We start from the raw sequence: 121,896 nt of genomic DNA on the forward strand, positions 1-121,896 counted from the left end.
TTTCTGCCTCTCCCTTTGCAGCATGCAAGGGCTCTCTGGTTACTGCTGTGTTTGAAGACTTGGTTGAAGAAACTGACTTTCTTTCAGCCATCTTCACAAGAGTCTCTCTTGAAGCAATTTAAAATTATTTTCCCTTCAGTAAGGCTTTGGCTGACAGCAGCTGCTCCACTGTCAGTGATGACAAGTAGAGAGGAGTGTGGAGCCCAACATGAAGGAGAAGCAGAAGGAACAGTAATGGAGATCAGAAGCATTGCAGTGGATTGTTAGTTTTGGCATCAGCCAAACTGGAAACAGGGACATGTGGGAAGCAGGGTCGGGGAAAGTGAATAGCAAAGAAGCTGATGAACATCTAGGACAAGACTTTGTACAGTTGCTCAGCACTAGCACCACTGGTGCTGTTGTGAGGATATTTCAAGCTGTTATTAGTCCCTGATCCTCGCAAGCCTTGTTGCAGCAGTGGAAATGGGGTAGGAGCAGGGTTTCTGCAAGACATGAGTCAGAGCCTCTGACTGCTGCCTCCAGAAGTTGGTGGTGGCTGGTGGTGGGATCTCTCATGCCTGTGACTGAGGTCAGAGCCTGACTGAGCTCCTTTACAGGCCATAACTAAGACCATCTACGTTGCATTGCACCTCTTGACCTCAGATATGACAAGGACGTATAGGCTGATGGGGCATGAAAGTATGGTCTCAGTCATGCCTACAGTCCACTTGGAAAAAACAGTGCTCTGCCTTCTTGGCAGGCAACAAATGAGGACTCTTCTGAACACACGTGGGGTCCATACATACCACACAAGCAGACCCTGTGAACTACAGAGAGATACTGCCCGTGTTCACATGGATGGGAACTGTTAACTGGGGACGGGCAGCAGCACTTAGGAAGACAGAATAGCTTTGTGCTAGAGACTCCTTCCCCATCACCATATACATCCTTCTTGTTTGTCCCAGCCAGAGACCATCTGTGGCCTTGCTAATGCTCAGTGGAAAGCAGAAGAGATAGAAGAGGCATGGGTGCTCCCTGGATGGCAGTGCAGGCATTGGGGGCTGTAGGAATTCACTTGTGCTCGTTTCCAAGCCTAACACTGGCTCTTGGACTCAGTGCAAAGAGCCTCAGACATCAGGTACATTACCAAGTAGGCTTTAATGGTCCTCAGCAGGCAACATTGGCCCTGCCAGGCTTCCCGCAGCACAGTTGGGAAGATCAAAGCTGTCATGCGCAAGTGCCAACCTGACTGATGGTGACACAGGGGAACAAATACGATTAAGCAGGAGGGGTAAGGCTCTGCCCAGGTCTTCCCTGACAGCGGTGGGAGTTCGGAGAGCAGCTGGTGTTGATCTGATGTCCTGTTCTGTGTTAGGAAGGATGAGAAGCAGGTAGGGGGGGAACTGGTCCCCAGCCCATTTTCACACAGTGCTATGTGGGAGTAACTCAGCTCCTGGCACTGCAGTTTTCAGCCCTTCCCTCTGCTCTGAGTGCATGGGGATGGTCTCTCCTCCTCCTCCCAGACCCCCACTCCGTAATTTGGAGAGGCACCAAGGTGCACGCTGAGCTCTGGTCTTTTCAACCCCCTCATCGGTAGCCCGAGAGGGAGGTGGGGAATTTCCCTGCAGTGATCCCACTTTTGATGCTGACTTTGTAACAGAGACTTATCATGAATTAATTATGCATTATTAGCATCCATTATTCATTCCTATTATGTGTACATACATGTGTGGCGCTGAATAATAAGGGAATTATGCCAGACAATTAAATGGCCCTCCACTGAGAAACAGCCTTCAGAGGAGGGAGTGTATCACAAACAGAGGGGGTTCGGTGAGGACTGGCATCAAACTGGATGGGGGAAGGAGGCAAACAGACCATGCAGGAGGAAAGCCAGGGCAGAAGGCAAGAAACTAGAAGAGACATATGAATTACAGCTGGTTGAACAGACTATTTTTCATGCGAGTGGCTGAACCTAAAGCAATCAGAGGAAATTTGGGTCAACCATTTCGGCAAAACAAACTAAGACCCTAAAGATCATTGAAGTCAAGCCTAAGTGGTTCCTTCAACAGGAAGAGAACATTTCCTTTATTGTCTAGTCTGGTTTTTAATGTTAAGCTAAACGATATTTGCATCAGTTTTGAAATTTTAAAAAAGGTCATTTTGAAACATTTCAGTTTGATGTCAAACCAAAAATGTTTCAACATGTCCTGTGTGCTTTTGGCTGAAACTGTTTGTGGAATTTGACACAAATTTGCACATAGGTTGGGTTTACCTCAAAAAGGAAATTTTTCAGCAATTTGGCATATTTGTGTTGATTTTTCATGTCATGGTCAGGAGTGGAGAGGAAGAAATCACCCGGTGCTCAGAGGAGAAAAGCAGATCAACCAGCACGGCTCAGAGATGCAGTTTGTGTGTGAAACACTAGAGTTGCAGCAAAGCCGGAGAGGGGAAACTCAGGTTTTCAGAATCTATCTCAATTGATGAAGATAATTACAAGTGCCACATTCCCAATTTCTTCTTCTGGGAATTCTCTTCTTTAATAAACTCATTCTAACAAATTGATCACAGCCTCTCTGGTACTCAGCACATATCAAAGCCATTTTTAAGATTGAAGAGAACACTTTGGGTGAAAAATAGGAACCAGTGCCAGACTTTGTAGAGATCTACCTCAGCTGTAACACAACTGAATTAACTTGCTCCCTTCACATGCCCACTACTCAATATGTCATGTGTATTGGGTTTGAGTGGTGGACTTTTGGTAGCAGGGGAGGGGCTGCAGGGGTGGCTCCTGTGAAAAGCTGCTGGAAGCTTCCTTGGCTCCAAGTTGGACCCACCGCTGGCCAAGGCCGAGCCCATCAGCGATGCTGATAGTGCCTTTGGGAGAACAGATTTAAGAAGGGGAACCTGCAGCAGGGGAGGGGATGGGAATGTGAGAGAAACCCCTATGCAGGTACCGAGGTCAGTGAAGAAGGAGGGGAGGAGGAGCGGGGGAGGAGGGGATGCCCCCGCAGCCCGCGGGGAGGCGGCAGGCTGTCCCCCCCCAGCCCGTGGAGGGGAGCTGGGGAGCAGATGCCCACCTGCAGCCTGTGGAGGACCCCATGCTGGAGCAGGGGGATGCCCGAAGGAGGCTGTAACCCTGTGGGAAGCCCACACTGGGGCAGGCTGTGCCTGAAGGACTGCAGCCCACGGAAAGGACCCATGCCAGAGCAGTTCGTGAAGGACTGCAGCCCATGGGAAGGACCCATGCCAGAGAAGTTCATGGAGGATTATGTTCCATGGCAGGGAGCCCACGGTGGAGCAGGGGAAGAGTGAGGAGTCCTCCCCCTGAGGAGGAAGGAGCAGCAGAGACAACGTGTGATGAACTGACCCCAACGCCCATTCCCTGTCCCCCTGCGCTGCTGGGGGGGAGGAGGTGGAGAAAATTGGGAGTGGAGTTGAGCTTGGGAAGGAGGGAGGGATGGGGGAAGGTGTTCTAAGATTTGGTTTTACTTCTCGTTATCCTTGTTTTGATTTGATCTGTAGTAAATTAAATTGCTTTTGTTTATTCCCTAAGTTGAGTCTGGTTTTTTGCCCATGACCATAAGTGGTAAGTGATCCCTCCCTGTCCTTGTCTCAACTCACGAGCTTTTCTTTATATTTTCTTCTCCCCATCCCACCAGCGTGGGAGGAGTGAGCAAGCAGTTTCGTGGTGCTTTGTTGCTGGCTGGGCTTAAACCACAACATCATGGATGTCTACTTCTGAGCTTTGGACAGTGATGAAACCTGAGTCCAAAAACCTCAGGAGAGACAAGGACCAGTGGGACTTACCCATGGTGTTCTCTGTACGCTGCAACCGAGCTGGGTAGCCCCTGGCAAGCTCAGATGAGTAACACACTGCAGTCACCCACCCAATGCAGCTTGAAGACCTCTTGTCTCTGTGCTGGTTTTCGGCTGACTTGAATAGGCTGATCCCAGCAGGACAAGTACATTCATGTAAACCTTCTGGAGGCGTTTGGGTAGATGACTGCTTGGTTGAGTCTAGATTACTCCTCTTGGTCTTTCCCAGTTCTTTTTTTCTATATATTCAGTGATGTGTGCGTACCAGCATAACTGCAGTGAAATAACTAGACAAACACTAACTTTTTCACAGGAACATCCAACATGCTGAAGACCTTGTTTTCTAAACCAATATAATTAAACCAGCTCCAAAAAGAAAATCAACAACTGCCTAGGTGAGCTTTAAACCTAGGCTTTTAAGTGCATTTCATTAGACGTATGCAAATGCTGTGAGGATGTCCTAATTTCCTATTGCAATTTAGTCTGCGCCCATGAGGAAAACATTACATTTAACTCCCCTGCCTCCAAAATAAACAGAAACTGAGAGCACCCAGACTGGCATTGTTACTTGAATCAGCTACCCGTTCAGATAACTGGTGCAGGCAAAACCTGAGCTATGTGGAGATGGTTTGCTCTCCACACAGAGAGCAATGACCCGTTCAGCTATTTCATCTGGCCCATGTTCTTGCAACAATCCAAGTTGTCAGCTGTTTACAGGAAGCAGAAATACAGGGGTAGGCCTTATCCTGGACTCTTTTCCTGATGTCCAGTTTAAATAGTGCTCAGTCTAATGTGGGCTTCCCCTTCTGCTCTGTAAGTAAAGCTGGGGGTTGAGAAAATGGTTTGCTTTCCTCAAGGAGGCTGGGAAGGAGCAGCTGAGGTTTGCATTAAGAGCAACACATCTCAAGGGAGAGAGAGAGGTCCAAGGCTTAGAACGGCACATTTGTTTGCTGCAACTAAAGCTGGGTTTTGTCATAATCAAGTCCTGTGGGGAGTTACAAGTCACTTTTCCCCAAGATTCAGGAGCTTTTTTGCAGCTGCTGAAATTCCCAGAGTGATGAGGGCTCAGATTTCCCCACCCTCCCCTTTCTGTTCCTTGTGCTCTCCCAGACCTGCATCTCTTATATACCCTTTCTACCCAGGGTGCACAGAAAAGTTGCATCAGTTTTACGTAATATGGAGTTGCAGCCAAGACAGACACCTGCACAAACCCTCTTCTTGGCACCCCTTGTGCAAGCTTTCGGTGCCAAAAGCACCTCCTCCTGCTCCTCAGTGACAGCATTGCTAGTCTCAGGGCTTCATAGCCAGCCCCAAGAAAGGGAACGGCTGCTCTGTATCTCTCCTTTGCACTCCTACCTCCCTTGGTCAGCAAGACTCAGGTACTGACTGGCTCCATGTCCTTTCAGACTCAGGAGAATTGTGCCAGGAGCATTCCCCAGTGTCCTCTGCTGGGTGGCTAAAGCAGCGCTGCCAGCCTTGCAAGTGGCTGTGCAAGCTCCCATTATGGCCTGACACCACGTTAATAGCTAGAGAGGGATGCAGAGAGCAAGGCACAAAGCCAGCTGCCGGCACCACGTGCCTTTGGCTGGCAGGAGCTCAGCACCGCGGGCAGGTGCAGGTGGACCAGGAGCACGGGGAGCAGTGCGCATGGAGCAGCCAATGGTGGCTTATCAGCAAGATACTTCTTGGGGCATCCCACTGAGAGATCAGGCCTTTGTGGGAACAGCAGCAGCATCTTGCAGGCCTGGGACTGCAGAAATGAGCTGCTGGCAGAGTGCTCATGCCCAAAGGGACTTTGCAAAGAGCTGGGTGGGTGGCTGACAGCCTGGGAAAGGAGCCATTCAAAAGCAGAGGAAAATAATTTTTCGAGTTCAGGTGTGGTTTTGATGTTTCATATGCATTTTTTCAGCCTAAATGAGGATGAATATTTCAAATGGAAAAAATAAGTTCTAAAACGCACCAAATAAGCACATTTGAACAGCTGAAACATTGTCCTGGTAATTTTTGTGTTTCATTTACTTATTGATCTTTTAAATGCCATGTAATTTGAGCTATGAGTGGATATAAATTTATGGAAAAATGATTGATCTTTTTGTTTAAAGCATGTTTATATATGGGGGTTTTTTAAATTTTTTTTGAAAATGTATAACTTATTGAGACCTTCCCTGTCCCACATCTACTTTGGGCTTTACAGAATTGTTTTTTGATTACTAGAAAAGAAAACAATTCACCAAGACACTCACAACCCCTCTCTGGCTTCCTACAAGGACCATGTAAGGCAAGGCCATGACTACATTCATGTATAGCCAAGGGACCCTATCTCTAGACTCCCAGAAAAAATGAAGAAGTCAGAGGCCTGTGACCAGAAGCTCATCCTCAGTTAGCTCAAAAGCGCTTGGTGAAATAAAGCTAAATTTCAGTCATAATAAAATGTGAAGGGGGCAAACATCATTTGCTCTGTGGGTTTTACCCAGTGCCAGGGATCAAAGGTAAAAAAGAAAGCCACGAATGGGTTAAAAGCAAAGATCTCAAATCCAGGCAAGCCTAGGTTTGGCTTATAATAGCAGAGGAGAAAGATGGTGGAAGACCAGACAGCACATTTGCTACAGGGAACCATTCTATTTTTGCCTTATTGCCCACCTGAAGCTCCACGAGGAGCATTAGGGCAGCACCAAGAAACCATGCAATAAATCCAAAACATGCTCAGTGTTGCACAAATGTGAAGGAGAGAGACTGCCTTGCTCTGAAAGGCTTGCAGCTGCCACTCTGCAGCGGCCACTGCTGTGCCGTTGTACCCTCTTGGGGACACCGCATCCCCCTCATCCAACCCCAACATGGTGGCAGTCATCTCCCACTCCTGGTGGGGACAGCAGGACAGGCACTATGAGCTGTGCCACAGCAGTATTTGGTGAGAAAAGGCCTTTTCTGCTTTGCAGGGCAGTGCCCAGCCTTAGCACTAGGTGCCTCTAGCAAGCTGGGGGACCGAGAGCTTTGTGCTACGTATTTATAGAGATGCTGTATGGTGCCTTTCCTCACTATCGCCCTCATGCAGCCTTTCAGCCCTCTTCTCGTACTCCCTCCTCTGTGTCCTTGCCACCGCCCTGCTGCCAGTCCCCCCTGCCCACCAGCACCCCTTCCCTCCCCAGCCCTGTGGGACAGGGCTCGGCTGATGGGGGAGGACCACGTTTCAAAGAAACTCCATGAGAGATGGGCGGCTTACACCTCTGGTGAGGGCGAGCACGCAGGACACCCAGCTGTGCCATTTCCCCTCTAACCTTGCTGTACTTTTCATTTTTGGCTGGGGAGGGGGGCCAGTGGGAATTTCATTTTGCTGCTTTAAACACACACAGGCTCATCTGCAATGAGAACATCGCTGTGGTCATTAAAAGCAAACAGAGCATGCTGACTCCCAGTATCAACACCGCTGCAGAGGGACAAGGTGAGAGCCAGCAGCCCTCCAGGGAGTCCATGGCTTTTCTGAGGTGGGGACAACTGGCCTATTTGGAATGAGGTGAAGACACTCTCTAGACCAGCCTCCAGATAAGGAGCCCAGCCATCCCCTGGAGAACAGGGGAAAGACCAAACCATCTATCCCCAAGACATAAATAATCAGTGCAAGATCCTCAGCTGGAGTAAAAGCACATTATTCCCTTGGCTTCCCATCACCACTGCTGTTTCATCAGTTTTTCACAAGACAAAGCCACACCGACCTGGTCTAGTGATGGTGGCAGCCCTATGTTGAGGTTGTCCTGGATGCCCCCCACCACCAGTGTCTAAAGAATGCAAACCTGGGGGCCACCTGAAGGGGACCCCTCACCAGACCCTAGTAAGACTGGCCAGGCATCCTCTGCATTGCCAACAGCAGAGAGACAGAGGGCTCTCCCAAGCTGGGCAAACTCTGGAGCTGGTGGGCTCTTCTGCACCCCCAGCTTGACTCACAACCTCGTGGCAGAGGATATGTAATGTCTGAGATACAGCAAGGTTGAATTGCGGTGTGGTAAGGCCCCAGCTTAGCAATGTGCTAGCAAAAAAGCACCGGCACTGTGCAATAGCAAGCAAGAAAGGTCAAATCTATTACATAAACTTCTATTTTGGCTGAAAATGTATTCGCTTTTAGCATTAAAAAAAAGAGTTTCTCCTGGGGTTAGTATTTTTGTGGCATTTATGGGAAAGGCAGACTACTGCTGTCTTGCTTTTCAGGAATATTTTTGGATTGGTTAAGAGTCCTGGGGTGTCCAAAGCTAAAAAATTATTTGGCTTTTGGTTGTTACTGCTGCCAAAAATAAATGAAAACCAAATACCCAAACAGAATCTCATTAGGGGTTGCTCAAAGGTCAATTTAAAGAGTCCCTATAAAATGGATTATTAAATTTGTGTTAGGGAAACCTGGCCTGGAGCTTGGCACAGGTCTGGAGAGGCGTAACTGCCCCTCCCCTCTGCAGGCATGCTCCCTTGCCCTGGTGCCCACCAGAGCTGAGCGTCATCCATCACCAGGCTAGAGCAGCAGTGATAGCAAATAACAAAATAACTAAGTAAAAAATCTTGGTGCCCCACAGGACCTGTAGCTGCTACTGCCCCAGGGTTCACGTCAGCTCTGGCATTTGGGAATGAGATGAGCACAGGGAGAGGGAGCTGGGGTAGGGAGGGAAGAGATGCAATGGTGCAGATGAGCCGCAGAAGCCATGGTGGGACATCACAAGTTCCCCCGAACAATCTGGTATATGCAAAGAAACTCATTATGATGAATTCCAAGTCCTGAATTTACATCTTTGAAACTATCATCGTAAGGGAAAAGGTTAGACTATTTTTTGTTTGTTTGTTCATTTTCTTAAGTGGCAGCTGAGATTAGAGCTGACACCAGAAGGATAAGCACTGAATCCTGGGCTAAATATTTCATTTCCACAGATGCTGACATCAAGTTGGTTACAAAGAAACTCTTTTGTATTGGTTTTTTTTGGGGGGTTCTGTTGTTTGCAGGCTTTCGCTTAATTTTTTTTTTCTTTTTTACACAGCCTTCTACTAAATTTTGGGGTGGACAAGGGAAAAGATAACTGAGCTCAAAAAAATCAACTTGGAACTGGAAGGAGGCAAGATAAAAAAAGGCTCAAGAAGTAAAACCACATTACCTCTGCCTTTCTTACAATTTTCATGTGCTCAACTGATTGCCTCATGCAAAGATTAAGGAGGGCTTTGCCCTAATTCATGGCAAAGAAGAGACTTTTCTCAATTATCATCAGAGATGGGGTTCAAATTTAGGCAGAAGGAACTGCAGCCAGGGTCATGGTAGGCTTTTCAACTTGCTGTTCCCCGTGCCGTGACAGGCATCACTGATGTCAGGAAGCCCACCTGGGACACGCTTGGCTTTAACAATCCCGAAGACATGTTCCTCTGTGGCACTGTGCCTCAGACACGCAGGTAACATACTGCTTCTGGTACAATCAGCAAAGGGCAGCTAAAGAAAGAAACGATGCTGAAGAGCCACAGCTTCCTCTTGTTATATTTCAGAGAATCACTATAAAACTTCACATGGGAAATTATGTTTATGCTACAATGCAGTGAGCAAAAGCATCCCATTTCCCTCCTCTGCCATTCAAGCTAAATTCAGCTCTCCCTGACACTGGTATCTTCAGAATACATCCACTGAACTTATTCTGGATTTCCACAGTGGCATCTGGGAGTGGAACACGGAACCTTATTTATTTATTAAGGCTATTTGGGTTTGAGATTTGCTGTTGCAGGAGGAAACTTCCTCAACATATTTTATGCTCAGTTGTGGAGGGTTAAACACTACATCCAGAGGCTACAGAGCCAATTAACAGAGACAGGGTTGCAGCCGTCTGCACATTGCAATCCTCCCATGCTGCTGCTGAGAGCGCCAGCTTCCAGGAGATCCGACCAGGGTCTTTCCTGGCTGAGGAGCCTTTGACGTCGATGCTGATGCTGAGGCAAGGGAGACACGGATGGATTAAAATAGCACAGCTATTATCAGCTTCACTCAAAATTCTGGTTCAATTTAAATTCATTTGTCAGGAGAACAAGAAAACTGACTTTTTCTTTGAGTGGCTGTTCTCCCTCCTGGCTCCAGAAGCATCTCAGTGCCAGGAACAGCAGTGTCCAAGGCTCAGGACAGAGGTACCGTTTGGCTCCCAGGGGTCTCCCAAATTCCTTCCGAACACAACCAAGTGGTGGTGGCTCAAGTTGCATGTCCCACTGGACAGCAGTGAGACACAAGAAGCCAACTCCGTCCTACTGCCCCAATTACTTTCAAGGTCAGGAACCAGCCCACACAAAGAGAAGTCCCACGTGTCTGCTGTGGTCAGAAGATATTCTCTAAGACAGGAACTGGAGTTCCAGTTTCACCTTCATTTTGGGGGCAAGTGGCTCTCTCATCCACTCTGTTGCACTTAGGAAAACAGCCATTAACAGCACTTTCCACTTTTCAAAAAGTGTAATGTCTGACACAATTCTCTCTGCATTTGTGCAGGATGTTCTCAGATTGGTCTTTAGGAGCTGGTACATTAGGTTTCCTTTACAAGCACATTTAGGTACTTGGTGCTCCAGAGCTTGGGGACATCCAGTAGAACATCCCAGTTGTGCATTGGTCTAGCCCAGGAGAGTGACCCCAGTGTCTCTTGCTCATCCCAGCTCTGCCCTCCTGCTTTCCCACATTATATTAGTGCAAGGAGACTATTTCCCTCCCTTCCCTTGCTGCTCAAAAACCCAGGACTAGCATCAGGGACCCTCATACAAACAAGCCTCTGAGGAAGTGGTTGAATTTTTCTTGCTCCTTCTGAAGGGAAGGCATCTCTACAGAGCCCAGTGTGATCCTAGCACTGGGCTGGTTGCCTGCTCTCCCTGTGGTTTCTGGAAAGTCCCTTCACCACCCAAGGCTGCTCTCAAGCAGGTGACTTGGTAATGCTGCTGGCATGTCCTTCTGTGCTTCCACTTAAGAGTTTGAAGAGGGAAAAAAAATATCTGGGACTTCTAGGCAAGAAGGGTTTGCTTCTCTCTGCCTTTGAGTTTCCCCTCAGGAGGACAAGTTGAAAGCCCTCATGCCCTTTAGTTTAGAGCTTGCCTCAGCAACACCTGGTTTTGTAGCAGTTTGAGTTGGAACTTTAAAAAAAAAAATATTCCTTCCATGCCAGTCCAGCATATTTCTGTTAAATATCTCCCTCCTGCTTTGGAGGCTATAGGAAAGTGAGAGCTGTCTGTATAGTCATCTCTCCCCCACACCACATTGCACATGGTTCTTGCTCCATTCCTCCCCACTTGCTCTGCCTGGCTGTTTGGCAGCATCACCCCAAACACACCTGCACCCCCAAAGGGAGCCAGTCTCAGGCACAGCCAGCTGCGACACCCACCCAAGTGAAAATACGGATGCTGCTTGCAGTTGCTGCATGCCTGTTTGACTATGGGCCTGCCAGCAGGGGCCTGGCAGGTCCTGCGAGGGAAGCAGTGACAGAATTGCAGGGCAGCTGTTCCCAGAAGGATCTGGGGTCCACCGGCCAACTCTGCAGCTCAGGTCACACCTTCAGTGCAGGAGAAGCGCAGGAGGTGGCTTGTGGACTTTTCAATGAGGGCAACCTGCTCCCAGGACTTGGATCTCAAACTTTGGCTCTTGATTCCAGCCGAATTCCCAGCTCTTTGGCAAGCTTACGTAGGAACAGGAGAAAACCTCCCTGGCCTCACACAGCCTGCCTCCAAGTCTGAATTCTGACAGGATCTGCTGAGCAGCAGCAGCAAGGAAGAAGCTGGGACTCGATTCGTTCTTGCACTGCTCCCTGAGTGCTCAGGTACCACGAGGGATGGAGAACGCTTCCAGATCTGAAACCAATTACCAGTCCTCAGTGTGCATGTGCCACAGCCAGTTTCTGCGGTGGGGTTTTGGCCATCCTCCCCGCCAACGGGAAGAGACTTGATGCTGGTCCTTCCCTTGCTACTGGAGTGGCATGGCCCCTTCCTTGGGTACCTCAGACCCCAGGGTGCCAGCTGCTAAACAACAAAAAAATACAGAAAGGCTGATGCCAGCACCCACCATCTTGCTGCCTGAACATGAAAGTACTTGTTCCCCACCAACCCCAAGCAAGGAAAACAATGGGAATATGATGACGTGACTCAGAGGCAACCGCTCTTCCTTTTGGTATGAGGTACATTAACGCCCTGTGCTCAGCAGTGGCTGCCTCCAGCTCACAGCACGTGGGCAGGACAGGGACGTGCTGACAGGCAGAAACCCAGCCAAGGAGGAGTAATGGGTAGCAACACGGCTGGACCTGGTTCTGAACGGGGTCCTCGTGTGGCTTGGCAAGGCCACACACACCCCCCCCCCCCCTCAGCCCACCCAGGGGAGCTTCATACACACAGCCATCCCCTGCCGCAGGTGACACTCTGTTCAGGATTCGGGGTGGTGATCTCCTGTATCCCATATGTGAGGCAAGCTCTGCCTGTGGGGAAACAGAGAAGCATGGGCAATGGAGGAGGAAAAACCATCATACACAACAGTCAGTGGGTTCACAGTACCTCTACTCTAACAGATACAGGCCTCCTCAATTGCCCACCTCTCCCCTCTCCCTCCACAGCTCTGCTTCCCTCCCCCCCCTCACCCTCTGGATCAGAAGTTCTTTTCCTTTCTCCTCCCTCCCTTCCTGGTGGTAATTCTTGCTGAATTCATGAAAAAAAGATGAACACGTTTCACACACAGCTGCCCATCTCCGGAGACCACTGGAGCGAGAGCAGGAGCTGCATCACTGGGTACTCTGCGGCAGAGCCCCCGGGACCCGTCCTCCCCTTCCCCAGGGATGGGGCTGCTCTGCTGACGTGCTTGGCTGGGCGTGAGAAGGCTCGTTAGGGACAGAGGACTCCCGCAGGCCCTGGCCATGGCGCAGGCAGCGCAGCCCCAGTGTACCCCTTGCTCGCTCTCCTCTGCATGTCTCTGAGGAGGGATTCACCTCCTCTCAACCTTTGCAGAGCCAGCCCTGGTCTCCAGCCGGAGACGGACACATCCTGGTCATCAACCCCAGTCCCACAGCACACAGGCAGCCTGTCCAGGGAAGGGGAATTTAAGATGGGGAGCCTGGGTTTTTATTTAAGTGCTGCAGCTACTTCCCAGTAAGGAGATACTGAGCATGTGAAATGCCTGCCCTCCTCGAGAGCATGTCATGAAGTCTGTAAAGGATCGCTATACCCTCTTCGGAAGAGGGGCTCTCCAGGACCGTTTGCCCTCCCGAGCGGCCGGTGGAGCAGCCTGTGACTCACTGCATCCCTAGCTCTCACTTTGCCGGTCCTCACAGCGCTCTGCAAATCCCTTGCCTCTGACATGATGGTTATCCAGGCTCTTGCTAGCTTTGTTCCCTGCTGTGCTGGAGTCACCTTGTTGGATTTCAGGTGTGTTCTGGGCCTCAGCTCTCCATCAAAAAGGAGGGGGTAACGGTATCACCATGTCAAGGGGCTACCATGGGCACAAGCAGAAGGCTACCAAGGAACGTTCAGCTGCTAAAAGATTAATTCAGCAGTTGGCAGTGATTTTGCCCAGCTCCCCATCAGTGCTGACCACAGATCTCTGAGAAGCAGAGCTGACAACACAAATTTTGGGTGGGAATAGCTGCATTTGCCCATAATTGCACTCGACACTATTCTTCTTGTGATGCCAGTGCTTCAACACCCCTGAATCCTGACCCCACCACAGAGCTGGCCCTGGCTGGGTGCTTAAGTGTGGCCCAAAGTAGAGCTGGCACAGCATCAGGAGCAGAAGTGCACTGGCTGGACTTGAGGACCGGCCCCATCACTAACTGCAGTGACACTACATTCAAGACTTCCCCAGACACCACTTGTGCATGAAGAAGTCTCCACTCTGTGCTCTCTTGGATGTTGGAGACCTTAGGTTGTTGTTCCCTTTCACTGTTCACCCAGGTAACCCAAGCAGGATATCCCCTTTCCAGGCACAAGAAGCATCATGCTGAGCTGGGGCAGATACATGAGTGTGCTAATTGCTGCCAACATCTACCTCATGAAAGTAAGCTGTGGCCTGCTAGTTGCTTGTGTGAGAGTATATGAAAAGATGGGTGTGATAGCTCTTCAGCTGCCCTCTCCAAGAACCAGGGACCTCGCCCTTGAAAAGCACCCATTGGTGAAGAAAAGGCCCCTGGCTGCTCTAAGGAAGAGTGCTTTGCCCCAGCTGACACGCTATCTGCAAAAACATGCAAACTCTTGACAAACCCATCTCATTCAATTAAATCCCAGAGCTGTTGGACCAGAGCTTAAAAAGTAACCAGAGGAGAGGAAAGAAGGATTATTGCATCCCTTTGGAAAGATTTGTTCCCTATGCAGGGAGAGCCCTGTGCTTCCCTCCCTCCCCAGCTTCAGAAGAATTACCCACAGTTTTGATTTGGTATTTCCCACCTCTCTCCCTTATTTCAAATCCTTGAACTTGCCACACCTTCTGCACTGGAAACAAAGCCTTAAGATGAATTAGAGGAGAAAGGGAAAAGAAAGCACACTGATTCCCCAATTAGCACAGAGCACTTAAGCAGTCAGATCTTCTAATTGTAATCACTCCAAACACAAAAAGCTGAAGTGACAAACCCCACAGCTAATTCCGGCTGATTAAGTCACTCCCCATCCTAACTCTTGTGTATGTTTCTGGTTTAATTCCTTGGCCTCTGGACACAGTCCACTGATAAAGGCAATGCTTTATTTTTACTCTCCTCCACCCAAATCAGTTTGCTTCACTGAATTTTATTCCAGAGTCATGTCTGCACACCCAAGCTCTTTCCCCTGGTCTGGACCATGCCCTTGGGTCTTGTGGTGCCAGGAACATCCGCAGCACCTAAGGCTGGTGGTGTGAGGAGCAGGTGGAAGAAAGGCAAGAGCCAACACAAAGTTCACAACATCCCAGAATAACTCAGGTGGGAAGGGAGCTCTGCGGGTCTCTGGTCTAACTCCCAACCAAAGCTGGACCACCTCTGAAGTTAACTTAGGTCCTCAGGTCTGTCCTGTCAAATAATGAGTATCTCCAAGTACAGAGATCCCACAGCCTACCTGGGACTGTGTTTTGATGACTAACTGCATTCCCTATGGAATTTTTTTCCTTTTATCTAATAGAATTTCCTCTGTTGCAATTCTGCCTCTTATCCTATTACTGTGAAAATTAATTAGGACCAAATTAAATCAGAAAGTGAGTACACAGACCCAAGAAGAGCTCTCAATCCTCTGTGAAAAGCAGGGTGCACAGCACAGCCTCAGCTTTGAGCACAGCAGATTCAAACCGAGCTGTAGATTCAGACTTCCTGGGGATTCAGCCCCAGATCAAGATGTGCACAGCTACATACACCAATAGATATGACTCTCAAGAAGCAGCCTCTCCACAGTCTTCCCCAAAAGGGGCTCCTCTTCCTAGTATTCAGCATAGATACAGCGTTGGATCTTCTGAGGTGGTCAGTCTACTCTTCCCACCCCTACACAGCATAGTGCCACCAGTTACCCCTTTAACCACAGGGACTCTCTATTTGAGCCTGATGTGCTCTCCTTCCAGCAACAGACACCTAGAGTAAAATCAGGATGGAGACAAAACCAATGATATTTGTCATCAGTTGAATAAACACCACCAAAGCAACACTGCGTGTGGAAGGACATGCAGCAGGGGATTCCATATATACCAAAACAGTGCAGAAGGGGATGCGTGAAAAGGAACCCAAGACTAGAGATGCACACGCTGGGTCAGACTCTTTGCATTATTGTCCCTGCAGCAGGTTCTAAAGATGCCAGGGGACATCACATAACAGAGCAGGATCAAGGCATGGACCTTCAATTGTGAGACTGGCAATTCTTTTTGAAGGTCTTGACTGAGAAAGTTGGGACAGACATTGAGAAGAAAAAGAACTAGAAAAACTGTGTCAGACTAGTGCAGAGCCCTGTAACACATTTATTGAAGATGACAGAGAGAAGCAGATAGGAGGTGTAAATCTAAATGTGACATTACATAGGAAGCTCCCCCTGAAGTGGAATCTGAAGCGCAGAATGACTGGGACCCCACTGCTTCATGACAAGATGTTGTTCTGGGGCAACCATGGCCCTACTCAGGAGGAGCTGGTTGTTGAAGGACCCAGAGTACTGAAGGTTTGCATGACCTCTCTGGTTCCCATTATTCCTGTTGCTTCAGCACAGGAGCCAGCATGAAATGTCAAGTTGGTCTTTTGAGCTCAGAAGCAACGAGGTGCTGCAACTGTTGTACAGAGCTCACAGAAGGGTTTTCTCTGCTTATTGTTGCTTTGTAAATTAGTTCTTTTAATCAAAGTGTTCTTTACCTAAGAGCAATTCTTGGAAGAAGAAGCGTAAGTAGATGTGAGGGCTCAGCTTTCCTCTAGCACACATCCCTCTCAGGTCCTGCAGCTGGGTGCAGAGGATCTGGTGCAGCACAGCTCACACCAACGAGCAAGGGAGAAGCAGGTTCCTGGTCATCACCACTCCATAGGACAAGGGAGGCACAGTGTCACCGTGGCTCCTGCCACTTCTGATTCTGCAGGTGCTCAACTGCAGTCAGGATTAGGTCTTGAATAGTTGAACATATACTTCAAACACATCCCCTTTATGTAGAAGGGATGGCTCAGACTCCTTACGTTTAGTACATTGTGTTCAAGAATATCAAAGCCCAAAACTGTGGGAAATGCTGAACTTTTATTTCCTCCTGTAAGCAGGGCTGTGCTCACACAAACACACTATTTTTTGTTAGTCAAAGTAAAGAAGCAATTCTCACAGAAGGGTGGGAGATGAAGGGTGTATGGCTTTACACTGAATCAGACATTTCGTACCAAAGGCTTAATTCTTTTTTTTAGTCCCATAGAAAGAAAAAAAATAAAGAAACTAAATAGTCTTACAGAAGTGGGACAGGAGGGAAAATCCTGATCCCAACATAAGCTCAGCAGTTATAGTCAGGATGTGGGCAGACTCAGCTCCCTCCTCTGCCCAAAGGGGTTTGAAGCAGCAGGTCCCACATCTCTGGGGTGGGGACGGCATACCAGACTGCTTCATCGCTCCCATTTTGATGGCTTTCCAGTTTACACGAGTAACAAAATGTTCACTGTTGCAGGAGGTAGAGGCCATGGACTGCATCCCCAGAACATGTTCTCCCACAGCAGGTAGAGAGTGGGTTTGACCTTGCACCTAGGGAAGGATCAGGAAATCATAGGAAGCAGGCAGGGTCAATACCCCCTGTGCTATTCCATTGCCTGCCTTTAAGGCCTTTTTGGCTGTGTGTTCAGGGAAATTCCTCACCTCTGCAAATATCATGAAATTGCCCCATGCACCATACAGAAAAGGTCCTAACCAAGGAGCTTGCTGACCAAGGAGAAAAGAAAACAACCTGCACACTTCCCCTCTCCTCCCCACTAAGTGTAGTGAGGGACTTAGCAGGATAAATCCCAAGATGCTCAGGGAAAGGCCATATTTACTGCCCAGACTTCTCACTCCACAGACCAGCAAGTCATGCAGACTTCCACTGTGCACACTGCAAAGTAACCACATCCAGGAGACAACTCCTCAAGCCTTTCTGCCAAGGTCCCCAAAAAGAGCTATTTGGCCTATGAAGAACCGAGGAGCAACCCAGACACTTGGCAATATTGATCCATCACCTCCCAGTTAGGTAGGAGGACAGGACTGCCTTGCGAGCATGGCTGGGGCCAGGAAATCAGGCATCTTTTGGTGATCAAATGGAGCCCGCTCTGTTTGCTCCAGTCTCTCTCAACCACCTTCCTTCCCTCCTGCTACATACTTACAGAAATAAATCATTTAATTAATCAGCCTTAAAGGAGAAATACAAACCCCATGTAGGTAATGGATTTTAACACTAGCTGCGCTTCTAGGGACAGAAACCCAAATCAATTACTGGAGCTTACCATTCATTCATCTACATTAGCAAATGCATTTGCCTGCCGTTCCAGGCCCTGACCACCCAGGTGCAGTGCTTGCAGGAGTTATGCATGGCATTTAACAATGTCCACTGCCTTCACATTTTCCACTACTTCATGAGCAAGAAGACAACAGATCTCGACAGTTTCAATATCAAGAAACACCCTGCGAAAACCTCAACTCAAGTACTGGACACCATGGAGGACATTTAGCATGCCTCAGTAAGTCCCTTGCACACTTCAAGATTTCTTCAGAGAATTTCTGCCACCCCACCCTTTCTCCTGGAGCTCAGGGCCTTTTGCATACCAGCCTCAGAGGGCAGGGCTTTCATCGGATGTGTTTTGGCTGTCTCAGATTTTACCTTTTTAAAGTGAGAAGTTGTCCCAGTAGTCCTGCTACCAAATGCCACTAGATCTTCTGCAAAGATGGGAAGCAGCAAGAGCAGAGCTACTCCATGACTTGTCACAAGGGCAGTCACAGTCCCACAGTACCCAGGCAAAGCTGGGCTGGTAATGAGATCAATTGTCAGCCCAATAACTGTGAAATAAACATGAGATGAAGAGACAAATCCAATGCCAATCCCACCCACAAGCCAGGATAGAGCTGAGCACACACCCACCAGCACAACTCACCAGGACTAGATCCCAGGTGAGGCTGTTCAGGCTAATTAAAGCCTATTAGTGCAGGCAGGGCCCTGACACAAGATAGCAACCAGCATGACTCAGATGTGCATCTCTTGTAGGTACCTGGTTTGCTTCAGTGGGTTTGCCTGCTGGCCCCCAGCACACAGACTGCTGCTGGACGGAGGCCCCACACCTTCTGCAGCTCACTGGGGTAGCACAGCAGCTTCAAATACCTGCCAAGTAAAGAAAGAAAAGCCACCCTTCTTCCTTTCTCTCTTTGGCTTTAATGTTGCCTATGTCAAGGTCTGGTAGGAATGAAGGTGTGTTGGTAAAAGTAGTGGAGAAAAGGCAGAGCACAGTAATGAGCTGCATGGCTTAGTCCCTACAGCTGAAATGGGCAGATGTAGGGCTGGGTTCACAAGAAGCTTCCACACCCCAGAGACACAAAAGAGAGCAGAGACAGATCTCCATGGGCAAACTTGGGGGTGTGTGTGAGTCCACCATGGTATTGAAAAATTCACAGCACATTAAACAAAACAAAGGTATTCAACCTGCCACAGGACTCTGGCCCCTGTGTCCTGGTTAGCTGTCACTGGTACCAAGTTCTTCCAGCCCCAGCCTTACTCCTTATTTCTTTCTTTTCAAAGTATAACCGATAACTATGCAGGTCCTTCTTTGTTTCACTCATACTCTTAGGAGCTTTTCTCCTCTCTCATTTTTATTTCTGCTCTGTGTTTTGCCTTTGTACAATGCATCCTGTCTCCTCCATTTGCCTTCTGGCTGCAACACTTAACCAGCTGAGGTTCCTCACCTCCCTGCTAAGATTTTCCCCTCCTCCTGCAAAGTTTACAGAAGTGCTGAGGCTGCAAGCGTTGTCCCTCCCAGGAAGATGCACGGAGCAGGTAGGGTTGCTGTCCTGGGACTGTGGGGTACTCTCAGGTTAATTTGTGAAATTAACTTCAGACTCAGCAGCTGCTGTGGCTGCTGGTACTTCAAGGGAGAAGGAAAATGCTGATAGTAACAGCTGCCTCTATGATTTATGAGCCATATAGGAACACCTAGCAAGCTCCAGAGAGCTGCATATGGAAGGGGATTTTCCTGTGTATGACCTTCCTTAAGAGAAGGTACTAGGCACATGTTTGAGGGGAAATTGCAAAAGACTCCCTCAGTGGTGAGCAGTTTCATCTTCCTTTTGCCTGCCTACACATCAACCCCCTCTCTGCCATAAGGAATGATGACAAAGCGGTGGTCTGAAGACACTTTCAGGGAAAGAATCTTCTTCTGTAAAACACTGTCCACTCACCTCTAAGGTCTGTGAAGAAGGTGCTTTTCACTATCCCGATACCTCAATGTGACTTTGTCTAGGAACTTTGCATAGCGACAAGTAGGTCAATATGTGTGCAAATATGTAGGGTGGTGAGAAGAGGGGTTAAACGTCCTTTTCTGTTTTATCCTTCTTGACGCCCTTCTGTGGACAACCTTTTCATACAATTAGGGTGACCCAGGTTGCACAACAGCTTCTGCCAGTGCAGCACTCCCATTGTCATAATAGGTTGTAGGAGTTTCTCCCTAAGTTGCACAGCAGATACTTTATCCTGCCTCCAAGGACAGTGCAATGCTTCCCCCAACTCCAGCTGGACATCTCTACCAGTAAATAACATCAGCCGATTGGGACGATAGTCCTATCTTCTCTTTCTGAACCATTACTGGAGGGGGAACAAGCTCTTCTCTGCAGCAGGAAGCCTGTAAATTCCCCATCAAAACCACAAATACTCTCTGATTCTGCCATGATCCAGTGGATAGGGTACTGCACCAGGAGATCTGGAGACCTGAACTCTGCGTTTCTGTTTTTCTTGTTTATACCATTCTTGGGGGCTTTCTCTTGCTCTGCTTACATACCTCCTGGGGCATTCATGTATTCCTGTAGTGTGAATCATCATCACTGTTTCATAACATGAAGGCAGGTGGAAACTTTATCCAACAAAAATGTAAAAATGAGCAGTCATGTACTTCTATGCCACCCTTGCTTCCACTGCATAAATTACATTTTTTTTCTTTGTCCAGCAAAGCTAATCAGAAGCACTGTTGTGAGAGAGTCCCGGATGAGAAAGTTAAATTCTTCTGTGGGGGTGCAGGGGTGCATGTACACATACATGTATGTTGCAGGGGAAGGGAGATAAGGAGATTTTGGACCGGGTACAGAAATACCATTAGACACAAATATTGAATAATTATTAGTTATTTGCCTTTTCACTTCTCCAAAATCTTGATTTTTACTTGAAACCTATTACTTGATTAATAAACATTTAATGGCAGATTCCTTTAATTTATCTTCTGATAATAGACTCCAGCAGTCACATTTATGAGAGCTTGTCTCCATGACAGAAACTTGTTTTTTGTTTTTAAATGCAAACACAGCCCTGGATGTATTCCCATGAATCAAAGAACATGTTGTTGTTTTTTTTAAGAAGGACTTAGAACTAGGCTCATGATTAATTCACCAAATTAAATTAAACCAGTTGGCAACTCTGATTTAAAGTTGGCTCATTTTCACCCATCTGACTTCAAAATGGCAGAATGGATTTTGCTCAAACTTTAGAAAAAAAAAAAAAGACCTTGCCTTTGGGAAAAGGAACAGAGACTAGAAATAGAAATATGAAATAGTAATAGTATTTGTGTATCCTCCTTGGTCATCCAATGTTAAGCAGAAGAACTGGCTTGCCAGTGGCTCTGCCTGAAGGTGCATGGCAGGGGAGGGATGTCTTTGTCAGACGACGATGACGTCCAGGTGCAGAACTGAGCAGTGATTCCTGCTCCAGCAGGAGTGCAACTGGTGGTGCTCAGCAGAGTGCTGACTTTCCAGTCCTCTCCTAAAAAGAAGCGCCACCTGTACCTGCAGCACCTGCCTTTAAACTCAGTATTTTAAAAACTGGGCAGCAGCTCCTGTTGTGATCTTCACAGCTCCTTGAGGAGGGTGCGTCTCCACATAGCAACTGAAAGATGAATCCAGTTGAAAATGTACTCATCATTCACCAATAAACCCACAGAGTGAAAGAATATACAGTGTGAGGATGTGGGTGGGTGAGGATGGATCTACCCTGTGGGATCGGGTATGCGGTAGATGGGCCATCTCAAAACAGTACTGCTGTGAGCTCTGTATTATGCCACCAAAATGCTGGCTTTATCTACATGGGAAGAGCTCTTTCCCGAGGGCTTGTAACAGCAGAGATTTTAGACATGGAGCATGAAGAACACAGCCTCGTATCTGCCCTATCTATCTACTTCTGCTGATACTACTTTGTATTTCAACAACTCATACATTCTAATTGGTCTTGCATGTTCACCTGACAACATCTCCTAAGGCAGTGGTGTGAGTGCTAAAGGTGAGCTCTTCTGTTGTCACATGAGTGCAAGTACGGGGGAAAGGGTTGGGTTGATCTTTTTCCCGTGTAGTGGATACAGGCTGAAGTCAGACCCTTCCATGACACAGTGTAATGAGCTTTAGGGAGCTCTTCTAAATCCTGATCTAGGACCTGACCTGTAAATACACAACTGGCTACAGAGGTGAATTTTCAGTCCTAAAACTGAGGTCATCATAAAAAGCACTGTCCATAACAGCTTATGCAAGTCCCTTTTTTAACCAGGAACTCTTCTGGAGACTATTTTTCCAGCTACAGACCTTGCTATCATAATTTGTGCCTTCATTATTGCAAGGCCAGACTCCTGCATTGTGCCTAGTATGATGTCAAAACTTAAGTGAACCCATTAACCAAAGCTGGTGCAGACCCTGACATGGTGCTTGTCAGTAACATATGTTGCTGGCTTGTTTGACCCCAAGCATGCTTGCTTCCTGGTGGTTTATAGGAAGCAGGTTTTACAGTTTGGGTTTTTTGGCCAAGTAGCCAAATGTCTCAAACCTGCCTGTTTTGGAGGTAATAGGTCCTCAGTTTCATGGAGAAGGAGCCTTTATCGCTTCAGCAGACGTGTCTTGGGATGCTGAGTTACTTTTGCTTGTGTTTGCAGCAGCCTGCCCAAACAGACCCTGCAGTCATGGAAAAGCCCTGTTTTCCTACATAGCACTTTTGGTGTAAGAAACGGAGTGACAGAGCTGGCTGTTGGAAAGGAATGTGGGCTATCTCCAGGCTCTTCGTGACTGAACAGCTCTGTTTGGGGGAAAAAGTCCATGAACAGGATTCAAGGTTGAATCCTCTGGCTGATACTGCATTTCCCATGGGCTGGTGAGAACACATGGAACAGTTAATATTTAAACTGTTGACACAGTGCCCGATTTAGACAGCTGCTTCAGCATCACCCTCATTTGGAGAAGTGTATTGTCTGGGGGAAAGCTGCATGATCTAAACAGCAAGCACAAAGTGTCTAGGCTCCCTCAAACCACGTGTTTGAGTTGCAGCTGAGTCGGCTCGGCCCCTTCTACTCTCCACGCAGAGAATGACTGACAAGGGCTTTTCAGCACAGGGTCTATTAAATGAGACTTCAGAAGACAACTGGCTGGAAAATGTTTGTTGTTATTTCTTTTTTTCCTGCAAAAATCTGCATTTTTTCAAAAACTGTAAAAAAAAAAGTGAAATCATGGTGGTTCAAATGAAATGCTTTTCAGCTGCCTTGAAATAAAATACTTTATTTCATTTAAGTTTTAGTATCCGTTTTGCTCTCAATTTTTCTTTCTTCTGCCTCTGCCTGCCTGAAATTAGTTAATGAAAATTGTGTTGATACAGGTCAAAACATATTTTATTCTTGGACACAGAATGCTCCTAAGATTTATCAACAAAAAATGAAACCTTTTTAACACTGAAGACTTCACATGCATTAAAGATATTAGTTTGAAATTTTCAAAACAACTTCTTTTTTTAGAATCTCTGTTCTTTCTCAAATTTAAGAGGCTACATGTTCACTTTAATGCATGATAGTTGACAGAGCAATGCACTAGACTCTGCCTTGTTGCTACCTTCCAAATTTTTGGAGGTTGATCTGCAGTGGTATTTCCTGCAAATAGAGTTAGGAGGAAGTGTATTGATATTCTTGCATGCTGTTATACAAACTGATCTTGAGGTTTTCTTCTTTCCAACAGCAAGAGAATTTCCAGAATAAACCAATCTAAACACGCTATTAATGTTTTTACAAACTTTGCATATCAGTTTGAATATTACTATTATGCAACTTATATGCCCAAGTCATTGAAAAGTCAGAGTAACTTGGATGCTTCAGTCACTTAAGGGCTTTTGAAAATGTGGAGCTCTATCATTATGTGAATATTCAATAAGTTTACTAGCACCATTAATAATAACAATATCCCTGCTGTTATTAACAAAAAAACCTTTCAGTACCCCATAACAGAGGTGGGCAGGTATTGAATTTAACAGGGTGTTTGTTGCTGACAACAGTGTAGACCTACCCTATCTGGGCTTCCAGGATGTTTGGGTATATACTGGTGCTGCTTACTAAGGATAAGGATTAATATAGCAGAAGTGCTGAAATTCTAATCTAGACAAAATATTCTTCATAAAAGGACAGAGGGTATTTACACTGGGCAGGTGTGAACCCTAAAGATTGTCTATGGATGTGAAGCAGTTATTAGCACCTTGTCCCAAACTACGACTAGAAGAAATCATTAAAGCTTCTTTCCTGTTGCAGTATGAGATCTTGCCATGAAAACTCGGGGACAATAGATTAAACAGAAGAGAACAGGAAGGTAAAGTGAGATTAACAGGGCTAAAACCTCACTTTAAATTAAATGACATGGCAAGATGAGGAGTTTTTCCAGCAGCTAAACATAAACACAGTTATCTCTTTAATAAAATGAAGGCAGGAGGAAAAAAAGCATCACAGAAACTCTTCAGAGTGGCAGATTAGCAGGAACTGTAACTCACCATCGCAGCTTGAAAAGATTTCTGTTGTGCTGCTCTCCTCTGCTCTAGACTCCCATTATTTAAGCATAAACACGGCAGACACTATCCACTTGCCATTTCTCTTTTAAAGGTAACAAATAATCGGCTCTTACTGTTTCTATTGGGGGTCAAAGCCTCCTTAGCTTTCATCTATGATTTTGGTGAGGCTGAGACGCTCAAGAGTTTGGACATCCAAGACTGAGGACTGGATGTCTAGCTCATGTGTTAGGTTTCAAAAAGCTTCAGCTTTAAGCAAATATGACATCAGTGGGAAGGAAGTCTAGGAGGAGCAATGCTCCCAGGACCTGCTCACCACTGTGGCTGTGCCAGGAAAGGGCAGCCTCTCAGCTCAGCAGGGCTTTGGGGCTTTTAAAGTCAAGAACTGTCCTAATGGCTGGTGAGGAGAGCTAAAGGTCGAATTGTCGTATCTGAGGAAAGCAAGGTAATGGTTTCATATTATATATAGACTTCAGTGAAAAAAAAATCCAAAGGCAAAAAAGAAACCTTCCTCCCCATCACGTGCCAAATATCATACAGTGGGTTTGCTGAATGGGTGGTGGCTTTAGTTGGTGTTGGAGAGGGGAACAAGGACTGGATTTCACATGTTGAGTGCTGAATGCAGTTCCTAGCATGATTTTTTTTCCCGACTTTTCATCCTAGCACCCACACTGATCCCACTGGCAGTAGGTCCCAACTGAGAAGAGATACAGATACCTGAATGCCCAGCAGGAGCATATCAGGCAGTGTAAATTTTCCTGTTTCCTGCCCGAGTGTGGGGGAGACAGCATCTCTCTGCTTTAGGGATGCAAGAATGGTCCTGTCAGTGGCAAGCAGACTTCCAGCATCCCACCAGGGTCCCTGCACTAATCACTTTCCTTGTATTTTTAATTGTTAGATGTATGCTTACAGCACAAAAAGTCACAGAGGCGTGGAGCAGACCAAGCTGTGAAGAACGCAGCCTGGATGGAGCATGGACACCCAGCGCAGATGCTGTGAGGGACTTTAGGGTAGTAACATCACTTTGCACCACAGGGGCGTGGAGATACAAAGCCAGCCCCCTCCTTTTACCTGCAGTCATAGCTGACCATGCTTCCCACCTCCCTAAGAACATCCCCCCATGTTCCTGCAGCCCCTCACTGAGCGATGCTGACACGCTGCAGCACCCCGGCTGCTTAACGCACTCGCCCACTCTGCAATGGCTGTCCAGACAGCCTTACTTGCACCTCCACAAAACTTCTAGATGACCTCAAAAGGCCAAGCCTTTTAAACTTTTAAAAAGAAATTTGGGAGCTTAAGACTCAGCCTATTAACATGAAATACCTCAATGCCTTACTTTAAGTGCATCCGTCATTTCTGGAAATGGTCCTGTCTAATCCACTTTTGCTTAGCATGGCAAAATCTAGAAGTGCTTGAGTACTTTATTTGCTTGTGGAAATAGGACTCAAGAGCCTTTGAAAATGTAATCTCTGATCTTTGTTCCTCAAGGTTACGATAAGTTACTCACCTTATGGTGGAACAGTAAGACTGGGGATTTATTCTAATTTTCCCCTCTGCTCTAGGCAGTGTCATAGAGCTTGTGTGTATCCCAGCTCTTGGTTCAACCCAGCAGAATGCTTAGACATGCAGAAAACTTTGCCTGAGTCTTAGCAAAGTCCTTCGGACACACATTTCAAATGGCATCACTACTGTTATGTTTAAAGTTAAGGACAAGTTTGAGTCCTCTGGATAGTAAAGTTGATTTGCTTTTCAGAGGCCAGTAATACAGATTTGGCCTAAAGACAGTGCCTTGAAAATGGAAACATGTAAGAACATTCAAACCAGCAGAGAAAAAGTTGACTGTTTCTCCTTAAAGGCTGTATTTTATAAGTGTTACTTTTGTTCTGGGTAGGAAAAAAAAAAAGCAAACCCAAAAGCCCAAGAAAGATTCCTAACCAATTAATAATTAACAGCGTTCAAGTACATTTATGTCCACATACAGCATTTGTTAAAAAAGAAATATTTTTGTGTTTCAACACCTTTTTTCAAAAAAAAAAAAAAAAAAAAAAAAGAAAAGAAGAAATTCATGTACACATTACATTATTTTGGCACTGGTATGGACCATTTTTAAAAACATTTGTTGTTAGTATTTATAATGGTTTGTACAAAATTGTAAACTATTTTCAAGTTTGTTTGTTTTTACTTTTGTTCATCATCACCTTTCAAAAACTGTCACTGCAGGAACAAAAATACCCCAAACAAAACCGCAAAATAAAATCAAAGCAACTCTCCTTGCCCCCTCCCACCCTTCCCCATGCCCTCCTGCCCACTCTCCCTAAAAGAAGATGAAGGAGACAGTTTTTGAAAGCACCCGGCAGTAATTGGTGAGCACACCCTTCCTGGGAGCCCTCCTGCAGCGTGGGGCATGGGCTCCGGTGCCTCTCTGACTCACACAGGGTGGCTCTGAGAGCGGAAAGTGCCACCCACCAATCACACCTTCTCACCTCTCGAGTAGACAAAGATGGCTCTTTAAGTCATTTTATTTTATTTCTTTGTTGTTTTTCCCTTTTTTTTTTCTTTTTCCCCTTTTTATACAAAATTTTCTACATCTAAATCACTTTGCTAGAAACATTATTTTTCTTTCCTTTTTTTTTTACATTAGTTAAAGCAGAATCTGCTTTTGTGAAAAAAAGACAAGGATCAAGGTCTTATTTCATGCAGAAAATGCAAATTAAAGATCGTAAAAATGGGTGTTTTGTTCTGGTTTTTTTGTTATTATTGTTTTTTGTTTCTTTTTTTTGTAACACTGTACAGGATGCAACGCAGCCACTCAAGAGTATGTTAAGATGGTTCACAGCAGTCCCTTTGATAGTATACATTGACATTGACATTGATCTCCCTGTCCTGTTGTCGTTGTTGTTCAGTTAGTTGTTTGTCTGAATTTCAGGCCACTTAAGATGTCCCCAGTTAGAGAAGATGTTGCCGCTTCTTCATCTTTGAGAGGAAGATGGATGGGTGCAGTTTGAGAGGATGATACATTGGCATAAGTGTTCTAGATTTTCCTGGGAAGGATGCCCCAGCCTTAGAGGTCTAATCTTGTTTGCTTTCATACCTCTTGGCGTAACATCCCTGTAGTGAGCACATTGTGAGAGGGCATTTGTCCTTCAGAAACCGGTTTCTCTTCTGAAAGGGGATGTGATTTCACACAAGGACAATATTATGACATGTCAGGCAATGGAAAGAAAAAATACCGCAGACTGGACAACGGTCCTGCCATCAGGGTCACACGTACTTGCCAACGGGATGGGATGTTTCTGGGTAACTGTTGAGGCTTTCCTTTATTCTCAGTTTTCCAATTTTCTTCTCCAGCACCTAGCTATTCATCTCTCCAGATCTTAGAAACTCTTCTCTGTGACAACTGCTGAGCCTTTCTAGGGGGTTGCTCACTAAGAATCTTCCCTTTTGGCCTGCCAAGCACATTGCCCCTGACCCAGTGAAGCTGTCAGATCCAGGCATGATTTTAAGCAGATGTGCAGTCATCAGGTCTGCTCCTGTGCTCAGACTTGAGCAAGGGCTGGGGCTTTGCTGGGCTGGGGTACTCTGTAGGTTTAATCCCACCACATTTCTCTGCTTTGCCCATCCCCTTCTTGCTTCAGTGCAATTGGAATGGGAGAGAGAAAGGTTGGGGCAACCTCACCTCCCTTGCTAACCTCTTTTCTTCATCAAAACCTAGCCTTGGCAGGGGCTGAAACTCAAGGATTTCTGCCCAGTCTCTGCCTGTGAGAGGCTCTGGGACACATGTCCTTTCTCCCTCCAAATTCATGGGGCGTGAGGCTGGCAAGATCTCTAACAACAGCCTGGAAGCTGCACTAGCAAAAGATATATTCCTGTTCAAAACACCCCTGATGGGTCCCCAGATGTCCCTGAGGAAGGTAGCACAGCGGTCCCCAGAACTTCAGGTCCTGTGGGTCACCGTCTCTGGAGAAGCAAGGTTAAGCATCACCAGCTATGCCAGTGCCAGCTCTCTCAGAAGGCACGCCTCCTCTTTGGCCTCCCACCTGACATGTCATGATATTGCACAACAGCCACTGTTGCAGTGAGGAGTTACCTGCTCGCCTCCTGCACTCACCACTGAGACCCTCTGGTCTCGCTGGGAAAGGCCATTGCCCTGGCAGGGCTTGGTGCTGCAGCAGCACAGGCTCCATGGCCCTGGGCACAGCCGGGGGACGGTGATGAGAAAGAAGAGGCGAACCAAATGCACCATCCCCTACAGGTAAAAACAAAGAGGACCTGATCAAGGACTGAGTGGGGTCAAGCGAGTCTGTCCCAGTATGGGGCAGAGCATCTGTCAGCGAAGAGGCAGTGCCAGTTCCTTTCTCTGCAGAGAAGAGTTGAGATCAGCCACAGAGAAATGCCTCTGCTAACCTGAGACAAGGTGTTCCTGATGTTGAAAAATAGGCCATTGCCCCTTGTCTGAGTCCACAAGAGGCACTGGCATCACAACAAAGGCAATCACATTTTCTTTCCTTGCTGGCCTGGCTTCTCCCAGCCTGGTGGTCCCCAAGCCCTCCCCACTGGGCTCAGCAGCACCAGGGCTATCTGTGCAGCTGGGCAGCGCGAGCCACATGACGGCATACCCAGCGAAGCATACTGTGGTCAAAGACATGTCCAGAGGGGTGGGAAAGTCAGGGAAAAGATCTTTGATGCTCCTGCCTGGGCACTCTGTCCACTAGATGCCCAGCAAGTTCCCCAAATAAGACCTGGACCCAGTATCTAACTGAGTATGGCAATTAACCCTGGAGCTGCCCCATGTCATTCAGCCGGCATAGCACTGAGAGCTGGGAGGCATTAGCCTTTACAGAAGGCAAACCAATACTGATCTACTGTTTAAAATACATACTGGAAGAGATATTATCACCCTCTTCAAAAAAATAATGTTACTCACCATTGTGCTATCTCATCCTTTCTGCGGGTAATGTCTGCCAGTAAAAAATGCCAAGCTCAGCCTGTGCAAATGATAATATGTGCATCCCTGTATCATAAGTGGGTCTACCACCTCTCATCTCCCCACTTTGCCATACACGTATTCAATACTACTCTGTAAGTGCTTTGTGCCTGTGGCACTGGCAAGTTCTGGCTGTCTTAGATGGGAGCAGGCCGCCCACAGAATGGAGCTGAGAACAGAAGGTTTGGGATGGTTTGGGTCCATTGTCTCTAGGGAGGGTGATGACAGCATAAGCTTCTGGGAGCAAGAGACCACATTTTGTTCCAGGGTTTTCTAGTCTAGAGCGCAATGGGATGCAGGAGCTCATGCTCACAAAACTCCTCCTTGTTTTGTCTCTGCAAAACACCCGTCCTTGCTTTCCCACCATCTGCTCATCAGCAGAAATGGCTAAGTCAGGGCCTGTGTGGCTGCACCATACCGATGCACTCTAGGTGGAGTGGCAGCTGCAGTGGAGAGAAGCCTTAATGCTGAAGAATGGCCTTTCCTAAGAGGATTGAGACTTCCCTCTGGTCAGCCTTCCACATAAAGTTTTTTTCTTTTAGCCTCACTGTAGTAACACAACATTCATTAGCCCAGCTGCAGAAAGAAGCCACACTTCTGCCCCATGAAGGCAAAACTGTCCTCTGATTTTCCACAGCACTAAACATAAGATAGGCAACATAAGACAGGCAATTTCTCATATTTCTTTTTACCCTTGACGCTCCTCCCAGTCCAGACAAAGATGGATTGTAACATAGAGGGTTACCCATATGTCTCAGACCCACTACCATCGTCATCCTTGGCATTCTCCATTAATCATTTCTGCTAACTGCAAGTTGCATGGAAACCAGGTGTCCCTCAGTCCAAATTCAATCAGTGCCCTACACTTGAGCCCACTCATTTGTACTTCTGACGAAGAAATTTGTCTCTGCAAGGCCAATAGCCGCTAAAAAAGATAACTAAGCTTAACACAAGGTCCCTGCTTTGCACTCTCTTCCAAACCCATCCTTCACAAACAGCCAGGAACCCACAGGCAAGGTTCTATTGAATTGCAAAGCATCTTAAGATAAATCTTTTCACATGGAAGGCTTGCTTTGTATCTCTTCTGAGCACCTGGGCATTTCCTAGCAGTTGTCACCCTAGGCTAAATCACAGGGTGGGAAGCAGCAGCAGCAACAAAAGCTTCTCAAAGAAAGTTCAGGCTCATACTGCCTTTACTCCAGCTGCATTACTTCATTTATGCAAGTGATAACCTGATATCATCTTCACCACCTTCACTACATCCCAAAATACAATAAGGCATAGTGCAGGTTGGCTCTCCAGGAAGAGACCATGTGCACAAGAGATGATTAGCATCTAATACACAGCCTCCTCCCACCGGCCTCAGGGATGGTGGGATCAAACACTGACAAGTTACTTACATACCATCACTTCCACCCCTACTGCCCACCTCTTCTTTATGGCCCTTGGGAGTGGATCAGGGAGCCAGCCCTGAGGTCACCACCCCAGCAGGCTGCGCCTCCGAGCAGGCACAGGCACAGGCACAGGCACAGGCACAGGCACAGGCTTGCCCTCCAACCCCTGTGGGAAAAGTCTGGGGAAATGCGTTTATAATATCAGCCTGGAGGACAGTGCTTCTTTATTACACTTGTCACCTTTCAGCTGTTCTTTACTTCTGAATGTACAGAACCATTTTTATTTGGTTTACATCAAGACATTAGAAATCAAACATCTTTTTTTTCTTTCAAAAAAAAAAAGAACAAAACCAAACAAAAACCAAATGAAAAATAAAACCCAAGCCCCAATACTATATACATGTTCTCCTCCCCAGTCTCTGCTCCCCTCCCTCCCTCCCACCCTTCCTCCCTCCCTCCCTCCCAGCATCTGTGTTAGGTCCTGCTTCCAACACATAGGTTTCACATCTCTCACCCGGCCCATGCCCCCGACCCAATTTCCATGTCTCCTGTAAAGACATCCCACCCTGCTTGGTAAGCCCAATCTCCTCTCCAAGAAAGCATTTGGTAACCCACATGGCATTTCTTGCCCAGTTGGCTCTGATCTCTGACACCAGGGTAGAGCTCAGCCGTTGCCCCAACTTGGCAAGGCGGTCGCTCCCCTGTGCATCCCAGCCCAGCTCCTGCAACATTGTCCAGATGCAAATGATTGTCCCTGCTTAAAGGGACTGAGCTCATACTGACGGCAGTGCACCGTGAGTCGCCCTCTATTTTCCCCGTTCCTGACCTCACCACCTCCCAGAGACTGGGGTCTCTGCCCGCCGGGGACTGCTGCCATGGCTGGGTTCCCTTGAGTGCTGCCCGCAGCTGCACCCAGCCTGTCTGACTCAGTGGAGGTCCCTGGTTTTCAGCGCTCTAGTCCTTTCAAACCTGTTGTATTGCACATATATTTTCACTACCTCTCTCCTATTTGCTTTGCTTCTGAAGTTACAGTTCTCTTCCACCAACAACCTCTTCCTCATCCCATCCTCCCCATTAGGATTTCAGTAACCACCTTCCCTAAAGCCACTGTCCTTTGGTCTGCAGCTCCAGAGGTTTCTCTTCTGCCTGGTAACAGCTCAGAGATATAAAACCCCTTCCTCGCCCCAACCCCCCAAAAGAAAACAAAACCAACTCCCTCCCCCACCCCTTATCTCCTCCTGCCAGAGCCTCTGGAGCAGATCTGGTCAAACAGACTGGCCCGATCAGTTCCCTGCATGGCTCTGTTTCTGGGAAGTGGATGTGCTGTCCATTGGACAGAGGAAGTGCCAAGCCTTGGCAGGTTCCCTACTTATTTGCAAGACATAAGCTGCTGGCGGGGTGTCAGATGTGCATGCAAGAAAGCTGGATGCCAGTTAAGACCTACAGTCCTGTTTGTTTCATGCACTGTGAACTTATCCTATATACACTATGGGCTGGTTTATGCTTGAAGACATGAATATAAAGGTATACATTTTCCTTTTACCGTAGTAACCAAAGCTTTACTTTCACCCATGGAATAGCAGGGGATTGCTACCAGGGCTCTTATTTTCCTGTTTTGCTCTTTGTCTCATTCTCTTTTCAGTTCTTAATACTCAAGGTGAAGGGGGGGGTAGGAGGGGGACAGGTAGGATTACAGTCCCAAGGTCCTAGTTCCTAAAGGTCCCTGAGTGACAGCACTATACAGTATCAGAAAATGAAGCGATAGAATTGTGTTGGCCATGTATATCCTGAGAGAGATTTCATTTCTATGTCTCCTCTTCCTTTTCCTCCTCCACGTGCCTGCCTTAGGCTGTTATGCATGGCAAAGGTGCTAAACACTGTCCCCCAGCCCAGCCCCCTCAGGCAGCCTGGGAGGTCCCTCACACTCGGGTTACAGTCTCTGCTAAAAAACCACAACGCAGCAAGCAGCAATCCTGCCCCAAAATGCAAACAAACCAAGTCCCAATCAGAATTGCCTCCTGCACCACTGCAGCAAAAGTCAGAAGAAGCTCCACTTCGGAACAGCACTCACAATTTCATCCCTCTTTCCCCACTTCTCGCCCCTCACAAAGAAAAGGTGGACAGCAGCAGGCACGCAAGCTGCAGCGTGGAAATCCCCACCACCTTTCCAGTAACACAAGCTTTGTACCCACTGCATGAGAGGTTCATGCCTTTCCTTTTCTCATGCTTGTGATGGCTTGAAACCTCTGAGCCTTGAGTATGATTAAAATGCCATTTTTTCTCCACTATCCCCTTTCTGGGTCACTGGACCTCAAAATGAGACATCGGTTTGTTGCCTTTCTTAGGGGTGGACACAGGCAGCTATGGAGGGGGAAAATGGAGGTGCCACCCGAGTTCTGGAGGAGGGCATTTCTAAAGGCCTTCAGCATTCTTCCCTCACCTCTGTATGGGAACACATTTTCTATTACTCATTTGACTCACAGGACGCTCAGTTGTTCTCCAGCATTCTGCCCCATCACCAGAAATTGTAAGGCAGTTCCTGAACTGTGAAAAGTCCTGACTGCACACTCTTTGGCAAGGATTGTTGTGTAGGACCAAATAGTCCAGATGTCTGAATATACTAAGACTGACTCTATGAAGTAAAACTGACCTGGTAATACCAGGTCAGAAACATTCAAAGAGAGAAACTAGGATGACTCCTGATAAGAAAGAGAACCCAGCCAACAGAGAACTGAGGCAATAGCAAAGGAGTCTGACTCCCAGTCCCAGCTCAGCTGAGCAGTGCTTTTTCCCTGGAAAGCTTTTGGATTGTTGCTATGAAATTCTGGGCTCAGTCTCTGATTGAAGCCTCAAATATTAAACGCAGTCCCTATGTGCTTGATCTCCAGCTGCTGGAGGCCCTGGGCTGTACCTGCAGGGTGCTGGATGGGGTCAGTCAGGACCCCACTTCTTGTGGGGCTCAGCGCCCAAGCAGCAAAGAGCATCATCTGTGTGCTGCTGCCCCTGCCAGTCTTTGGGACCAGCTGAGAGAGCTCTCAGGTGCCTAACTCCTACTACATATTTGTCAGGCTTTTATTACAACTAGCAAATTACTGGAGTTCCTGAGTCATCTCCCTCAGCTTCATAATTTCTTACCACATGGCCATTTATTCTCCCTCCAATCTTAATAGGCTTCTTATAACTGCCTCTTTTTTCCCCTTCTATCATTCTGGCCACCCTTTACATTGCAATCACATATATAAAGGGTGAGTGTTTAGATATTTTATTTAATCATCAATCAGCTGGTTAGACTCCCCTTAAAAACTGAACCTGCTGATAGGCAGCCTCCATCTGGGAACTGCAGTCATCTGACATGCATTTATCCACCTACATTATACTGCTGATGTTATAAAACACAACTTTATGACTTCCATTAAAACATTTAAAAGCCATTTCCAAATAGAAAGCCACTAGAAAGTGTAACTTTCTCCATTGGCCAAGCTTTAACTTTCTGTGTATCAGGGAGACAAAACTACCTGATCCAGCCCTAGCCCTATTTATCCAGCTCCATTCACTCTTCAGACTCTTATTACTATACACACCCATTTAGACCATAAACTGCAATAATATTGGGAAAACCCATTTTCAACAGCATGGCTTTTGAATGTGGAAACCAGCAAGAGACTGTTCTGCAGGGCAGCTGGGAATCTAAGTCTGATTTAACAATTGTGCTAAAACCTTGGTGAGTCCAGGTAGGCCTGGACCAAATGTGTGCCTGCATGAACATGAGAGAGGGAGGCAGAGATTGGGGGCAGTTGAGAAGGATGGATGTTCTACCTTTATGCTTAGGATTCTGTTAGTAGAAAATGCATAAGACACATTACTGATAAAAAAATAACAACACATACTACTCTGATGAGCCCTGATCCTGCTTTATCCAAGTCAAGGCAAAACTTTCCATTACTTCAGTGCTACTATATCAGGCGTATAGTAATTTACATTTTCATAGCACTGTACAGACCTAAATTAGTAAATGAAAAGATGTGCATCAGATGCATCTCTCATCTGAAAAACAGAAGTTTCCCTGGTCTCAGAGGGTCACTTTGCTCTCCCAAGCAAAGGGAATCAAGGCAAAAGGAAGAGAATGCCAGCAGGAAAATAAAGGGATGGTTGGATTCAAGGCAGTGTGTGTGTGTCTGTGTGTCTGGCATGTAAAAAACCTCCATCAGATAAGAACAAGGTTCTCATCCTTACTCCAGGAATGGCAGAATGACCCTAGGGTTAAAGTTTTGCACTTGTGAATTTATTATTTTCATGGCTTTTATTAATATTATAAGGGAGATTATCAATCATCAGTGATTACCAAAGTGGCCAATAATTCAGTGATTTTTCTGAAAGTCACTGGCTTCTTTGGAAAAAGTTGACCTTGCTTTCCAAGGCCAAGTTACCCTCTGTACCTGTATAATGAGTGCCTGTGGATGGAAGCTGCTACAGACTTAGGGGCTTCCACAAGCACCGACAAGCTCAGCATTTTCACTGCAACTCTCACCCTGCCCAGTCTTTGAAGACCATTGTCTTCCATGCTCCACGGAACTCTACTGCATCCTTAGTTTCATATTGTGCAAGAAGAGATGCAGGGTGCTCTTCTCTACACTCTGCATGTATTAACAGACATAAAGCAAGGCCTGGTAGAAGCAGTACAGATCAGAGGGTAGCAGCAGCCCACCATTTGCTTCTGAACTTCTTAGGAAAGGGGATAGTAATCATTTCCAGATTTTTTCATCCTGAAGCACAACAAACTTAATGACATCCTCCCTTTTCTGCACCTTGCCATAGGCTATGGTCACTCAGTGGGCTGGAGTGTGAAGTCCCTTGCCTGGCACAAGGAACACACAGGTAACGGCAGGGAAGGATTGAGTTTTGAGAGTCCTGCAACTGCTTTTCTCCCCAAACTCAGTAAGAAAGATGCAGGGTGGAAATGATTAGGAACAACCCCTCTTTTCAGGACTGAATCAGCTTAGTCTACTAGAGATCAGATGCCAGTGTTGAACAGAAGCTCTGTCCCATTGCTGATCCCCAAAGCCCTCTCTTTGCTCAGCAAGTATATGTTTGCACTATCTACCTCCCCAGCTCTCTCTAATACAAGCTGGGATTCCAACTCCAACCTTGCGAAGTTGCAATGAGCAAACAAAACCCTGCTATTTCCCCAAAACACTGCCAGTTAAATGTCATCTGTGTTCTCTTTCTACAAAAGACATTACAAAACCCCCCTCCCCAGCTCCCCTCCCCAGAAAACATGCTTGCACACACACATCCATATCTACATACATGCTCACATACACACACACAGCTGCGCCGCGCACACACACACGCAGACACACACATTCATACAGGAAAAACAGCTTGCAAACTCCTGAAGGTGGAAAAAGGCAACTTGCAAATGTGCCTTTGTTTTTGATAAGCTCCCTCCTCCCCCCCTCCCATAACCCCACATTGCCCCTTCCCTCCCAAATAATTGCCTTGTCCTCCCCCCTTCCCAGCTCTTCCAAAATAAATATTCTTTTTATTTGTTGGTTTAAAAGATTCTTTTAGGCTTGTAAGCAAGAGAGAGGGAGAGAGAAAAAGAAAAGAGATATCTCATAGCATGAGAATGAAACCCCACCATCTCATGAATCCATGAAAGAATAAACATGAAGGTGTTAAGAGCAGTGACAGAAGAAAGATTAAAAAAATATAATAATACTGAGAAGAGAAAGGTGAAATTCAGTAGTGAAATGGAAGTGAGAATAGCGCATTAGTGAGCACAGCCAAAGATAACCTATCACCCCCACCAGTTTTTGAGTCAATTTCCTTAAATCTCCCTCCCCCCCTTTTTTTAAACTTTTCTTGTTTTTTGGGTTTTTTTTTGTGTGTGGTTTTTTTTTCTTTTTTTCTGTCATTTTTTCTTTTTTTTTCTTTCTTTTTTTTGTTTTTGGTGTTTTTTGTTTTTTTTTTTTACAATGGTTTAAGTCCTTCAACAGGAAACCAAAATCAAGACAAACACATCCCTCCCTGAAACCGAACCCCCTCCCATATACCCTTCTCTCCCTTACCCCCCCCACACTCCATGGTTCTACATGTGCTGAAAAGAGAAGAGTAAGCTTAGAATAAATCTAATGAATCAAAGGAATAAATGACGATGATAGTAAAGAGTAAAACCCAAACCCAAAAGACCACAACACTCCTGTGTTGTCATTGTCTGAGTGTCTGTCCCTATTTCTCTCGGAGGCTGCAGGCATCAATTTACATAGTACAACCAGTAAACAAGGTTGAAGAATCCAAAGGTGATTGGAAAAATGATTCGTGACCACTTGTCAATGGTGCTGACGTCTGTCAGGTCTGGGATTTTGAGCTTCAGCTTAGATGACCGCCGGCGGAGACGGCAGTTGGCACGGTTGCGGGCTGCAGCATGGTGGGTCAGTGGGACGTGGCGGTCCAGGGTTGGGTGGTGACCAAATCCATCCCGAGAGGCGAGCTGCTTGCGGAACTGAATTCCTGAGCCTTCAAAGGACATGACAGAGTTTCGAGAGTCTCCAACGCTGCTCATCATGTCTGTGGCCAGCAGCTCGTTGTTCATCTCCAGAGTGCTGAGGAGGATGTTACCATAAGGGTCAACCTAGAACAGGGAAGACAGAGACAAAGGTAGCAGGGATGTCCTGTGCACAATGCACAGAGGGCCACACCACCAGGGGTGATTTTGAACTGTTTTCTGTGTAACAATACCACTGATTGTGTCCTTTGTGAGCTCTGAACCAGGAGTTCTGCATTTGAAAATGTTGTCCATTGATGCTGGAGTTGAAGGACTAGCAACATGTGCTTGCAGCAAACTTTTGAGCGTGTTAGTGTGATTCTGCCAACACAGTAGGACCAAAAGCCACAGGGGTACTTTTGGCTACACCTGCCCTGTGCAAGAGGATGGTCCTTATAAGACTGGCTTGAGGATGATGACAAAATGGTCAGGGAGAAAAGACTCCCAGTAATCACTAGCCAGGGGAACAGGAGTTCATCTATCGTGATGAGGAGAGAGGCTGCTCCATAGCTCACCCAGGACTGAATGAACAGTGGAGAGTCTGAATTCTCCTGCCACAATGAAAGAAGGGGACAAACCTGGTCTCTCACCCTCTTCTCCTCATAACGGTGGCGTTCATTGTTGGCCTTGCTGATCCGTTCACTCTGTTTCTTTTGCTGCCGGGGGCCTCGCCCGAAGAATATGTAGTTGACAAAAGCATACTCCAGGAGTGCCAGGAACACGAAGACAAAGCAGCCCATGAGGTAAACATCAATAGCCTTGACGTAAGGGATCTTTGGGAGAGTCTCCCGCAGATGGGTGTTGATGGTAGTCATTGTAAGTACCGTGGTGACCCCTGTAAGGAGAGGGTATGTGCTCTGTTACCAAGGTGGGATGGTTTCCTGAAATGCCACTCTCAGCTTCCCCATCCCTCCTCCCAGCTGGACAACCTCAGGAGGAATGGGAGCAGTGCAACTGGGAAGATAATTGTCATTATTCTAAGCCCAGCTGCCCAGTATAAATTGCTGCAGAAAATAAACCAGCTGCCAACAGTGGGAGAAAATGTCAAAGCTGAGTATCATCAGGACGATGGGGATCAACATCCTCTGGGCCTTGGTTCTTTAAGTCCTCCCTGATCCTCCTTCTTTCTTTCAGTATGGTAGGAAACATTCAGTTTTGCTCTCAGTCTCTCAACCTCTTCTCCCTTTTTTCCACTTCATGAACTCATCAGGCTTCCCTGCGCATTACTGAATGCCTCAGTATCCTTGACATGAATCTATAATCTGCTGTGTCTTTCCAATGCCATGAATAGAAGAAAAGTGAAGAGACTCCCTCTTCATGTGCTCTCTTTTTTTGCCTGCCTCATAGGCTTCTGTCTACATCCCTGACCCCATCAATTCCCACCTTCCTCTCACCAGTTTTACTACTCACCACTTCAGTTATCATCTGTACACACTCCTCCCATGGCCCTCACGCTCTCCATTTTAGGCCTACTCATATTTCCTGCATCTTAAAGAAACACTTCTTGGTCTCATTGAATACTTTTTCCCCAACTACTCAGTCTCCAAGAGCCTGGTGTGCCATGATTACTCTGACAGCTTCAGTCCTCTTCTTAGGTTTCTTCTCAGCCTCTTCCCTTCTCTGGACTGTCTCTTTGACAGTCTTCTGCCGGCTTCAAAAAGATGGCAATGAGCATTCATGCTTCTTTTGGGGGCAGTAACTTTTCTTCTTCAACCTAGTCTTCTTTTCCCGCTTCACTAACTCAGCTGTCCTGCTTTTCTTGCTATTTTGCCGATCGCCTTTTCTTCTAGTGTCCCTCCTCCTCATCTCCCTGTTGGCAGCTCTCTTAGTCTCCATGACCTTAATTTGCTCTTCTGGTTTCAGCCCTACCTCTACAGTGATGGCTCTCAAACCTCTCTGTGCATCCTGGACTTCTGCTTGTCCTGTTTCCCCTTCACCCTCATCATGCCTTTAGTGTCATTCCTGATAAAAGATTTAAAGAACTAATAGTCTTCAGTGCACAGAAGAGTAAACAGAAGGGAGATATATTTATATACATACAATATATTATATTGTCTATATTTAGATAGTAGTCTAAATATGCAGAAGTCTGGGGCAAAGAAAAGGGGAATGGAATGTTTTCCATGTCTCCATTAAGAGCTGGACAAATTGCAATGGAGACTTAGGACAGGGGCAAAGAAGAGCTTTTTGACTGTCCAAGCAGGTAAATCTGGAGATGAAGTGTCCAGAGGAGGCTGTGGAATCTCCTTCTTTGGAGTTTTTTAAGGACAAGTTTGATAGAGAGCTGTCAGGAATAGTTTAGGGAGAGCTGTTCCAGTTCTGATCTACAATGTTTTTCTTCTGTCTTCTCCTTTGAATCCAGATGTCAGCAGAAATTCAACAGCTGTGCATCTCATGTCCACCCTTCCGCTTGCACTTTCACTGTGCCAGCAATGTCTGCCATGGTCTCTTTTTCTTCTGTCACTGATTATACTCTTGTCAATGCAACTTACCTTTTTAATTTACCATGTTCTTCTTGTTCCCTCCCTGTCTCTCTGCTCCAGCCTCTCCAAGCAAGCACAGCTAAATCATCTGTTTTATATCTTTGTACAAACCATCCCTCCTCTAAGTGTTCTCAAACTCTGTCTTCTCCTAGAGCTAATTTAAGCCCCCAACCTTTTCTGTAAGACCCAGCCTCTACCTGTGTTCCATTGCCTCTCTGAGCCTTTTCCCAGTCACAGATTAAATCCTTCTCCCTCCTTGGCTCTCCTATTTTCCCTGAACTTTCTATCATGTTGCACAGCCCCATTCTCATATGCCAGCCATCCCCCCTTTCTCCTGTTCCTTCTTCAAAATCCTCATCTGCAATCCACCCCCACTTCCCTTCTGTTGCTTAAAAGACCTCATTTTTTTCCTCTTATAGGAAAACATTCCTATTTAGGGGAGCATGTGCTTAAGGAGAACTTGGACTTTAACTACTGTCCCACATTTGCCTTGGTTATGAAGGTCTTCAGCTACAAAAATGTCTGTATGGGGCCTAAACTATCACAAAAATGTGTAATGCCACTTCCTTTATTTTTTTCATCTTTTAGCCATTCACTCACCATTTTTACTACTCTTTGGTCACCCACCCTCAGCATTTATCATCCAGCTAACCAGTCCTGGCACACCTGTTGACCAAGAGGTGCCGAGGTTTCTCTGAAGAAAACAAGTACAAACCAGAGTGAAGGAACTGGTGGGCTCATGGCATGTCAGAGTCTCACATGTTTGAGAAGCTGTGACCATTTATGCTCTTGTTACAGAGTTTAAACTTGCACCTACAGAAATTTATGGTAGAACTTCTACTGATTCAAATAATACAGACTCAAGCTTGGGAAGTACTGATACTTCTGAACAAAAAAAGTAACTCTTCTGGCTGAAAAGGTGAAGATTGTTCTCAAAAAAAAGTGTCCTTCATTTGGGACTACAAGTCTGACAAACCTATGTGGCTTGTTTAGCTGCTACCTCACAAGAAGGAGGTATTTTCTTTCTTACAGCTGTCCTAGCTGATCTCCCTCAAAAAAACACCTTCTTCAACATATAATGAAAAGGTACATACCCAGTGCCACTCGTGCAGCAGAAGCATCATAATTGATCCAGAAGGAGACCCAGGACAGGATGGTGATGAGAATAGATGGCATGTAAGTCTGCAGGATGAAGTAACCAATGTTCCTCTTAATCCGGAAACTCAAGGATAAGCGCAGATATGAACCTGTCAATGAGATATTAAAGGGATATGTTGTTTGAGAGGAGGGCAAGGCTGTATTTATGATAAGAGCTTAGGTTAGAAATTGAAATTTTATTTGTAAAATGTTCTCAAGAGGCAGGGATAATGAGAAATCTCTCTTTTTTCTTCATTTCATTTTGCAGACTCATCAGTTTTTGGAAGAGGGCTCTTCAGCATCTGCTCAGTTGGCTCAGAAAATTAAGAAGAAAGGAAATTCTACATAAGTTACGTGATGATATCAGACATCATGGGAGAATGTCTGTTCAGTGCTGAAAATGCTATTATGGTACATGCCAATTTGATACAGGCTTACACAGGAGACTTTAACCCTATATCTGGATGCAATAAGATGATTTTCCAATGTTTCATGTGCTAGCTTTTCTTCCAAACAGCGATGAAGATCTGAATCGTATTTTTCCCATGCTGTTCTAAAAATGGGTTATGGTCAGACTGGGCAAATTCATATGCAAATAGAGTACTGTTAGTTAATCTGTAGGTCTTTTTTTTTTCCAAGTTCTTGCAACTTCCTCCTAATGTTTTAGCAAACCTAATGGGGATAGTAATGACAATAAGTACTTTTACAGTCCTTCCACTGGAGCAGGGTCATTTTGACAGGGACAAAGCAGGGCCTCTCTCATTGCTGTGAAACAAAGTCCAAGTCATTCCTCCTTCCCACCTCCGTCCCTTAGGCAATACAGCAGCCTGAAACATGGGTGTAATCATGGGTTGGCAGCTAAAGTAACAAGAGAACAACAGCCTTTAATGATCCAGGAGGTAGACTGGGAAAAAGGAGGTTATGTTCTCTTACCATTATGTGCCGTTTCTGTAGCTTGAACACAGTATTTCACCAGTCTTTTTTTGAAGGTCTTACCTATTTAGACTGCAAACTTCTTTTGGAGGAACACTGCCTCTTGTTGTGGGTCTCTAGATTACCATTGCAATGGGACTCTGCTCCCGGCGTGCCCCCGAGCACTATTGTAGCAACATCACCATCTGCCACCACAGCTGATAGACTTAGGCTGTGGCATTTCAGAAATTGTCCTATTTAACAGGTGTGTGGCATGCTGTTTTCACAGTGAACTCCATGCCAGATCAAAGTGAAGACAGCAACCCAAATCCAAACCCCTCCAACTTTCCAACTGGCAGTACCTGAATTGTTCAAGGTATTCTCTCCAGATCTTTTTATTGCCATGTACAGACGGGTTTGCATCATTTCATAGACCACTTGCTTTTCAACTGATATATTCTTCTACTCACTATTGCACCTACATTAGCTTCGAGAACCAGTTGCAAACCGCATAAAAATAAGGTAAAGGCTGAAAACCTTCTAAAAAGGTTCTGTTTTGAGCTCAGTTGGTATTTTGACTAAGAACTGGAAACAACTGCAGCAAAAAAAAATGATCCCATAAGTCTCTGAAGAGAAGCAGCCAAAAACAAAAAGCAAACTTGGTGGGCAAGGATGCCTCTTTTCCAATGAAACAGGACCCTAAGTTGAAGCCTAGATCCTAAATTAGTGCCTCAGCATCTGAATCAGAGGAACAACCACATTGATGTTGATCAGCAGAAGGTTTGCACATTCCATCACAACCCTTCATCACAGACTCACCGGTGGTGAAGACCACTTCCCTGCTGACCAGCCTCTGCTCAATAATGGTGAACTGAGGCAATTCTAGCACCTCCATCCCTGTGACAGCAGAATCATTTCCTTGCCAGAAGAAGACAATGTCATCAACCGTGTAACCATCTGCAGAGATGAAGAAGCAGAGAGAGAGAACTGAGCTGACAAGCTGGAGCAGATGACACCCCCATTTTCTCTAAGATGATCTGGAAAAGGATCCAAAGGAAAGCCCACACCATCAGATAGCTAGCATAGCCCCTCCCTGCTGACGTACTTTTCTTCTTCAGCTGAGCTCGGCAGTACAGTCCCCAGGAAAAGAGGAAAAAATTGGTCAGAACTCCCACTTCTGGCTAGAATTCAGGAGAAGAAAGTGAGAAGTGGCCCAGCGAGCTTTGACTAGTGCTACATAATCTCCATGGCTGACATGAAAAGGACTTGTGCATCAGAATCCTCTGTCAAATGCACCAAACACGGCATTTTGTTTTTTTAAAAACTGCCTCCTTCTACCAGAAGGGGGAGACCACACAATAGATTCAGGTGGGGACTACGTAAACAGAGCATCTAAGTATTAAAAATTCCCAGAGAGAAAAAGATTTACAGCAGCAGTTGAAACGAAATTTGAACATCAGAGCATCTCCATCTTGTAAGCACTCTCAATCAAAATTTGAAGCTGAAAAGGGGACAGAGTATCCGAGATTGGGGGCTGCTTTTACCAAGTGCTGGCTGAAAAGAGCAGTAATGGGAAAAGACAGGAAGGGGAGTCAGGCTGGTAATAAATACTAATCCCTTAAGTTTCAGGGTAATGGATTTGTTAACTCAACCAAGTGTACAGCTTCTTACTTCAACCCCAAACTATACATGCCAGACAGGGCTGCACAGGCTGGAAGTGCTGAGGAGCCCGAAGCTACAGTCCCAGGAGGAAGACTCCCCAGATGCTCTGGACTCATGGGGAACGAGGCCCAGGGGATGAACTCACGCAGCTCCCCTCCCATCAGCGTGATGTTCACAGCCCTGCCTGTTGCTCTGGTGGGCAAGGATTCATCTCCACCTAAAAATTAATGCTACTTGCAGCAAGCTGGGTTTCGAAGCATTGTGGCTGTTGCTGCACAAAGGGTGGCCTCTTATTCGAAGCAAAGTGCAGAGCTGCACAGGAACACCTCTGTGTGCAAAGGAGCAGTAAGATATGTACAGGCTTTGGTGTGGCATGGTGCAAGGCTTCCTTTAGAGCGTGAACTTCACCTATGCCCGCAGACGGCTTTTATTCACAACCTGCACTGCAGCACAACAGCCTTATCCACAAGCCCTCCCAGCAGAGAGGCAGTTGGCTAGCAATACCCATCAAGGCTAACATCCACTAGGGAGAGCTGCCACCAAAACCAGCACCAGACTATAAGTGGGATCAGGGGAATGAAGAACTGTTGAATGTACCATGGAGGATAAATTCTTCTACCTAACCTTAAGGGCCAAGGGTTACCCCAGATCAGAGCTGAACCTTTGAGGATGGTGTCATCCTGCAGCTCCCAAGCAGACAAAGAGCTGAGCAACCCAGTCTGATCTCATAGCTGACCCTGCTTGGAGCTGCCGGCTGGACTAGAGACATCCTGAGGTCTCTTCCCAAACTGAATTATTTGATGACTGTGTAGTGTCCAAGCCCATAGCCTGTGCTCTCTGTCATTACTGCACTTATTCATGGGTGCTAAAAAATAATAACAATCTTCCAAATGCCATGCCAGATCTGCTTTTGATGTAAATCAGCTAAACTAGGGCTCCACCTCCTCCCCTCATGGCATGCTTCTGCTCCCATGGCAGTAAGTGGGTAAAGCACCCACACCCACGAGGCCACAACTGTGGGGGAATGTCCACCCACATTCAGGACCCTTAGGTTATCATCTCATCTGCTGCAGACACTGGGGTGTCACAGGATGTTGCACTGCCCCAGCTTTCTGCACAGGAACTGGTATTTGCATCTGGCTGCAGCATCTCTCCCAGAGCACTGAGACCAAACGTGGAAAGCAGCAAGAAACAGCCAAGTCCCCCACTCCTCCTGGTGGTTGATTTCAGCGGCTCAAACACTCTCGCAGCTAAAAAAGCGTGTGTGATTTTACATTTGAATTCTTCTGGCTCAGACTTTCAGACTCTGGTGGTTGTTCTGAATTTTTCTAGGAGGTTACTAAGCCCTTTCCACCCAGCACTCCCCCTCTGCAGAGGTGCACCCAGCCTGTAAACAAGTCACCTCTCCACCTGCTTTGCAGTAAACAAACCAGATTGAGCTATTGAGGTTTCTCACTGCAAAACATCTGCTCTAGTCCTTGAACTACTTTTTAGCATCCTTTCTCAACCTCTTCTGATTTCTCAACTTCCTTTCTAAATTTTGGAAACCAAATACAGACAGAGTCCCCTTCCCTGTTTCACCAGCGACATATTCAGAGGCCGGTCGGCTCCCTGCTCTGACTCACGGCTCCCCTAGTTTGTATAACCAAGGCTCACTCCAGCCGTTTTTGTCAGAGCCCTGCTATGAAACCTCCAGCAGTGGTGCTCCGGGCTGCCATCCCTTCATCATTTCCCCCGGTCGATACCCGCGCGGGTACGAGTTCCTCAGTCTGGCAGCCTGGCCCGTGCTCCCGCACCCAGGCACAGACCTCCGCATTTAGCTGTATTCAAATGCATTCTGGATGTATTCAAATTGGGAGGTATTCAAATGTGCAGCAAGCAAGCCACGCAGACTGCTATCTTCATCATCCACAAATTTAACAGCAGTGACTTCAAATTTACTTCCTGATCAGCAATGAAAATGTCAAATTACAGTAACTAATTTTAGGAGATCTTACAGTTAACTAGCTCTATTCCATTTATTCTATGACCTGCTGGTAGTGGGTATGAATTTTTGTTGGTTTTTTTTAATTTTTTTTTATTATGGCATTATGCAATATGAAATCAAACATGTTTTTCAGGAAGCCATTTTTTAAAGTGATTCTAAAGGGAAAGGTTGTTCAGTCTAAAAATAAATGCTTCACTTTGATTTCTAGCTTTAAAAAGAAAACCAAATTTCCATTTTACTTTTTAAAAGTAAAAGAACTTTCACAAAGATAAGTCATTTCAACCTGAAATATCATAAAGTATTGATACGACGTCTTAAAATGTCAGATTAACAGCCTGTTTGCAGTCTGCCTCATCAGGTTTCTGTTGAATCCTGTCACACACCTAGGCAGGGGTATACGCGATGAAGGCTATTTTGGGGATGGAGGGATGGGATCAACAGGCAGTGCCAGCACTGGCTTATCTCTTGCAGGTAAGTGTCCCAAGCTGCTGTGGGGAAGGAGACCCCAGCTGCTTGCTGCTGCTTTACAAACCCAGCGCCCCTGCACCACAAAAGGGCTATTTTGGTGGTTTGTTTTGGTTTTGGTTTTTTATATACTTTGTTTTTTAAGGCAGCCATAAAAGGACTGTTATTCCAGAGTTGGGTGGACTTGGAAGCAACCAAAATGGAGCCCTCCAGATTTCGAATGGGCAAGTGTGTAAAAGACAAAAGCTCTGAGGAAGGAAACGATTGAATCTCTTCATCTCTGCGTGGATCTTAGAAATATTGTAAGGAAACGTAGCTTTGACTAACAAATTGGCTTGACATGTCCCATTAAGGACAAAATAGCAACATGGGGAACTGTGGGTAATTCTCTGCCTTCTGTTTTCTTGGTTGTACCGTAAACTATTCTCAAAATGCTAAGGAGTGCCAGAAATGACATGTCATTAGTGCCTCCAGCAGGACCTAATTTACATCCCATTACCCGCCACACCAAGCGCTGTGATGGCTGCGCACCCCGAGCAACCCGAGCAGCAAGGGGGCTCCCAGGCGCAGGCAGGGCTGGTAAGGCTGCACGGCGCCTTCCGACTATGGATGCAGTGGGACCTCTTTTATGAAAAAAGCAATTCTCTGATAATCACCACTGAAGCTGCATCATCATTACTGTAAGATCTGCTGCTCTGGACCGCTCCTGCGAGGATAGCGTGGTGCATTTTTATGAGGGAGAGCCGGACCTCCTCTGCCAGCGCGGTCGGGAGAGGTTTTCCATAGGAGTCAAGGGAAGATCCTTGAGGTGGGGAGGGACTGTGGGATGGCTCGGGTCCCACCTCCTGTGCAGAGCGGGGCCAGCCATGAGCGAGGGCAGGCTCCCAGGACTTTCTTAGGGCTAAGGGAGGCTTCTACCACTCTCAGAGGGTGAGAGTGATTTTAATGCCCAGCCTGCTGCTAGAGCTCCATTTTCCTGGGTATTTCACCCATGAGGTCCCCTCAGGATGGAGTTTGGATGAGGGAGCCTGGTCCTGCCCCAGGGGACATCCTCCAGGAGGGGTCACCCATAACACCCCGGGGAGGCATCCCATGAGTGGGAAGCTGTGGCTGGGGTGGGTGGCATCAGGTGGCACCGCATGGCGGAGGGCGGGCGCGAGGCATACGCACAGCTCTCGATCTCCAGCGTGCAGTTCTGCTGGTCCAGGGGGTACCTCCGCAGGTCCATCATGCAAGCGGCCGTGGTGGTGATCCTGAAAGGGGAAGGGAGAAAAAAAAAATCAGTTAAGCGTTTTTCCTTACAGAAAAAAAAAAAAAAAAAAAGGAGAAATGAAAGGCAGACATGAAAGTCAGGCAGCATTTGGGGCCGCTGTTTCCCTGGAAACCAGGGAGATCCGTGGTGGGAGGTGTGCAGGGCGGGGGGCTGGATGCCGCTTACCCTCAACTGTATGGCATAAACCCTTCGTGACTCACGTCAGCAAGGCAGTATCTCTATTAATGGGGTGGGGAGGGATTTGTGTTCCTCCTCTGCCTCTCCCTTAAGAGAGACAAAGAAACCAGGAATAGGCAGAGCTATGGGCAGGGGGAAGAGGAGAGGCATGTCAGTTTGTAAGAGAAAGACAGCTGACATGTGTCCATAAAACAGAAGACGTATTGATTAAATTGCGCAGCAATGACTATGGAGAAGAATAGCTGACAACGTTATTCCCCCCCGCTTTCCTCCTGAGTTGCCCCAATGACGCTACTTGCAGCCCCCACCGACTCATGCCCTCTCCATCGTACCCACTTTGGCACTGCCGAATCCAAAAGCCCAGACCCCACCAACGAGGCCCTTCTGCTCCTGTGAGCTTATGGCTCTGGTAACAGAGTCACTCTCGTGCAACCAATTGCATGATCAAGATTCATGAAAGACACATGGGTGTGAGTGTGCATCCCCCTGAAAAATTAATATGAGGAGAGTGAGGGTCAGTGTTTCTTTGGGGGTGTCAGAGCATGGGGTGGGGGCAGAGAGGCATGGTGCCCATAGTGGGGTTCACTTGAGGGTGTGAGAAGGGTTTGTGTGTGTTACATCTTGTACGTGACAGAACATCGCTTACTGGGATGGGGAATTTTACGGTGAGGTAGATGAGGGAAGAGGGCATGAAGCAGGGACAGAGCAAATCAACAGCGAACTCACCAGCCTGGCAATGCTGCCCTGGAGTTAACAGGCTGCCCCTATTTCCAAAATACATTGCTCCCCTCACCCTTTAGTGCAGTTTTCTTCCTGTGCAATGTATGTGTGCAGAGTGCTGAAGAGGGGGAAAAGATTGGTGCATTCCCCCCCTCTTTTTTCCAGTTAACCATCTGGAAGGCATTAATCAAGCTACACATTTTTTACTATGTAGGCATAACCAGTGAACTGTTAACGAGAAAGCTTTATCTTCTGAGCCCCGTGGCCTGGGAGAGAGAAAAGAGAGGAAAAAAAGAAAACCAAGAAAGCAGAGAGGATGAGATGGCGAACCAGCAAAAAAGAACGGGAAAAAAAAAAAGAAAAAACATCAATGATAGAAAAAGAGACCAGAAAGGGGGAGAGAATGGGTGAACTGGACAGAAAATTGGAAACGGGGAGGAGAAGGTGGGGGGGCAAGCACCCACAGGAGAGGGCTGTCCCAGCGGGGGTATCGGGGTGGGGGCTGTAGCAGGGCAGGCAAGCGGCCCCGCAGAGCTGCTGGCTCTTTAAGAAATCTCGTGTGCTAAATTTATCTCTCTGCTGTCTGTGAAGACTGTTTGTAGGAGATGAAGCCTTGAGGAGAGCCTTTGCCACTGCCTGCTGTGCTATAAATAGATCCGAAGCGACGGAGGGAATTTATATATATCCTCACTGGGTCTAGATACAACATTGCAACTGCCCTCTCTCCGAGCAGGGGGCCCAAGTGAGCTCTTAACCCTTTTATCTGTAATGTGGTTGGGGTGGAGGAGAAAGCTCAGAGGGGGAGAAGGATAACAGGACAGGAGCCACTTAAAAATTATCACCATGGCTTTGGGATTGCATGTCCTGCTTTTACAGCCTCCCAGTTTGGCACCTCCAGGAGGGCTGCTGGAAACCCAATGCCTCACCCACCCTAGTCCTCCTGGACCAGGGTAGCTGGGCACGGCAGACCACAGTGGAGGAGCAGATCCGAAGCCCTCCTGGGGGGAGCTGCACCTTGCCAGGAAAGCCCAAAGTGGCAGGTGCAGAGTCCATCCTGGCCAGGCACTGAGACCAAAGAGTCATGCACGGGTATGACTCATCCCCCTATGCTGCACACGGCATATACTGTATATATTATACTGCACCCGTGGGAAATAGCAGTTACAAATGCGTTTTCCTGTTTTCCCTAAAGTGTGAGATGTAAAAATGTATTAAATGAAAATTTTCCACCCCATTTGTGGGACCCTGTGGGCTAAAACCTTTCCACAGTGTCCATCCCAAAATTGCAGCCTGGCTGGCTAACTTGGCCACACAAAGGACATCCAGAGGAAGCCTTTTCTGGTTCGAGAGGGACCTTCTCGCCTCTCGACAGGATTTGCTTATCACCTGCAGTGCTGGTTGGAAATGCAGAGCACGACACAGTGAGCTATGGCTACCACACTCCATGCGCCAAATCCTGCTCACACTAACAGCCAGCATAAATCCAGAGCCACTCCAATGATTTTTGCAAGATCACACCAATTTATATCAGCAGAGATTTACATCAGGGCAGAATTTAGCTGTGTTGATTCAAAAAGAAGAGAACCTCAGGATAGGTAGGACAGAAAGGAGAAAAACAAGATTAAGAGGGCATCTGTCCTCAAAAGCCAGGTAATTTCTCCTTCCTTCTGATTAAAGGGCAGGTGTATCCACACTGTATAGTTCAGCATCCTCCAGAGATACCCCAGTTGGCTGCAGGTCCCAAACTCCTGGTGATCTGCCCATGTAATGCTGCTCGGGCAGGTGAGAATTGGTGAAGGTGTGAAGGTTTTATTCTGTTTTCAGAGCAGAAGTAGCACAGCTGCACATGGCTGTCCTGGGCTGTAGCCACCTGCTTGTCCGGAGCATTTCAGCTGCAGTGCTGTACCCACGGTGGGGTGTGCCTGGCAAGCCCTGGGACACCAGCACCACAGGACCACCTGGATGTGGGCCTCCTGCAGCATGACAAGATGTGAGGGGCAGCTGGCCTGGGGCACCAGGTTCATCTCAGGTCCTGAGTCTGGGCTTTCTACACCCTGATACAGCAAGTGGTATCCCAGAAAGGAAGGGGGTGTTTAATTCTTTAGACTTCGGATCTCAAAAAGCATCCTGGACACCAACTTCCCTTTGCTATACCCTGCCCGAAGTTCATGGGTGACCCACAGCATCACAACCCTGTCATTGCTTTACACATCACCTGCCACTGTTGGTGAAATATCCACCTGTGGCCTCTGTGACTGACTCAACATTCACTTGCTCCTAGAGAGGCCAACGAGCAATTTCTCAAGCTCCTTTGGTGGCTGTGTACTGTGGGCAGGTGGCACTCATAAAGGGGTGAGAGGTTCCACTCAACTATTGCAGCCAAAGGGGGAATGGGAGCAAAACACAGGCACCCCAGTGACCTTGTGGAGTCACAGCACATGCCATCTCTGGTCCGGAAGGCCACAGGACCAAGCTCTGCCTCATGTTTTGACGGGTATAAATGTATTACCTTGATACGCTCTGAGCTGTTGTGTGAAGAGATGTGTTTGCCTGGTACATAGAAGACAGCGTGGGGAGGACTGGATGGTGGGGGGATTGACACTAAGGAGCTCCTGGGTGTCTCAGCAGGGTTAACAGGCAATAAAGGTGGAAGGAAGGTAGGAGGTGGAAAAATGAGGAAAGGATCAAAGACTGATGACGTCAGAAGCACTGATGGGGGAGGCAGGAGTGGAGATGAGGGACAGGAGAGCAGATAGTGCAGGACAGGACGCCACTGGGGTAAGGGAACAGAGGAGAGGGACCAGGGGAAGCAAGGGGTAAAACAGCCTGGGGAAGGAAAGCTGGAGAAAAACAAGAGGTTAAAAGACAGAAAGCAGAGGAGGAGTGGATACTTACACTGTGAGAAAGGAGATGAGGATACAGAGAACAAACTGTCGCCTTGTAAACAGCTCTAGACAGAGCGTGCTGCCTCCAGGAGATGCGACCAAAGTGAAAGGGAGCAGGGAGCGCGGGGGCTGGAGGGAACGCCAGGAAAGGATGCCACCTTCCCCGTGGCGTTAGCAAGAGGTGCTGGCAACCGGCCAGGCTGCGTCTTCTCCCTCCCCCTCCTCCTCTCCTGCTTCTCTGCCCACCTCCCTCCCCTTTTAAATTCAAAAATTTGTGTGGTGTGAAATTTCATCTGCTTTGACGGCGATTCACAGAGACACTGCCCATCGGAGGGGAGAGGCTCGCCTGCGCTTTGCACAATGCGCTCAATGAAGCAGTCCCGTTCCCTCCAGCCACCGAGCCCAGCCACCACCACCACCCTCCGTCTCCAGCTCCCCTTTCCTCCCCCAATCTCTGCCCACCCTGTGGGCCTCTGGGCCAGCCCCCTCACATGTCGCAACCTTTACACCTCCTTCCCCACAAAAACGACATTCATGCCCTTGCCCTAATCATTTCTCCCGAGATCTGTAGGCAGTTGTGCTATCAAGCCGCCAAGTCCTCACTGCCCTGCTACTTCGCTGCATAGCTGGCAGGTGGATGCAGTTCATCTGCGGGGAGACAGGGCTGTGGAGAAAACACCTTACATTCCCCCCAAAAAAGGAAAAAAGGGACAAGCATTCATGAGATGTCAAGCAGCTCTGACAGGCTGTGGGGTGATGGAGAACCCCCTTCTCTGCTGGCACCCAGCGGATCCAAGCAAAAACCAAAGTAGCATGGATACCTTGCTCTGGAGAGCATCCTTCATCCCCAGCAGAGGTAGAGACCATCTCTAGAAAAGCTGCCACAAAGATATAAGTTACACAAGGCTGAGTGCTAGGTGTCTATTTGTTAACAATGAGGAAAGCTCTGTCCACCTGAAGCTTGTATTGACAAAGCAGATGCTGGCACAGAAAGGGTAATGCAACCTCACCCTGCTGTCCCTGCACCACTGCCTACTCTGCAGGCTGAACCCCACAGCAGCAGAAGACTGTCCCACCACAGCTTGCAGCTCAAAAGGGAACTCTCAGGTTTCTGCAAACCGTCAGTCTCTGCAAATATTTCAGTTCTCTGACATGAACACCACCAGCCGTTTCATTCCCTCTCTGATCCTCCTTATCGCTGTTTACTTATTAATGGCTTCTTCTGTCTTATTTAGAATGATTATATAAGTTCACAGACATACAGCAGCACAGAGCTCCAACTTGCCATTAAAACCTGCCGTGGTTCAATGTCTTCTTTCCACCCTTTCCTTATCCTGTCGCTAGCTGCTTCCAAGGTAGCTGCCCTTTCGGCTCCTGCCCCAGTCAGATCTCCCTCTACCAAATTTCAGCTCTGAAGGCCCTCAGCCACCCATTCATCCTCTAGATCATCTCCAGTGTGTTGGGAGAACCAAGTTCACCAGCTACAACTGTAAGGGGCAAAAAAATGACTTCCCCAAAACACCATCTGGTTTCAAAAGGAGCAGGTCCAGACTCTTTAAGGAGGACTGGGTGGGTGAGAGGGGAAGACTATTACCTTTGAGGGGTTCCTAAAGCAAGTGGGGTCCCTTTCCCCTTAAGCTCATCCTTACAAAATAAACTACTGCACTGTCTGCATCATAACTGTGTCTTTATCAGGAAACTAAACATGCTTGGCACTGGTTTCTGGGGTCAATGTCAATTGTCTACACTTAAATCCTTACCCTCCAGAAAAAGGGTCTGGCTGCATGCAGAATGCCTATTGAGAATGGTCATAAGCCTCTGCTGTACTCTAACTGGGAAATGCCTAAGAGACTGTGGACACAGACCAAACACAGGAAACAAATTGACTATGTGGGCCACTGATGTCCAGTGCCCAGGAATGTTCCTCGATACCTTTCGTTTCAAAAGGATATTGCCTAAAACTCAGTATGGATGAGAATAGGAGGACTGTAGCACAAAGACCCCCACCATTGCCTTCCTAATTCAAGGGGAGACAGAGCCAGCAGTTTAGGCACTTACCCTATTTTGCAGTTACGGATTAAGTATCATTCATTATGCAGGGACTAACACAAACACTCTCACAGCAAAAGATAAACATTTTTTTATGTTGCTAGTTGCAACTTTTTGGATTTCAGATCTCCCGAGAAGCTGAAGACACTCCTGTCCCCCCGGGATACAGACTCCCAAAGCTCACAACAGTTTGCAGCAATAAGAACGGATGGAAGCAGCTCAGGTTTCGTAGGACTTGTGCAGGCTCGCCCCATGGGGAAGTTCGACTCGTAAGGGAATTCTGGCAACTAAGAGGAGAGAGAGAGGCAAAATTGCTGTTTTGCTGAACATGGGAAAAAAACCAAAATTAAATTTTTACTCTATGCATTCTCAAAGTCAGTCATAAAAACAGGCTGGCAAATGTCACTTTCTGCCTAGCAGTAAGCACAAACTTTGTAGGGCCTGAAGGGATTTATAAACCCATAGTGAATTTTGCCATTCTTTTAATACAGTCTGATCTTTGCAAACTCCTGGAGGTCACGTTAGAACCAAGAGCAAGGCAAGGATATGGAATATTTTCCCCTAGTGTCTCTTTGCCTAAAACTGACTCCATAAGCCTTGGCACAATCCTGCTAAGGTCACTCTGTTTCCAAAAGTATCTGTGCTTGCATAGGCATCCTTTGATAAATAAGTGTGCACTGCACTCAAATGGGGGAGAAAAAAAAAGCTCTTCTAAACTAGTACTCAGGATACGAGCCATCTAAATCAACTGTTTTTCCAGCCTGGGAGAGTACAAAGCAGAGTTGCTTTGGCTGCAAGGTTTTGCTTTTCTGCCCTTTACACTATTCCAAATGCACTGTGTGTCTGGCAAGTTGTCAGCTGGACTGGGGGACAAGAGAGACCCAAGTGGAACATGTTTTAGAAGAGATTCGTTTGTTACAGTTGCTTCAGACAACAGTGACCTGCACTTAATGGAGCAGGAGGTCTCTTCCTTCAACAGCATCAGGTTGGAATGAAGTTGAATTAACAGTAACCCATGAATTAAACCTGTGGGGTTTGGCAAAGAATAGACAGGGTCCAGGGATGGGCTCAGACTGGTGGCTGGGATAGGATAAGCAGGAAGACCAAGAGGTGCTGTCAGGGTGAGCCTGGGGTTCAGGGCACACAAGCTGTTTCAGTGATCTGTGAGGAGACAGTAGCAATCAGCTGCTTGTGGATGCACCTTGACCTCTGTTTTTGCTAATAAACAAGCTGGACTTATAGGACATGTAGCACAGGCAGCAATTCCAGCCGGGCCCTGATGATGCTTGCCTCTGTTCTTGCGACATTAAGGATGGAGAAGCAGCTCTGGCTTGCTGCTTTATCCTGTTTTAGTGAGCTCCAATTTCTTCCACAGCTTCTAAGATTATTCTGAAACTCCATATTATAAAACTTCCCTCCAGTGTTTCCAGCTAAGTCCCTCATCCCGACCCTAAGGAGGCAAAAATGCAGGAGATCTGTCCTTAACCTCAACTGGGGAGATGAGCTCCTAATTAAATTCTCTTTTCCCCTCCCCCACAAGCAAACTCTTTTCCCACCCCCACATCTTTGCGCTAAGGAGCTGGCCCAAAGCAGAGCTCTGTGGTGGGAGCAGTACAAGACTGCAGGACTAGCTCCAAGGGGCCAGCTGGATGGACATAAGCCCAAGTCTTTGCACCCAAGCTGCCAAAGGAGAGATTTCTGTTGCCTTTGCCTAATCTGCAGAGGGTACAGGCAGGGCTGCTAGAGACAGGGTAGAGCCTGAATCATGTCCCACATTTCTAGAGAAACCTCTTTCAGGGAGGGAAGGGGAAGTAAAAATCACAGATTTCTTCCTTTCCGGTCTGTGAGATGGGAGAAGAAAATTGTTCAGTGGTCTCAGTGTAGAAAAAACTCCTCAGTCTTAACCCATCAGGCCACCTTCTCTGCAGAAAATCAAGTAACAGCCATGGAGGGAACAAGGACATGGCTGCAAACAGCAGGCTTCAAGTGAGACAGGACCAGGAGAAACCTTTCTACCAGTTGGAGAACCTAATAACCGCAGGCTGGGACCTGGAGAATGCGACACAGGCAGGGCTGGGTCCTGATCTAGAGGCAGGTTGGAGAAGAGAGCTATGAAGAAGTTCCCAGGATGAGCTCCAGCAGAGCCCCAGCCGGGGGGAGCAGGCAGGGCAGCCCTGGAGGCACCACACACCAGGGTGACATGGGGGGTTCTGACAAAGTACCTGGTATTGGATGAGTGAGTGGGTGGGATGCTTGACATACGTCTATTAACCTGCATTGCTTCCCTATGTAAGGTGAACTAGAAGTGGTGCTCTAGCCGTTGCCTTGCCCAGGAGCAAGGTCTGGTCCACAAGTGGGTCAGCAGTAGCTTGCTGCAATGCGAGGGCCGACATCCCTCAGGAGCTACTACCTTGCAGGGAGCAGCTGACTGGTGGGAACTTACCCCGTGAAAAGCAGAAGTTAAGTGCTGCCAAAGCAGATACGCCCAGCTTCTCTCAGTTTAAAACTGCACATTTTGAGTTGTTTGCAGTATGACAATTCTCTCCCCCTTGCTTTAAGCAATGAACAAGTGTTTACACTGATGAGGATAGCAGGGGCCTTCCTCCCCAGAAGGGCACTCACTGGGCTCAGAGCCCCACTATGCCTTGGCACCTTTGCGTGCATCCAAACTGCCTCATCTCTGAAACACACCTTATTGCAGGGACCATCATGGACAGGAATAAAAACCCCAAAACACACATGCACATGCTCCCTACCACCACTACCACCTTCGCAGGAGGAGATCCCTCATTCTCTCTGCACAGGATTTAGTCTCCGTTGATGACAGTGACTAAATTCCTCTGCAGTTTTTCAGTTGCTCAGTTTACATTGCCTGGGCTCCTCGCCAGCCAGGCATTGCATCTCGCTTGCTGTCCACCCGGCTTCGCACCTGCTTTCCAGCATCCCAGAGCCCACCCGCTCCCCCGGCAAGCTCAAGGATGCAGTCTGGGGTCCTCTAAGCACCTGTTTTGCTTGAATCTGGTTTTGTCCTTAATTAGAATGAAATCAAATAGCTTCAAGATTTCCCTGAAGGATGTTTTAAAGCTGGTTTCAAATACGATTTCAAATCACCATATGAGAATTTCAGCATTGTTACAGTTTCTATTTTTAGGTCTCTGAAGACAGATCGCAAAATGCTGATGACATCAGCATTTGACAAGTGTCAACCTGTTTCACTACCAAATGGATGCTACATGGTCTAGAAAATGAAATAAAAATCTCAGACCGTAATATAAAGCCTGTACATGTGATAATGTAAAGCTTATTGAATATTGTGGCAAGGGTGGACTAGACAGTCTCTGGAGGTCCAGAGAAAGCCTTTGATGATTCTCTATGTTACTCAGACATCAGTAGTGGTAGTAAAGCAGCTTGAAATAGTGAGGGAAATATTGACATAAGTGAAAAATTCTCTACAAGAAATTAGGAATGAAACATCAACATACTCTGAAATGCTGCTTCTTAAATGAAAAATTTCTCCGTAATTTTTTGTTTAAAATTTGATGAAACCAATGCAACTTCTGACAAAAAGCCATTAGGAGGAAAAATATATTGAATTCAGCCAGTGCTATCCAGCTCTTCCTCACTATTTTATATGCCCCCCTCCACTACCCAATGGCTGATTGCTTTGTCTTTGTGGGTAGATCCTTTAAGCCTCCTTTCATTTTGCAGACTTCCCACATCGTTTTAGCACTTTCCTGCTGTGTGCCACAGGTGACCAGCTCTCCTATGCTTCACAGGCATTTTTAATGCCTGTAAGGTGTTTGGGGGCCAGGCGAGTTCAGGCACCATCATACCAGGTTACACCTCCTAAAAACCCTTTCAGCTCTGCCGATTTGCATCCTCCCATCCCACTTTGTGTTTGCAGAGATAAGAATGCCCTCTGGACTGGATCTGGGCTCCAGGCCCCTATTTGGCCTTCTGGGATTTATGCCATCTGCTGACTTGTAGGGGAAGGGGGTAGGGAACACCAAGCCTGACTCCAGCCCCGCAGCAGCCCAGCATCGCTGTCCCAGCACAGCCCGCTGCTGTTTATGCATTCCTTTTGTTGGAGACCTGGCAACCAGCTTTTAATCCGATCCCAGTGGGAATCAATTTTGGAGTAAGCTTTTATATCGAACGCTTTCCTAAGATGTAGCTGTGTTACATCTGCTGCACTCACTTCATCCATTAATTTGCTAATTCCACCAAAAAACAAGCATATGCTTTTCTGACACACAACTTTCACAATGGAGCGGAGTAGAGGAATAAAGGGCTTTATTTACTCATGCAAACAAGTTATCTGAAGCCTGATCTTGTTCTCACTGAAGTCAGAGACAAAATACCCATTGACTTCCACGTGAGCTAACTTGGACCTTGTGGTCTGATCCAGCGCTTGAGCCTGATCCTGCTGATTGCTTGAACACTTGCTGTAGGCAGGGGCCTGCCAGGGTGTCATACTCCCCAGTCTCTGACATCAGAGACTGCTGGAAAGAAAAATTACTGTTGTGCTACAAATAGCATGATTGAGTCACTTTGCTACAGGATCAGCTCAAAGGAGGGGGAAGTGACTGGCGAGAAGGTAGCAGAAGGAGCAGAGCTGTGGTATCTCACTTAGGGAAAAGCAAACAGGCAAACAAAGGAAAAGAAACAGAAATTGCTTCCTTTGGCCTTCTTCCATCAGGGCAACTTGTTTTATGAATCCTTCCGAAAAGTGCAGGAAAAGACAGGAACAGGCTTCAAAATACAGGTTGGACCTGCACTTTTCTTCCTGTTTGCAGGACAAGCATGACTGCATTTTTACAAAGATAAAGGGAACACAGGTGAATATTCAATGACTATTTTCTTACTTGCTTACACCTGCTGTGCACATGGCTATGTATTTTTTAATGGGATCACAGTTATTTGCACCTGCAAAACTGGACCTAGTACTTATGTTGTCGGCAAAATTGCAGGTGCAGGAGTCAGTACAGAAAGCAGCCCTAAGCAAATCGTTGTCCATACCACTATGAATAAAGCTAGAGAGACTTCAAGCATTCAGGGCACCTGGGTTGTCCCCCAAAACCCCAGTGCTTTCAAGACAGCAAAAGCCAGCCACCCTGACCTGGGGTACAGTTCGGGAACAGGAGCTGCAGTTGCTCAGTATTTCATTTTTGCAATTGCTATTTTCTCCAGGGGCAAGAGAGCAGCTTCCAGGAAAACCAGCCAAAAGTTAAAACAACACAGGCAGCTCTTACTATGGCCCTGGAAATAACAGGGGCAAACAGCTGTCATTTTCTTTCTTTTGGCCTCGATGCAATTTTCCTCATCTCACCCATTTACACAGGTCATGTGAGGGAGCTGAGCTCCATTCCCCATGCTGCTGGGCCCCGTGGGAGGGGAAGGGAAGGAAAGTAATAGTGCAGGAGGTGCTTGCACACCGTCCCAGCCCAAGCCAGCTCAAGTGCACACCCTCCAAGGACTTCCACTGCCTGTCACCTGTGGGGCAGGGTTCACGCTGCTCATTATTTGAGCTGACTAAATGGCAGCTGATAAAAATATACTAGCATTTCTTCTTCTTTTGCTGTGCAGGTGTGTGCAAAGATTTCCCACCAGCCAGGGGGAGGCAGCTCTACGCTCAGGTGAGCTGGTTCAGCAGCAAAAAGCAGCCTAACCTTAACAGTACTCTTTCCCTCCTCCTTCCCAACAGGGTGAATTTATGCTCCTACCTACTCCAAGTCAAAGTATCTTTTTGCCTAGTCTTCACTCTTGTTTTAACACAATGAGGAAATTTGGGGTAGTCAGCTCTGCCACAGGGGAAGCACAGGGCACAGCCACCTTGCTGCCCTGGCAGGATGATGCCCTGTGCAGCCTCCTTCTTTGCTGTGCCTACACCCAGCCCTACCCTCACCAAAGCAGCCCTGCTACTTAAAAAGAAGGAAAAAATCATAACAATTCAGACTTTGCCACAAAACACGAAGCAGCAGAGGAGCTGATACTGTAAATGGGAAGGGTGGGTGTACCCTCTTTGAAGGAGAAAGGTCTTTCCTCCCTCTTTCCTGCACTGGAACGTAAGCCCAGAGCTACTAATGCAATCATTTGTGAATGTGGAGGCAGGTCTAAAAAGCCAGCTGTGAATTTTGGTAGTCAAAAAGGAAAAAAACCCCAACAAACTAGGAGAGAAGCTCAAAGCAGACAAATACAGCGTTGGGAAAATAATTGCCTAGATTTCAGCTACAGCATCCAAAACCTGCACTCTTACCTATAGCTGTAAACTCCCCTTTTAGCCCTCTACCCCCTCCATTTTACTTTCTTACCTACCCTGGCATCTCCACATATCCAGATTATACAGTAAGGCCAATCTTTGCCACCTCCACCACACACCAGCACAGCACTTTCAAAGGCTGTGGACTTGCCTACGTTAATTTACTCCAGACACCACAAAAAGCCTCCTCACTGAGGACCATTCCCCTACTTGATATCAACTTTCAAGCCTCAATCTTCAGAATTGCTCTGGTAAAGAGACTTTTTTTTTTTAACTGTACAAAAACATGTCTCCTATCTCATACTCAGAAATGACTAAAGTGATTTGACTCAAATACTACAGAAATTCAGCCTTAGATATGAGAGTAACAAAGTCTCATCTCCATAGGCCAAACCTGCGGAAAATTATAAGCAACTGAAAATGAGTGTTTCAAATGGAAGTGTTATGCAACATGAATGACAGTGACCTGAAACACTCAGAGCAGACTATTCCTATCTCCAACATTTGTCTATAACAGCACAGGAAACTTTGGAGGCCTGAAGGAAACAACCATTTCTAGCTTGGAGAAAGAGCAGATACTTAAAACTGTGCAACACTTGAGTATCTTCTGGGCTTTTGGGTTCTTGCCTTACCAGAATATCTTTGGAAATTGGGGATGTTTAGACGAGATGTCATTCTTGACCGCAGCCAACAAAGATTCCCCTTAGACTTACCTCAGGCCATACAGGACAGTCCCATCAGGATGGAGCCGAATCATGCGATTCTTCACTGTCACCCCATGCAGAAAGGACTTCTTGTCATTCAGGAAATAGGTGTCAGGCAGCCACAACTGGTCAGCCACCCGGTTGTCCAGGGTCAGGTTGAGAGGAAGGTCATTATATGCCAGGCGTTTGTCCCGCCAGCTCTGCTGGAAGTACATGGTGATGGTGTAGTCCTGGGAGAGAAACATGGAAGTGTCAGCCTGGCTCCAGGATAGGAACATAACTCAGTCCCTTCACTACTGCCGCTGCCAAGACCTTTGGTGGATCTGCAAATTCCTTGGCACCCAAATGTTCGTGTCCACACCTCTACCAGCTGGGGGGACTGTGCTTTGTTCTGGGAAAATGGAAATAAGCCTGAGCTTTGTAGGGGACAAAATGGCATTACATGACTCCACTCAAACAAAACTGCATCCCACCCATGTTGACTCAGGCTGCTTGGAGTTTGGCTGCAAAACTAGTAGTAGTGAGAACTACGATAGCACTAAAGGATGTCAACCAACAGTGGGCTACACCATGCCAAAGACTTCAAAGGTTGATCTCCCAATTAAGTTACATAAAGATGTCTGGACACAATGCAGTCACACTCAGCCACTGCTTGTTACCACACAGTTGGTAAAAGCCAATTTTATTTTGAGCACAAACTCAGAAGATCCCCAAGAGCACATGGAGAATCTCACCTCCAGGCCAAGGTTTCAAAGTCAACCCAGGTCAGCCATGTCAAGCTATTAACACTTGCCTTGTTATATGAGCTAAGTTGGGAGTTCATTGCAATTCTCAGGAAGGGACATATGTGGAGGAAATCTGTCACCGGTGGAGCATGATCCACTGGTAAAGGGGCAGTTCCCTAACCATCCCCAGCTAGCACAATGCCATATGTATCTCCTGCTCCTCTTCTGTTCGATAGTAAAAAGTTGGCACTTAAAACTTGCTAAGACAAGAACCTTATAGAGGGCAGGGAGAGCAATTTGATGACCCATAGCTGTAGCTCTGCAGAAACCATAGTGGTTGCTGTACAGTAACAGCACATCCAGGGGAGATCCAGAGGTCCCAGACCAGCTTGTTCAGAGACAAAGTATTGTGGCACCTTTCTAGAAGAACAATTATTTCTTCTCAGGTAAACGAGTAGTACAGGAAGGGGTCTTGTACACACCAATGACAGAAAACATTCTCACAACAGGTCTTAAACAGGGTATGAGCCAAGGTTTTGGGGGGTAAAACAGCTAGCCTTAAAATAACAGGACGCTGATTAGGAAGTGGGCACAAGTCTTGCTGACGGTGGCCTTACAGAAGTCAGTGTTTTTTCGCAAGTCCTTAAATAAAAAGCATTTTTGCAAATGCATGCAAATGATCTAGAATGGGTGGGGCCAGAGATGCATTGTATCGTCCAAAGCAGGTACCCACAGTGCCACAGAAATCCTCTTGACCACACAGATTTGCATGATGTACATTTCTGCTCTGCAAATTCCACCTCTGTGCAAAGGGCTGATGAGGACCTTGCTCATGTGCTAACATCTGGGCTGAGCACAGAGGCAGGCAACCTGCCTGCCTGTCTTCTCCCACTGACTTCACTCAAAGCCAGGTTTGATTAACACCTCTAAAAACAAGCTCAAATAATTCCACATTATGGGTATGCCACTTTTGGGTATCTAACTGTGATTCAGAAATCCAGACCCACATGCATATCCTAAAGGTCACAGAGTAAATCTGTGGTATAGACTGGATATAAAAGCTATATCTGTCACTTTCTGTGTTATATTGAAAAGAACAAAAACACAGTGACAGTTTTCTGGCCAAGAAACTGTTTTGCTTTGCTTTTTCAAGGACTGCTAAACTCCTGCCTCAGAAACTTCACAGTCCATCTCACAGGGGCACAAATATTTTCATTTCAGTCAAGACTTTGCAAAGGAAAATGTTCTCCCCAGTACCCCTCCCAGGGAGTTTGGACCTGCATTGCAGTGAGAGCACAGAGGAGCAGAGTGTCTGAGTTCCTGGAGCCTCTTACCCCCCTTGGTAACCATCTCTTCCCCTGCCTGTGGGAAACTTGGCTACAGAGGCATCATTTCCTTTCTCCCCCCTTTAAGAACTCCACCCGCACACCTTAGCAAGCTGCTTCACTGACCTGCATTTTCCTAATCCTTGACAGAGCCCTGCAACACCTCACCCCTAACCAGGCCACCCTGCTCTCACTGCAGGCTCCTGCTAGCCTTCAAGCAGCAGCAGACAAGAGGTGGCACTGATCTCCAGAAGACAAAAAGGGCAAGCTGCTTACAAAGTGATCAGTCATTAGCACCTAAGAGATACACCTTCTAAACGCATCTTCTGTATTTCCAGGATTGATGGGAGCAAACTCAGAAGTGTGCAGAAGTAAAAGCCTACACCCTAGCATTCAGGCTGATGATGTTCTACAGGTGCAGAGACCTTTCTGGGGAAGAACAGCCAGCCCAGCCCTGGGCTGAGCTCTGTTCTCTGATCTTCCTGGGCTTCTTGGCACTAAAGATTTCTTTGGGCAGCATCATGGAAGTCTAGAGCACTTGATAATCATGGTTCATCTAGTGCCTGAAGTTTTCCTTAGCACCTCTCTCTGCTGATTCCTGTGGTCCACTTGTCATTCTCCTGCTCTCCCTACCCCATCACACTGTTGAACAGTAAGCAGGATTTCTGGGCAGAATGAAAAGACAAGTGTCCACCCGACAGAGGTCAGTCATCCCTGGGAGGACAGATGCTGCTGACATACTGATGAGCACAGCACTGAGCTATGGGGAAGATGGACGGTCTGCCTCCAGGCCCCTGGGAGAGGGCAGGGCACAGACCGAGGGACTGGAGGAAGCACTGATATGACCCACTACAGTTAGTAAGAGGGACCAGTACTCAGGAGAGAAAGCAGTGAGCTTGACTTCCCTTTTATACCCCATAGCCTGGGCAGGCAATTATGAAGTACCCACGTGACAGCCTAGCATCATCACCTGGCCAGGCTCCAGAGCTGATGAGATCTTAATCATAGCCTTCCTTTCAGAGGCATATAAAATAATGACCAAGGGTGACATTGTTCTGCAGAAGCAGAATGGGGAGATGGAGCCAATACATGTAGTGGTTCATAAGTTCAGGAATCAGAAGTAATGAGCCTGATTTTCCTCCAAGTCTTGAATGACAATCCCTTTGTTGTAGGGTTTTATCTGTCATTGGGCTAATACGAGACCTTCCCAAATCTCCCAATAACCAGTGACGTTCACAAGCCTGCTGATGCCACAGATATACCACAAGCTGGGTTTCTCAGCATCACCAGCAGTTAGAAAGTTGGCCCATTTACCAGGCTCAGTGAAGAACTTCAAAACCAAAGACACCTGGAGCCCATGCACCCCTCCAGCTCTTCCTTCCAGCTCACCACAGAAGCACTTTAGTGGGACAACGCAGCTGAATTTCCCTGCTGCCTGTGCTAGGGATGAGCGAGGGGGCTTTCTCTGTGCATGCGTACCCAGAAAGCAGCTTTCTCTACTGCTGCTGCTGCTGGAGGAGCAAGCGGGAGATGCAGGCAAATATGACTTTCCACTTGCCTCTAAACTAGCAGCCTAGACCCTCTCCAGACTGCACCAGTGCAGCTCCAGTAGCAAGAAAAATGCTTCCAAATTTCCTGTTATGTATTCCACTGAGTCTTTCTGGAGGACCATAAAATGCTCAGGCAGGGCCAGAGTCTGGCCAAGACCAGTCACTGCTGCGGCAAGGATGGGAAAGCTTTGCAGAGAGCTCCCAGCTCACCCTGCCAGGTACACCTATTGCACTGGGGAGAAAAGGCAGCATGGCTGGAGGGAGCATACATATGTCAGGCCACCCTGTGCAACCTCCTGCTTTGTCTGGTGGCTACTGGAGGACCAGAGGCAAGCGTGGAGGAAGGGAGATACCACTCCTCATCAGAAGCTCCATGCAGGTTGCACTGCAAAGACCTTTGGAAATTGTTCAGTGTGAACTTAGAATTCAGGTTTTAAAAAGCAAAGGCTGGGACAATGGAAAGAGGGCTTCTGAAGGGTGGACATGACCAGAAGTTATGTGCTTCCACCTGGTCCTCTGTTTTCCACCCACAGGAAAACAAGCTTTCCAAAGATACCTGCAAACTTTCTCTAACTAGGGTTTGCTACTGCAGCTTAGCTGGCTATGTCAGCCTGTACCTACCCTGACCAGCATCCCGCTGCAGGAAGCTGAAATGCTGTAGTCAACAGTGCTGGCAAGGGGAAAGCCTGTTTTCAGACCCAGATGAGCCCTGCCCAGTCTCACTGACCTACAAATCACGCGTCCCTTATGCCGAAAGAGCTTGTGTTTCGAAACAAGCTGTTCCTCTCTCCTCCATCTCTGCTAGCCCAACACTGGCCAGATCCCTTGGTTTGTCCCAGAAGTCTGGTACCCAGTAGCTCACAAGCAGCACAACTGCAGTGCTGCTTCCAGCCCTTTTATTTACCGCAGTACTCCTGTGCTGCCCTCCCTGCCTTGCAAGGCGGACCTCGTGGCCCAGCTGCGTGCGGGACCGCACTCAGCACTACAGCTCCCCCTTGGCCCCTCGCAAAGCCGAGATGGCACCTGAGCCTCCTGGAAAGCTGCTCGGCATGACCATCCCCTTGGGACCCCTCTCCACATGCCTTTATTCCGTCTGCTCTGCTGAGCAGCTCCTTGCGAGCTGTCAGTCCCAGCCCCCTTTACCTCCCCCACTCCCAGGTTTTGCAAAGGCTTTGCTCTCTTGCTCCCTCCTCCTTCTTGCTGCGTGTGACGCACACAAAACAGAGGTGAGAGCAACACATGGAGCCGGCAGACACTCATGTTGCAGAGGTGCCTCCCTGCAAGGAGGGAGGGCAGCTCACTTGGAGGCCCACAAAAGCCCCAGAGAAGGAAGAGGAGCTTACCTGGGGGCCTCACGTGCTGAAATGACAGTGCATCCTACCAGCTGCTGAGGACAGGCCTGCTAGCATCCATCTCCAGACAAGAGAAGGAGACTGATAATTACAGCCTTTCCTGAAACTCAGCAGAGACCCCAAACCAAAGATGATGTAAGAGAACTGAACAGTGAAAGGCTGAAATGTTGACATGAGAGGGGCTTAGATGGAAGGAAGGTATCCCCTGCAGAACCCCAGAGGCAACAAATTAAGTCAAGCATGCACAGGGATTCCCCAGTTTCTCAGAGGACAGGGTAGATTAGTGTAAGGGAACAGAGCTGAGGCACAGCAAGAAGAGAAATTAGCTGGCACCAATAGTATGAATTAAAAAATGAATTTCCACTGGCTCATATTCCAAATGCCTTTATTAGCACCTAACATACGAGCCCCTCCACCTCCATCTCTACAGAGCCTCTTTGGGAGTTAAATGCTCACCTGTCCTTAGAAAGCAAACCTGGACTCACCCTGGACCCTTCTCCACTTGTGCTGGCTCTGTGCAGTCTGGGAGCAGAAATGAGCTCACTGTCACAGGAGTCCAAAGCTGCCTCTTGGAGCAGAAGTGTCGCAGGAGGAGGATGCCAGATCTGAGCCTAATGGGAACAAACCCACTTGTGCAGAGGAAGGCAAAGTTTAAGGAGGCCAAGTCAGTGAGAGGACATGTGGGTCCAGGAAAGGGGACTAATACAGGAGAGTGGGTCACTCCTGGTGCTGGGAGCACAGGTTGGTTGCCACTGAAGCAATGACAAAAAGGAGGGCAGGAGGAAGCTGGAGCACTTAGGGGTAGAAGATACTATCTGAAGTCACCACAACCCAGGTGAGGACACGGGCATGTGGCCAGTTGCTTGTGGGCCAGCCAAGTGCCTTGAGCAGCATGCAGGGATGTGCCCAGGCCACCAAGGGACACAACACTTTGGGGAGTCAGTTCAGGGTGGGAACCTGAACTTCCTTGTCTACAGATCAAAGAACAGCAAGGAGTAGAGCAGGACCAGTTAAGGCACCTCAGTAGCAAGGGCAGCACTCTGCAGAGAGCAGCTTCAGTCTTTAACTGGAAAGCCACCTAAGGCACTCCTCCTTTGCATGCAGTGACACACTGTTAAGAGTCCCTAGGTTCAGGGATGCCCCTTTGGAGGATAGCACCGTGTATCCCTTTCTGCTCACTGCAGTGAGAGAAGGGGTGTAAAATTAAGGACCCCTTCTTCCTCAGAAAGAGCTGCCCTTCCGCACAGTCTCATGTCAGCATGCAGAACACAAACATGGTATATGTCCCAAGTGGTATTCTTACAAGTGTGCTTGTGCTGATTTTGGAGACACTGTGACAGACCAAAAGTCTTTCTACATTAATATCCTGTCTTCAGTAACAGTAAAGAGAATAGCAGGGAGGAATATAAGCAAAACAGGGTCTCTGTTGTGATACTTATTTCTCCAGCTATTTGAGGCTTAAGGATCTCCTGAGCCAGAGCTTCTACCTTCTTAATTGAAGATACTCAGTTTCTCTTCTGAGAGTTTGTCTTCTCTCTCAGAATGTTCAGCGTTTGGCATCTGCAGTCTTGTGGTAGTGAGTTCCACAGTTTTGTTCTTCCCTGTATTTACATCACTTTAAAAGTACAAATTAGTCTTACTCTTTTCTGATTCCCTTTAGTGCTTGCATTAAGTCAGTAAATAATCATAACCCCATGCTGCTCAAGCTTACAGGGTCCCACCCCATTTTAGATACTTAAGGGTTACTGAGCAGAACACAAATAACTACATACACTCTCAAAAGTGGTAGAAAATCTTTGATAGAGGCAGGAAGCAGCAAGGCAAGGAAGAACTGTTGCACGTGTTAAACACAGAACAGAGCTGTATGATGACAGTATCTGACGTTCTGCAATGGGTTGTTGCACAAGAATAGACTGAAGGCAAGGTAATCGAAATAAGTTTCCACAGAGCCTGTGGAATTTGCTGTTACAAAAGCGTGAAGTCAGGAGTTTAACAGTATTTTGGAAGTTCTAGGCATTAATGTGGAAATTACAGTCCAAGTCATAAAAGGAAGGGACTAACAGAAAAGAATAACCCAAGGACGCAGAGCCTCCTGCTGCAAGGCAGAAGCTCCATCTTCCAACAGAAAGTCACCAGAAGCATCCCTCCCAGGCAGGTTGCTTCATTAACCCTCAGCATGTCTCCTGGGAAATGAAGATCATTGGCAGGTTGGGTCAGATCATTTGCCTTTGTGCTGTGACCTATAGAGTCCCCAGTACTAAACCTGTCCAGAGGCAGAAGTGTGCATGCTCATTGGGAGCTACTCTAGGCTCAGAAGCCAGGATTAGAAATGGAAGGAATAACGTACGTGAAAGGGTCGAATCTTTGCTCAGAATACTGTATTTCTGGCAACATGGATGTCTCCTGTGCCTGGTCCATTTTGGGGGATGACATATGACTTGGATACTTTTTGGAGGGGCTTTGAAAGTGAAGGTGACTATTCCAGGCTGCTAGTGGAGGTTGTGTTTCACCAAGCACTTGTAAGGTACTGGAAGCAATAACTTTTTTGCAGGGGAGAGTTTACACTGCTCTTCTGCTGCTGCATGACTTTAGGCACAAGGGATCAAGGAGATTTCGCAACTTGCCTCTAGCACTAGCTGTGCCACTTAACCTTTTTCCCTCATTTCCTCTCCACCCTGACTTTGATAAAGCACCTCCTTTTGGAGAAGTGACCAAATAAAAGTCCTTCCCCATATAAGCAAATGACATATGGTCTCCTTGTCCAAGATCACAAAAGAACATTAGGAAAGCCAAGATGCTCCAGAAAGAGGGAGAAAAATGGAACATCTGACTTAGTAAAAACCAAGCTGCCACTGCCAGAGACTAATGAACAGTTTGCTGGCTTCAACTTCTTTGATGATTAAACACCATCTCCTGTTCCCGTCATTCTTGGGAAAGAAATTAAAGGACAAAGTAGTCCTCAAGTATGTTTCATTTTAAGGAGGGGGTAGGGGAAATAAGAGGAATTATTTTTAAGGGGAGGAGACAGGATGTGCCTGCATTCAGTTGCAAAGAATTGGAGCAGTGTAAAATGTACAGGAGAATACATGAAGGACAAAGCAAGACAACCATAGTTCTTCCTTAGCAAGCTTGTTTAAGAAAACTACTTTGCCCTCATAAGGGATAGTCCATTTCCATGCAGATAAATCAATGGGTCCCAGACTTTAATGAGCACCAGTTAATCTGACATAAGTAAATACCTGATAGCAGTCTCTCCAGCCCTAAGACAGCACAAAGTCTGTTCACACTCTTGCCTTTGCTTAGGGCAGGAGGCAGCAGCTCTTGTACTTACTGTACTTCTCATGGGGAGAGTATTCTGCCAAAATGCTGCTTTTAAGTTCTCTTTTGGTGCAAGCCAGTGCCCAGTTTACAAGTCTGAAGTTCTGCATGACAACTGTTATACATAAAGTGACAACTATTTTAGATACTGCCCTTTTCCCTACATTTCAGCTTAGCAGGTGAGAAAGCCACAGTCACTTTCCACCTCCACTGTTTCTGAATAACCAGATGTCAGCACTGACTTGGGGATCAAGAAGAGCACCTTCCATCTGCAATCTTTCTGCCAGTAACGCAAGGGGACAGGAATGGTTGGATTCTAGTATATGCTCTATGCCCTTTTGTGCTGCAGGTCTTTGTGCTCTTGAACTCATTTTTCTTTAGGACCTGAGAAGTACTTTGCATGGAGATGTTCCTCTCACTAATCTGATCTACTTTTGCAGTAATTTGCATGTGTTTAATTGCTGAATGCATGTCCAGAAACTGGGACAGGTATCAGCTATCCTCAACAGCTAGGGGTGTGCAAGTAAAGTGTCACTTTGCTGCCCTATTTCTCTCCTGCCATGCCCTAGCCCTGCAGCACCTGCATTGGTGCTGGTCTTGCAGATGTAAGATAGAGGACCTACCTAGTTGGGTCCTAAGCCAAAAGGGCATTGATCTGCCCTTTCAAGGCTTTCAGACTTCTGAGCCTGTATATCAATGCCCTATCTGAGCAGGGGGCAGCACGGCATGTCATCTGCTTAACAGCCCCAGTCAGGCTGGAAGCAGAGGTCAAGAGGAGAAAGCCAGAACGGATGGGCACAGGGATGAGTATCACCTGCTTTATGAGCATATGCAAACCAGCAACCTTGTTCAGTGTTATAGGCAGCAATCCCAAAATCACCACCTGCAGCATGACATCTTCCTCAGGCAAGCTCTTAGAAAACAATGCCAGGCAGTTTCTATTCTTAAGGCATAAAATCTGTGAGCTACTGCATACCGTTTCTGCTGGCCTGGTCTCCTCACTCAGTTCCCTATCACCTAGTAGCTGGACAAAACCCAGAGCCCATTCTACGCCCAAAACCAGGATTGTTTGACCTTCCCATTTCTGCATCACCAGCTAGCTTTCAGTCCAAGCCTCATCATAACTTGAGAAATTGTCTTTCCCAGAGAAGAACCACTTACTAAGAAATGGTCAAGCTCATTTTTGGTTCCTATACCTTCCCAAGCCAAACCAGCACAGAAGGGCATGCTTTGTCCAGAGAAGCAAGGCCATATATTAAGTTCAGAAAAAGGTAATGCATGAATTTGACCAATTTTCAGGCAGAAAGTCAAAGGGGTGGAACTTACACTATCTTCTCATCCTAGATGGGCCGGGAACTGGTAAGGCCTCATTGTAGTACTAGGAGAGCTAAAAACAGGTAAGATGCTCGCTTAAACAAGCAGGGAGCTCAGGCAGCAAGGCCACAGCTGAGTAATTTCTTCCAGGAAAATGGCAAGTTAGAGGGGTGACTGGCTTGAGATAGTGCAGGGAGGGCAGCAAGATGACACCCCACCCCCCACCCCCCCCATGAGAAGTACAATGTATGTTTTCCCAGATGAAGTCTGTTCTGGGAATGACATGGGTCATTCCACCAGACAGTGCAGGTAACATGGGTTCTTCCCCCTTCTGGAGATCCTTAAAAATTTATTGCTTACATCTATCATCTGATAGTGTATCAGTTGTCTCCAAATGGCTTCATCAAGCCTTCCCAAATCCCTTCTCTCTCTTACCATATTTACTTAAGGCAAAATCTTAACTTAGCTCTTTTGTTGATTCTCTTAGCCTCTGTCTAGGTATGCACAAGGTCACCCATTACCACAGTGTGAGACACACAAGCATTAATGCGCTATCTCTATGGAGTCTCAGAGAAGTGTTACGATCACGCATTGCATAGGTGGGAAATGGAGTCCGAGGGCATGCTTATATTACAACAAGCTTTCTGGTTTGAAGTACTGGGTAATTTAAAACAGATTTTGCTGCCATAGGTAGGGCTCTGCTGACCCATGACAGGAAAACATGATGCCTTCAGAAAGGCTATCTTTACCTTCTACTGTTTGCCTGCACTAATTTAGTATGCTACACAGCTGCCTTCTGCACACTTACAAGCCATGGGGCAGTGCTGGTGCCTGTATCCCACCTCTTCTTCTCCCCTCTCCCATCTAGCTTCTACCAACTCATCTTTTCATACTTTCCCAGCACTACCCTTACTACCTTACGGCATGTGTTGCCAGTGTCCTCCTGCATATACATATAGGCATATCTAATATATAGCCATTAAAGCTCAAAAATGTTTTTAATAATCACTTTATATTTAATTAAACATGCAGCAACCAGCCTATTAGAGTAAATTAAATTTGAGTGAGACATTTGAACAGTGACTAGTGAAGATATCAGTTTCTAAAGCCCTCAGAAAGATGGGGGAAGAAAACTGTATTATGTCAAGGGAAAGGTGATGCTGGAAGACGAGTGATGCTCTCTAAACCTTTTCAAAGGGGCTTCATAGCTTCTGCATGTATCCTCAGAGAATTTTCACCTTGTAGTGACTTTCTTACCTCCTGCTTGCTGAGAGATGATCACTTCAAGTGGTTAAAACTCCATAGGCTTTCTAGCAGGAGCAACCTAGTAATGGAAAAATATAATTTCTCCAAAACACTCCCAGAACTCTTCACTCCTTTAAATGAAACATCCTTTTCACCTTGCCAGGAGTTTTATTGGACACCAATCCAATCAGACTCTACCCCAAGCAGGAGAGGTTCTGCAGCCCTCCACATAGACACTGACTACAAGAGATCATGGGGAGAAAAGGCTGGGGGAATGCAGAATTAAAGCAGCTAGGGGACTTAGTAGCCCATTGGAATTAGTGTACTCTAGAAAACACCTCTGAGTATCAATTTCAGCTCACTCAATGCTAATTCTGTAGGAGACTTTGGACACTGTTACCTATGCCTAATTTTCTGTTATCTGTAAAAATAAGACACTGATGCTAACTTGCCTCCCTGCTGCAGTCTGGGATCCCCACATGTCTAGGCAAGTGCTAAGTGTGTAATGAACAGAAATTACTTTTTCTCCCTGGGGGAAAAAAATTAAATAGAGCTTGTAATTCCCTGTGGCAGTCAAGACCACCAATGCTGTTTGGGGCTGCATAGATAGGGAATCATGTTATGAATGAAGCAATATTACTACTTTATATGGCAGAATAAAATGCTCTATATACAGCTCTAAGCGCTGAAACCATGAGACTCTCTGCAACAATATCAAGGCACACAGTGCTTTAAAGACACTGTTTTAACTTAGAGAAGGAAGGTTTGATATTCCAGATTCTGAAAACTGCCACAAAGATGCCATTTCCCAGAAGGCAGCCAGAGGCAAACAAATCCTTTAAATGATGCAAGACAACTAACATGTCCTGGGCAGAGCAATCGCCTCAACTAGGCTGGCACAGATTGGCTTGACCAAAAGGTTAGAATGGTGTTTACTTCCTGAAGAAAGTGAAGTTTGATCATGTAGGAAGGATGTCTGGGAGTATGCGGATAAGATGGTGAGATGCAGAAGAGCACAATTTATTTCTGGCGATAAGTTTCAGTTAAGTCAAAGGTGGTGCCCTAAGGGTAGAGAATGGCAGCCCTATGGTTTGGAAAAAAAAAAAAAAAAGGCCTACTTTCCAACGAGCCCAAGTAAACTGGTTGCAAACTATTGTACTTGAAAACCCTGAGACTCCTGCACACAGGGACCCAGTTCTGTGTCTGGGGTGACTGCTTCTACATACGAATATTCTGCATAGCTGTATTTGTGGCCCCTAAGTTGAAAAACTCAGTAAGATTGAGTTATCATTAGAGCAAAGGGCTAGCAGTCAACTGTCTCAATTGTGGTGTGAGCAGAGTACTGTATAGTCATGCTGGGACAACCAAAAAGTACAGGAGTATCCACTGATCTGTTCTAGGAAACAATTTCTACTGTCAACAGTACTGACCAGACAGTGTATCATCATGGATTTAGTGTACCTCTACCTCTATCCATGGGTTAGTCTGCCCTTGGTTATGCCAGGGTAAAGCCAAGGGAACCAGTCCAGGCTGACACCAGCAGCAGTGCACACAATATGGCCCATACTATCATTCTTCTGCTTTAGCAATCCAAGTCTTGGCTGCGGGATCATAAACCTGATGGATGGGTGCAGTGTAGTTAACTGACAATAGCATTCAAAATGCAGCTGTATGAAACACTCCTGATTCTGCTGAACAAGTCAAGCTTATTACAGGGTGCATGAAGAAAAAGGAGATTTCAGCAGGCTGTGGAGGTCCACAAGCAAGCAGACTTTGACTTCACGGCCAACTGGATGGCAGAGAACAAGCTGCAGTCTCTGTCCATGCTGAGTGAGTGCTCTCTGCAGTACCAGGACCAACAGTCCTGGAGCCAAGGAGCTCTATTTGCAGAGCTGGCTGAAAGTTATTGGCAGGGAGCCCATGTGAGCTCGGTAAATAAAGTATCCAGATAATAAAAATACCCAAAGGCACTGTTTAATTTTTCTGAGAGTTCTGATACAGCCAGTAATATTGAGAGGGAACAGAAATCTTGCAGACAGGAGCACAGGGCAAAACCAGCCTTCCAGAAGAGTGGAACACAAGGCACCTGGTAGGTCTGATGGCTCATGGCCTGTACAGCTAAATATCTGACACTCACTTATGGGGGGAACAGCTGAAAAGGAAGAGGGTTTGTGTTCAGGGACTGGGACTCAGGAAATCTAGGCTCAGCCAGGAGCTTGGGTATTGCAAAACCTCAAGTCCTCTTGAACATTAGCTGCAAACTCTTGATGGATAGGAGGGTCAATACTTTGTGTATCCATGACCTAGGAATGCAAAGGGGATGGACAGGGAGATACAAGCCACAGGCTGCCTTCCCCTGCAGTCACGCTGAAGTTAAAGGAGATACTGTGGTAGCAGGTTGCTGCAGTGGAAAAGGGAGATGAGGTCCAACCTGTAAGAAGTGAGTATGTTTTGGGACTGCTTCCCTCTTCACTAGAGCCTCAGATGGGAGCTCAGTGCACCCTGCAAAGAGGGGGCAAAGGATGTATAAGAGGGCATACTCCAGCCTGGTGACCCACTGCACCCTGGCACAGATAGTAGGAGGCCAGCTGTGCACACCTTGCAAGCAGTGACAGAGAAGGGGCCAGTGGATCGTGTCTTTTACTCCCTCCTCTGCCATTTTTCTGGCTGGAGCTGGCCTGAGACTCCACTTGTGTCAGGGCAGCAGGGACCACCACATTTCATCCCATGTGCATGCACACCCTCCATCCCCCAAATGATCGCTTTCATCTGACTAGAGGACCTTTCTGGATCTCCAAACAGCTCAGCAGATCCTCTTCCTTTCACCATCCCTTTTCCTTGAATGTTCATTTTTCTCTGTAGCCTAGCAACTCAGCACAGACTCAGAATATTAACAACTCCTGTCCCCACACACGATCTTCTCCAGAGGCCTGAAAAATGTGATAGCAGAAAGGCTGAGAGGGGTAGGAGCAAGCACGAGAGATGTAGGGAGGATGCAGGGAACCTCTACCAGGATTCAGAAACAGCAAAGCTATTCAGCTGTCGTATCTGCCACCTTCACTTAACATGTACATAGCATATAGAGCTATATATAGCCCCATTTATTTACATATTGAAATAGAAACATGACACGCATGCACTTGTATTTGGATCTACGCTCTACATCAAGGCACCGGCACTCTTGCGCACATACACTCTATTGCTAGATGCTTTAAATGTATATATGACAGGATGTCAGAAGGTTAGATTCTCAAGATCTAATTTGGTTTTCAATCAAACTAGATGAAGCTTTCACTTGTGGGAAGATACTTTAGCATTCTGCAGTAATCCTCTCCAATGCTGCAGCACTGCTATTGAAACAGGTGGCAGTTTGGAACATTGCTCTCAAATACAGACAGCTTTTTAATATATATATAAGAATATATATAAAGGCTGTGGGAGTTCTGCCTGTGTAAAAACCTGAATAAAAACTTAAGCAGGAAAAAAAGAAAAAAAAAAAGACATTTTTATCCTGGGCAAAGTTTTCTGCAGTAGCAATTCTAACTACTACAGGAATGCTGGGGTACAAGCTGAAGTGGTTCATACCACCACCATACAACACTGACATGTTCAGATCTAAAGATAACTTGGCTGATACAGGAACAGATGGAGCACTGCAATACATAGCACTGTTCAGCTGAAAGCATGCTGCAAACTATATAGCCATGGACTCTCATCCTCTCCAACATGACTTCTCTCCTGCCGTGGGGTGGAGTCACCTACAAAATGCAGAGTGAACTTAGCCTCTTCAGTGAGAGTACAGAAATGTTCTCATTTGGGAAATCGCCTAGTGAGCAAAACACGTGAACTCTGTTTCTCAGTACTGGAGCAGGGTTGACTCAGCCCTCCTGAGGCTTGAACTTGTGATACTGGAGGACTTGCAGAGCTTTTCCTTAGGGATAACAGCATCATGGAAAGATGCACAGGGGGGAATAATTTGCAACAAACATTGCCACCACATTTTATTTGTGCTGCAAAACCCAAGGTCTAGGCTAGGAATCAGCCAGTCTACCCAACAGCTTTCCCGTAACCAAGAATTTCCAGTTATGCAAAGAGCTTTCTGCAAACTATCCCATTAAGATATCATGTAAATGCTACGAGATCCCTAGGAATAAACAAGCATGGTAGAATAGAAAGCCTCAGGGACAGAGAGTCATTCCCTAGTCCAGAAGTTCACAGTCTTTCTTCAGCTAGAGCGCTTGTTTCAGCAAGGTTTCCACAGTTCACCATCTGCTGATCTATGTACATGGCAAAATCATGCAATTCAGCCAGCAAAAGTATTTCATTCAAGGGCATCATTAAGGTTCAAAACATCAGAGCCCTTCAGCACAAGCACAGGATACCATTTTATAGGGGAAGCAATAAAGCTGTCCACTCTCACATGAGGACACCTCCAGGCAGTACAGTGGCAGGCACCTGGCAGGACTGCTGCTTTACCAGGTTGCTCTCTGCTACCCATGCACTGAGTCCTTAAGACCTCTGTCACAGAAGGAATTCCTTGTGCTTTGTGCAGATCCAGGCTTTCAGATGGCCACAGCATTTGAAGAGACTGTATGGTGATCTTTGGGTTGTTACTTAGCAACTTGACTCTAAGATGTAGTGAATTTACTGGGCTGTCTCTGCAGTCAAGCAACACCAGGACCAAGGGCAAAGCGAGAATTTTGTCATAGGAATTGGATAACCTGTGAAATATTATGGAAGACAGATAAGATTTTTCCCTTCTACAAGTTGCCATAAATGCAGTAAATATTGACATATGAGTCACACTGACCTATTTTCTAGTTTTTAAGCTGGGACAATCTCTTTGCAACCAATTTCAGAAAAAATGAATGGGGAGTACTTCAGGCCCCTTCACAAGTTTGCTTTATTCTTAACTATTTTGCGCAAGAACCCTATCCTCTTGTGGAAGGACCATCCCTGTCTTTTGGGCAGAAAGGGGACCACTGCTTGTTTAAACTTGAGCATCCACTCCCCACTACCACCACAGTGCAGAGCACGCCTGAGGCCAGATGCTTTACTTCTCCTCGTGCACTACCTTAGTCCAAGAGATCTTTCAGCACAATCAGTGAGTTTTCTGTTAAAGAAAAGCATAATGTGCCGTGAGCAGATATCCACATCTGATTCTTGACTTCTTAGGCTGTATCAGTGCTGGTGAAAGCCACCCTGAGCCTCAGCAGTCACAGGATGTCACCACTGCAAGGATAGACAAAGTATGCTCAAATCTAGCAATGGCAGGTAAGATAGGTCCCCGACATCTGCTTTGTTGCAAAGATGTTTCTAGATCACTAGATTTCTACTCTTACCATCTATCTAGATGAGCCACAGAGCAGGCAGTTGTACCTCCTGCCTGCAAAAGAGAGCAGCTGTGTCTAGGGTGGTTTGGGGGTTACTCTCCACCCTGCTACAACCATCTTTTATTTCTCCAAACATCCCTCTAGCAGAAGGAAAAAGCATCAAGATGCTGTTGCTTTCCTTCAGCTAGCCAAGTGCTTGTGTGTTTACACACTAGCTGCTTCCTGTTGCTGGAGAAGCAGAGATGCAAGAAGGCCACCAAGGTGACTATATGTAACCGATGGCAGTGTGCACAGGACACTGCGCACAACCATCATGTGGGACTGCCCTTTGCATTCCCTCATAACTCTTCCCTTCAGGAAAATACTGTTTCACGTGTGCAGAATTGCCACTGTTTGATTTCCCAAGAAAACAGCCATCTAATGCATTGCAGCCCTGCGCATCAGGACTTGAAGTGACAATAGCTGCATGACCTAAGTTGTACTGAAGCGATCATCGGAGGAGGAAGGCAGAGACACCTGCAACCTTCCAGCTCAGCTGCATGTTTGCAATAGGTTAGTTTCAATCACGGCACACAGAAGCCCCTAGCATGTGAAAAAAATCACATAACCCCTACCTGCTCATGCCAGCACAGAGCCTGGGGATATCTCACCCTAAGTCAGAGCTGTACCATTCTTATGCTACCATGCCACACTGGTAGGATCTGGCCCTTCTCCAGTACTAAGGCCCCACATACTCTGCTACCTACAACACTACCATCCCAGGAGCCTACAGCAATCCCACAGGACTACAGCCCCTACAGCCCTGCAGCACACCCATCATTAGCTCAGCTCAACCTCTTAGTTTTACCATATTTTGGCAGTCTTCGATATTCAGCAGCCTTAAATACCAAGATATACACACACACGCTCAGTTTAGATACCACAGTGTCACAGGGCTGGAGATACCCTAGGCTACAGGGAAACATTTACAGCACTGGAGTGTCATGTCAAACTTGTATCTCATAGCATATATAACTACAGGAACCTCTGACTGTAGGATTTAAATGCTTTAACCTTTGCTTTTTAAAACCTCTGGATACCCAGGGACATAGAATAGACTGACTGGGAAATATCTGTATGTCATTTCTCCATTGAAAAGACATGGCAACAAACCAGAACGCTTTCAGCTAAGAATAAGGAAAATGCTGATGTATTTGAAGGGAATATATGGTAGTATAAGGTACAGTATAATAGTAGGAACTTTTTTCTTGGTTTTTAAAGCTCAAGACAAAGACATATATACCAATGGAAAATCCTTTTTGGGGTCATATTGCACAAAGTTGTTTCTGTCTGTTATTGCAGGCATACAGAGGGTCTGCTGAGGGTCCTCAAAGGCTACTGCCAAAGCTGCATTAGCCCCAAGGAAACCAGGGGTTTGCATACACAGTTTGACTGTCAGAACAGTTCAAGAATGGATTGGACATCATGCATCCAGATCAGTGATCCCATATGGATATACATTTTCCTTCCTTTCCCTTCCCCTTTCCTGAAAGGGCCCAAAGGTCAAGAGCTCTGACCAGGAGAGTGTACGGCCTAAGAGACTGCTGTGTTGTGTACCAAAGAAAGCCTCTTGTATGGAGACTACCCATCCACACTGCCTTCTTTCATCAACTACGCCCAGCATACAGCGGAGTTAAGCACATATTTTACTGTGCATGGGTTACACTGAAATTGAGATTCAACCACTCAGTGCATGCTCATATTTTAGTGAAAACAGAACTGCAAAGTCTGATCAGGACAGATTCCACTACAAAGGCTATTTCAAGCATGCCTAATAGATAGAAAATTTGATTTAGTGAGAAGAGTGATGCCCCACTGATGATGGCATAACATGTTGTAGAATGAACTGTCCTGGTCAAGAGCACCCTTACACACAACCTGATCCACTCTTTGTTTTGGGTTAAAAGCCAATTTAAAACCATTGCAGCTCATCACTGTCTTGGGACATGCTTTACATCTCTCTTGAACAGGGGAAACGTTTTTGCCAAACAAGACAGCTTGTTTTTCAGGCAAGCTTCGGGAAGTTGGGAAATAACAGACATGATGTTTCCTTCCATAACCCCCAAGAGATCCAGTGCAGTATACTAGTGCCAGTGCCATCACTCCGACAAGGCAGCAGTGAGGCAACAGGTGATACAGGAGTAGGGAGCAGGAGGCAATGAAGCGAAGCATCAAGGTCAGCTTTGCCAAGCATCCTGCACCAACTTCTAAGCTATCTGCACTGCAGACTGTCCCCCGGCAAAAGGTATTGCCAATCCCACAGGCATCATTCGTTTAATGCATATTCCTGCAAACATTTCTATTTGGAAGTCTTGCTTCTTGCACTAGCCCTCTACAGCAATCCTCTTGTAACTTTTCAGCTTGTCACCAGGTTTATAAAACTTTAAAGCTAGTGCTATAACAAACTGAAACAATGTTATTGCAGATGTAGGAGAGCATCTTGGGATGAATAAATTATAGGAGCCGCAAAGAAATCACAACTATAACGGCTGGATGCTCCAAGCTGTCTACGGTGTGCAGATACACAGGAGGGAGCAGGCTTAGGACTGCACAGATCATAGGGCAGGAAAATTGAAGCGTTATGAAGGGTAACCATCTCTTATTTCAAATGCATACAAAACTTCTGGTTGTTTTCTTTACTGAAATAGTTCATTAATGCTTGAAGGGAGTCTGAACTGTCTGGTACTAGAAAAATACATCCCCAAAGAATACCTAGAGAGAGACAGTAGGCTACACTTGGAAGTATTAGCCCCTAGTCCCACCATACAGCAAGTACAATATGCCCCGAACAGGCCAGTCATCCGCTGTCAGTTGAAAGGACATGCAGGAGTAGGGGAAGACTTCCAGCTCCTTCTGCAGCTATTGGTACTGGATACCGTGAGAACTGGATCCACCAAAGCAGGTTGGTTGAACCAGACCATTAAGCTGATAGTGATTTTGGGCAGCATTCAGGCCACGTAGCACAAGGACAGAAACCTGCATGCTGCTGCAGCTGCAGAGTGACTTGAGTTCCATGCTGCCAGTGCTCTTCATTCTCCTGGTCAGAAGTACTGCTAGACTCCTCAGTAACTTGGGTACCGTACTAAGAGGTCTGAACATAGCACTGTCCAAGTACCACTATACACCAACAAGCATCTATAAATACCTGCATGTTGTTCCGTGCTTACTGCAATTCAACCACCTGTAGCAAAATGGCATTTACCAGATAACTTATCCAGCCCATTTCCTTTAAGGAGAACTAGGAGATACCATCATTCCATTCTTTGCAGATCATCTGAGCTACTGAACATCATTGTGAACACTTTCCTCCTTTCAGTCTGCCTTTAAATCCCCAACTTGCAAATTTGTACAGGATATGAAAAGACTCCAGCTAGGCCTTTCGTCTTCATGGATCAGCACTTCCCAGATGGTCTGCCAGTCAAATGTGCCCTCCCCAATACCTGTTTGGCCTGGCCCCTGGCATCCTTTCCTAGGCATTTCAATTGATGTCACTGATCTTGGCTCAGCAAATAATCCTTCTAATCACTGACAAGAACAGAGGCTGCAGCTCAGTGTTGCTTAGCAGGGCTAAGAGGAGTACACAGTAATAAAGCATTACTCTAGCAAGTGAGCTTGAAAATACAGCTGACCACACACAGGCAGCAGCTGCGATGAACAAGAAGGTGCCATTTTTTTAAAAATAAGGACTGTAGTTTTGGTCCCTTATTCTTGGGAGATAGTTACAAAGCCAGCACTGCACACATGAATGTCCTGTGTCCTGGCACAACTCCATCTTCTGTGCTATACCATGGCACAGTACCTGGGCATGGCCCTCAGGGAGGTGGAGATGCACCGACTTTGTGCAGCAAGGCACCAGGAAACACATAGCATATACAGAATGCTTTGTAGCTGCCTGTACATCAGAGTGCCTGGGAACTTCCAGCATAAAGACATAACTGTGTTGCCTTTGCAGAGAGCCCTATATCCTCCAGGGCTGAAACGTCACCACATCATCACATTGGGAATACAGTTCCCATGGGAGTGAAGGCAACGATTGCCCCTTAGATCATGGGTGGAGCTGTATTCCTCCACAGCACCACATCCAGCTGGACTCCTGTGAAAAACAACTTTTTGAATCATGCAACGACTAGTCACTGACAACACTTGTTCCCCACCATCACACAGCCACCAGACACAAAGAGTCCCAGGGAAACGCATGGGGAGCTGGGGGCTCCCCTCAGCCTGCCCAGCCCCACCATCAGGGCCATTGTTCCAGAAAGGATGTCTGAGGATTAATTAATTATCCTACAAGGGGCAGTAAGTAATAACACTCCTTGTGGAACAATAGAAGCTATTTGGTTGCCATGACAACCCAGCTTCACTTGTGTGCCTTTAATTTATTCATTGCACAGTCCCTTTCCCAATCACACATGGTGCCAAAAAATGCCTTGTTTTTCTTGCCAGTATCCATGTCCAGAGCAGGGGTAAGACACAGCCCTTTCCCCAGGGCATCTGTCACACAGAAGAATGATGCACACAAAATCCCTTCAGCCTGGAAACTTACATCACGAGAGCTCTTCTGCTCCCTAAATGTTTGTTCTTTAAGATGATTCTGATTTTTTAACCCCTTTTTGAAGCTGCCTTACCATGGTGCTTATAGACCTTGATCAAGTTCTCACATATAGTCACTTTGTCCCCCTTTCCCCCCCCCCCCCCCAACATATGTAGGAAGGATGGGCAGGAGATTATGCTTGCCAAGTCAAGCAGAAAGCCAGGAGGGATAATCAAAAGCCCAGAAGTGACATGCCTTCACAGTATCAACAGGAGCGTGGCATGGACAGTGCCTGGTGCCCAGCCTGATTACAGCCATGCCACAACCATCAAAACATTCAATGTCCATCAGGAGTGCTGCCCAAATTCTGCAAGATCAGAGCAGCATGTGGATGAAGATTGATGCCAGGAAACCTGCTCTCCCATGCACCCCACAGAGATATTATTGTTGCTTTTTCTCCCCAGACCTGAGCATACACATTTGTCCCAGCCATCCTGTGGCAGAGGGAAGCAGGCATTCACTGGAGAGGGGAGAGCATCGCAATCACATGGCAAGGGTTGAAAAGTATTGTTAAGAGCATGGCTACTAGCCTAGGATACAGCATGCCTGGCCACAGCTGCTAACAACAGGTGTATGACAAAGCACCTGATCACCCTTTATAGTCCATGGACACATCTCCAGCAGGAGATTCATCCTGCATCAGCCTCTGCCGTTCTCAGCTATTTTCTCAGGTCTGCAGAAGAAGATCAGGGCAGTTGTTACAGGTAAACAGACAACCAAATCCCACGCTCCCTCCCAGTTATGTTTGTGCAAGCTGGGGTCTTAAGCTACAGGTCCAGACCCCAAATTGTTCATGCTGGCTCTAGCAAGGAGGGTGACAGCTGGTTCACCACATAGGAAAATGCAGGTCCAAGTTGAGACCGGGGGAGGAGATGACTCAAACTTGAGCTCTGCCCTGACAGGCAAGATAGATGGAACTAGGTTAAGCCATCTGGCTCTTCCAAGTTGAGCCTAACCTCAAGCACAGCTATCCAATGCAATGGGGACATAGCTCTGTACCTGAATTTCCGACTGTACACACGGTCCAGTGTCACTGTTACTAGACTGAGGTCTAACATGCCATGCAGATAATTACAGTAATGGAGGGATGCTAGTAGAGAGTCTGCAAAAGAAACTGTTCAATATGAGAACCCGAAGGTTCATGGTTGGCCCTTCGCCCTGGGTCGTATCAACATATGCATTCAGGATTTTCAAGCAGTTTGGAAACCAAAACAATTAGTCAGATTGTCTTGCCTCCCCTCCTCCCCGCCATGCAACAGCAGAATAGCTGGTGGGCTAGAGAAACAGGGCAGGAGAGTCCGGAAACAGATAAGTAGGACAGGAGCTTTGGGAGACCAAGGTTTTAATTGACTTGAATAGCAAAATCTTTAAACTGGCCTAGGATTCTGCTGCGTGGGTCAGGAACCAAGGAACAGGACAGCTGCTGCTAGGAGGTCCCCACCAGCCTTGCACTCCACTCAGCCTCTTGGAAATGAGAGGAGTTTGGAGGAAGAGGCTCTGGGCAGCAGGGAGGAAGGCAAGGTTAGGCAATGATCAGTGCAATCCATGTCCTCTGCTGGGTGCTAGGGGCTTCTCAGGGACAGATAGCACAGGCCTGGATGAGTACCCAAACCATGACCAAAATAATTAAAAAATTTCACCCCAAACCATTGCTGTCTGAGCAGATAAATTTTTTCTTCTCAGTCATATGAAAAGCTCCAGTCTATCAATGCCACCCAAAACCAGATTGCCATTAGATGCCTCCCTTTCCAGTACAGATCTCCAAAGAAAAGCCAAATTACCGTCAGCAAACATGAAAAGCCACTAACTGTTTTTCAACTTGGCAGGCACAGGCTGACTGTAAAGCCACCATTGCCTTTGTATCAAGCGAAAAGTACAATTCCCATCTATTCTTTTAAGGCATAAAAATTAATGGTTCAGAGAGGTGGCTGTGCAACCAGCACAGAAGTATAAGGGATAAGAATCTACTCTGGATAAGATGCCACTAGCTCCAGAGATGCCAGCAGAGATCCTCCATCCACATGTTCACAGATAACACCAGGGATACTTCAGTGTGCTGTTATAGACACTCACTAACCCTACTAGAATTTACCCCACGTTAGGAAGTGAACTTCAGTCTTTCAGCATGTCTGACCACATCACAAGTACCACCAGCAGCGGTGGGTGTATGCCACAGAGGTCCCACATACCAGTCCTGTCTTGCAAGTGTTGTTTCAGTGAGTTCAGGATTGTTTTAGCCTGGGGCTGGGCTAAGGCTGTGTTGAAAACTGACAGGCAGTCCCAGTGACACAGGCCACTCAGTGGGTGGAAGGAGCAAGGCTCAGACTGAAACCAGCATACTAAGAAAGAAATTTGGAAAAAACCCCTCATTTCCTACAGCCCAGTTATGTGTTTGATGTTATTTTTCATCACACTACATGTAGAGAAATGATCCTTGAATTCCTTATTCTTTAGTGAGGAAGAATTCTCTCTTAAATCAGAGTTCCCATCACCCCTCAACATTCTATCCAAAGCAGCAGAAAAAAACTACTTCTTCAGTACCAGACAAATGTCACTCTTCCTCCAACAACTTCCCAGCTGCAGGGAAGATCTGTAGTAGGACGTGAAGGAAGCAGGGGTGTGACTACCCTACTTGTCAGAAGTGCACCCTGAGATCTCAGGTAGCTCCACGGAGCCATTGCCTTGGAAGCACATCTCAAGCAGAAAATGGAAGAAGAATTTATTAGGCTTTTTTAAATTTTTCTTTCCAAACTTACCATGTTGACTTCAGAGATCTGGTCAATGCTGGAGATATGGATGCTCATTCCCACTGTGACAGGGTTACCTGAAACACAAATGGACTGGGTTAGGACAATATTCAAGCCCTCCTCCTTTATCTGCTATTAAAGAATTGCCTGGAAATGCATGGATATGATTTGAAGCAGACCCACATTCCCCAAGTATCAAGGATTTCCAAGTCACATGTGCTCAAATGATTAGACAAGAGTAGATTTCTCTAATTCCCAGCCTTACAGACTCACCCCTAGGAGTAGTGCAGACTAAGCTTGATTCTTTAATTCCTGGAAGTTAATTACCCCCTAGTTATACAATTATCTCTGGTTATTCCAAATAACGCCTTCAGAGACCATCAGTAGGCTCCCAGTGGGCTTGCATAAGGTGTTACTGATTGACCATACAAAGAACATAGCAATCAAGCCCATGCATCACATGGGCAGGAAGATACTCCAGCTCACTCCTATATCACTCCGTCAGCTCCGAGTGCTCAGTCTGAAAACCCCAAGTGAATTTTAATACCCAAGATACCAGACCAGTTACAGGAACCAGATCTATGACGTGAGAAAGCAGCATTTGTATAGTGGCTTTTCAGACCAGAGCAGCACTTGGATTAGAGAACAGATTTCCCATTTTACCAGGGGCATCAGGGCACATGTCACCCCACATCCTCTCGCCTGAAGCCGCAGAGTGGTGGTAGGCATCTGTGCACAAATTTGCTGGGCAATTCAGATATTCCCTTACCTGGTGACCAAGCCACTCTCATGCTGTAGTAAGTGCCACCAACTGTGGCATGCAAGATGAACTTGTGAAGAAACACCATGCAAGGGCAGTCACAGCCAGACCTATTGCCATCTCTTGCTCAAGTGCAGCAAGAGCTGTATTACCACTTCCCACAAACCTGTAGAGTCAGGGCAGAAACCAGCCATTTCAGCCGATTCTTCCAGATGTATGGGCATCCCAGCTAGATGCAGACTCAGACCCAGTTCTACCTAAGCCTGTCTGACTAGCAGCTCCCACAGCCAGGCAACAGGACAGCCCTTTCAGTGGGATTTAAGCCACATAAAACAATTTACAGAGATACACATCCACTACCAAAACCAGCAAAATACCTCCCGTAGCTTGAGACGGTGTTTCTGAGTCCTACCCCTCTCCTGTCATCCCCACAGCCCCAGAGTGAGAGCACAAACCCAATCCCACAGCAAGCAAAGCCCCTCGTCTTGCACATGGCAAGGTGGAAAATTATTCCTTGCAATGCAGTACTAGAAAGGGAATGGCAAGCAGTTATGCCACTCAAGGTATTAACTCTTCCATAGACTCGTTAGTAGATCTAAGTGCTGAAATATTTACAGATAATCATGAAACAGCTTAGAAAGTAATTAGGAGATTGGGGGAGAGGGGAGAACCACACAACTGGAAATGAAGTGATTTTTTAATTATGTGTTACCAGAAGTAGGGAAGTAGTGTCATTAGGGCTGTCTTGTGATTGGATATACTGTTAACCGAGACCCTCTGTTGCAAATTAAGCAGCATTATCCTTTAATGGAATATGAACAACACTGAAAACATCAGAATCAACAACTGTAATTAGGCCTTGCTATGCAAATCCCCTTAAAGAGGCAGTGCTTTTCTCCAGCACTCCTGGTTTGCTGTTGGGGTGATGGAGGCAGGGGTGCTCAGGAGACCTTGCAGAGCCTCTGAAAATCCCTACACGGCCATGCTCCTAGCCGCATCTTTGCTGTACTGCTATGTTCATCTTTCACACGGGAACCAGGTGGGAAAATAACCAAGAGTCACTCCAGGGAGAGCTGATTCTCCTGCATCCTCCCTTGCGCCAGAGGCTGACAGTGGCACAGGAAAGCTTTTAAGGAATCTCACTTTGATAGTTTGTCTTTTTTTCTGAAATCCGGGCCTTGTGATAGAAGCCGTAGCAGGAGGAGGAAGTCACCACTGCCTTGAGGATCTTACTGATTAATTGGTTACAGGAGGAAAGACAGGGCCATGCACAGGGCTGCAGCAGAGCTGGGGAGAAGCCAGCTCCTGAGCCTTTCTGCCATGCAGTGTTGTTTCTCCAAGGGCCGCCCTACTGCCTGCTTTGCTTCCAGTCTGTCACCACCGGTACTTGTGTCACTGTGGCTGTCTCCCCTCCTTCCTCAGTGCAAAAAGTGGTTCTTCGCCCTTGCCACTGTGTAGGAGACCCACTGAAACCATCAGGCTGGATGGTTATAGCAGGAGAGCACCGACAGTGGTGATATACAAATATTTGTCAAATACAAAGTCTATCCAATCTAATCTATCTGTCTAGACATTTGTGCTGTGTTCATCACCATGGTATCTGAGTGCCTGAGGTCATGCAGTGACTCAGTGTCAGAGCTGTGGATAAGATCCAGACCTCCCGACTCCCAGATCCTTGGATGCTGGAGTAGAGATCAGCCACGCTGCTCCCCGTCAGCCTGGGCTCAGCTGCACTCAGCTCTCGTGCGCAGTCAGCAATGTTCCTCTTGGCCGCTCTGAGCACTGCCAAGGCCTCCACACCCCATCTATCGCAGCATGTGGGCGGCTCCACTGCCCTCTTGCAATCCCTGGGGGCTGTGCCCATCAACCCACAGGCAGAAGCGTGTGATTGTCATACAAGCACTCCAAAGATGAAGGTATGCAAAGTCCTGCCTTTACTGGACCTACTCCTAGCTTGATCACAGGGAAGCCATTTCACCTTCTCCATCCCTGTTCTGAAGACTGTCTCGCAGTCTCCTCAGGGCAGGAATGCAAGAGCATGTGCAGAGCCAACAGAAAAAGCATGCCCTACCTCTTACTGCAGCCCAACGAAAAACTAGATCGGCTGGTGTCCAACATTCAGGCTGTAAGTAGTACACAAAATAAACAAAGGACATCAATTCTGCCAATGTTAATAGCTTCAGGCAAGAAGGATACAAAAGTAGGGTATTCAAAATATGGGATAACGTCATCTGTAAATTTGTCCAAAAAGGCAGAACTCCACATTTGTGGATCTGAGATGAGGCAAACAAAGCAAACCTGATATTAAAGGTCCATGCTTTTATTTGTGCCTTGCCAATGGGTGCAAAACCTAAACCTTCTCCCCTTAAAGAAAAAAGATTATGCCTAGAAAAGACTTGTAAGCAAGATCACAAGTGAGGGAGTGTGAGAAATTCTGCCACTTTCACCAGTGAACAGCACCCTCACACATCCTCGTTTCTCACCACCACTGGAGAAATCACCAACATTTTGTCCTGAAAGTAGTTTGACGCCTGTGAAAAATGTACTTGGAAAGTTGGAAGGGAAGCAGACAAAAGAGTTATAATAAAACCTGTCCTTTTTCTGCTAGTGATACTTGCCAAATATAAAAACAGTCAAGGTAGAGAACAAGTTGTGCTAATCTGCAATATTTTCCCAGCAACAAGTTATTACTTTCACATTTTATTTTATAATGCTTAAAAGCCCCAGAACCTAGAGTCATGTTGCTACAGAAATAATTCCTGTGGCACAACTGCAGAGGAAAGGTTGTGTTTCCAAGCCTGTGTCTGCCTACACTACAGTCAGAGGTGACAGCAGCCTGGATCAGGACATCTCTTCCAGATCTCAGCCTGGTACCTCAGCTTCAGAAAGCAGTGAAGACAATAGCACAAAATTCAGTGTAATAGCTCTCCAGTCAGTGGATGCCTACTTGGGCAGCTGCCCTGTACTAAGGTCCAAGCTGCCCTTTTTTCACTCCTACCCAAGAAAGTTAGACTAAAGCAAGCTTGGGTTTGTCTGCCATCAGATCTCCAATTGCAATACAGACACAGCCAAAAAGACTCAAAACCAGCAGGCAGGTAAACAGAACTTAATCATCCACTGAAGCCACACCATTTTTACAAACTACAGCCAATGCTCGAGGAGTCTGGTTCATGCATTTCTGACCACACAAACTCGGCAAAGCTGGCAGAGCCAAGGCATGCAGTTGCTAAGGGACTGGCATCAGCCTCAAACCTACCCTTTAGCCTCAACTACAGGAACAAAGATACTAACAGGGATCTTGGGAGGTTGCACAGCCCATATCTTTATGGAAGCAGACCAGAGTTTCTTTAAACCACCAGTGTCAGAAATTCCACAGCTGCCCTGGACAATCTCTTCCTGCATTTCACTGCACTGAAGGTTTTTCCTAAACACCCAAACTACACCATCTCTGCAGTGTAAATGTAGTTTTGTCTCATCATTTCCTCCCAATGGTAGTGAAAGAATATATCAGTCATCCTTCCATAACAACAGCTTTTATGTACTGAGAAATCATGACAACCCTCTCCCTCCTCCACCATACTGGCTTGCCTAGATTAAATGCACCTGATTTCTTCAACCTCTCCTTAGAGGTCATGTTTTCTAAAGCTCTGACAATTAGTGCTGCTCTCCTCTGGCCTTTTGCCAATTTGTCTACATCTCTATTTTAAAGCACGGTATCCAGAAACCAGCCACTGAAGCAGAGATGACATGTCACCAGTACAGAGAAAAGAAAAAAGCAACCTCCTGTGTACAGCATTCTCATAAAACCACAGAAGCCTCTCCAAACCCACTGCACCCACCCTAGAAGCTGCTCATTTTGTGTAGGAGGTTAGAGATGTTAAAGGGGCAGCCTAGCTCTTGCCATTAGAGTGCATCACGCATGCAGGAAGAGGGAGTACAGCACTGTCTCTTTTGAACAAGAGGTAACATTATTGAAGACAGATTTGTGCATGAGCCCCAGCATTCCCTGCTTGCACCCTGCCTGTGGCATCACCAGCCTCCAAGATCCCTGCAGCAGCAGGAAAGCTGCTTTAAGGTCTTCTGCTGAGTAAACAAAGCCAACCAGAGAAAATTAGAGGCTTCAGCCACTAAACCTACACACGGAACAGGTCTGTGCCTTACCCTGCAATGGTAAATACCCACACGTATAAGACTCCATCCATGCAAAACCCTGTTCCTCATCCCCAGCTGTCCAGAAGCCAGGGAACAGCAGTGGCACTAGAGCCCAGAAACAGCAAGTCCCAGACAAGGTTGCCCTGCACTGGCTGGCAGAACTGTTTCTGCAAGTGCAGGGTGATACAGGCAGGCATGGAGGGCAAGGTTTGCTGATATATGTAGCTACAGGACTGCAGTGCCTCACTTGCATTTTCAGTGACCCCCACACCAAACAGGATCAGCAGTTAGGATATTGTCAGACTTGCCAAAGGCATGACCAACACAGACTGTAATTTCACTCCCAGGGCTTTTTCCTTCAGTCTTAGCCCCACTTCCCTGGATAAGGGAGAACTGTTCAGTATTTAGTTGCTCTTTCTGCAGAAAATAGTTTGCCCAAGCCACTGCTTCTGCTTTGTTCACAGCACTGAACCTCAGGGCACCCTGGCTTTAAGTTTACCGCTTAAAACCATGACCCACATCACTGCTACATGCAGCAATGAGTTAGCTATACAAGGGCTGAGAGTCATGGTTAGTTAGGAGGCAAGAGCTCCCAGGTAATCAGAAGTGCAGAAAGCAGCACATTCAGCATGAAGCTTGTTACTAGCTGAGGAGCTGCTGCTTGGATGCAACCATATGATCTCTTAAGAAATCCCACTCTGTCCCTCCCAAAACAGATACCCTTGAATAATTTTCAGCTGATGGACTAATTAGTCCTGGGCCATAGTTTTTTTTAAACCCACCCAAAAGGTAACTCAGAAGCCAGCCTGTGAGTAGTCAGGACACTCAGATTCACTGTGGAGGAGCCTATATCAACAACACAGAACAGGGAGAATGGAAACGCTCCTGGGTTTTCACCATACAGGAGGATGGTAAGAGGAGTTCACAAATTGCTATCTGCATAATAGCTGTGCTCACAGATCTAAAGACTGAGGCTCTCCTACAGCAGTTAATAGGAGAATGTCTAAAAGTTGCCATCCCAGCAGACTACACAAGCCAAATCACAAAGAATTTTCCCAAGACTAATTTTCCTGTTCCTTTCCTTTTTTTTTTTTTAATCTTAGGTACAGCATCAAGCACAAATTCAGTAAGTGTTAACATTGCTTGAGGAGCGACAAAAGTATCATGAAAGCAGAAATGTTTTGGGAATCACTTTCATCTAGCATCTCTGATTTACAGTGACATCTAGAAGCACCAAGTGCAGCAGTGTCTCCTAAGAACCTACTCAAACTTTTCCAAGAAAATCTAGGTTTAAATACCCATTAAACACTCTCCAACCTTTCTTCCACTTGTTTTTTTACTCTTATCTCCATGACCTCTCCCCCGCCCACAGCCAATGCTGTGCACTAAGCTTGCAGGGCTCAGCACAACAGCCAGGACCATCAAACACATTCAGAGGCTGATATCAAAGCTCTCCCCCTACTCTTAGCAGGTCACTCCATGACATCCATTGGATTTAAAAGAGCAAAGCATACCATGACATTGCTTTTGGCCACTGTTATACATTACCAGAAAGAGAGATGGTCTCATGGCAAGTTAGCAAATATGACATTGCCTTCTTGTCTGGGGGGAACAGTGAGTATGACTGACTTGCTACTGCTGAGGAATCTCCTCCACATAAAGAAAGCATGGTATTCTGGAGCTGAAATACAGGGCCCTCGTCTCCAGAATATCTGGGGCTGCCAGTGCCTGCTATTTCCTCATGGGTACATTGTTCTACAGGGGCAGGAGAGGTATCTACCACCACTAATTCTCATGGAGATTGCAGCTAGTCTCCAAGTAGCTGTGGCAGAAAACAGTTTCTTCCACCTGACAGGTTTCCTGCATTCTGCCATTCTTTAGGAAGTGCTTGGCACTTTTTAAGCCGCTGAGCCTGCACATAGAACAAGATCATGCCCTACCTTGCTATGCTTTCCATCCATCCACATCAGACCAGACACAGCATCACCCTATGCGAGGAGGCTAATGACAATTTCCAGCCTGTACCGTTCTGCTCTCCTGGTAGCCTGGCTTTTCACCTCATCCAGTCAGATGACTGAGTTTGTACTGTTCATTTAAGAATGGCAATACTAGGGACTTTCCAAGAGAAATCAAAAGTTAGAGAAAGCTCTTGCCAAGATGGTGACATCTAGGACAGCACATGTTTGATGGAACATCTAAGGGAGAGTACAACCACAGCATAGCTCTTGAGCAGACCTTTGGAATATCTAAACACTGAACAAATAAAGGGCTTCAGCAAGAGACAGGCTTTCCTCTAAGCAAGCAACGAGGCCAATTCTTCAGCAAGGAGCCAAGAGACACAGCACTTGCAGAGCAGGCAGAACTGACCACTCAAGTACTGCTATCCTGTAATGCCCTTTGCAAACACACAGGTTAACCTTGATAATGGCAGCCACATTTCCAGCATGTTGTCAAATGAAGCTGTCCCTGTAGATCTGAACAGATACAGAGAATTTTCTCAAGCAAGCTGTGCCTGCTTGTGAGCCAGTGCTGAGGGATCCTTTTGGAGGAACAATGCTTTCCCAATGCAGATGTAGCGCTCATTCTGTGACTATTCTAGGGAAAGCAGAGAGCTAAGGAGCACAATCTTTGAGGCACAGTGGATTACCTAATCTATCTCATGGGTATTTTTAATGGATTAGTAGGTATTAGAGTGGGATATGGCAAATATCCCATGGAAATTTGGAAGTGAGAGAGAACAATCAACTGGCTGCAAAAACAGTGTAAAGGTTGTCCCAGAGGTATTGAAGGATTACAGAGGAAGCTAAATCAAGGTTGATTTTAAAAGATGTTGGTAGACAGCTACCCAAGCTGAATAAGAACAAGGTCTCAAATGTACAGGCCTAAAAATGGAACAAGAGAGTAGACACCAACCCTTACAGCATCTGTACAACTGGTGGACTCAGTTCAGGAAAGCACCTGTACACACACACAGGGCTTTCAGCATTAACAAAAATCACTGACTACTCAGAATACCATCTGTTCTTGGGAGAAGCCTAGGTCAATATTCAGGAGACAGATTTTTAAAGCTTTTTTATCCTCAGTGATGAAGATAGTCTTCCAAAGCCTTCCGTATGCATATCTCTTGCCTGGGTGATGCAGACTTGGTAAAGTCACACCAAAGTGAGAGCAAAATAAGTTCCTGGGTTTGTTAAACTGCATATTTGCTCTCATTACAGACATACACAACTGCATCACCTTACTAGAACTGATTATTATCAACCTGGCACCACCAGTGGATCCCAAGCAATCAACTCTTTAAGAGTAACTTTACCCAGAGCACCAATTCCCAACCACCATCCATCCCTTGAAGCAGGCAACACCCAGCTCAGATCACAGCCAGTTTACTTTGCAGGGCTGCCACAGCCACCAGTTTCTTTGTCAGAGCAGGGTGGCTGCAGAAGGCAGATCCATATCTGACCATCAGGAGATGATGAAGGCAATGCCCTGACCTCCTTGTGCACTGTGCTGCTAGAGCAAGGATTGGTCACCTGCCCTCCCCTTCCAGGGACATTGCTCCCCGTGTCCTCCAGGGCACCCGCACAGACCTGCTCCATGGCTTTGAGGTCTTCAGGGTACACACTTTGTGTTTTGCTTTTACATGCTTTTCTGCAGAGCCGGGCACTACGAAACATTGAATTTTCCTGTGGTTATGCTAGGCTAACACTGGGAAAAGCAGAGACACTGAGCATCCCAGATGCCTTCAGCTCTTACTCTCCACCAAGAGTAGTAGCAGGAGGGCAACAGGGCTTCCCAAGCAAGCATATATTGTAGACTGACATCAGATCAGCACAAGCCAGGCATTTCTTCCTCAGCAGCAACGTGAAGCATCAGACCCACACTGATCAGCCGCCCCCACAATTCTCCACCTGAGAAGACTTCCCTCCTACCTCTGTCAGGATCCTGGCAGGCAAGTGTGTCTTCCTTATGGGTCCTGCCAGTGCAGCCATGGGACACAGTTCTGTCCGCCTGCCTGGGAAGCTGCGGGGGACTCGGGAGTAGTCCAGCCTTTTTGCTTTTACTCAGGCCCTCAGGCTCACGTTTGCTCCATCTCCTCACAGCCAGCCTGGGCACTTGTCTGCACTCCTAGAGCCACCGCTCCCCGAGCTCGGGCAGGCTTAGAAGACTTTGGTACCCTGCTGCTCCTCATTGCCCAGCCCATCACCTGTTACCCTGCTTTTTAAGGGGGCAGGTCTTCAGAAAGGGTTGCACACAGACACTAAGTATATTGAAACCCATAGGTGAATGTGCAAAAGTGAGCAGGGTATTTAATCACATACCTACATCTTTCCACCAGAGCACACTCCACGAGCCTCAGCGCAGGCAGCTACTCCCTCCTGCCTCATCTCCAGCTCACCAGGTTAGTCTCAGGACAGACCCACCTCCAGGGCTCCCTCACAGCCTGGAAAACACTTTTTACAACCCCAAATGCTGGATTCCTGCACAAGCTCTGGTGCTACAAGGTCCACAAATGCATATAGATTTTTAAGCAGAATTAGGGCTAATTCCTAGTGCTGGGACCCCCACAGCACCATGACACTCTTGCAACAGCCCAGGAGGTAGGAGTACAGCAAACTACCTTGGAAAACCACAGCTCCATCCTCCCACCCACAGCCAAACAGCTCCCAGTGACAGGGCTGGTGGTCTGTGTGGCACATCCCATCCCAGTCCTTGACTGGGCACTGACACAGCATCCAACCACCCAGCTCCCTCCTTCCACAGGACCCTCTGCTCCCTCAGGTGGGGCTGCCAGGGTGGCACACAGGTGAGGCCATTTAGCAATTTTTCCTGCGTACCAGCTGGCAGCTGTGGAAATTTCTCCCATGTGGCCCATCAGTCTGTCTTCTCATTCTCAGGGCACAAAGGTCCTGATCCACCTTTTCAGTGCTGGGCTTTTCTGGCACATTACCAATAAATGCTTGCTACATGGAGGAGCCTCTCTTATGTGCAGTGGAAATATCACCCCTCAAACAAATGCAGGCTTGGCCTGTACTTGAGTATGTGACCTGTCTGGGAAAACGCTCTCACACATTACCAAATCCTGAGCCATCTAATCCCCTTCGCTGAAAATGAGCTGAGCCAAAATAATTTCAATCGGTTAACACAAACTTCTCCATTCATATCAAATCCATTACTCTGTCCCGGAATTATTTGTAACAAGAACAAAATGTCTGGACTTGTCATTTTTATCAAAGTGACAACAAGAAGGTGTTTTCCTTCTTTTCCCCGTTTTCAATTTTTAATGAGTTAGTCACACCTCCTCATCACTGTTGACAGATTCTTGCCTTTAAAGGATACCACAGCATCTAACTCCTGGATTGAATCCTGTTGGACATGCGCAGCATGTGGGGAAAAAAGAAAAGAAACAAGATGGCCAGGTCAGGACATGCCAAACTTGCACAGATATTGAAATCAGGACCGGGACATCCAGGAGCAATAGGGGACAGCCCTTCTGTGGGCCCTCTGGCCATACCTCCATGAGATGATTTTTTGATGGTGCTGGACATCCCCCAACAGTGCAAAGTCTATGGCTAGGGTCTCTCATTTCTTGTTACTTCTGTCAAGTCTGTTGTGGAGATATAGCCCTTTCCTGGTGCCCACCTTATCCTTCCTGATAGAGCCTGCTATTAGGGCTTTTGTTAATGCTGACTTCAGATGCTTCCAACCACTACCTCCCCATGCTACACACCCAGTGCTTTCCTTACCCTATGAAGGGCATGTGTCCCTTCGGCTCAGCTCGGAGGCAGAGTTTTGGGGTCACATGGTGCCCAAGGCTTGTGCTCAGTGACAGGACAATTTACAGTGCAAGTATTGAAAAAAAGGAGTGAGTCAGGCCTGAAAATATCATGACATTCACATTAAAATCATGAGTCTGAGTTAGAAATCATGAAAAGTAAAGCGCACACACAAACAAACCTCCCCCTTTCCAAATGTTATACATAGGATTATACGTTTTCATCTCACAGTTTCTGAGAGATGTGCCTTGTTCAGGTTATTCTGCATTTTCTCGCCAGTCTCAAGACAGAGAAAATCTTACAAACTTCAGTGATGACTGAGAATTGCAAGACTTTTGTAGGAAGAAGTATTCAAGTTTGTAAGTTGGTCACTTTTGAAAGATTGACCCCTGTGCTGGTGTTTCCATCATTTCAGTAATGATTGATTTGCAAAAGTGTCCTGAAAATTCAGCAGGACAAAAGTTATCAGATTACCTTTTACCCCAGCACCTCTTATTAAGAGACAGAACTAACTGCCATTTGTTCACAAAAATAATTGCTTTCACTCAGGATGCATGGATGAGCGAATCTTGCAGAGCTTTTACATATATATTCATCTCCAGCAATTCATCAACATAATAATCACGCATTATTAACTTGAGTACTCATCAATTTTTTTTCTCTAGCTTCAAATACTAGCAAGGAGCTAGTGCGCAATAGGGAAGAAAAACATGTAGGGAAACTTGTGATGAATATTCTATTTTTGCTATGAAAGGAGGATAAGAAGAAAAATTCAGCTCATAGCCTACCCTCTCCCTCATTTCCAAAAATTTCCTACCAAAAATTTCCTTCCCCAGAGCCCAGCAAACCTTTGCTTTCCAGCAGACCACCCCAGCTGAAGGAGGTTTCCTTTTCAGGTGACAATGTCCCACCTGTAAGCTCCCAACCATAACCTGGGTGGCCTCCTCTCCTGGTGTGACAGCCTCTGATGTTACACCCAGAGCTTTGATACCTGCAATGGGCAGCGCCCTTCTTTATGGATTCCCTGTTGAACTGCCCGGTGCAGCCCCCAAACCTGGCCTTTCCCATGGCACAAGTTTCTCCCAACCTGGAGGAGTCATCTGCTGTGGTCTCACTAACTCAAAGCTCCTTAAAGAAAGAAGCCTGCAGGGGGATTGTCTTCTGTGGCCAATGTGTAAGAGAAGGGCAAGAAGAACACCCCTGGCAGCTGAGATGTGTTTGGAAAGATCTCCTGATCAGACAACCCATCCTGGTTCTGTGGCACAGCTGCTGTTACAACCTGTAGAAGAGGAAGAGGCAGTTTGGTGTTCTCACACTTCAGCTGACTGATGAGTCTTGGTCCCAAATGCAAGCGCAGCATGATAAGCTGTCACAGGAACGAAGTGAGGCATATTACTTCTGGGTCATTGCTCTTGGTAGGGGTTGGTCTGCATAGTAGATAAAAACCTACCATGGCTTTTAGTGGCTGAAATAACCCTGTGGGCACAGAGAGCAGAGTCTCGCACTGGGACAGGGAAGACTCTGACGTCCCTTCTTGCTGACAGCCCGTGGTGAGATTCATTACAGAAGGACAAGAAGAGTGAAGGTTGGAACTAGTGCAATAGCCAGGGCACCCTTCCCACTTTCTCTACTATATGACATGATCATACACAGTGAATATATTATCTGCCATGTATAATTTTTTGAAATATTTAGCCAATGATAACATTTTCAAAATTTCAGTGCTTCTGAAAAGGACAGTGGGGAATGCCCTCCTGCTCCATCCACCGGAAGGGGAACTATTTGTGAACAAAATTAATACCCACTGCATGCGAGAGCCTTTCCTATGGCTATGCCACTTCCATTTCTCTGCAGCAAGAAGTGGGGACACCTGTCTGTTCCCTCTGGGGATTTCAAAGGCTACCACAGTTGAAGGTAAGGTCACAGTTTTGTGGTCAAGCAGCAGACCAGAGTACTGAAGGTGCTCAGGTCTGTTCTCATGAATAAAGAGCAATAGCAGAAAGCAAAACTTCCCAGTGCTATCCCTTGCGCTGCCATGGGTTTTCTGTGTCATCCCCAACAAGCTGCCCTCTCTTGGTGTCCCCTAGATGTAAAAGGGATCTAGCGGTGGCCCATCATCCCATAGCTAGTGGGGAAGATTTGTTAGTCAATGCTTGCGCAGCACAGGAGCCTTGCTGCTCTCTGTCACATAGAGCCCATAATACTACCTGAGAACAAATTATATTCATGCACAATCAAAATCACATCCAGCTCAGCCCTGATTTGAGAATCCTTTTTTGCTGGTGATGATGTCCAGAGCAGAGAGAGCACAGCTTGATTTCCAGAGCCCAGGCTGAGCTGGCAGAGCTGGCAGGTAGAAATATCTTGTTTTGACTGGTAAACTGAGCAAGTTTGACATGGAAACCACTGAGGGAGAATAAATATGGAACAACAAGATGTAATTTTTACAGAGGCTCTTCTCCAACTATAACTGTACTCGGAGCCATCCCAGACTTGAACTAAGAGGTCCTGAGGTCTGGGGAAGGAAATTCAAGCCATGGTAGGTTTGGCTGAGGCTCACCCCTGTCACAAGCACAGACATCTATAAGTGCACAATTACTTAAAAGCACTGTTCCTGCAGGACTGCAAAGAGCAGGAGATACAGGAAGGGGAGGTGAAAAAGTTCAGAGAAGAGAAAGAGTTTTTAGGTCTGACACAAAAACAAGGATAAATGCTAAAACCAGAAGAATAGCCTATAGGAACTGCATGCTCAGTGTTCCCCAAACCAACCTGAAATTCACACCCTGCTCAAAGGAAACAGTGGCACACCTATAGCCTGGGAGGAAGGGCAGACTGAGAAGAGCTCTGTTTCTTTCCATTTAACGGGAACAGGATCAGTCACTGGATCTCCAGGATACCTGTTTATTTGACCAATCTGTTCATGCTATAGGTCTCCACTGTCCAACACTTCTCCTTCTCACATATGTGATGTGAATTCCTTTAATGGGCTTTATGCCATCATTAAGTGCATAATTTGTCTCGTCCATGTTTCTAGTCATGTTTTAACAAGTGCATGATATTTCACGTGAAATATGAAGATCTAAATATACACTTAACAAACCCCACCAAGGGCTATCTGCAAGAATGGATCTTCTGGACTTCTGCACCAAATACTGTCACTACTGCTGAAGAGCCATCTTACATTTCAGCCTGACACTTCAGTAGCCTTCAACTTTTTTTTCTTTGAACCAGACATAGGTGAGAAAAGTGACATGCACACACAGTTTGTCTTTCATGTAGCAGTAAAACTACAGCATATTCCTTTTACATTTTGTGCTATGTGGGTTAAAAATATTTTTCTGCCTAACTGGGATACTGGGAGTCTTAGGAAATGAACAATGCAGATATGTAAAGCTGCTCTGATGAACTGCTCTAGGGCTGTGGGAATGTATTTTGAGTAATCAAAAGGACTTGTACTAATGGGTTTTACACTCTTTTTACATTTTGCTTTCAGTGGCAGTCCCTCGAAGGCAAGTTTACCAGCAAGAATAATCTCAGAAATGGTGACTGTTATGTAGATGTTAGTCAAGGAGGAAGATGGGTCCAGGTGAAATGGCAAACATCCTCCAGACTGGCTATAAGCAACAATCTGTTTTTAATCAGTTAATTAGTTAGAGAAATATTGGAATTATTCTACTAATCAGTAACTTGAATGCATTGTATTTGGTCATAAAAAATCTATGACTAAGAAAAGAGGCAAAATTAATGGAATAAATGCTTTGTTAAAATGATGATGACAACTTTCTTTTAGAGAGCTATCTCAGAGCCCCTCACTAGCCACAGTGCACTGTCCCTTGCTAGCCAAGGTGCACTACCATGGACTAGCTCCAGCAGTGCTGGAAAGCGGCTGTGTCAGGGACCGAGCGGAGCTGCAGGGAAAGACTGCACCAGCCAAAGGTGGAAAGGAAGGAGGAGGGCAACCGGATGCAATTATCCAACATGGGCTTTGGCACAAACATGCGAGTCAACCTCTCCTCCAGTTCCCGTGAAAGTATACCGGCTTAATGGATGATGACAAGACTTCATGTCCTTCGCCAGATACCAAATCCAGAAAAAAATATTTGGTACTACAAAGCACAGCTCTAGGGCAGGCACACAGATTGCTTAGAAACCCAAGCCCAATTTGACTCTGGGCTGAGACTCAGGGGAACTCGTCTTCATTGCTGTCTTCATCATGCCACCCAAAACTCCCTCCACTGCTGTGTCAGAGCTTCCTGTCTCTGAAGGAGGAAAATAAGGATCTTGTGGGGCCACAGATAAATGCACAAATATGTTCAACATGAGCAAGAAGTTCACAAACTCTATCACACTGGAGGAAGGGACTGGTCTAATATTCTAAAATATTATTGCACTCAAAAAAAAATGCATGACAAAACAAAATCGATGAAAGTTTAGGTGGAAAGATGCCCACTGCTGAATGGATGTTATGGAGCCAGTTCTTAATTAAACAGTCCACAGGATCCTTGTTCGTTCCTTTTGCTTGTTTGACAGAGGATGGATTTGCTCTGAGGATGACGCAGGATTATATACCAGAGGATAGCACTGACAGTGGGGTCCCTGCCTGATTTGCTGAAGAAGCTGATAGCCGTGCAGTGAGTGAGGGGGAGACCTCTGGGAAAGGAAAGAAGATGTTTGTGTAGCTGAGTCCTGTTCTCTAGGACTGGATGTGTCACAGGGGTTCCTATGTGCTCCTTCCTATGCAAGTCACCTAAACCTCACAGGCTTTTGTGAACTCTGCATGTCTGTCTCTTGGGGCACTGGGGCTGTGTACTCACAGCTGTGGCTGAAATCAATAGGAGCTGTGCTTTGAACATGCAGTGTGCTGACTACAATGCTGCTAAGCATTCTGGAAAATCAGGTGTTTTGGCTGGGCATCCCACAGCAGGGGATACCTTTGACTCCTCAGAGGAGAGGTGTGAACAGGTTCATGCTGTACTGGTGTGCTTGACAACAGTTATAAAAACAAGTAATTCTGTGTTGTGAGCAGGTCTGAATACAGAGTAGTCAAGAAAGCATGATTCCAAGGTGGTCTTTGCCTGCTCAGTCCCAGGCTTTGCATCAGACACACATCTCGCTCCAGTCTGGCTCAACCTGTCCTAATCACCTGCTGTGACTACCTCAGCTAGTCTCTCCACTGTCATGCTCCCAGCCTGTCCCCCCCTTGAATGAAGGGAACAAGAAAGATCAACTCCACGTGTAAATGGCATCTCTTATGTGCTCTGTAGAGGTGGTTCAGGAGGAAATGACTGTTGGACCTTGCCTCCTGATGCATCCTCACAAGGGACCAAATATAGATCGAGGGAGAAACCCTAATTCTGGCTTTTCTGAAGTCCTGAGTGTCTGACTTTACAGCCTCAAAGTCCTTTTCACAGCATGTATTTCCTATAAAAAGAGCAGTGAAAAAAATAGAAATTCCATCATGTGGCAATGTGTTAACATCCACATATGTCCCAAGAAGGACTGGATCCTTTCATTTCCTGCCACTTCAGTTAATGAAGTAAGACACAACAGCAGGAGATTGTCATCTTCCTTCTGGATTACCCCTAGAGAGGATGTGACCCATGGTCTGGAGCCAGAAGTCATGTAAACGGGGGAGGAAGTGAGGGCTACACAGCTGCAGCCAGTTTTACTGACCAAGAACATCCTTTTCTTAACACCCTTTTCCCAGGAAGGAAAGTGGGACTACTGGCAGCCCTGGCAGCATACCCATCTTTTCTTTGGTCCTGGGCGACACCGGGGTTTGCAGACTTCTCCAGACAGCTCCTGTCTCTCCTTCCTCAATTTAGTCCTTTCCCAATCTGAATCATATTCACCCCTCTGCTTTCAAATCCAGACCTGCTCCTCTGCCCTGCCAGGTTATAGGGAAAGAAGGGTGATATTTCCCGCTGCAGTAAGGCTCTGTGAAATGCAGCATTTCAGGTTAACCCTGTGTCCAGCATTGGGCAATTTCTCCTGCAGGCAGAGAAGGAGATGGCCCTGGCTGGAGGGATGCCTTCCTGCTAAGTCTCAATTCCCTGCCCCAAAGCGTGCAAAAGAGTTGGCTCAAGGCATCTCAGAAGCATAGGGATAATTGAATCTGGCTGCTCTGAGATTTAAATGATTTTGCCACAGAAGTGGAGGGGAAGAGAGCTGGAGAGCTGAGGGCTAAGCCCTGAAAAGGCAGGTTTGCAGCTCCCAGTGCCCCCAGGACAGGCAGCCCAGGACCAGTGCCCGCTCCCCCGCTGGGCTCCCCCCTTCCCAGCCCCACGCCCTGGTCCTCCTGCAGCAGCACCACCACTCTGGGATGCTGCGCCAGCAATGGACGTGGTGGGACCACAGCACTTGTGCCAGCTGGGTTGCTGGCGGCCTCGGGCACCCGCCTGCTACACACGCGCCTGGGCCAGCCCTGCTGGAGGTGCTGCCGGTTTCACCCCCCAATGTTTTAGAAGAGGAAAAAAACCCAGCACATACATGCCTCGGCTTGTTCTCGGAAATTTCTGAATCATTTTGCTTAAATTTTCCCTCCACCCCTTCAAAAAGCCAAAGCAAGCTAGCTGCATGAAAAAAAAAACACAACCACTGTGGCTGAACCTTATACGCAGTGGAAAACAGGGACATTTTCGGGAAGCCTTAACAATGTGCAATACCACCAGCCTTGACTACGTAAGAAACCAAATTCCCATTCCTTCCAGTACAGGACCACTAAGACCGGCTGTTTCCCAGCCACACAGGGCTGGTGGGCCAGGGCTCAGGCACCCCTCCGCCTCCTGCCGCATTTGTGCCAGCCAACGCAGCCGCTCAGCCTGCCAGCCCCGCCAGTTTCGGAGCCCTGAACTACTGATGATGCTTCACTGCAACACTTTATGCATCAGCAATCATTTATTTTTACAATTCTGGATTTCAAGTGATGCTGTTACGCAGGGAAGGGCTGAGGATTTCATCCCCAGGTCCACTGAATTTGGAGTGGCCTTTGAAGAAGAAACACTGGGGAACGAGCAGGACGTGGAGGCAGGCTGGGTCCCCAAGAGATTGCAGGTGTGGTGGAGCAGAGAGGGGCTGAGGGAAGGAGGGACAGGGGAGAGAAAGGATGGAGGCCAAGATATTGCAGCTAAGGAGGGATTTGGGTGTCAAAGGAGAGGGGTGAGACTGGGCAAGGGTGACGAGAGCTGGGAAGCCAGGTCCCTGCCGCAGAGCAGATGAGGAGCAGGACACAGGCTCATTGCAATCCAAGACCCCCTAAGCCCTAATTCTCCTTAGGGAAGTTTGAATTAAAAATGGGGCAGGGAAAGCTGCTGGATCCACAGGCATGAAAACACAGGATTTACTGTGTAATCCTGAGGGCTTCCTGGTCATTCCTTTTTAACCAGGCATTTTCAGATACTGTGCACACCAGCCAGGAGAAACACTAGGATCCCTGCACTCTAGGTGGGCCGGGGGCAAGGAGCAGAGAATGTCCTCCCCTAACAAGATCTGTAAATGATGCTGGGAAAACCATAAATGGTCCCCTTTCCATCCGTTCCTGGGAAGCAGAGCCATCTGCTTGAAACTCCTGCAAAGTTTTGGGCTGGAAATATTGCACCAACGGAGAGCAGCTGAGTCACTGAGCTCAGGTGGGATCCTCCTGCCATTTCTTCATTGCCTTCTCTACCGTGGGGCAATACAGTCTTCATTTGCTTTTTTTTCTTTCTTTTTTTTTTTTTCTCCTATGGAACTAATGCTTCTGAAAGTGAGTGCCTAAGAGCACTTACAAGAACCAGGGTGTTGCTCTGAAAGCTCCCTCTCTCCCCCACCTGTGGCCCTGCAATGCTTCCCAGACCTGATCTGCATCATCCCCTGCTCATTCAGTCCTAAACCGTGACCATCCTGCTTGCCTTACTGTGGTGTAATTATTGTGCTTGCAATATACCCACCGAACCTTGCCCACCATCTCCCAGGCTGGGGCCAGCTGGATGACACCCACCTGCGATTTGATCTCCCTGTGACATACGCTGCCCTGCTCCCCCACAGCCGAGCAGGCTCCCCAGCATAACCTGCCAAAAGACCTCGCTCTGCATCGTTGCTGATCTTGCAGTACCAGGACAGAGATCTCCCTCTTCAGCAGACCAAGAGCCCTGGCTGGATCTTCCTCCTACCCGGCAAATCCCTTCTCCAAGACTGCTCCAGATCCCCACCACAACCCTGGCCAAACCCCTTAGACCTGCTTTACAACGACCCCCTGCCCTTTCAGTCCCAGCTCATCTCCTTGCTCAGCCCATGAAAATTGGGCTTTGTGGTCTCTACATGTCCCACCTGGCTGCTGTCCCAGATCTCTACGACATGGTGTGCTACTCCAGGGCTTGGGGGACTGTGGCTGAGAAGTAAGAGGGGATTGTCCAGGGCTCCCCAGGCAGGAGGGGTTTATCACCTGCACCCCAAGGACTGATGTACCTGCAGGCCCTTCAACGCCAGCCCCTCCACTGCACCTCACCTGGTGCTTGACCCCCTTGGGCTGCCCCCACTGAGCTGGGATGGCTTTCTGGAGGAGTTGCTCCCAGATTTTTCCATCACCTCCGTATGGCTCCAACTTTTCCCCTTTCTCCCGTGTGTCCCCCCATTCAGCCCAGCTCCCCAGGTGAGCACGTCACACTCATTGCCACAGCACTACCCCTGAGAGCCGACCTGCTCATCGGCCTAATGGGTTTCCAAGGGGGTGGGGGAGAGGGGAGGAGAGTGAGTGGCTGATGCTTCTCAGCCACTCAGCTCGGCCCAGAGCTAACGAGGCATCTCAAAATTAAAAAGTGAACTGCAATCCCCAGCAGGCCTGTCCTCCTTTTGGCATTAGTCGGAGTTCTCTTTCTCTCAAAAAAAAAAGAGGACTGGGGAGCCGTGAGTTGCATTTGGAGCCGTTGAAGCACCACATCCCATGGACGGTGGGGGTGCTGGAATGAGGAGGGCAGCCTGGGACTGTTGTGCCATGGAAGCACTGGCTCTCTTAGAAAGGTTGTGACGTGCAAGACCTGCCTGGCCGTGGCAAGGCACACAAATGGTACACAGGAACAGGCTCTTCCATTGCCTCTACATCCAAAGGTCCCCAGCTCCCTCCTGCTCTGCAGGCAGCAACCATGGGTGCGTGGAGAAGGCACCCCCGGATGCAGACATGGTACCCTGCCCTTAGGGCTAAGAGGGTGGGGACAGTGCAGGGGTGATTGCCACCAGGCACTGAGGTGGGGGGAGGATGGCAAGAAGGAAACAACACTCCTGTAGGAGTAAGATATGGGGAAAGCCAGAAGGGAAAGAGCAGAGAATGGCAGGAAGACAGGGCAGCCTGGTTTATCACTTTTGTGGGTTGCATTTCTCACGTGGGAATCTGTCTGGGAAGGACCTTTCTCTGTCTGCACATCTGGGGTGCCCAGCACCAGCTGCTCTGACCTTCCTGCCCCCAGTGCCCTCACCCTTGAGCTGCAGAGGGCCGAGGGCTCTGCCTTGTAGAGGCGCTCTCTGGAGCAGCTCAGCCTGGCTCACAGGCAACTGAGTGGTAACTGCTTTGCTCCAGTCCTCTCCACTCCTCCTGCATGTAGCTGCCTGTCCAGCCAGACCCCTCAGTCACTGCTGGGCCAGCCCTGAGATAGCCCCATGCCATTCCTCTGGGGCACACAGCTCCAAGCAGGACCTGCCACCCCTCCGAGGTGCTGTCTTGGCCATTCACAGCTCACCCTGACTGGTCTTCCTGGGGCAAGAGCACAAGTGGGTGAAGAGTGATTGTCTCCCCCAGCAGAGGTGGCTTACACCCATCTTTCCCAGCTGGAAGGCAGCCAAGGGGTGGCAGGATGTCCAGGTGAAGCACGAGGGGGGCTGTGGGGCAGTGTCCTGGAGAACAGCCCAGTCCGCAGGGTGCTGGGACTGGGGTTCAGTCCAGTCCGACGCATCCCTGAGAGATAGCAGGTCTGCGGACACACAGGTTCCGGGACTTTGCCGAAAGTGTGCCTTTTCCAGCTGCACACAATTTCTTGGGGGGAACATCACCCTCTCCACAGCAGGACTGTGGATGACCTAGAAGCCTCAAAGGGCTTCTGACACATCCTGGTGTGATCCCACTGGATTTCTCCTAGCAGTGGATTTGGCCCAAAATCTCAGAGAGCTGGTGAGCTCTGGGGACAGCAGTGAAGCAAGGAAACTTCACCCCTTTCCCCTGGGCTTGTAATGCCAATGATCTTCAGCTTTCAGACTCACCTTTCAGCCCACTCTTCCCTCAACTGTAAATGCTGCAGGGGCAATTTTGTCCAGATAAGCTTATCCTCAGGGGGAGGGGGCCAGACTTGCTGAGAGTTAGGGCATCCCTGCACACCGAGCACTGTCACTGGTGCTGTCAGCCAGGACTTTGCACTCACGAGCAAAGGGAAGGACAAGAAAGGGTGAAAGGCAACACTGAGATGGGTGCAGGAAAGAGGGTTACCGTCGTCTTTCTATTTCTCCGCTTGAGTGAGGGAAAATGCAGTTTGTACTTTGGGAATTCAGAGTAAAATCAAATAAAATGCAACGGTTGTCCCAAACCATCCATTTTAAAGTCAGGAAGGATGCAGTGCTTGCCGAGCCCAGCCTGTGCACCACACAGACATGGCAGGGTCAGCAGCACCGCCTGCACCGAGCCCCTTGCTGCCTTGCCCGGGCTGAAGGAAGGGCTGGTCTGTGTCCTGGGGGGAGCGGCTGGATGCCCTGGGGACCTTGCATCGGAGCACACAGGCTGTGAAGTGGACCTGGGCTGCTAGACCACCAGCCCCATGGCTCTCCACTGCACCCCTCTGCTCTGTGCCTCCAGGAACCAGATCACCTACTGTTTTACTGTATCATAATCATCTCAATGGCTTACAAGATGGTTTTCTTGCAGTTTTTATGTCATCTCTGCAGTTCTCCCCCTCATAAAGTGTGACTGCACCAATTCCTGTGATTGGGGCTGGTTAGCTAATAGGGACATTTCATGGTTACCGGACAGAGCCTTTAAATCAAATCCAGCCATATCCCATGTTCAAAGGACAGAAGGGAGAGGGGGAAGACCTGTTTCCTTGCAGACCACTGCAAGCCTCTCCAAATTGGTTCCCCACTGCGCTGAGGTGACCTCCCAGATGCCCCGAGCACTATGGAGGGATGAGCATCTCCCCCACCCCACAGCCCTCCCTGAGGCCAGAGTCCAGCAGTACTTGGTGCTGCTGCCGGAAAGCCCCTGCTCCACCTCGGGGTAAAGCGCGGTGGCAAGGGCAGTGGGGACAGTGTGCATGGGGAGGGAAGGCAGCATCTGCTGAAGGGTAAGAGGTGGTGACTGGATGGGCGCAGGTTTGGGTGACGTACAGGGAAACCAGAGGTTTCAGGGAGAAACAGGTTCATTCATGGGGTCATGGGAAACTGGAATACACAGGGGTGACTTCAAAACCTGATGAAATCAGTGGAGATATTCCTCCACCACCAGCTTCAAGGAACTCTGGATCAGGCCCTTTGGGAGAAAACTCCTGCCTTGTATCACCATGGAGTTGGCCCTGGCATCTCTCCCCCTCGAGAGCACAAGCATGAATCTGCTTCCCAGCAGTCATCTGGAGAAGGACATCTTGATGTGGTTCCTGTCCTCCTGCAGGCTGAACATCCCCCAATCCCACACGTCTCCTCATGAGGAGGAAATAACATTGCCCAGAAAAGACTGAAAAAAGCTAAGCTCAGCAGGATGAAGCCAGAAGTCCTCCAAATCCCACTCCCTGTGCAGTCAGCTGTGGTTCTCCACTGCCTGCTCCGCTCCAATAAATGGACCTCAACTGTACCCTGGAGTACAGTGGTACCCAAGGATTATTTCATATTTCATCTCCACCAGGACAACAAAGAGAAGGCCCTTCCCATTCTCCTTTTTGCTCATAGGACACAAGAGAGGAATTTCAGATCCTTGCATCTCCTACTGAAAGGCAGCCAGGCCACCAGCTCCCCAGGGAATGGTTTATCCCATATTGTTGCTGAGGGGACAGCATAGCAGACCAACCAAGAGCCCTGCCAGCTATCACCCCAACCCTCTGGAACAGGGGAAAAGCAGAGTGTGTCTGTCACAGCAAAACATCCCCAGAAACATTACACCATGGACAATCCAACTGTGCAGAAATGGGTGACAGTGGGAGGAGAGGAGCCAGTGACAGAAGGAGGGAAAACATAAGGCAAGAAAGAAACGTGAGGGAGAGGGCAAGAAGGAGATGAGGGCTAGCAAACAGCGCAGGGTAGGGGATGTCAGATGGGAGCATTTCACGAGGTCAGTACATTCTGCGAGTGGCCAAGCCAGCAGCACAGACACGCAATGGCCTCCGTGCTCTGCTCCCTGCAACCGGCCGGCACCATACCTCCAAAGTCAGGCCTGAGGCGGACGTCATAGCCCTTCAGCAGTTTGTCCACAATCTCTTTCACCACAGAAATATTCCCAGTGGATGGGCTGAAAGACAAAAGAAGAGAGTCCTTGTCATCCGTGTGTCAGCAGCCACGTGGGCGGGGGTCCTGCCCGGGCAGCACCGCAGCAGCATCCCTCGCCCCTCATGGCACCAAAGCACCGGTGTGTGCTACAGACACCCCAGCCATGGGCAGAGCCTCCCTGTTCCCTTTCTCACTCATATTTTCTGTCCCTGGCACAGCTCTCGGCCCCTGACCTGCACATGAGCCCCACAGGGCTGCCAGGGGTCCTAAGCTGTTCTGTGGGGTGGCACAGGAATCTCAGCAGGTATTTTGGCTCCTCTTCTGTGGCTCACTCTGACTCCTGGGTACCCCAAACTCCATCCCCTGTGCTTCTGCCTGGTGTGTGCCTGCATCCCAGCGGTCCCACCGGGCTGGTGCACCCCGCAATGTAAGGCACCACTCACTACGCACACTCTCTCCCTGGCCACCAACCCACACACTCGGGGTGCCTCACTGTGCCCTGCCCGTAGGTGGGTGCTCACACACACACACACACACGCAGGCAGAAATTGCCCTTTCTGTTCCACCAACGCACGCATGGAGCGGCTGCAGGCTCTCTCTTGCAGGGCTTGCTCCCCTTCCCCTGCCACGCTGGGCTCTTGCTCCTGGTCTCACACTGCACAGCACGGACTTGTCATGCACTGAGGTCCCCACTACACAAGTTCCCCCCTCAGCAGGCACCCTGCACTGTCACAAGCACCAGTGAAACCTCTGCTTCTTAGTGCACCCAGGTATTTCTTCATATTATTGAAGTAAAGGAAAAAAAAGACTGTTCCTTTTGTTCTATGGCCTCAACATACGCCTGATTTTTGGCATGTAAAAATTCATTTTCTGTCTGACTTCTTAGCAACACAAATCAAGAGACAGAGACAGGGAAGGAGAGTCCACCTTTCCCTCTGTGTTCCAGAGCAGCGATATTTCCCCCCCCCCCCCGACCCTCTGACTTGCACACAGCGGGGCAGCCATCCTCCCTAACACTGATCCAGCTCCTCCAGCCATTTCAGCAAGAAGGGAGCTCCCTCTAAAACCAGCCCAAGAGCCAAAGCAAAACTGAAGGTGGGAAACCAGAAAGCAGAGGATGCTAAAAATAGCGAACCTATTCAGTATTGCGGGGTTTATAGGTTTTCTGCCTGAATACCCAGCCTCTGTGCCACCCTCGCCCCCTTCTTTGCATGAGAATAGAGACCCTGCCGGTGACAACTGCTGCTCTTTGCAGTCACCCACCCCAACAGCGTGTCTCCCTACCAACACCACCTCCCACATCCATCCAAGTCAAGGTGGAAAGCTGCACCATAGCACTACCTCTGTCAGCCAGCTCAGTGCCTCACTGGACACCGGGGTTTGCATTGACATATCCATGTGTCTGCACACACCCCCCCCCCCCCCCCCCCCCCCCCACCCCAGAGACATGCATGCTTTCCTGACTGTACGGAAGATGTATAGACTCCCTGCCTGTGCACACAGACATGCAGACACATGAAAGCACTGGAGCTCAAGGGTACAGCTGTGAAACATGCACAAATGTGTGTGCATGTGCGTGACTGCATCCAAGTCTGTGTGTAGGTGACTGTGAGTGCAGATCTTGCTCCATTGGGTTATGATGATACACTGGGCTGTGGACACAATTTATGCAGGAGCACAGAAACAGGCATTTGTGGGTGCCAGAGACTGGCTTCCCAGGTGCCCAGACTCTCCATACAGGTGTGGGTGGAGAAATGTGGGACCACTGGGGAGTCTGGGCATGCGTTAAAGCTCTGGATGCACAGGGTGTATATGTGCTGGGATTTTTCAACCGAACAGGGATGGGCAAATGTGAGACAGCACACTTCCCAGGCCCAGCTTTAGTGCATGGACAAACTGTTCAGCACTTGTGCTGGGGGCAGAAGTGTCTGAGCTGCGTTCCTGAGCATGCACCTTAGAGGTGTACAGCTCTCCATTTCATTGCTTTAATCACTGTAAAAAGGCCACAGGGGTATGCACACTGTGTCTAGGCTTGCAAGGTCCACTTGCACCTATGGATTTCTATTCAGGTATGTGAGATTTTGCAACATGCTTGTGTATATATGCTCACTATGGATTGATGATGTGCACCAGGATTTGTTCATCTGTGGACAGTCATTCCTAGGTACATAGATTTCCATATTCATAATATAGACACTGTGTATTTCTCTATCAATTTAGACACTTCTGTTTAGCTTCACAGACACTTCTGTTTAGCTTCACACAGGGCATAAACTCAGGAAGCAGTGTTACTTCCCTAATACAGGCAAGGAAATTGAGGCACAGACTGTAACCAATGTGCCAGGGGCCCTGCAGAAAGGGGCAAAGTGGGAAAGGAGATATAGGGACTCTCCTCCTTACCAGCTACAAGTTGGCCCAGTGAGGGCATAAACTGGTGTCATGATTAAGGGCAAGGTCTCTTGCCCCTCAGTGCTCCTTTTGATTCGAAAAGTCACGTTCCTCCCGCTGAACAGTCAAGTTGTGCATTTGCCCAGCTGCGGGTGAGCAGCTGCATATAAGTGCTATTCCTGGCAAATATGGGTCTGCATCCGCTTAGGGAGCACGTACATCCAGCCTGTGAACTGAATTTTTGAATAGTGTGGCCCTGACTCTGTGTGGGTGTGCATGTGCTTTGCATATACACGTACACTTGCAGCCAAACGTGTACATATATGCACACTGTGCTGCTGACTGGGATGTGTGGGAGTAGCTGAAGGCATGTGCACATGGGAGAGTGTTTTGTCTCCGAGGTGTGCACAGATATACACGCAGACTATAGGTGAATATCAGTCCTGGACATAAGCAGATACAAACACACACGCAAGGACACGTCTGAGCAAAGGCTTTTGATATGGGCATTACTCTTTACACATTTGCTTGGACACTGCCTCTGAGCATGCCTGTGTATGTGTCCATACACAGTGGCACCACGCATGAATGGTGTGGGTAAGGTGGGCATGAATCTGCGCATGTGCATGTTTATAACTATGGGAACATAAATCTTTGTATACACAGACCTGCAAGCCTGTGCAGGGACCTGCATATGTGTGTCGGGAACGCACTGCTCAGTGTGCATGGCTGAGCAAGGAAATGCCACAGCTCCCCCCCAACAGACTTCATGTACGCCGTCAGCACAGAGGTACAAACCCACCTGCCCGCATGTGTGAGAAGGGAGGGTGAGGAGGAGTAGGCAGCGCTACTCCTGTGTGTGAAGGCAGTGGATAAACGCCTGTGTCAGAGCAAACAGGTGTGCTCTGTACACCTCGTCCAGGCTGGATGGGTGCCTGCACCTCTGGTTGCTTGGATCACTCAGAGCGCCCAGGGCATGTAGCCGGAATAGCTGCAGCTTGAGTATGCAGGGTATTTAGTGCAACCATTTACACGGCTATACGCAGAGCAGGCAAGAGTGTTGTGCTCTGTAGGTGTGTTGTGATACACATGTGTGCACCCGAATGGGCATGGATGAACGTGCACATGCAGGGGTGTATCTGCACCCACGGATGATTATGTTGCATGCCATAAATCTGCGCGGAGGCACAGACGTAGGCATTGCCTCCCGTGCACCGCAGAGCCAGGGCTTTGGTACAGGCACAGCACGCTCGGGTGCGAGTGTGGCTGCGTGTGCACTGTGTGTGTGCGGACACAGGCATGGCCAAGGCAGCCTTGTGCTGGGGTGCGGATGCACACAGCTCGGTGCCACGCACTCCATCGGCTCCTACGGACACCATGTTCCCCAGCAAAATGCTTCATTTTGCCATTTCCCCCCAGGTCGCGTACGGTGCGGGGTGGGGGCGAGGGGACGCGCCGCAAGTGGGCTGCGAGGTGGGCTGCGGAGAGCCTGCTCCACATCTCATGTATGAGCATCCCTCCTCCCCCTGAAACGACACGGGCTGGGAAATAACAACAGCAGGCAGCAGGGGAAGCAATTTGGGGAAAGAACCCCCTCCCCTTTACCACATAGAGCTCGATGGAGAAAACCCCAAACAAAACAAACAAATCTCGTCTCAACCCCCCTGTCCCTGCAGCCTGGGATCGCAATCCTTACCTTTGCGCACAGCAGGCGAGACAAAGAGCTGCTAAAGCAGAGACAATTCCACTCAATCTGTCTGCCTGAAATGTCCACATTTCCACAAAGACGAAGGATGAAAAAAAAATCTTTGGAGGGGAGGGGAAAGAAGGATGGATCTTCTGAAATCCCCCTCCAAAAAAAGGGGGGGAGGGAAAAAAGAAACCAACCCCCCCCGTTAATGATTTCCTAGAGAAAAAGAATAATGAAAAAACTAAAAAATGTGGGGGAAAAATATCCCCCCCCCCCTCCTTCAGTGCCAGTCAAAGAATTCGTTTCTTCTTCCTTTCAGCATCCTCTCAACAAGAGACATCCTCTGGCAATGGAGAAAATCCCAAGAGAAAGAAAAATAAAATGCCCCAAAATGGGCTCAGCAAAATGTGAAATCGAATCTCACAGGTATGTAGAAGAAGGAGAAGAAGAAAAAATAAAAAAAAAAAATAAAAAAAAGAAAAAGGAAAAAAGAACTCAGTGTCCCCTGAGCACTCCACTTGGATTATTTTTCCTCCTGCTCTTTTGCCATCCGGTTCTGCAGATGTTGCATGGCTCCTGCTACCCACCTTCAGAGAAGAGGAGGAGGAGAAAGAGAGAGAGAGAGAGAGTGTGTGTGTGTGTGTGTGTGTGTGTGTGAGGGGGGAGGTGTGAGTTATCTAGCAATATGATTTTATTCTGGATTTTACCTACTTGCTCCCCCTTCCCTCTTTATTTTCCGAGGGGGAAGGGGAAGCAACCCAACCCCACTGTGTAGTTATTTTATTTTAGGGAAATCTCAGACTCATCACTTGGAAGGTTTGGGGCTTTTCTGAAAGGGTTAAAAAAAGGGAAAACAAATGCAACCCAGTAAATAAATAAATACAAATATGCATGCGTAGAAAATAAATAAATCCCTGTCTGCGGAAAGGGCTGCTCTCGGAGGGAGGACTGGATGTCTCCCTAGTGCTGTTGCCGCAGCTCCTGTGGAGTTTTGCTGCTCATTGCAAAGTCACAAGAGGAGGGAGGAGAGAGGGAGTTTGTGGATGGGGAGGGGGACTCTCCGGACAAATTGGGATCCTGACGTCATGGCTGACAACATTAACCCCTGCTGGCTTGCAGAGGGGATTTTTTTTCTTTTTTTTTTTTCCCAGGGATGTAGGAGCAGGGGAGGGGATGGGAAAGGTGATGGCATTTTGGCAAGTGGGGGGATGAGCCTGGACAAGAGTGGCTCAGCTGCAAGCGCTGATGGGTGCTGTCGTTGCCTGAAATAGTGTGATCAGCAAAGGCTGAGCTTCTTCCTTGAGCCACAGATATAAAAATGTGTTTTACTGAGATTCTCTCCATGCCATGGGGCACAGTGGCCTGGTGGCCTTCTCCTGGGGCACGGGGGAAGATCTGAAGCCACTGGTGGGGCTGGAGGCTTCCCCAGGCCAGGGAAGCCCAGCTCAGCAGGGATACTCAGCTTTCCCTGGGGGGTGCTGTGTTATGGGTGCAATACAGTTTGTGGGAAATGGGAGCCTGAACTTCCAGAAATGCTGCTGAAGATCAGCTCCCGGTGCTGTGGCTTTGCCTGCTGAAATGGTAATACCCATTGAAATCTTCACAGTCACTATCTCCTGTGCATCAGCTTCTGATCGATATCTTTAAAAAGTAATATAATAAGGAGCTCTACATCAGACATGCAGTAATGTATGGAGGATTTTTTCCTAGGAAAAAGAAGAGATCCAGCAGCGCTTTGAATGCAGAGCAGAAGCCGTGGCTCAGGAAGGAAATGTCTTAGCTCTCACACCAGGATCATCCCAGATGCTGTCTCCTCTGTACCTGCCTGGCAGCTCAGAGCAGACCCTCCGAGCAGGTAAGTCTCCCCTCCCCTGGCGCTGGCTGACATCCGTGTGTGGATGGTCTCCAAAGCCCTCTGGGCCAAAAGGGCAGAGCAGATGTGTCACTGCAGCTGGGCAGGACGTGGTCCAAAATGCCTCTGAAGAGGCACAGGACAATGCGTAGTGGCCGCTGGGCAGTGCCCTTGTCCGTCCTACCCTTCCCTGCAGGGAGATCTGCCCCAGCCCTGGCTGGGCAAATCCTTGGCTCTGGGGTTCATAATGCTCCCTTCCGTCATGCTTGGCATGGCTCTTCGTGGTTTCCTCATCAGAGGCACACCACAGATCACGTACTCTGCATCTCCTTCTCCCAAAAAGGGGGATGGAGAGTGACTGTTTTGAAGAGCTTCCCAATTTCAGGCCAGACTGAGCTGTTGAGACGCAGAGACATTAAAACAAGGAAAAGCTGGTGTCACAGCTCAGGCCATCATCTCCCTTGCGGCTCCTGTCACAAAAGGGAGGTCCTGGGGGCAGCCACCATGCGAGGCTTGTGGGGAACAGGGGAGCTCCAGGAAGGTTTTGCATTTACAACAAGGCTGTGCTGGAACAGGAGGGGAAAAAGTCTTCTCACCTGCTGCTGAAGCTGGTGGAAAATGATCTCTGCTTGATTTAGAGCCCAGCCGACCCCTGCTCCTCCAAGACCTCTGTGAGTTGAGCTGGGAGCAGTGATCTCCCACTGTGTTTTCTCTCAGGCCAAGGCAGGTAAGTGGCACTTGTCACATGCCAGGGACTGTGTCTGTGTGTGAGGAGTCAGGGGCTGGGATGCAGCATGCTACCCACGGGCTTTCGCTGCAGACCACTCGCTGTGGCATCCCAGGCTGCAGTTTGATGCAGGGACTCGTCCATGGCATCTGGCTATGGCTGGTGCTATTTAGCTGCATTGTAGCCCAAAGCAACCGTTGCCTGTCTGCCTAGGCTCTCAGCACTGGGCTGACTGCTGTACTGAGGGTGTATGCCCTCAGGATGTGCCCTAGCTTCGATGTGCCCTGGTGTCATGAGCAATACATGCTTTGTCAACTCCCCCAGAAGCTTGTGGCTCCCTGATTCATGTGGCTGAGGGGTTCGTCTTTGCTGAAGGGCTGTGGGGAGACAGGCCAAAGCAATAAGGTTTCCTCATGTGCCTGTTGAAGAAGAAGAAGCAGCCCAGCAGATCTGGGTTGTGCTCGGCCAGGCTCAACTTGAAAAGCAGCTGGTCCCACCATTTACACAGGGCAGTTTGTCTCCTGTGTGGTCACTTGTGCCTCACTCAGTGTGCCTGGCTCTGCAGTGCAGGGCACAGCCAGCCACGACACGGATATGCCAGTGTCCTGCGAGATCTCCCCATGTGCACATGTACCACCGGGAGCCCTGAGCCTGGGATGAGCTGCCCCGGTGCCTCTCGGGTGCCGGCTGTTGTACAGGTACAGTATTTACATCATCTGCGCACAGCGCACAGGTCTCCTGGCAGCAGTGTGTTTCTGAGGGCGCTTATTCTGAATTAAGCTGCTGGGTACCAGGGAAGAGCTCTTGGGGAGTTGAGAAGCATTTGCCTCTGCCAAGGCTCTGGGCACCAGGGGCCCCATTTAGCCCCTCCTGGGCCCTTCCACTCCTCCCTTTTCTGGGGCCTTAGCGCTGCTCTCTCCCCCCAGCTATGATTGCATGTTACTGGCAAAAAGGTAAGTGGAAAGCAAATGTCAGAGGCATACATGAAGGGAAAAATTATGCTCACAAATGGTGACATTTGTGCTTGCAAGTTCACCCAGTCGGGAGCAGAAACCGTGTCACATGAATTATCTGACCACTCAGCCACAACGGGAAACTTTGGAAAGCCAATTGCTTAGCAGTGAATGCATTCAAAGAAGCTGTTGTGTGCTCTTGAATAATCTACCTGAAGCCATGGTCATGAATAAAGGACTGCTTTGGAATTAGTCACCCATGTCTGCTGAGTCTCATTAAGACTGATGCATATTGACACGTGATGATGCTTACTGAGGTGTTTGTTTCTTGCCCTCTGGAAGATAGGCATGCTTCAGCCCCTCCCAGAATCCCAAAGGCTGGGTCTGCCTGCCTTGCTGGGGGCTGTCTGCTCCCCCATGAGAGCCCAGCAGTGAGTTTTTCTGAAGTTCATACTCTGAGTCCGAAAAGAGCTGGGAGAGGCTGCTGGAGATGACATGCTGTGGCTGTAACCACCCTGAAGAGGCCATGGAAGATTGTGTTCGTGGCCATTTGCTGTCCTCCACTATCAAAAAATTCATTCTCACTCCTCTCTTACTTGTTGCTCTGCTACAAGCTCCACACCCTGACCTCCCTTCTTATCCTGTGGCCACTGCTGACTCCAAGTCACAGTCAGTGTGACAGTGTTGTGCCAAAAGCCTCTACAGGCCGTGGCTTATGGTCTACAGCCACCACATACAGTGCAATTTCCTTTCTTTTTTTCTTGTTTCTTTTCCCCCTTTTTTTTTCCTCCACAGTTCCTAACAGCTGAGAACTTACTGGATCTTCAACTGTGTGCTACCTCCATCTTTGGATTCATGGCATGGGAGAGAAGGATCAGTGCTGTCCTGAGGGGTTTGCACAAGTAAAGCAGCAAGGCAGTGAATCAGATTGTCTCTACCTTTTAGCAAAAGCAGGGAAAGAGAGGGAAGCTGAGCCTTGCCAGCACCAAGGCATGATTTAGACCTCCTCTCCAAGCATGCAGATGCACTCAGCAAATGGATTCTGGGTAGATATTTCAGTAGAAAGTATCCAACATTAGGAAATACCGTAATTAGAACTAGCACTAGGGAGCATCCAAAATACAGGTCCACCAGTACCACTTAGCTGTGCCACCTCCTGCCCTGAGGAGGTGTCATGTGTCTGCCTCGCTGCAGGAGGGAATGAGAAGCTCTTTTCCTTGCCATCACGATTATCATGTAAGTGCTGTTATTCCCAAGGGCTTGCCATCAAGGTGGAAAATCTTCCTGGTCCCCTCTCCCTGCTGGCAGGATGGCTGGCTCTTCTGTCAAGCCAACAAATCCCAGCAGAAGATGGTTGTTCTTCTAAAGCAGAAAAAGGACAAGAGAAGAGAAAGCAAAACAAACCAGGCACTAAACCAGAAGTTTAATAAAAGCCCTGCAGGAATGGAGAAAATATTCAGCCTTAGAGCTGGCATTCCTGTGTGTAAAGTGGAAATCACCCTGAAAGGAAATGAAGTGCACCTCATGAGGTGGAAATAGAGAAGGACAGAGGCAAGGGAAGCTTTCCCACCCAGTGTAGCACACAGCCTCTGTCTCCTGCTGCAGCCGCATACAGGACTGAACTCACCAATTGCCTTTGCAATTCCAGCTCTAAGTTCTGGCAGGAAAGGTTTGCCCTCAAGCTATCCTGAAGGACAAATGCTCCATCAGAAATTACAGGGCCAGCTAATCACCCTCAGGCTTTGGCAGGAGAAGACCACAAGCCACTGTCCCCATGTCAGATGGGGCTGACAGCTACTGGCAACTGCTTGGGCAGTTGGGACAGTCGTTTTGGCAACTCTGTGTCCTCTAACTCACAAATCACTCCTAATGTATTAGCCCGGGAGCCCCTCTGCTTGCACACACCATATACTAGATGTTATATATGCCTGAGGAAATATCCCAAAGACATAGTGTATATACAGGGTTCCCCACCTTTGCCGAATTAAAGATCCTCCATCACTTTGCAAGATAGTGCAGACTTCTCCAGAGTAAGTGGAATTGTTGACCATTCTTAGGAACCATGAATGGGGGAACTGGTGAACGCAGCTTCGCATGCAGCTGTTTTATCTCCTTTGTGCTCAAATCTCTTTAACTAGAGGATGGAAAGTGTGGAGGGAAGGGAGAAAGGATTGTCTGTGCAGAAGGGTTCATACACCAGGTCCCACTCCCTCCTGTCTTTTAGCTTACAAGGCTGCAGACACTCTAGTTTGGGCTTTCCTTCACTTGAAAAATAGTACAGCCAAGTGAAGGTCCTTTGATTATGAAAGTGCAGAAGTGCTGTGGTAGCTGTGGTCATTGAGAAGGTTTAGCTCCCATGTCTACAATGAAAGAACAGCTCTATGCATGCTGGTCTCCCCAAGCCACAGCCTTCTGCCATGCACAGACAACCTGCAGGGTGACAGTGACACCATGTTGAGCCTGTGGCACAGGGATGATCTGCTCCAGCCATACCCGAAGGCAGGTGAGTTGGGTCTGCAGGGCAGCCTTAGGGCTGATGCACAGCTGCAGTAGAGCTGTGGTGCCCCAGCAGGCGTGGATTTGTTCCTGCATGTGTGTTGAGGGATGTAGAGCCTTAGTCAACTCATGAATGCATGTACAGTGGTATGCCCCCTGGCTACTGACTGCCATGGAGATCAGGGCCAGCTCCTCTAGGTGTCAGCCTGTCTGGCCCTGCTTACTGCAGTGGCTTGTCATCGACTTATCCCGCTTGCACATCTCACCTCGGGGCTGTAAATACAAACTCCTGATCTGTGCCAAAGACCTGTTCAGGTTTGAGCTTAGCACATAAAAGGCCCCAGGTTTATTTTCTCTTCGCATTTCCACGATGGTGGTTAGGAGCAGCTGCAATGCCCTTTGGGACTGGCATTTCTGATCATATTATGACTGGCAGTGTGAAGGGCCCAAGGCAAGAAAAAGGCCCTTCATCCCTTTGCAGACAGTTAAGAAGTGCCAAAAAATGCCTCCCTGTTCATTATTGTTAACGATGAAGATCTGCTCTGATACAGAGTGTGTCTGTTGAGCCCATGTCTCCCATGAGGCATCCCCATTTCAGAGGGTATAGCACCTCTTGCTCCTAGGGATGCTCCTTCCAATTTACACCAGCAGAGAAGTCCCCTTCCGAGTCAAAGCTTCTAGTTTGAGTCATGGAGATCCAACAAAAACTGCTGTAAGCAGCAGTGAAATGGATCACAGGGATCTAGGTAAAAAATTCCACTCCTGACCACCACATGGAGGTGTGAATGGTTTCAGCTCCTCACTCTCCATCTCTCCCTGCAGCTCTCCTACTCTGAGGAGGGCCAGGGCTCAACACCATCACCCAGGAGGCAGGAGGAGCTGAGAAAGCCAGTTGCTGGTCCCCACTTGCCACGGGGACAATATGTTCCCAGAGCAGGTGCCACCTGGAGCTGTCTCCTCCCAAAGCCCTGCAGCATCCACCACCTGCACTGAGGGGCTACAGCAAATGTGATAAAAGAGGTCATTCCTGCACATTCCTGCACCTGTGCTTAATTCCCCCATTAGCCTCAGGGAGGTCAAGCCCATGTCTCCTGCGTCCCAGGCACACAGGAGAGAGCGAGTCCTCATCTGTATTTTATTCCATGACAAACTTATGGTAATGTCATCCACAGGCAATGTCTGGTGGTTGGAGACAGCTGGGGCTCTCTCCCAGGACTTTCCTGCTCAGTAGGGGCTGGTTGGGTCACTGGCTCGGGGCTTGCTTGCAAACAGGGCCCCCTTGCACAGGAAAGGCCATGCATAGGGGCTTGTAGGGGTCACCCAGGCACAGTCACACTCTCTAAAATGGCAGGGAAAGGTGGCCAGTGATGTCATGGGTGGAGGGAAATGTCAAGTGATGAACACATAGAAGGTGCCTGAGTAAGCACATTGCTGAAGGCAGCATCCCAAAGATGTGTGACCTGCAGAGACGGGCAAATGCAGTAAGTCCTCAGACTGTGACATCAGTGAAGGACACTGGTGTCACACACATCGGGGTGCCCATCTGGGCTTTATACTCTGAGCAGAGATGAAAGAGAGAACATAAAACTGCATTCAGAGTTTCTCAGACTGAATGCAGAAAGAACAACCCTATTCCTTTGTTCATCATAAATTCCTGGTTTTATTTTTCAGGTGGGAAATTGAGGCAGATACTAGTTTAATTACCTGCCTACAACACACAACTTCAGTCCTCTAAAACTCTTGCCTCCTTTTTAACTATTAGAGTATTCTCTTTGTAGAAGATTTAAAAACATTTGAGATTAAGACAACATTTGAGATTAACAGGAGAAAAACAAGACAGTAAGAAAGAGAGGTTTTCCCCAAGTTGATGGTTTAAATCAAGAGCCAGGAAGTTGTCTGTTCAGGGGTAGCTCTGTGAGGGACCAAGAACCCAGGAAAGTGCAGCCAGAGCAATTTCACATTGCAAGAGCATCTCACCCCCAAACATGATGGACTTGTGCAGTAGAAAACGTAAAGGTTAGTGTTTCAGGTCTTTCAGTCACTCGGATATTTCAGCTTAGTGATGATTTCAGGGAGGTTTTTAATACATAGTTTTGGTTCAGAATGAAATGCTGGCACTTCTGGTGATCAGATGTACAAAATACTTCAGTAAGGGAAGAGAGGCAGGCGCCATGTCTGTGTCTTGGGGAAGGCTCCAGTTAAGGCATGGGTGATTATTTACATGAGGAGTGCAAAACTGGGTGGAAAAGCTCCCTTGGCGTTAGGTGGCACCAATCTCAATGGCCATTCCATCCAAAGACATTTGCACCACAGTTGCCTCCCTTGAGGGAAGGCATTTACGTTCCTGCGTCCGTAGAGCATTTAACACAGTACAGCCCTCTAGGCAGGGCCACGGACACTATGACAGCAGACAGTCCTGCACCGCAGTGCTGTCAGCTTGCAGCTTTCCAGTGTCACACCATGCCAGGAAGCTGCTCTGCTCAGTTGCTTCCCTGGAGCAGACCAGGATCCCCTTAATTATGTGCTGGATCAAGAGGTCCCCACTGGTAATGCAAGTGCCCCATTCCCAGTTGGGAGGTCTCTGACTTCCCAAATTTGGTCTCTCTTAGTTTTGACTGTACACCGGAGCCACCTAGCAGGCTTGTTTCTGTGATGGAGACAGTATACTGAGTCCAGTTTTTAGTGTGGAAATGCAGGAGGACACATCTGAAATGTGCTTTCTGAAGCATATGCTGCTTTGGGAAAGGCGTGCTTCCTCTAGGATTCCTCCTGCCTGGGACCGGGTATTTGCAATACATTCTCACTGGAAACATGATGTGTGCTCCTCATTAACTCAGCATTCTATATGAGATAATATTCATGTATGCTTTCCTGTGGTGTTTAACCACTGCAGTGGTTGCAAGGGGCTTTGGCTGACAGCTCTGAAATAGGTGGCTGAGAGCTGAGTGACTTTTAGGACCTGAAAAGGGTGATAATTGTGCCAAAATTTGCTCTCAGGACTGTTAGATGGCTGTCATGAAATGCAATTTGTACATTACAGGATGGGAGGCAGTGAGATGTGTCTTGTTCCTGAAATAGGTCTGACAGTCTATCAGCCTGCTGGCAAGCAGCTTGGGTCATGGCTCAACTTCTGAAGTCAGTTTAGCATTCACCCTGTAGATGTGAAAACAAAACTCCTGTGTAGGTATGCAGAGTACCAAATTAAAGCCTGCAGTCTGCCAGTCCTGTGCAGGCTGAAGGTGGGGCACCTGTTAAACAAATCCCTGTGGGAGACAAGGATCATGCCAGTGTTTCTTACCACTCCCAAGCGTCTGGCTTGCCGCAACCTGTGGAGCTGTGCCCAGAGGGAGCCGCTGCCTTCAGACAAAACTCACCGTGGGACTTCCCAGGTGCAAACCTGGCAGATCGGAAGGTAAAGGGGCGAGTTGTGTCTTAAGTATGCCTATGCCTTGGAAAAGAAAAGAACTGAGATGGGCTGTGTTCACTCTTAACACTGGTAAGAAACTGCCTTGATCTGAACCAGCATAACAGAAAACAGCGCTGGCCCCAAAGGCTGGCAGAAGTCTTGCTGCCCATCCCTTGTGACTGCAGCGTGGGAGGTAGATGTCAAGTGTAAGCAAGCTGCATGGAGGGACAAGGAAATCATGGTTGGTCCCAGCAGGAGTTACAGGTGTCTCCTCTCTGCCTTCGCCACCCCACTCTGTCCCAGCTTTCCTGCTCCAGGCAGAGCAGCACCCCAGCAAAGCCAGCAGCCAACAGTGACTGCTGGAGACCCTTCATCCTCTCAGACCTGCCAGTCTCCATGTCCACAAGGTCCCTTTTTGGAGGAACAGGAGGAAAATCCCCTGTAGATACCATTTATCTTGGAGCTTGGGAGTGAAGTCTATGTGATGCTGTGTTGCCTGGCAACAGGCCGGGAGTGATGGAGCACAGGGCAACTCTTCTCCAGGGCTGTGCTGGAGAGGAGCATCTCCAGCCATGGTGCCTGCATGTGTGCACATGTAGCAGAGGGAAGGGGAGCATGCTCCAGCAGAGAGGGACATACCTTGGAGCAAAGGTGCAGGCACAAAAAAGTGAGAAGAACCAAGAGTGAGATGAAAGTCTAACTGAGGGTAGGGGAAAAGAGAGAAGTCAGAGAGGGAGAGAGGAAAGGGGAGCCCAGGGAAGACATCTGGGCACTCACTGAGCTACAAGGGCTCATGGCTGTCACCTCCCAGGGATGGCTGCTGTCTCTCTTCAGGTGCGTCCTAGCTTTGACCCAAAGAACTGCAGGAAAATGCAGTTTGAGCACCAGTGGTGTTTCTTCACCTGTAAGGGATTCACGTAGTCCTGCTGCCCTCACAACTCCTGGAGACCTCAGACAAGTTTTGAAGCTGATTGCACTGATTTGGGCTAAAGGAATTTTTCTGAGCAATGAGCATCCACACGAGGCTACACTGGGAATAACACCACCTTTCAGACAAATCCCTGAAAGGATCCCACTCCCAGTTCAACTGTCCCAAGGGGACCACACTGGGGGCTAAGGGGTCAGACATGGTCAGCATAGAGCATATGAGTCTAATCTTAATTTCCTTTAACTGCTTGGAAATAATGAAAGAAATAACAAAAGAAATAATGAAAGAAAGAAAGAAAGAGAGAGAGAGAAAGGAAAGGAAAGAAGGGAAAGAAGGGAAAGAAAGAAAGAAAGAAAAAGAAAAAAAGGAAGCAAGAAAAGAAAAGAATATAGGAACAGGGTAAATGGACGAGGAAAGCAATTGGTTTCCACCCATACTAAATGCTTTTGCTCTTCATAATCCCTCTCAAAGCCACAGGTGCCCCTGCACCCCTGTCCTTTCATTTGCATCCACAACAACATTTGGGGATCCCTTTCCCCACATCAACATGCAGACCAGAGAGGACTCCCTGCTTGGAGCTGAGCTATGGCTCAGGGAGGGATGGCAGGGAGGTGTTACAGCCAGCCCTCAGGGAAGATCCCTGGGGAAGGCCACCATGCTGGCTGAAGTGTCACTGGGTCCTTTCCCACCAGGAAATCCCAGGCCTGTTGGTAGGTCGCTCTTTCACCACTGCTGATCCCTCCCCAGGCAATGCCTGTAATCCCCCTTACCTGGAGCACGGCACCATGAATCCTGGCTGAAGACCTCTGCCCCAGACACCCAAAAGAAATTTTCTGGAGTGCTGTTTTGTCCCACATGTGATGTTTTCCCACCTCCCTCTGCTTGTATTTCAACCCATTTTCAGCACTGAATCAGGCAGAAGGCTGAGAGCTCAGCCCTTCGCA

At 47.6% G+C, this 121,896-nt stretch overlaps 1 protein-coding gene across 2 annotated transcripts; it reads right to left on the reverse strand.

Moving 5' to 3' along the window:
- Positions 1-36,678: 36,678 nt before the first annotated feature.
- LOC126050290 (gamma-aminobutyric acid receptor subunit beta-4) lies at positions 36,679-111,207 on the reverse strand. 2 transcript variants are annotated; one of them, XM_049827978.1, is made up of 9 exons: positions 110,597-111,207; positions 106,446-106,534; positions 83,407-83,474; positions 59,868-60,088; positions 46,962-47,044; positions 42,497-42,634; positions 40,723-40,875; positions 37,736-37,980; positions 36,679-37,232 (listed from the first exon to the last, which is right to left on the reverse strand). In XM_049827978.1, the coding sequence occupies exons 1-9, from the start codon at positions 110,674-110,676 to the stop codon at positions 36,855-36,857; spliced, it is 1,455 nt and encodes a 484-aa protein (XP_049683935.1). In that variant the 5' UTR covers positions 110,677-111,207; the 3' UTR covers positions 36,679-36,854. The 2 variants fall into 2 exon arrangements, with proteins under 2 accessions (XP_049683935.1, XP_049683934.1); XM_049827977.1 differs by having other exon boundaries at positions 37,724-37,980.
- Between the last annotated feature and the right edge of the window lie 10,689 nt (positions 111,208-121,896).

Source organism: Accipiter gentilis, chromosome 24, assembly GCF_929443795.1.
Source record: "Accipiter gentilis chromosome 24, bAccGen1.1, whole genome shotgun sequence".
Lineage (NCBI taxonomy): Eukaryota > Metazoa > Chordata > Aves > Accipitriformes > Accipitridae > Astur > Astur gentilis.

Bases quoted from the DNA above. Each gene is read 5' to 3' on its own strand.
- LOC126050290 (XM_049827977.1), bottom strand. From the start codon at position 110,676: ATGTGGACATTTCAGGCAGACAGATTGAGTGGAATTGTCTCTGCTTTA. The intron at 42,635-46,961 runs GTGCGTATGCCT...TCATCTCTGCAG, and splicing joins CACGCTGGAGATCGAGAGCT to ATGGTTACACGGTTGATGAC. The intron at 37,233-37,723 runs GTTTGTCCCCTT...TCCCTGTTCTAG, and splicing joins AGAAGAGGGTGAGAGACCAG to GTTGACCCTTATGGTAACAT.